The 144,179-nt window shown below is 39.7% G+C and overlaps 2 protein-coding genes and 2 long non-coding RNA genes across 7 annotated transcripts; 1 reads left to right on the top strand and 3 right to left on the bottom strand.

The window, feature by feature from the left end:
- Positions 1-8,132: 8,132 nt before the first annotated feature.
- kcnk10a (potassium channel, subfamily K, member 10a) lies at positions 8,133-105,256 on the bottom strand. The gene is made up of 7 exons (XM_056765225.1): positions 104,698-105,256; positions 103,067-103,449; positions 88,311-88,428; positions 34,838-34,998; positions 27,729-27,921; positions 12,012-12,154; positions 8,133-11,887 (listed from the first exon to the last, which is right to left on the bottom strand). Exons 1-7 carry the CDS (start codon positions 104,750-104,752, stop codon positions 11,243-11,245), a joined length of 1,698 nt encoding a protein of 565 aa, XP_056621203.1. The 5' UTR covers positions 104,753-105,256; the 3' UTR covers positions 8,133-11,242.
- LOC130434856 (uncharacterized) lies at positions 60,555-63,841 on the bottom strand. Its single transcript, XR_008908727.1, has 2 exons — positions 61,886-63,841; positions 60,555-61,774 (listed from the first exon to the last, which is right to left on the bottom strand). It is a non-coding gene; the product is annotated as an uncharacterized LOC130434856 (long non-coding RNA).
- Positions 105,257-117,210: 11,954 nt separating the features above from the next.
- LOC130434483 (uncharacterized) lies at positions 117,211-118,350 on the bottom strand. Of its 3 annotated transcripts, none has more exons than XR_008908681.1 (3): positions 118,259-118,350; positions 117,962-118,061; positions 117,211-117,723 (listed from the first exon to the last, which is right to left on the bottom strand). It is a non-coding gene; the product is annotated as an uncharacterized LOC130434483 (long non-coding RNA). The 3 variants fall into 3 exon arrangements; XR_008908682.1 differs by having other exon boundaries at positions 117,962-118,174; XR_008908680.1 differs by lacking the exon at positions 118,259-118,350 and having other exon boundaries at positions 117,962-118,252.
- A 2,813-nt stretch (positions 118,351-121,163) lies between these two features.
- Positions 121,164-139,559, top strand: meis2b (Meis homeobox 2b). Of its 2 annotated transcripts, none has more exons than XM_056764489.1 (15): positions 121,164-121,272; positions 122,742-122,953; positions 123,099-123,251; positions 123,407-123,639; positions 124,245-124,386; positions 124,576-124,626; positions 125,021-125,071; positions 125,180-125,326; positions 126,607-126,721; positions 130,850-130,989; positions 133,086-133,162; positions 137,412-137,470; positions 137,574-137,663; positions 137,797-137,887; positions 138,045-139,559. In XM_056764489.1, exons 3-14 carry the CDS (start codon positions 123,234-123,236, stop codon positions 137,853-137,855), a joined length of 1,182 nt encoding a protein of 393 aa, XP_056620467.1. In that variant the 5' UTR covers positions 121,164-121,272; positions 122,742-122,953; positions 123,099-123,233; the 3' UTR covers positions 137,856-137,887; positions 138,045-139,559. The 2 variants fall into 2 exon arrangements, with proteins under 2 accessions (XP_056620467.1, XP_056620469.1); XM_056764491.1 differs by having other exon boundaries at positions 138,647-139,559.
- Positions 139,560-144,179: the final 4,620 nt, after the last annotated feature.

Consider the following 144,179-nt stretch of genomic DNA (forward strand, 5'->3'; position numbering starts at 1 on the left):
ACAAAGGAAGTACAATAATCAGATAAGACGTGAGGAAATATTCGAAGAGGGAGATCTGGGCCGGTATTTATCAAGCTTCTCAAAGTGCCATTTTAGTCTTAAGTGCTGAGAATTCATGAAATATTGTCATGATTTGCGTGGCAAGACATGGCGTGGGAACCCAATTGCAGGCAGACACAGACGGTAGATGTAACAAAGACTTTTATTTAAACAATAACAAGACTAAACAAACAAGCAAAACAAAAACCCACGAGGGGGAAAACAGGACAGGATAAAAATATAAACTTTAACAAGGACAAGAACACTGACTAACTAAGACTACAAAACAAACACTTGAAATAAACACTAAACTAGACTTACTAACATAAACAGGATAACAGGAACTCTGGAGGACAGGTAAGAGACACCAGCATACACAGACCGAACAGTTACACAGGTAAGAAACAATGCACGAGCACAGGACAATGAACATGAGGACTCTTTATAGGGGAAATAGAAAAAGGATCGTTGACAAAGGATCGGCTTACTTCCACTCTCTCCTGCACTCCTACACCCTATCAAGATCCCTGCGTTCAGCAAACCAGTGGCGGCTTGTATTGCCTTCCCATAAGGGCAGTAAATCGCTCTCCCGCTCTTTCTCATTCACAACTCCTTCCTGGTGGAACATTCTTCCTATCTCTGTCCGTTCAACCACATCTCTCACAACATTTAAAAAACTACAAATGAGGAGGAAAGAAAAAAATAATACACTAACCCTTTCTCTCAACAGGTAGTGGTCTAGCTTTTGTTGAAACCAGTAACTTTGTATTGGCACCTAATGTATTATGGCTCCTGTATGAACTTTCGCTTATTGCTCCTAAACTCTTTGTAAGTCGCTTTGGATAAAAGCGTCTGCTAAATGTCTAAATGTAAATGTAAATGTAACAAGAAACAGGTGCTGGGGATTAGCACTAAGGAGAGGCTGACGAGGAACGGGATGTAGGGAACAATGACGAGACACGAGAAAGAATCATTCAATCTCACATAAAACCATAGGTTATGCCATGACATGATAGTGGAATCATGACAAAATGTACTCTTATTTCCAAACTTAAATATAAATTAAACAAGTTATCAAATTTCTTAAAGCTAAAAATCATTCTTACTCTCCCAATTATTCAAGACAGCTGGAGAGGTCTCTCAAGTGCTTAGGAGTTGCCACTGGGACCTGTGATGGCGCTGAGGAGACAGAGACGTGGTGGACAGAGGGGTTTCCCAATGGAACCGTATCGTTACACATTTAACACGCATAAATTCGGTACTCTCCTGCATAGGCCTAATTGCGAGGGGCACTTTTTTAAAGTATGAATTTGCAAAAGGCATTTATAAATGATACAACATCGATAATCATTTTTCATAATCAAAATTAAATTTAACAAACATCTTTGTTTGCAAGATAAAAGACGCTGTAAATGTCATTAATGCAGCGTGCATTCAAATTATGCTCTATGCGTCACCAGTACTGTTGGGCGTTCTCGTTATGGTGTATTGCTATGGATCATCTTGTTATGCTCTATTGCAATGAATTTACATTATTTTTGCGTGTTCTTGTTAGGCTGTATATTCAATGGTATGTGTGATTTCACACGCAAGAAAATCATTTATATGAAAATAACATTGTATATAAAGCGAATCTACTCGACTAAAGCAATTAAAACTGATTTCAGGAAAGGTTTAAAATGGGTAATTAAGTTATGGTGGAAACGTGTTTGTCTTTCATTTCACATGTCTATATTATAATGTATTCTCTTGAAAAGTCTTTATTGTCATATGTGTGTTGAATCAACCTGGTTGCACCAATTGCGTATAAATAACACGCTGTTGCAATATCGTCTAAGACCTACGCCAAATTGCGATTTTGCGTGCATATGATACGCCAATGTTTGCTTGTACCTGGATGGAGAGCAGCCATTTTAAAACGTACATGAAGAGGAAACACTGAAATAATTCAAATAATACTGTTAGGTTTAGGGTTTGGGTTGGGGTAGGGGTTATAATATGCACGGAGGCTAACATTAAGTTAGCTAGGGGACAGGGTAATGAGACAAATTGCTGTTTAATATGCAAACACGCTAATTGGCGTATCATATGCATGCAAAAATAGCCGTATTTTTTTGCGCGCAACACCGTAATTTGGCGTCCGTATTATACGATATTGCACAGCGCGTCTTATTTATGCGCAATTGGGGCGAATGGTCTGGTTGACTATAAACTCATTTTAGGAATTTCAACGTGAATGTATCCGAGAATATTCTTAAATAAGGAAATCGATTCAGAGTTTGGTTCATGCCAATGTCGTCATCCAAAATCTCGTTTGCGGCACAGCAAAGTGTCGTAAATCATCTCTAAGCCTGACTCTTAAGATTTAGTCCTACACTTCACTTAAATTACGACGGAGCTGCTTTATAACCAACTTTTAAGCGCAGCTTTCAGCCAAGAATTCTTCTTAACAGTGTTCTTGTGAGTAATTCTAAGAAGCTTGATAAATACGGGCCCTGGTGTGGGTTCGTACTCACCCTTTATCTTGTGCAGAGGATGCGTTCATGGCCAAGTTAACCCCTAAGTGGCAAGGTCCAGTAAAGGTGATCAAACAATTGAACAAGGTCAATTATAGAGTTCCGAAAACTTATCATGTGGAGAATATGAAAATATTTAACGGTCATGTGAGACTGGTTGTGGATGTGTAAGCATGGCTGTGAGTCTTTGCTCAGTTTATGCTATTATTAACCCCATTATGAGGTGCCTCTTTGGTTCTACAGCTCGTAGTAAGTTAAGTATATATTTTGTGCGGTTTGTACTTGTCAGTATTGTGAGTTGTATATTCTTATTTATGTTTTGTATATTTGTTTAGGGGGTCACTCTTAGCCTGGTGGGGTATTATCATTAGTTCTGTAGAAGGTTTTCGTATGTTGTGTCTTCAACCAATTTACCTTCTAGATGAGCGTAATCCAGCTTTTGAATCTGTCAAGGCACTTCTGTGTAGCACACCAGTAATTTTTGATGGTTTTGCGATACCGGGTGAAGATTTTTCTCTCTCTCTCGTTTACCAGACACAAGACAGGTCACACCACTATGACCGTATAATTGTTTATTGGAAGTTCAGAAGGTAACAAGTAAGTGCTCCACAGGTAAACACAACAGAAATCCAAAGATAACAGGTAAGTGCTCCACAGGTAAACACAACAGAAATCCATAGTTAACAGGTAAACAAATCCACAGGTAAACAAATCCACAGGTAAACAAATCCACAGGTAAACAATATCTACTGGGTCGGCACTAAACAAACATGAAACAACGAGTAGACCTGACAACAAAACACAAAGCATATATTGGGTCCATGAGGATGAGGTTGAGGTGGATTGTAATAATGGGTTTCAGGTGCGGGTGTAATCAAAGATGGTGTGGTGTACTGGGGATTATGGGAAGGGTAGTTCATGGTGTCAAAGTCAGGTGTTAGGGAACGGGAATGGCCGGTAGAAGGTGCTGATTTCGGGGGCGTATTTACAGTGAAGTATTTTTACTTGCATAAGAATATACATAAAAAACTTAGACTTAAAGGTGGGATGTCTGATTTCTAATAGCCCTTGTTGATGTTCAAATCACCAAAACAGACACACCCCTACACCCATCTTTCGCTTTCGTCAGTGCTCGGCTTGACTAATGTCCAAACTGTGAACTGTGCACCTTACTGGTGATTGGCTACAAGATCGTTCGGAAACCTCTTTTAACATGTGGAAAGCTAAGCTCTTTTAGCAAACAGAGTCAAAAGAAACAAACAAAAAACAAAATGTATGTGTGATTGAAAGGGAAATGACAGGCTACATAATATATTGGACATGTGACTGGGCCTAACATTTTAAACCTGTACCTCTGTCACAGCAGACCTTCATCGTCTGCTGCAAATTAATTATCATACCTAAAAAGTGTAGTGTACTGAAAAGCCTTACACAGTCTTTTTTTAAATAATGACCAATGTAGTAGTTTCTAGAATTAAAAGAGTCTCCATTAATATGACCACATCAGCAATTGTTGCAAATAAAGCTGATACAATGCAATGTCAGTTTTCAGAAAACTAAATATATATATATATTAGTGGTGGGCCGCCGTTAACGCAGCGAGACCCTTATCGCGCGATAAAAAAAATGTCGCCGTTAATCTATTCTCAAAGTTGGGTTGGGAGCTGGGTCTATACTACGCAAGCTATGATGACTTTCACCTTGATATTTTAGCGCGGATGTATACCAGCTTAACTGCACTGTACGGGGCGAGAACGAGATTTTTCAACTCGCGTGATTCGCGTCATTCGCGGAAGCAGAAGCCGCCTCATCATCTCATAACCAGGGCTTCATTCGCGCGATTCGTGCAGCAAGTAGGTCTATTGGCTCTTTGCATTAACATATAAATCACTCGCGCTTGACACGCCATTCGCGTTTGGTCTGAACACAACATAACATTACTGTGAAATTACCGCATTAAACGTGACGTGCTAACATGGATGCAGCTATGAAGCCGCCGGGTTTGCTTCAGGGAATATTAATTTTTAAGAAGCTTCCCAATGGAAACATCGACAAGACTAAGGTTGTTTTTTTCACCTTGTGCAATACGGAATTGGTTTAAAAAAAAACACTTTCTCTCAACAGGTAGTTGTCTAGCTTTAGTTGAAACCAGTAACTTTGTATTGAGATCTAATGTATTATGGCTCCTGTATGAAACATCGCTTGTTGCTCCCTAACTCTTTGTAAGTCGCTTTGGATAAAAGCGTCTGCTAAATGACTAAATGTAAATGTACTCTAGGAGCTCTTCCAGTCTCAAGTACCACCTAAACGCAAATCATCCCTTAGCTAATGCGGAAGTAAACACAAGTTCATTTTATTGAACATAATTTAATTTTCATCACCAATTATCATAGTAGAACAGCTTTCTCAAGCAGTTTGAGATGCATTTTGGAAACAGGAGATGAGCCCCTGGTCTAATGCGCCACCTGGCTTGAGAAACCCATTCTCAAAGACTTACTTTTAGTCATTATTTGGGTAGCACACATATTCTGAATGCCTTCGGCAGAATTCAAATGAGCCCTTTTAATCTAGATTAATCTTGGAATTAATCTAGATTAAAAAAAATAATCTATGCCCACCACTAATATATATATATATATATATATATAGGTCGATTTTTTTTAACGAACATACAGAGAAGGAACAAAAAAGAGTTTCTTTACTGCTTTCAAAATTAGCAATGTGAATAAAAACAAATAAACAACACAATTTTTGAAAAACTGCATGATAGACTCGTTGAAATAACAGTTACAAACATGTCAACAAATCTACACTTTATGTAACAAAGATAGCCATGATGAGTATATATTTTAAATATTATAATATAAAAATAGTGTGTATATTTAAAATATTTATATACTTAATTAAATAATTAATTTAAAGTGTTTATAGTTAAGTCTTCTGTGAAAAAAAACCTTCATCTTCATTTAACCTTCCACCTTATAACATTGTTTTACAGAAAAAAACGTTAAGATTTCCGGCCGTTTACATGTTGACTCATGAAATCTGTGATCCATTGTGAGCTTGTGTTAACTCTGGGTATCTTAAGGGAGGTTGACTTACTCTTAACTTACTCTTATCATGTGTTTTGGAACCGACATGATCAGGGTAGGCAGGTTTTGAGGTAGTCAGCCGAAAGTTCCGGGTAAGCTGGTGGTAAATTAACCCAGTTTTCTGGAAAACACCCCTGTGCTCCGGCACCCGCCAGACCTACAGTTTAATTACTTTTATTAATTTTCTTTACGTTTGTTATTTGGTTTTGCAAACATAGTCAGCCAAGAAAATTTACTGTAGGGTTACCTACCCTTTTGTTTGTTTTGGTATCTGTTTGATAGCTTTGTTTAATGTTAGAGTAGTTAGGTTAGAGGTTTTTGTATTTTCTTTTAGGTATCTCCTTAGAGGTTATTTATTCTTGTTTTTATTTATAGAATTGTTTTGCTTGTTATTTTGGTCTGGGGGTTACCCTGAAGCTCATGGTCATTTTTCCATGTATGTACCTTGTCAATGAATCCTTCCTTTTGTCAACGAACTACTAATTTCAATGCAACACATTTAAACAATAAATATCATAAAAGTTGAAGTTATTTTTTAGTTCTTTGGTTTGTAAGTTGGTCTGACAGCTGAAAGAGCCTCTTTGTGCCTCATTGACAGCTTCCCTCCTTCCAACCTTAATAAATACACTGGAAATAAAGCTAATTTTAATCAAACTAGTATAATTACAACTACAACTTGGGAAGACTGCATTGATGAGGACGAGCAATGTGCTACAGTAAGGCATAATTGCCTTTTGTCAGAGATCGATCATGCATGACTAGAGAAATGTTTTGGATTGGATGCAAATCTAAACGTAAAGAATATTGGGTATGTAATAATGATGACGAAGTAAAAAATACGCTACAAGAAAACCATTGGTTAGCCTTCCCAGTGTAGCCTGTAGAAAGAGTTTTCTGTTACTGGGTCAAAGTATTATTTAATAATATAATCTAGGACAGATTCGACTAAACTTTGTCTACCCTGGAAATGAACAAAAAATATGCAGAAGGCATTTTCTTTGCATAAAACACTGCTCATTACAAATCCAGTTGAGGGCGATGTGTTTTAGCAGGGGTGTCCAAAGTCGGTCCTGGAGGGCAGGTGTCCTGCAGAGTTTAGCTCCAACTTGGCTCAACACACCTGTTTGGAAGTTTCTACTCTGCTTTGTGAGACTTTAGGCTTGTTCGAGTTGACCCATACTAGCCTGCCATCGACTGGGGAGATCTGCCGGTTGCAGGCGGGGGTGGAGAAAAAACGGCCGTAAGGTAGGACACATTGTGCATCCCGTAGGGAGCTGAACCTACAGCAGACCACTGAATATTATTTTCTTTATCACTGATGAAGTGAATATAAAAGCAATAGCTTTGTCTTTTGTAGCAAATTTGTGTGAGTATAATGGTAACCAAGTGTGTCTGAATAAACGGAAAACTTGTCATATATACACGTGAACATTCTGGCAAATGAGAATAACATGTGTCGTCACCAAGGCTTTCGAAACTGATTTTATTCAACTGCAGTGCCTGACCTAGGTGGCTGGTCTTGTATAGATTTTGAGGTACTTTGAGGTTAACTCACATGTGATCGTAAGTCGGACAAATTTTCTAACCAGAATGCATCGCTGTTGTCAGACGGATGCAGATTCTGCGGCGCCGCATGAAGTCGAACTACTTAAGCCTCTTGATTAGCTGTTCAGGTGGGTTTGATTAGGATTGAAGCTAAAGTTTGCAGGAAACAGGACCGACTTTGCACACCGTATTGTAGCATAATTATTGTGCTCATCAATGTAACTTTTTGCTTGGCCGTCTAATCTAATGTGCCTCAATACGTTGTCAAGTAACCACAGTCGGACTTTCAGACATGTTTAAACACTTGAGTGAAAAATATCAGAGGCACAGAAGGCTCTTGGCACAGTATAAGTAACAATCGCTGTCAAATGCCCGCTTTAATGAAACCTATCCCAATGACATGGTAAATCGCAAAACCTCATTACTTAATTTAATTTTGTTTCTATTCTTTTGTAGAATATGTTGCAGTCATCTTAACCATCAGATTCCAGCAACTGTAGTTTTTTTTTTCTCTAGTGATAGAATTTGTTGGTAAATTAAAAAAATACTGTTTATTAGTAAAGGATTATATTACTGGATTACTGCAAAAACAATTAAATTACTGTAATATTGTTACTTTTGTAATGCCTTACTCCTAGCACTGATTGAAAGTCACTTTTTATAAATGTGTACGTCACGTCAGTAAATATAAATCTTTAAATTCTTACTTTTCAGGTTGACCTTTTGAGTTAGGAAATGCCAGCACTTTAAAGGTCAATACATCATGAAATGAGAAGACAATTTTTTTTAAATTTTATTTCAACTGTGTTTATTTCCAAATGGCACTCACTACCTTGAATCTAGTGGTTGCACAATATCTATATATGTACATAAATATATATATATATATATATATATATATATATATTATGTTTATATATATGTATGAACAGTTTGATTTCAAAATGAGATCTCTGTTTAAGAAAAAAATTGAAAATCATATTTTCATTGTGCCCTCCAATTAATCTCAATCAAACTGATTGATTTAAGCCATAAAAACATAAAAATACAGCTAGCTAACACAATACAACAAAAAACAGAGTTAACTCATTTTGGAATGAATCTCTCTCTATAATTTACTTACATGTGCCGCCCAATGTAGAACTCGAACTTGGACAAATAAAAATCTCAGAATGCGTGTTTGTAGTACAGTTAATACCATAGCGTGATAACATATCACAACAATAGCATGCTTCTAAGAATCTCGTTTTAATGCTTACATTTTTTAAACTTTTTTTAGCTTTTTACCTCAAATATCGAACCCATTGCTGTAGCTATAATCGTTTGTTTGTGCATTTATGGGTTTGTGGGATTGTTTTTTAATGTCATCACGACTGCAAACATCAGACAAAGAGACATTTTTTCAAAGCAAACATGTTAGATGCTCCTGGGTGAGAAGCAAAGCAATTTCATCACTTATCGGAGCATCAGTAATGCTATATGTTTCAAGGTAAAAGGAAAATAATCGTTACAGAAACAAACTTGTAAATGTCATGATATTTTTACTGCACTGGTATTTTATGTAGACAAAGGGTGTACGACTGCACATAAATAACATTCTGGTAATTCAAAATGGAACAGTATCTCAATTCTGTTGACAGCTTAGGCTCTATTAGGCTGAAACATAAGTATTTTACATGTGTCTGCTTCATATAAGTCGTAATATAAGGTTTTACCTTATCCACATAATCAGAGATTGTCTAGAAGCATTCAATTAAACCAACAAGAACTTTAAAACGAGAGGGGGAGAGGGAGCGAGTGCAGCATGTGTATGTCAGACATAACAAATAATTTAATTCCACAGTAAGACTACATGTCTTGAGATTTCATGGGATAACTTCATAAATCTATCACATTTCAATGCACTTCATGTATAGGACATTATTGCTGCATGGATATACAGTGTCCATATTTATCATCTTTAGGCTTAGTCTCCAGTAATTGTACGTTTATTCTTGAATGAGTGGGACTCAAAATATTGTTTTTTTAAAGAACTTCAGTTTTCTACCTAATGACCTAGAAGTACGGAGCTTAGCCTGATTTTACCAAACTGTAGCCTTGTCAGTCATATGCTAAAAAAATGTATGCAAAAAATATATTCAAGAGAGCGGAAGAGGTTCTCCTAACCTAGTAAAGAGTAACAAGATGGCAGTACAGAGGCAGAGACCATGGACTTTACAACATAGAAACAATGTGTTGGAATGATATGATGACAGGGAGTTATAATAAAAGGAATAATATAATAATGAAATAACCTATACTGCTTGGTGTAATAGGATGTGATTCAGCAGCTTCATTATTTAAATTAACTGTTAAAACTCAATTAAAAGTGTATGAAACCAAGTCAAAATGGACACATATTTGTAATATTTTTGCGCATAATGCAAAATATTTTTTGAAACTGCAATTTTTTACTTTTGCCACTCTGTCACCCTCTTTGAAATTAAATTGCAGGTAGCTTTATGTATTTATCTTCATATGGATTGAAGTCAACCAATGTTACATTTCCCACAAAATCTTACTATCAATATTATATGCTTACCGTTTAAATCAGGAGAAGGCAGGCAAACAGTTTCAAGACTGACTGACCATAAGAACTGACAGCACAATTTTGTGACAATATAAATGAAACTATAAAATATAAATGTAATGTCTGAGTCATGAATAAATGGTCCCATGCTACTGTGACTTCACCCTTTCAGGCTCCCTATTGGCTGCTTCAGAGATCAATGGCGTCCATTTTGTGTTTAAATCGATGTAGTTTACAACACTTAAGTCAGAACTTAAGAATCAGTCTTAAACTTTACTGAAAGTTGCTTTTATGTTCATTATAAACGTTTCCTTCTCTGAAAAAAGTCCTACTTCTTTCTAAGAATTTTTCGACACTTAAGTCAACGTTTGAGACTACTCTTAAGAGTATTTTTGAGATATTTTATAAATACGGGCACTGCTTGACAGAATTCTAAGAAAATTTGTAGATATGTATAACGGTCGCTAGGAATTTAAATCCTCATCAAGATGGCTGTGTTTAAAAGCAAACATCTGGGGAATGTCATGTACACATCTTAAAAAATAAGTTCTGATGCTGATTATATCTGGATAATCATCTGTTGTTTATAACAAGGTAACCTTGTGCTACGGAAAGCTAAAGTAACAGCCAATATCGACAGCGATTTTGAGAGTTGGCTCTGACATCTGAAAGGATTGCATGAACAGGAAAGATGTCCCTATCGTGATTTTATTTTTTAAAAGTCTTTGTTTTATGTAGTCCGAACTAAAGTGGCAGATATTGTATGTCTTCAAACGACGTGTTTCAGAAAATATACTTGATGGATGTACGGTAGGAGCTATTTGGCATGTTAGGCCATTTTAAGTTTTTGTCAACATCAGGTGGGACGTAATATTAAATGATACAATTGATTGTATATCTATAGGGAAGTTTTGCGTTGTATCTGTTATAGACATGGTTACATGTTACTGTCACGTTGATGTACAGATGTGCTCCGATGCGGTGTAAGCAGTTAGTCATTTAGCAGTCAGTCTCGGATTCATCTGCGCAGAGCAGCAATGCAAAAGCACAACGCACATAAAGAAAATAACTCTTCATATAACTGACATTTTATGTTTCAAACTGAGATGGCGACAAAGAGGTTAATGTTTGGAACGGCAGCTTAAACCATAAAGACTGCTAATATCTGCTAACTCGCATGCAGACATGGAAAATGCTTACAATAAGCTCAACATATTCTTTATATGAACATATAGTTAATTTGCAAAAACAAAAAATCATGTTCTGTATCATGTGTTTATTGTGTTTGTTAATTTGCTTTTGCGTTAATATTACGTAATTAAAATTGTTTTGTAAATAAGGGTCCTGTTTATTTCTATGTGCTACTGTTTTTAAATTACCGTTATCAAGTTTTCAATGCACAGTGAACAGTTAAATCAACAGCTGAACATGGTAAGGGTGACACAAGGCACTTTTGGTATACATTATGTTTTATGTTTACTCTAGGGCTCCATCTGCAAACTGAAATTCCTGTCTTCAATTTTGTTCTCATTTTCTTCATCTTTGGTCTTCATTGGTAGAGGAATTATTCCATTTTGTTTATTAGGGCTTTCTAAGTTGGTCAGACTGGCATTCACCTCTTTATCAAGTTCACCATCATCTACCTCTTTCTTCTCTTCATCCATTGTGGGGTTGCTACAACTGAAGGAGTCTAAAGCTTTTCGACCATCGTGTGGGATATTTTTCTTCAGATCTCGGTTCTTGTTCCTCTTGGTTAGTTTTGTGACAGAACTGAGACGGTTAAAGATGTTATCTTCTGAATGTGCCTGGCTCGGGTCGCTTTGTGGATGTTCACTCTGCTCAACTCGTAAACGTAGAATATTGAGCTTGCTCTCAATGCTCTCCTGGGATGATGTCTTAAAATTTGTGCCATCCAAGCTGTTGAAAGCAGCTCGACGTTCAGGGGACAGAATGTCAAGCGAATGGGCCCGCTGGTCAAAACCTAGCTGCCTGCGCTCCATACTGCGAATAGTAGCAGCTCTCTGCAGTTTGTCGTGAACTTCTACGCTCAGGCGACGCCTGGTTTCACGGAGCTCTGCCTGAACATTGGCTTTCCACTCAGCTGCATGAGCTTTAATTTCACCAACCTTAAGCAGAAGAAGAACATAATAAATCTGGGTGTCTTTAGCTGTCCATGCAAAAATTGTTATACCTTATACCTAATAAAACCTTTGTCCTTAATACTCAAATTACAAACAAAAATATCCTCACCTCCTCTTTTGTTTTTTTAGAAAGTACCCTCAGCCAGTCTCCTATCATGCTTAAAACTGCAGCAAAATAAGCCAATCCAACCAGGATCCAGAACCACACCAGAGGTCTGTACCATTTACTGTACTCTATTCTTCTGTTTCCTCCTGGAAGAGAGAATAACACTAATTTTAAAGTTGGGAACACGTTGGTATATATAAAAATCTCTTGTCAAATCTCTTCAAAACAGTTTTTCGTTAAACAGAAATGTGTAGAAGTTCAGATTTCCTTACAATTCCTTCCGTCTAAAATACAAAGAAAAAAAATATGAAACCATATAAAACCTTGTTTTATTCAAATATGGTGAGGAAGATGGGAGGAGAGCCGTGAAGTGTGGTTGGTGGCGTTAGTGATAGTTGGAATCATCTGTGTGCACACCAGTCCCGCATATCTCACGGAGGAATTTGGGAACATAAGAGGATGAGCGACGGGACTGCTGACGAGAGAGGACCGGTTGGCCTTTTACTTCTGTGTTATTGTTTGTTTATTTTGATTAAAGTTTGATAAATGTTCAACGGTTCCCTTCTCCTTCCTTGCCGACTTTGAACTGTATCACATTGGTGCCGAAACCCAGGAGGAAGGAGGGACATGCTGTCTTAGAGCCCTCATCGGCGAGCGGCATTGCGGTGCTGAGGAGTTCGGGCAGCGCGGACAAGGGATGTGCCAACAGCTGCCCGAGGCAGTGGTGATGGAGCAGTATGCATCGGTTGGGACTAGGGATGCACCGAATATTCGGCCACCGGAAATTTTCGGCCGAAAATGGCCCAAAAGTGCATTTTCGGTTTTCGGCCGAAAGACTTCTATCACCGAAACAATGCGGCCGAAATGTTGTGATGACAAACAGATACCGCTCCTTTGATGCATCTGTAGCGGACGTTATTCCTTTAATCGTAGCACTAAAGCGTCTCCTAAATTGCATGCACCCTCAGGGCTCTAGAGTGCGACCAATATTGGTGTGTGAACCAGAGGTCGCGAAATCCGAAAGATTCTTTGTAATTGACAGATTTTTTTTTACAAGTGACGGAAAAATCTGATGGCCGCCCCTCATTCTGGCAGATTACAATGAGGGCAATTTGTAAACACCCGTTTCCCTTCAGCGGGATATGCTCGTGAAGCTACCTACGTGTCGTTGTCATTTGTACTGACTAGACATGTGATGCGATTTGGGAAAACCCGTCGGTTGTCGCGCTGGGACGCGGGAAAGACAGTTCACCTATCAAAGTAAACCACATGACATGAAGAATGAATAAGTATTAATGATCATTTTCCGCCAGTCCTGTGCAAACTATGGCAGGCAAAGTTGTTTTATACAATGTTTTCGCGAGGTGACAGAGTCCCCCATATACAGCACCAGGAGTTATGCCAGCTCCACTGCTCACGCGAGCCGGACCGCGATCGCAAAACATACAAGAGATGATCAAAAGTCCAGACACTATGCACATGATAAACAGCGTAAAACTTGCTTCACTGCTTATTAGTTGTTGTCCGTAATGTTTGTCACTTTCCTTGTGTTGTGATAATGGCAGAGCTCTCGTTCTTTAAATGTGCGCTGCACCATTTTCCTTACTTTCGTTTTATTCCAACGGTTTTGTACAGTAATTTTATACTCTTCAACACTAATAAAAATTTAGTAAAAAAAACATTTCCTAGAGTAAGTCTCTTACCACTGTAAAGTGTTTTTTACTTGTGATACTGGACTGTTGGGATTTTATTTTCATAACTTAACTTTAAACACGTTTTTCTCCAAATTCCCTTCCTGAACATCATAGCGCTTCAGACGACAGAATAAGTTGGTTATTCTATTCTTAGGCTACTTATTATCAACTTTAGACATCTGCAATTCTTGGTGCATTTGTTGTTGTTAAAGTTCTACAGTTAACATATGGGCTATGGGAGTGTTTTTTTGATACACCATTATGTTGAAGGCCTACAGAGAAAATATTGTTGTATCTTTAAGCAGATGCACTTGTTCTGAATGCACTTTCTTGTAGTAGTCCTACAGAGAATTTTTAATTTTTATTTTATAAAAATAATTTTTTTTTTATTTTTTATTTTTTTTTATTTTATACCGTGCTAAATAAATATTTGCATAATTTGTAATTGATTTATTCTTTGAAACTTTACTATTTATGCAATTGCAATGCCTTGATTTTAGTAAAGTTAGTACACAGTCATAGCCATAAATGCAAGGGTACTAATAATTGGCCTTGGTTTCCTCTTTTTCGGTTTTCGGTTTCGGCCAAGAATTTTCCTTTCGGTGCATCCCTAGTTGGGACGGCAGCAGGCTCCGGAAGGAGCTAGGCCCTTAGATGAAGCGTTTTTGACAGATGGTGCATGGCACACCATGCAGATCCAATTCACTGCCAGATTGTTTCAGTGTTGGAGTTTCTGCAAGAGAAACTGTCCTCAGGGACAAGCCACGGTACTCTCAGGGTTTATTTTAGCCTGCCACCCTTTAGTCGCCCGTTTTATTCGTGGAGCGAGGCAGCTGAGAACTCCTACTAGACAGATAGTCCCTTCATGGGTTTCCGGTTCCTGATTGCATCGCTGCCGGCGGCTAGTTTGTATCCTCTGACACTTGCTTCACCTCACATTTGTTCTTGGTCTTATTATTAGTGTATTTTACTATCGTTACATATCACTGTCGTTGCCGAATTATTTATAACTTTATATTTTAAACCTATATTCATTGAAACGTAACGCCGCTAGCATATTAGCGTGTTAGCTTGCCTTCTGTTTACATTGTGGAATATCATCTCCCCCTATTTGTCTTGTGTGCTAACTGTTTCTCTTTTTAAGTGTATATACTAAGACTCATCAAGCAACCTTGGTAAGTTAGGATTGCACTTCATACCCGGTGAGTTATGGCTTCTATTCCTATTGTTGTTACTTGCACCTCATGTCATATGTTTAGTTTAGCCTTCTCTGTCAGCGGCGAGGGTTTTACATGTGATAAATGCAGGGAAGTAGTTAGGCTGACGGAGAAGATTTTAGAATTAGAGTCTCGCATCCAATCTTTATTTGAGGATAGTAAGAGTGTAAGAACCGTAGAAAACACTTCGGATGCGAGCAATGTTAGCGCACACAGCTCGGTTCCGGTTGAAAATCCCCTGCAGCTGGGAAACTTTGTGACGGTGAGACGGCATAGTCGCAGGACAAAACATCACTCAACCGTTCCGATTAAAGTCTCGAACAGGTTTGCCCCGCTCAGTGACGCACCGACTGAGAAACCTGCTGAAAGTGCCCTAGTGATCGGTGATTCTATTGTCCGGAACGTTAACATAGAGACACCAGCCACAATAGTCAAATGTTTACCGGGAGCCAGAGCGCCTGACATCAAGTCAAACTTAAATGTGCTGGCTAAGGCTAATCGTAAATACAGTAAGATTGTTATTCATGTCGGCACAAATGATGTTAGACTCCGTCAATCGGAGATCACTAAAGATAATATTAAAGAGGTGTGTGAGCTCGCAAAAACGATGTCAGACACTGTAATATTCTCTGGCCCCCTTACTGCTTACCGTGGTGATGAGATTTATAGCAGATTATCATCACTAAATGGCTGGTTGTCTGAGTGGTGCCTGCAGAATAATATAGATTTTATAAATAACTGGAAGAGTTTTGAGGGCAGACCTGACCTGTTGAAACGAGATGGTCTCCATCCCTCCTGGGATGGGGTTTCCCTCCTCTCTAGAAATTTGGCACACAGTCTTAATAATGCTAAAGTCTGACTACCTAGGGCCCAGGTCAGGAAGGAGACAGAATGGCTTAACCAACTGTCTGCTTGCCGTCTCGCGTTACAGAATACACAAAATATACAACATGTAATAATCCCTTTTTACAAACAACATAAAATAGAGACTGTGTCTGTCCCCCGGATTAGCAAACATAAGATATTGCGTAAACCTCTTGAAAGTAATTTAATAAACGTTAAACAAATCAAACATGAACAAAATACAGATAATCAGCTGTTACGACTCGGATTGCTTAATATTAGATCTCTCTCAAATAAAGCACTTTTTGTTAACGATTTGATAATCGATCATAAAATAGACATGCTTTGTTTGACAGAAACATGGCTAAAGCCAGATGATTTTATTACTCTAAATGAATCCGTTCCCCATGATTATTACTATAAACACGAGCCTCGTCTAAAAGGTAGAGGGGGAGGTGTCGCTGCACTTTACAAGAATTCTTTTATTACCTCTCAGAAGTCTAATTTTAAGTACAGTTCTTTCGAAGTCATGGTACTTCACGTATCGACACCTAATACTAAGGACAAAACATTTTTAAAATTTATTCTAGCTATTGTATATAGGCCTCCAGGGCACCACACAGATTTTATTAAAGATTTTGGTGGGTTCTTATCAGAACTAGTACTGGCCGCAGATAGAGTCCTTGTCGTCGGTGACTTTAATATCCATGTAGACAATGATACAGATGCCTTGGGACTGGCTTTCAAAGACACTCTTAACTCCATGGGCGTTAGTCAACATGTGTCAGGACCCACTCACCTTCGTAATCATACTTTAGATTTAATACTTTCTTATGGTATAAATGTGGACGATGTTAAAATCGTTCAGCAGAGTGAAGATATTTCGGATCATTATCTGATATTATGTTTGCTTCAATGGCCTACGGCTGCAAATCAAACTCCTTGTTACAAATATGGTAGAACGATTACTTCAACTACCAAAGATGCGTTTCTCGATAATCTGCCTGAATTGTCTAAAATATCCAGCATGAGTAATAACGTTGACGATTTTGACACTACTATTGAACATTTTAACTCTACTTTCTCGGAAATATTAGACACAGTTGCTCCTCTGCGTTTAAAGAAAATTAAAAATAGCAGCCCAACACCGTGGTATAATGAACACACTCAGACTCTAAAAAAAGCATCCCGTAAAATGGAGCGCAACTTTAAGAAAACGAATTTAGAGGTATTTCGTATAGCATGGAAGGATAGTACTCGAAATTACAGGAATGCAATAAAAACGTCTAGATCCGCCTACTTTTCAACATTAATAGAGGAAAACCATCACAACCCTAGGTTCTTATTTAACACCGTGGCTAAATTAACAAAAAATAAGTCGTCATCGACGTCAGATTCTGATTATCAGCATAACAGTGATGAATTTATGAACTACTTCACAAGTAAAATCCAAGATATAAGAGAAAAAATTATAACAATGCAACCTGTAGTGAAATCCGCTGAACAAACTAACTACAGCACCCCTAAGGAGAAATTGCAATTATTTTCTACAGTAGATCACGATGAACTGTCTAAAATCATTAAATCATCTAAATCATCAACATGCATGCTAGACCCTATACCTACAAAACTACTGAAAGAAATGCTCCCCGAAATTATAGATCCTCTTCTTAGTATTATTAACTCATCTCTGACATTAGGACATGTGCCTAAAGCATTTAAGGTGGCTGTTATAAGGCCTCTTTTAAAAAAAACCAAACTCGACCCCAAAGAACTAGGGAATTACAGGCCTATATCGAATTTACCTTTTATATCTAAAGTTCTGGAAAAAGTAGTTTCAACTCAATTATGCTCCTTCCTCCAAAGGAATGACATTAATGATGAATTCCAGTCTGGATTTCGAGCATGTCACAGTACAGAGACTGCTTTGATCAGAGTTACAAATGATCTGCTTTTAGCGTCTGACCGTGGCTGTATTTCGTTATTGGTGCTGCTAGACCTCAGTGCTGCATTTGACACCATTGACCACAGCATACTTCTACATAGACTCGAAAATTACGTCGGCATTAATGGAATAGCATTGAAATGGTTTAAGTCTTATTTATCCGACCGTTTTCAATTTGTAGCAATAAACAATGAGGTGTCCCGCAAATCACAAGTCCAGTACGGTGTACCACAGGGCTCAGTCTTGGGACCCCTGCTCTTCGCATTATACATGCTACCTCTAGGAGATATAATAAAGCGACACGGAATTAGCTTTCACTGTTATGCTGATGATACTCAACTTTATATTTCCTCGATGCCTCATGAAACCCAGCAGTTTCATCGAATAAAGGATTGCATAGTTGACTTAAAAATGTGGATGAGTAACAATTTTTTACTACTAAACTCGGACAAAACAGAAGTGTTACTTACTGGACCGAAAACTGCTATGCGTAACAACCAAGAATACTGCTTAACGATTGACGGTTGCTCCATAAAATCCTCGTCATCAGCTAAGAATCTTGGCGTTGTATTTGACAGTACTCTCTCATTTGAAAGCCATGTCGCCAACACCTGTAAAATTGCATTTTTCCATCTTAAGAATATATCTAAATTACGTCATATGCTGTCACTGTCAGATGCAGAGAAATTAATTAATGCATTCATGACATCAAGACTAGATTACTGTAATGCACTTCTAGGTGGTTGCCCTGCGGGCCTATTACAAAAACTGCAACTGGTTCAAAACGCGGCAGCTCGAGTTCTTACACGTACAAAAAAGTATGAGCATATAACCCCGGTTCTGTCAACCTTGCACTGGTTACCTATAAAGCATCGCATTAACTTTAAGATCTTGCTTATTACCTATAAAGCCCTACATGGTCTAGCGCCGCAGTATTTGAATGAACTTCTATTGTATTACAGACCACCACGTACATTACGCTCTAAGGGGTCCTGTCAGTTGGTAATACCTAGAATTTCAAAATCAAGTGCAGGTGGTAGATCCTTTTCTTATCTAGCGCCTAAACTTTGGAATATTCTTCCCTGCACGGTCCGGGAGGCAGACACACTCTGTCAGTTTAAATCTAGACTAAAGACTCATCTTTTTAATCTTGCATACACTACACCTCCATAATATTAATCCTCAGAGGATTTAGGCTGCATTATTTAGATCAACCGGAACCAGGAACACATCCAACAACAAATGATGTACTTGTTGCATCAAAGAGTGCAGAACAGTACTCTACTCTCAGCCAGTCTTGTCTCTTTGTTCCAAGGTTACCGCAGGATGCAGTTCATGCCCAGACCTGATGGCAGAGCTGAGAATGGGAAGCGGTGACCTGACAAGTGCTAAGAGGATAGAGCTGGATAAAGGACGCGACAACTTTGTTTTTTTTCTACAACATTTCAAATGCTATTAGATTGTTAATGATAATCTTTAATTTTTATATTTTTATTAAGCCTTGTTGTGCAAGCACTGTTGAGCTTGTGCAGAGGCAGCAGCTTTTGCCAGAGGGGAACTGGAATCCCCTGGTTGGGCCTGGGTTCCCCTGAGGTTTTTTTTCTCGATGGGAGTTTTGGGTTCCTCACCACCGTTTGCATATTGTTTTGCACTATCTGCCTGGCCGGGGGGGCTGTTTTAGAATTCATACTTGTATTAAATGTGTCTCATGTACAGCTGCTTTGTAACAATGAAAATTGTAAAAAGCGCTATATAAATAAAGTTGAGTTGAGTTGAGTTCATGGGACTTAGCGATAGTGCTCGAGGGTCTGGTTAGCGCCCCTTTCAAACCTATGGAGTGAGCGCCTGTCAGGCTTCTTACCCTTAAGATGATTTTTCTAATGGCAATCACCTCCCTTAGGAGAATTTGAGATTTGCAGGCGCTCTCAACCTTGCCATCCTGCTTAATTTTTGCCCCTGGGATGGTATAGTCTATTCTGCAAACTGATCCGAGTTATCTGCCTGAAGAAACATTCTCCCCCGTGCATCCGGTTGTTCTTGAGGCCTTCTGCCCTCTGCTGTTCATGACATCAGAGCAGGAACAATTACACCTACTGTGTCCAGTACGTGCTCTTCAGAATTACGTCAACCGGACTAGCTAGTACCCTAGCAGCAAGTGTGTGATGAGGCGGGCTGGTCCTCTCCGCACATATTTGTCAGATTTTATAGTCTGGATGTCCATGCTACTCCAGGCTCACACGTCCTATAGTCTACATACCAGAGTCATTTCTGAACAATGGTAACCACAAAACTAAAAAATATAACAAACTCTTTAAACCCTTAAAGATAAATGAACATCAAACACTAATGATTGTTTCTTTTTACAAAAAAATGCATAAAATAACACTCTAAATGCAGTTATACGCAAAGCATGCTGGGTAAAATAAGTTCTCTGCCCAATAAGAACTACTTTGTTAAAGTAGAGCTCAAAGTTCAGTGCCAAACGAGATATTGTCTTTAGCAGAATTCGCTTTTCAAGGACTATGGAGGATGGCACGAAATGACTACAGCCCTCTACTTCCCGGGTACATGATGTCACCCTTCCGAATGTTTTTAATAACCTCCGCCCAAAGGAATATGCCTAAAAAGGGGTGGGCGAGGATGAGCTGCTGGAGTAGAATTAGGTTATCAGAGATTGTAAACATTTGACTGAGCTATGCACTAAACCACTTTCACATTCATCACAGTCCTACAGTTGGTAATAAGAATTCCGCTACAAACATTCTAAGATAATCGACAGTCAAATAACAAATTTTATGACTTTAACATTGGCTGTGAAAGCTGTTCTATGTAATAAACTGATATTGTGTGTGTGTTTATGTGTGTGCGCATACCTCTGTCTGAAACACTTCTATGAAACGTCCTCTGAAGTCCTGTTTGCTGTCTCCTAGTAAATCTGCTTGTTTTATTATCCAACTCGGGTCCAATATTAAAAAAAGCAAAACTATCGCTTCTATTATTAGTGTTAATTAACATAAACGGTCTTACGCTATTCGGTCCGGTGTCATTTCCCTCGCCATAGTAGGAGAAAAATGTTTGATCTCTAACAAAGATTGACGTTTGCATTTGCACTAGCAGACCTACATTACACTTCGATCGATCCGCATGTTCTTAACTGATGAAGTGAAGTTGACGCCATTGTTACTGTTTATTGCTAAAAGCCAAAGCTTGTGAATTTACGTGCAATGGGAGGGGCACCGACCAATCACAACAGCCTGTAAAGCGGAAGCCAATCACGAAAGACCTGGTCAGCTTTACCAATCAGAGTGTTTCGGAAGTAGGAACTTTATATAGACCGGAAGAAATCCAGTTGTTTTGGTAGAAGTGGGACGGCGATGAACACAGATTGAAATATGCGAAATATAAAGCATCTTTTTAAATTAGAAACATGAAAATCCATTGTTTAACACCCAAAAAGACAATCAAAGCCTCTAAAACAGCCAAAGACTGGGACCTTTAAGACAACACAACTCCTTTATGTTGTCCTAACATGAATGGATTCAGTTATGTGACTGAACATAAAAAACATGTTTGTGTTTATTTAACTTAAGCAAATTAAGTAAATTGAACAAGCAGCAAAAATCTTTTTTGAGTGTACGTTTTATGCTCATCTCCCTGCCTCCAGCAGCTTGTGTTTTTCCAGAAATAACTGTGCAGCTGTGTCTCTAAATACTATGTGAAGATGTATGCAATTATACTTTATAGGCACTCAAGATTAAAATGAGATTAGCAGAAACTGAGTGTGTTACCCGATCTTTGAGAACGATATTAAAAACAAAGTCACATGCGTATTCATGAATTATGCAGAGAATTTTCATGGGACGTTCCACCTGTGCTCTTGACCCTTTTCCTACAGCGTTGGTGAAAGCAAATATTTCTGTCATCAGTCCCTTAATCACCACAACAATAAATCAGTCCCTTCAGGCTGGTTACGTGCGTCCATTTAAAAAACGGCTTTAATCAGGCCAATTCTCAAGAAACCTTCTCTGTTTCCTCAAACCCTTGCACATTATAGGCCCATATCACATCTGCCATTTCTTTCGAAAGTAATTGAAAAGTCAGTTGTCGGTTACCTTCAGGATCACCTCAAACTAAACAATAGTGAGGTTTCCGTTCCATCCACAGCACCGAAACAGATCTATTGAGAGTAACAAATGACCTGCTGATGACAGCTGATGCTGGTTCACCATCTCTACTTGTCCTCCTGGGTCTGTCCGCAGCATTTAAAACCATTGACCATGGCATTCTCCTTCATCGGCTACATCACTTTATTAGACTTGATATCATCGCGCTGCGCTGGTTTGTATCATATCTCACTGACAGACAGGAATCTGTGGCTTTGGGAAATTCAAGGTTACATCCACATTATTTTAGAATTCAAATTTTTTAGTTTAACATAATTAATATTGCATTTAGGAATGTATAGTCCGTTTAATATTTGATATTAAATATCCTCTCCTTTATATTAAATGTGTGCTTTCACTGTGAGTCTGTGCGTGTCTGTCTGACTGTCTGTCTGTGTGTCTATGTCGATGTGTGTAAGTACATGTGCATATTGTGTGTGTGGAGCGTTTGAATGTGGGTATTTCTGTCCTTTGTGTTTTCACCTTTTTCATGTTTTTACAGGTATATAACTTCAGTTGTTTTGCTTATATTCAATATATATAGTCAATAAAGCTGCATTGTAACAGTGAAAATTGTAAAAAGCGATATAAATAAAGTTAAATGACATGCTGTTGGTTGCGGTGTTCCACAGCGATCAATCCTTGGACCTATTTTATTCATCTTCTATATGCTTGGCATAGGCATCAGTCCTTTCGGAATATCTTTCCAACAACCCTACCCCTACTCACAGGCTGTCTGGAGGAGATTAGCATGTGGATGATTTATAACTTTCTCCAATTAAATAGTTCTAAAACAGAAGCAATCCTCATTGGTTCCCTTCATCAAACCAACAAATTCACTATAACATGTATCTCGCCATTAATTATTAACTCGGTTTCCTACAGATTGGTTTATTGTAATGCTCTTCTCATTAGGATCCCTGGGAAGAGAATACAGAAACTCCAGCACATACAGAACAGTGCTGCCAGGATCCTGATGAGAGTACGTAAACATGAACAAATCACGGCATTCTTAGATCCCTACACTGGCTTCCCATTTCCTCCTTTTACATCTGAAGGTCCCACAAGCCATTGATAGTTTTGAGAAGGGTCTTAAAACACACCTTTTTAAAAAGTATTTTAATGTTTAGATTACCTTGTTATGTTTTCATTTCTAATTAACTGTTGTAACCTTGTGGTTATGCATTCTAGCACTTTGAGATTTTCTTGGAAATGCAAAGTGCTTTACAAATAAAATTTATTTTATTAAATATTGTATATTATTATTATTATTATTATGATTAGCAGGATTGGGCCTTTTGGATGTTTCATTTGATCTTGGATGTAGAAAGCGACGTATGAAGAACAGACCCATGATGTATTGTGTGCTCCTTCTCCTCTGTCTTTTACTTGCAAGAACTCCTCATTCAAATTACATGAAATCATCATCACTATATTCCATGCAATCACCGCTAAAAATATTGTAGTTACTCTCCTGCATGTTTCTAACCATTTCTTTATAAAGTTCACTGTAACACTTCCTGTAATCTCACTTCCCCCCTAACCCTGTTTCTTTCCGTTGTAATCTTTGTTCCCTCTCTCCAAGCTGCTTTTCATCTTCCTCCCTACCCACCATAACCATTTACTCATCTCTCAACGTTGAGGTAGCTACTGATAGTCTCCGTACAACATTGACATCTTGTCTTTTCAGTGTCTGCGCTCTTATTCTAGGCCTTCACGTGCTACAGCCTCTTGCCCTTAGCTTTCTGAGACTCTTCATGACCATCGGACTAAGCTAAGGGCTGCAGAGAGGAAGTGGCACAAGTCTAGAGACCCCGCTGATCTCTCCAAGTATCAACATCTTCTTAACTCCTTGGCTACTGATATATCTGCAGCCAAAACCATGTACTTTGGAAACGAAATCCAAACTGCATCTAACCCGCAAAAACTTTTCTCAACCTTCTCTTCTCTTATCTGTCTCCCTCCACCTCCCACCAATACCTTGCTGACTACTGATGACTTTGGCAACTTTTTCACTGATAAAGTGGAGACCATCAGCAGGCAATTCTCTGCTCAACGCATCCCCGAATCTCTCTTACCCCTGTCTATCCTCAATTCCCTTCTCTCTCGCCCCCTTCGGAGATTGATGTCTCCTAGATTCTGCCTTCCACCTGCCCTACTACCTGTCCCCTTGACCCGATCACTTCCCATCTCCTACAGGCTTTCTCTCCGTCTCTATTGCCTCAACTCGAGCACATTATAAGCACCTCCATCCCCACTGGTACTGTCCCCACCTCATTTAACAAGCCCTGGTAACTCCTCAGTGGTCAGCAACTACAGACCATTCTCACACCTGGCTTTCCTTTCCAAGGCCCTGAAAAGGGTAGTTTTTTTGAAACTATCTTTTTTTGTTGTTGAACAGTTGTTTAAACAAAACAACAGTAAGACATAATTCAAAATAATTAAATGCATTAATCAGAAAAAGAACCAATCCCTGACAGTCTTATCTAGAAAGATATCAACATTCTGTAAGCACCTGACCAAGAAATGTTAAAAATAGCTTGATACCTTAATTCTGTATGATTCTTTCATTGACATAATTTTGACAACCATTCTTTGGAAACAAATGTATTTCAATTAGTGCCCATCTTTGTTGAAAGACGTCTGACTTATATTGCAAAACTGCTGGCACTTTTTAATATAAAAACATCTGTTTTAATCATTTTATCCATTCTGCTATAGTGAATTCATGTGTCTTCATCCAATTCACAGTGATTATGTTTCTGGCTACCATAAGCATATGTGTAGTACAAATACGTGGGATTTACAAAATTGATCCAGGGGGAAACAATCCAGCAAAATAAACATTGGTATATCTCTTCCTAACATGACTAATTTCACTTTTAATTCCCTCGCAGTATATCTGTATTTTTGAACATTCCCAGAATATGTGTCCCCCATCTTTCCACATTCCCTCCAACACTGTGATAGTGCTGATGAACTCTCAAATTTAGCAATCGCCAGAGGAACCCTGAAAAATCTCATTTTTCAATCCAATTCTTTCCACATTTGGCTTCTAGTCTCTTTATGACAGCTAGTACATACTTTAGTCCACTCTCTTCTTCTATTACTGTGTTTAACTCTAATTCCAAGGCTCTTTTAATATGAAATGTGTTATCAGACTGGTCTTGCAACAACTTTCTATAAATGTGTGCTATATGATTTTTAATTGGTAAACTATGTTCATAAAATATTTTTCAACATTTGTTGGAATTCTTATTATTATATCCCAATGTTTATGACTTTAATGTAGTGTAGCAATTGTAAGTATCTGTAGAAATCATTGGATTTCAATTAAACCTATTGCGTAGTTCAGACAAAGGATTCATGATCTCCCTTTCAAAAATCTGAATTATTATCTTTAAACCATTCTCTTCCCATCTCCCAAAGGCTTTATCCCATATAGAGGGAATCAAATCTAGGTTATTTTTAATAGGTTTAGCATGTGATAAGGTTGCTACTCCTCTAAACTTTTTGTATTGTAGACCAGATTTTAACAGTATGCTTTATCTACCTATTTTTTTTCTTTACTCCCTTCTGAGCTTGCAAATCCATGAATGGCAGGATTGTCAGGGAGACTCAGAAATTGAATTCTGTTCAATGTCAACCCATTCTGCCTCCCTGTCAGTACCAAGCCATGCAGCTATGGCACTAAGCTGAGCAGCCAAATAGTAATATTTTACATTGGATAGATTCAGACCACCCCTCTGTCTCATTTGGTCTCTTGCCAAATGAACCTTGAAAACAGTTTTTCTAGTTTGGTGAATTCTGAGATAGGAACCCAGACTGGAAGGGATTGGAACATGAAGAGGAGTCTTGGTAGTACATTCATTTTTTACCTTTTCTATCCTACCAAACATGGAGAGAGGTAATGAATCCCATCTTGCCAAATCTCTTTCTCTTTTCGTTTAAAAAAAGGTGTGATAATTAGCATAGTACAAGCATGCTATTTCAGGGGTAATGATGAAATCCCAAGTTTCTAAAGCCCTGCATGGACCATCGAAAAGAGATCACACTGTCCAGTTGGGTGGGCCAGTGTTCAGAGATCATCATTGCCTCCAATTATCTTCTATCCGCAAACTAATCCATAGTCTCTGAGGGACTCTAAAAGAGCCGCGATAGATCTAAGGGGGTTTTCAATAAAAAGAAGTACATAATCTGCGTATAATGATATTTTGTGACATTTCACTCCATCCATAATCCACTGTATTCTAGGGTTGTTCCTTACTAATTCTGCCAATGGCTCGATGCTAAGAGCAAATAAGACTGGAGAAATTGCATCGCCCTGACGAGTCCCCCTTCCTAATTAAAAAAACTCTGAGCATTGATCATTAACTCGAACTCTTGATTTTGGGTTTTTTTAACAAATCTTTACCCATTTTACAAAAGTATCAAGAAAACCAATAGAACTAAGACTCTGTTCTAAAAACACCCAATCTACCCTATCAAATGCTTTCTCAGCATCTAGGCTGAGAAGCATTGTGGCCATTTGGCTATTTTTTCCAATTCGCTGTAAGTTTAATGCTCTTCTTATATTATTCGTCCCATATCTCCCATTAATAAATCCCGTCTGATCTGGTGTAACCAAATTTTTTACAATTCTATTTGCTAATATTGTTGCACTGGGTCCGTATCTCTCACGATGGAGATAGGAAGTGGCAGAGTGTACGACGAGAGAGGACCATGCCCGGACATGTGTTTAGTTTGTATTTATGTTCTTGTGGCCAGCAGTTGACTGTGAGGTGGCTGCCGGCCTTTTACTTCCATATTTTTGTTTGTTTATTTTTTATTAAAGTTTGTCTAACTTTCGCGGAGTTCGGGAAAGTTAGGAGTTCGGGAAGCACAGACAAGGGACGTCCGCCAGCGGCTGCCCGAGGCGCTGGTGCTGGATGAATCGGCTGGGATGGAAAGCTCGCTGCCATGCTCCTGGGCCGAGGTTGGGTGGCGGCCGTCTGAGAGGGAGCAGAGGAGTCATCGCCATTGGTCGTGAGCCGGAATCCTGCTGCCAACGACCATAAAGGTGAGGAGCAGGAAATAAGGTACTCGCTACCAGCTGCCCTCAGCCGGAGGAGCCATCGCCGGCCTCCAGGGGCCGGAGGAGGATCGAGCCATCCACCGAGCGTCCAGTACCACGGCATGGCAACGTGAGGAAGAGCCTCACGGCTGGCTGAGGACCGACCAACAGTGTGTCAGGGAACCGGACCAGATATTGTTTCTTTTTCCTCTCTCCCCTCTCTCGTCGCTGTCGCTCCTTTTGCTTCCATCTACTTTTCTCTCTCCGTAAGGGAATGACGCGGGGCGATAATGAGTGTCAGCTGAATGTTGCACCGGCTCCGTATCTCTCATGATGGAGATCGGAAGCATAAAAGGACGAGCGGCAGAGTGTACGAAGAGAGGCCTGGGCCGGAACATGTGTTTAGTTTGTATTTGTGTTCTTGTGGCCAGCAGTTGACCATGAGGTGTCTAACATTCCCCGGTTTGCGCCTCCTTCCTCCCCTACTTTAAACTTTGTTTCAAGGAATTTGTTTGTTTACAAATTCCTCATAATATTACCATCAACCCCAGGTAACTTGTTATCTTTTATATTCACAATAGTTTCTCTTGTTTCTTCCTCCTGAAGGCAGCGCAGCGGGAGGCAGAGATTTTGATTGTTAACGCACATAATGTATTGACATACATACTTTAAAGGATCTGCCTGTGGGATACAAGTCAAACCAGTTGAGTGCAGTTCTAGAGATGCTCAGTTTGGAGAGAGAGTGGACAAAATTGGACATCACTACTATACATACTGTATCAAGTAATATTTGTTTTGTACGTACCTGCAACATAATCCCCAATGCCAACAGTAGTCAGGGTGATAACCACAAAATAGATGGACTCTAATCCTGTCCATCTTTCAATGTGTTTGAAGATGATAGCTGGTATTGTGACGAATAGAATGCAGCCAGCCAAGATAAACAGCAATGTAGAGGCTACTCGAATCTTTGTCTGGCTTATCTGATTGTGTTTGCGCTGCAGGGATGAAATAGAAACAAAGCAACAACAACATGATAAATGAAGAAATATAGTATAAAGGCAATTTTCAGTCACGCCCACCGGATGACCTCGCTACTAGCAGCAACCACATGTGGCATGAAAAGACACTTTGTGACTTTGTGGGGTGATTTGAGTATCTACATTTAGAAGCCAATATCACAGCATGTTGGATCCTTCTGGTTTCAGAAGTCAGAGCTTTCTATTAATTTACTAGCCAGGTAGGGTCGAAACCAACCTATCACAAGGTCCAATATAGCCTCCCAGATAAAGATGATAAAAAAAGATATCGAATACTCTTCTATGATCTTATTTGACATTCTGCTGTAACTTTAATATGCTGTTGTAACCATTTTATAACTCAAATGTTTAGCATCAGAAAGGAGCCTAAATCAGCAAAGTGATGGGGTGATGCTGTAAACTCTACAGTTCCAGCAAAGTTTGTCATATCACAGAGGTTTGATTCATCCTCTGCAACCCGTAACTCAAAATCAGCCTGCAAAATGGGAAGTGGGCTGTGCAAACGTAATTTTGTCAGGGTGTTTTTATATTTTTTGGGGGGAGCATTACGGGTGCGATGGCAAGTCCGGTCGTCTAGTTTCCCGAGCAGCTGGCGCCCTCCAGGCCTCCCGAGCATATATCCAGCCAGATATCTAGGCAGACGCCTTAGAACAATTAAAACGAAGTTTTCACGATTCTTGAATAGAATTGTCCTAAACTTATCTGGTTTTGTTGAATCTGTATCTCACCTTGTATAATTTTGTGGAAATAATTTGTGCATATATTTGTGCTACTACATGTTAAAAATATGCATTTTTTGTTTGTTTTCTCAGTAAATTAATTTTTGTTGAGCACAACAAGAAAATTCCAGATAAACTGTTATTTGGCAATAAATAAATAATTATTATCTAGCATTTGTTGTAGGGTCATAGCCAATATACTGTCATAAATAGACACCTAGTAGCGCTTTATTGTCAGTTATGTTTGGGTCTGTCATGTCTTATATTTTGAAGTTTAGATTGTCCTTGTCCATGGTCTTTGTAGTTTCTGTGTAGCCCTGCCCTAATTGTCTCATTGTTCACAAGTATGTCTTGTTTAGTCTTTAGTCCACTCTGTGTACAAGTAGCCCTTATGTTTTACGGTTCACTGATGTCTAGCTTTGTTCCTGTAACCCTGTTTGGTGAGTTTGTTTATGTTCATTTATAGTTCAAGTTATGTTATGGCAGTTGAAGTCTTGTTTTTGTTTTGTTCATGTTCCATTAAACGGCACATGGGTTCTTAAAACCTGCCTTAAGTGGATTCATTACAGAAAGCTAGACACTAAAAATCAAACCAGCAGTTTGCCTCTTGCAACTTGTCAGGGTGTACGTACCAATGAGGATTTTGTTCAGGACTTCTGTGGACTCTGATCTGGTCGACTTCAATGGGACTCATTTAAAAAACATTTGTTGTTTTGGTTTACGGTATCCAGCAGTATCTCATCATGTATCACGTTATGGATATAAATCATGCGACTTTTTGCTCGGATCCCACCAGATGTTGTGGAACATTTTCCAGTGTATGTTATACTACTACTTTTTAAGGTTAAGCTACATCTTTATTTAGTCTCAATTCAACTTTATTTATATAGCGCGTTTTACAATTTTCATTGTTACAAATCAGCTGAACATGAGACATATTGACTATAAGCAAAACAATTAAAGTTATACCTGTAAAATAAGAAAAAGGTGAAAACACAGAAGACAGACATACCCACAAACAAACACTCCACACACACAATATGCACATGAACTAACACACATACACAGAAAAGCACACAGTGGCGAGTCGCCCCTTGCTCAATCACTGCGCCAGGACAAGACACAGCTGCCGATCATCAACTGGCCAATCAACTGGGCATAAAAGCCAGCGGGACAGAAGACACAGGGAGCTACGACTCCAATGCAAACGTGAGTTAACCCATGTGTCTTATGTCCCACAGGCTCGGACGAGTGACGACCAGCAGCACACTGGGAAAGATTCACACAGGACACACACACATGGTGATGGACACGCACCTGGGCACGGAGGTCACGAAACACTGTAAAATATTTCCAGAGACACTACCACGCCAGGCATCCATCCACCCACCAGACGGCGCACCGAGCATTCTCACTATTGAACACCTCCCCTCTGGGGCTATGAAAACACCTTTTGTGTATGTGTCGACTCTCCACCTGCTACATTTGATGGAAAATGAGGGGCAATCAAGAGAGATTTGACGCATACACAAAGACTTACCAACTTTTTTTTCTGCTCTTTCAGACCCTTTCTCTCTCTGCCAGCGGCATTCCAAGATGGAGGAGATTGTTCACGTGCTCGCGGAAATTACAGTCCGCAGACATCAGCTGACTGAGCAACTGACACAGAGGCACAATCGCATAGACGTAGCCATGGAGCAGATGTGAGATTCGATTGCAGCTCTGATTCCTCTCCCGGAGGCTCGGTCGGCCTCCCACCACCTCCTTACTAAGCTAACAGAACAGGATGATGTGGAGGCATACCTCCACAGCTTTGAAGTCATTGCCGCTTGGGAGGTGTGGGATAAGTCTGAGTGGGTAAAGGTCCTTGCACCTTTTCTCACGGGAGAAGCCCAACGGGCCTATTATGCTCTCCCCGTGGCTGTAACAGTTGACTATGATGTACTAAAGACAGAGATCCTCGCCAGAATGGGGTTGTCAGCCATCAGTGCAGCGCAATTTTAATTTCAAGTGGACATATGACAAGAACGCTCAGTACAAGCCCAGGCAGCGCAACTATCACGCCTGGTACACCTATGGCTTCTTTCGGACGGACCCTCAGCCTCCCAAATGGCAGAAAGGGTGGTGGTGGACCGCCTCTTACGGGCACTACCGCGCCGGTACCGCACTGTGGTCAGCATGAGGGGTCCTACCATACTGAGAGAACTGATACAGTCAGTTGAGCTGGCAGGGGCATCTGCAGCCCGCGACACGAGAGATAGAGCGGTGCTGATGCCCCGGAGGTTGAATCCGGCCTGACGACCACGGATGGGCACCTCCCGACAAGGTTACAGAGCAGAGGCCCCCGTGGATGAACCAATGCCCACGGAACCGTGACCAGAGGCTCCCAAAGGCTGGTTGGTCGGTTGTGCGATACATAGACAAGCACCCCCCAGAGCTCCCCAACGGATGATCAAGGTAAACGGACGGTCGGTTACAGCGACTCTGGATTCCGTTAGCGCTATCTCCCTGGTCCAGCCTGGCATAGTGGCTCCTTGTGCAGTTGGGAAATTCACAATCCCGATTACCTGAGTCCATGGGGACACCCGGGAATTTCCCGCCCATCGCGTCACCGTGACCGCCACCCAGGGGTCTTGGCCTCTGGATGTAGGGATTGTGGATGATCTACCCGTAACCGTGCAGCTGGGTCTGGACTGGCCAGGGTTTGATCAACTCCTGGCAACTTTTTTACAGCAAACCGGCCGAGGGGGCCGCCCCCGGAGACACCACCCTCGGAGGACCCAGAGTCCCCGCCAGGCCTGGATGGCCACCGGAAGTGAGCCAGAGGGTGAGTAACGCAATCGTAACGTCTTCTCTGACTGTTTTCCACAGATCACCGGGGGGGGGTCTTTTGGAAAACAACAACGTGAAGATGAACGCTTGTGAAACTGCTGGGACCAGGTACGCATTGTCGAGGATGAGGTAGACTATAGTTCAGCAGACTATTTTCGCTTAATAATTGGTTACTGTCATGGTGTATTGAACAGAAGCTGCTCTTTGTAAATAATTTTGATCTGTTTTAGGAGCGACCAAGGCTTTTCCGCCCCGATGGCCTGCACCCCAGCAGCACTGGAGCAGAAATTCTGTCTGACAACATCTCAAAGTACAAATTTTAACCATAGTCTGCATTCCTCTCACTCAACTGTTACGAATGTTACTGCTTTCAAACGCATAGACTGTGTCTGTCACCCAAATAATACAACCAAATAATAATTTATGTAAAAGTCAGTTAAAAAACCTTATCGTGATTAAACCAAAAGACAATATATTTAATGAGCAAAATCAACGTCTAAAGTTTGGGCTACTTAATATTAGATCACTAATTCCAAAGGCAGTTATTGTAAATGAAATGATCACAGACAACAGTTTTGATATACTGTCATGATTCCGCTTTCATGTCATGTTTATTCTTGTTCGTGCAGCGGAGTCATGGCAAAGCCTAGGGTTTTGTGTGAGAAGGACATGGCATGGCTTAGATAATGGCTGTCATGTGCCTTCTCGTGTCTCGTCTATGGCCCCGCCCCTCTCGTCTCCTCGTTAGCTTCCCTTGAGTGTTTTATTACCCACACCTGCCTATTGTTAATTATCCTTTGTTCGTCTCCCTATTTAATGCCCTTGTATTCTCTGTCCTGTGCTCGTTTGTTCTTGTACCTGTTCTCGTACCTGTATGCTCTTTGGAACTCTATTGAGGATTTGTCCATACGCTGTGTCCCAGCGTTTCTGCTCCAGTACTCTGTTCCTGAGTTTGGATTTAAGATTTTTGTTACAGCTTGTCACTGTCCGTGAGTTTTTCGTTCCTGTTTGGCTGTCTTTGTTATTCCCTGTATTTTACCCCATTGTGGGTTTTTGTATTGTGTTTTATTAAAGTCTTTTGTTACCCCCTACCGCTGCCTGCATTTGGGTTCTTCTCTCACCATACCTTTCGTGACATATACTATGCCTTACTGAAACCTGGCTTCAACCAAATGATTATTTCGGTCTAAATGAGTCTACTCCACCAAGCTACTGTTATATGCATGAGCCACGTCCGGTCGGTCGAGATCCAAACCTCCAAGGTCGAAAACCAAACCTCCAAGTGTGTCTGAAGAATTAGTATCGACCATCACCCAAAAAAGAAGCTACAGTGTTTTTCTACTATAAATCAGGAAGAGCCCCATCTACTAGAAGGTTATACGCTTAATAATGGCGTCTCTTCTCGTCCTGGTGTCTCTCTCAGAGAGAAGACCCACGGAGGAGATGGAAACTCTTTAGGGCAGCACGACCTGGTCACCAGGTTTCCTAAGGGTTGCGAGAAGGCGGAATCTGCCTTGTCTCCGCTCCATACCCTCTTGGAACCCTAATGTGGTCCTGGCGGGCCTCTCTGGGCCCTTCGTCGAGGCCCTTGGAGGTTCCGATTTTCCTCACCTTTAGAGTTAAACAGCCCTCCTGATGGCGCTCGCTCCCTTCAAGAGGGTAGGGGACCTTCAAGCATTCTCCGTGTCCCTGGATTTACTTGAATTTGGCCCAAGCAACTCTCACATTATCCTGAGACCCAGGCCCGGATACGTGCCCGAAGTTCCAACGACTCCCTTTCGGGACCAAGTGGTGAACTTGCAGGCGCTCCCCATTGGGGAGGAAGACCCAACCCCATCCTTGTTGTGTCCAGTACACACACACACTGCGCCTCTACTTGGACCGCATGCAGAGCTTCAGCTCTGACCAGCTCTTTGTCTGTTTGGAGGAAAACAGTAGGGGAAAGCTGCCACGGCGGCATACCAATCACAAGCATACCCCTTGGCAGTGTGGGCTCACTCCACAGGGAGTATAGCCACCTCCTGGGCACTGGCCAGAGGCGCCTCTCTGCAGACATTTATATAGCTGCGGGTTGGGCTACGCCCAACACCTTTGCAAGGTTTTACGATCTCCGGCGGGGCGTATGCCTGCGAAAGCACCTCCCCACCCTCCAGCAGGTAGGGTCAGTGTGCTATCTACATGTAGGGTCAGTGTGCTATCTACCTCTCCTCCTACCCAACCACTTGGTTAAGAATAGGCATCCCATCCACCTCCCTTCTTACCCAATCATATGGCTAAGAACAGGCATTCCATTCATCACTAAGCAAGCACCCCCTTGGGGTCGGATAGGCAGAGCAGCCTTCCCCCTTAGGCCTGGAGAACTTGAGAACTACCACAGATAGCTCTAACCGGACCTAGTGCTACTGGACGTCTGTAACACCCCCTCCGTGGGCTGTTCCGTCTGATGTATCCTCATGAGATGGTTCCTACTCCTGGTAACCCATGAATTCCCCCAGGTGCACCTCCACCTTGCAGTTAACTACTCAGTCCACATGTTCAATGCGATCGCCCCCAAGGGCGAGACCATATCTATATCCACTGTATTCCTCCCCCCAGGTAGGAAGTGGCCTCTGCAGCGCATCCCTAATTAAGGAAGTGGCGCTCACCTGGTGTAAACCCGATCCGGACGGCCTCTCGCCAGTAGAGAGCTAAGGCCTCTGTCCGTGAAAGGTTACCGGTCAGGGCTGTACCCATCTTTCTCCAAGAAAGCACAGGGACCCCCCAACCATCACACTGGAAGGTTACAGTTTCGCGAAAGCCTTATTCTGACACGCCCAGGCTTGTTACCGTCGCTTCGCTAGAGATTGTGACATGATGCAACGTTGTGGCGTCTTCCATAGGAACCCCATCTGTCGGCTCGACACAACATCGAGAGTGTCCCTTATGCCACAACATGTATCGTCCTCTGCTGTAGTCGTGAGAGGCTCTCAGGCTCTTCAGAACAAAAGGTAAATGAATGATGCACGCAGACTTCCTTTTATACCGGATATCCGGGGGTGGAGACCAGCATGCAAATTTACTAGCCAAATTTCATTGAACTCTTCTATAGTAGTCAGAGTTGATAGGTTCTCAAGGGCAAACCCCATCTGTCGGCTCGGCACAACGTCTCGCTCCCTCCATCAGGGAACTGAGGTTAAAGACGTAACCGAGATGTTTTACTGTTGTATACTTCGAGCTTTCAGCCAATTCACCCAGTCTTTTGGAATACATAAAACAGGACCTTAATACAGTACACATTACTATACAGATTGTATCATAAAAAATGTTCTCCACAGTTTACTTACCCTAAACATTTTTTCCACTTTTGCAATGCTCTTCACAAAAATTGTCCCCAGTTGATCACCGACACCAGCCAGAAGAAATCCAAAGAGTGGGATGCCAAATATCGCATAGAGGATACAGAAAATCTTCCCACCCTCTGTGCTTGGAGCAATGTTGCCATACCCTTAGAAAAGACAATAGATTAATGATGTAATTTTTGCTTTTTTCTGTAGACCAAAGACTTAAATATCAAGAATGGGGAGGATAATATTAATGAATGGTTAAGTAAGATAACTCCACAAACAGAAAAGTAATGCTAACCAACTAAATGTATTGTGAAGCAAATTATTTTAGATGCTTTATTTCCTGGCACTTCAAAATAAAATGTGTGATAACACTGTACAATGGACAAAATCCCCAAAAATAAATGCACTTCAAAATTGATAACCAATTCAGTACAACTTTAACACAAAAGTCAAAATTCTGAAAAAGTTCAGAGTTCTTTGGGAACAAAATTGTTCCAATCAAAATTCTCAATAACAGACATACTTTATCAATCATATTTGTCAAGTAATTCAGATCTATTCCGACATGCTTGACATAGTCTTTCATCACATTCAATGTATGCAGTACTTCCGCCCACTCTCCGTACACAAATTTACACCTCTTAAAGAGGCAATACCAATTTATAGCATATCTCACTAAGAAAGCTTGGTAAAGCTTCACAAGTTACCGTTAGGTTTATCAGTGGGCCATAGGTATTGCTTTTTCTATTGATGATGTGTGATACAAATTAGCCACCTTGTAAAATCCTTTAGATTTTTTTGTGAGAATACGCTGTATTTTCTAGTTATGAAATAAAAAAATATATTGCAATGAAAGTCCACCACATAATTATTGACACTTTCGAATGCAAAGCACCACTTTTTTTATCTTGTGTACTTTTAATTTGTAGTGCTTGTGAAGCAAATCATCAGTATTGTTATCTTGCATACTTTGTCAAGCAAACATACTGATCTACAATTTAAACTTCTTAGTGGTGCTTGTAAATGTCTACTGAAAAATCCCATAGATTTAACATTGCAACAAACTTTGACGGATCGTAGCCTCAAGAGAGGATGTTTTAGAAATGTGTATTAACATCCTGGAAAATTACACTACTCAGGGCTTTGTTGCAAAATGTATAGAAAATAAATTATCTTCATAACTGGTTGCCATAGGATTATGGCAATATTTACTTATGGGCTGTGAATAAAGCCTAAGATACAGTAGCATCAGGATAGCTTGGTTGGAACATACTTCAAAATCGGTTGTAAATTGAACCCCTTGGGTATACGAGATGCCCATAGCTTCCCCATAGGGATAGTATGGTGAAGGATTTAGTTTTGAACATGACTACATTTACTGTAGGAATTTTACATTTTATAATATGCATGATATGTTTTTGACAATGTTTGTTGTATTTTAAATATAAATGCATGAGATTTAGAAAAACACAGCCCCTTAGAGAGCTTTCTGCTGCTTGCAAACATTAATTTTTTAATCTGGAAACATCGTATTACCATGCATTTGCTGCTCTGATCCCTCTAACAACATGCTAAACAATGCAGGCTCACTCTTGCTCAAATCCAAGGTAAATTACCAACCCTATCATCTCTTACATGTGTTTTATTGAAGTAAATACATTGTAATCAGCAAAAGCGCATGCGCAGGTTTCGGTACCCTGGTAAGAACCTGAGTTTGCTTGACAGCTTTTAAATTAGCGATTTTTCATGCAAAACCGTTCCGAACTAAACTTGAAACGTGAAATGCACCTAAAAGCCACCTAAAGGGGGGCTCACCCAAAGAGCACCTTAATCCACCCGACACCAGTGTCGGCTGCTGATCTTTTAAAGAGGGGATCTCATTTTCGGCCTAAATCACAATTTCTTTTCCATTTATTTATATGTAAATTCTGCCCTACGTTCCTTTTCAAGAAAATGCTCTGTAACCCATGTCAAGAGACATGGCCAGCAGTACATTTTCTTTTTCACAGCACTTTCAGTCAGCCAGCTAACTTTGTCATACCAGGAGAGCTGAAAAGACCTGTTACTTTTCCCTATCTTTTGCACTAAATCAATCTTAGGCGTTGATCTGCCCTGCTGTTTAATTCTAAGTTTCTCCTCGTAAGGAAGACTTTCTAATGGCTTTGCCAAAATCAGGTCAACAATATTAGCACTGTCTGGCATCGTGTGCAGTTTGCTAGCTGGCTAGTTCAGACTATATGAATTAATGAACAAACAATCTAATATATATATATATATTTAACTCAACGGGAGGAAATGTGAGAATTATGTTAAACTGAAAAAATGAATGTGGTGTGAAATTGTGTGAAATATACGATGAAGGTTGCAGCAGTTTGTCTTTCGACTACACATGCAAAATCCGCGATGGGACTGAGTTGAAAATGGAGACACAGAGTGATACGCGTCATAATCTGAAGACCACGCCCACACCAACCGTCTCTTTGCATTGCGAGAAGCTGCCGCCTCCTTGTCATTTATGATTTATAAAAACAAAAAAATGTCTAAAAGCTGATATGTGACAATGTGTATAGCAAACAAGCTAAAAAAAAACAAGAAATACGTTTTTATAAGCTGTCGACCCCAAAAAACGAGCGTTTTAGGTAGTGGTGGGCATAGATTAATTTTTTTAATCTAGATTAATCTAGATTAATTCCTAGATTAATCTAGATTAATCTAGATTAAAATGGCTCATTTGAATTCTGCCGAAGGCATTCAGAATATGTGTGCTACCCAAATAATGACTAAAAGTAAGTCTTTGAGAATGGGTTTCTCAAGCCAGGTGGCGCATTAGACCAGGGGCTCATCTCCTGTTTCCAAAATGCATCTCAAACTGCTTGAGAAAGCTGTTCTACTATGATAATTGGTGATGAAAATTAAATTATGTTCAATAAGATGAACTTGTGTTTACTTCCGCATTAGCTAAGGGATGATTTGCGTTTAGGTGGTACTTGAGACTGGAAGAGCTCCTAGAGTACATTTACATTTAGTCATTTAGCAGACGCTTTTATCCAAAGCGACTTACAAAGAGTTAGGGAGCAACAAGCGATGTTTCATACAGGAGCCATAATACATTAGATCTCAATACAAAGTTACTGGTTTCAACTAAAGCTAGACAACTACCTGTTGAGAGAAAGTGTTTTTTTTTAAACCAATTCCGTATTGCACAAGGTGAAAAAAACAACCTTAGTCTTGTCGATGTTTCCATTGGGAAGCTTCTTAAAAATGAATATTCCCTGAAGCAAACCCTCCGGCTTGATAGCATGTTAGCACGTCACGTTTGATGCGGTAATTTCACAGTAACGTTATGTTGTGTTCAGACCAAACGCGAATGGCGCCTCAAGCGCGAGTGATTTATGTGTTAATGCAAAGAGCCAATAGACCTACTTGCTGCGCGAATCGCGCAAATGAAGTCCTGGTTATGAGATGATGAGGCTGCGCTAAGGACGCGAATGAAGCCCTGGTTATGAGATGATGATGCGGCTTCTGCTTCGGCGAATGACGCGAATCACGCGAGTTGAAAAATCTCGTTCTCGCCCCGTACAGTGCAGTTAAGCTGGTATACATCCGCGCTAAAATATCAAGGTGAAAGTCATCATAGCTTGCGTAGTATAGACCCAGCTCCCAACCCAACTTTGAGAATAGATTAACGGCGACATTTTTTTTAACGCGCGATAATAGTCTCACTGCGTTAACGCCGTTAACGGCCCACCACTAGTTTTAGGACATAAAAGTGGATTAAAAAGAGATGACAGACCTTCCAATCATCACGCAGATGCTCGGAGTCCGGGCCAGCCCACTCCTACATTCATCCCAGAGACGCTGAGCGTCCGTGGGTTGAGCGTCCTGCTTTAAAACTGTTTAAAGCAGCCCCATTGAAGTCAATGGATGCTGGGCTTCAACAGAGTAATGCACTGTACGCTACGGGAATGAATGAGAAGGAAATCGAGTCAGCCGACCTAAGTAGCTGATTCTGAACGAAATTGTTTTCGTTCGAGATGAACGTGTTTAACGCATTTTTAGTCAATAAAATGTTAACATAATAGTACATATATTTGACCATTCATTTTTTGACAATTATAGGGCCCTTGCAGTCTTAAAGAAATCGCGTCTGCCTGACACTGATACCTGCCCATTGTCCATAGAGATTACAAATAAAATGCATGTGGGCCTAAGCATATTTTGGTTTTTATTTAAGAATAATAAAGAAATGGTTTTCCAAAAGTTACATCTCATGAAGCTCGGTCTAAGTGTAGTGGTTTGGAGATCACCAGGCTGCACCTCCATCACAGGTCTCCTCTCATTTTTGATGAATTATGTAGTGTAGCACATGCAACTGTAAAGGCCCTGTCAGGTTTATTCCCTTGCATACACTAAAATCCTTAATTCCTATCAAATGCCCGAAGGTCAATTGATCCTGTCCTGCCTTTAGCTGCAGATTAACAAATTTGGGTCAAGGACTGGTATCTTCAAATACAGTCCCATCATAAATCTGACTGAAGATTGTTGACTGATGCAGGATCAGGTCATTTTGCTTCAGTGCTGGTTCCGTAAGTGCACGTTAGGTCACACACCATCTCAGCTTCCTTATTTATTCAATTCCTTTTTGCTTAATACTATTACAAATATTAAAATGAATATTACCTGCAAATATAATAGTTTATTTTCAGAAAGCCTCAGAGGCATATGAGGCAGACTATGGCATTAATCAAGACACATAAAATGCTCATTGACATGATATTGGCTGCAGAATCTTTAGTTCCCTTATATAATAATTTGTATTAAGATGGGATCTTAAGAGAATGAAATACCACAAATTTGCCAATAGCAGGACAGACTACATATTTTATAAATGCCCTGCATCATACATACATATGCACCGTGCTTTTATATTATATTTAAAATGAAGGTCCAACAAAGTAATATGGCAAATATCTCATTCACAAGATAAAAGACATCCATCCTGTTCTAAAAAAGGTACAGCGTTAATTACATGTTAAAGTCGCGAAGCTCTTTCTATTAATCCTGTACCTTGCGCAACAAGTTGCTTTTGTATGAATGAAACCTGCTCCCGAGCAGGTTTAAACTAACAGACCTGTTGCGGAGACAGTAACTCCAGATTGAGCGTCAAAGAACCTAATAATCCTCATGCGAGGATCATGCGAAATCGTTATCATTCAAATCGAGTTAGCGAGGCACGGAGAACTGGCCCCAGGACAAGGCATAAGCAAACAACGATCTGACAACAACCACAGAAATCGCAAGTCTGATATAGGGATTCATGATAACTTCATGAGCAGCCACTCTAATTACCTAGTCAGCCCCGGGGTTGTGAGGCAATACTGACAAGCAATCAACGCACTCACAGAAACACACAGACACACAGAATGACACACAGACCCATGAACCATGACACTACGTATATGGCACTGTTACTTTAAGTACAATTGTGTATGCTGAAACAGCACAGTGACCAAGGCCAACTATAGATTAGAGTTAAAGCCACAGTTAAAGATGATAGAGGGGAACCGGGGTCAATTGTGGCATACCTGAGAATGACAGTGTTGCCAACTACTTTCAATGGAAAGTAATTTTCTAATTGAAAGTAGCTATTTTCAATGGAAAGTATTATCTGCTTATTTAGCAGATTTATTGACTGAACATCGGCCTCCTTGGCCCTCCGGTCGTCAAACCAAAGATTATTATGCATCCCAAAGTCAAAGCTAAAATGCAGGGGTGACTGAGGATTCTCATTTGCTGCCCCTAGATTGTGGAATGCTCTGTCCCTCTGCATCAGATCTGCATCTTTAATATCTGTTTTTAAATCAATGATGAAACATACCTTTTTGATTTGGCGTTTTGTCAATGAGAACTTTCTACTATATTGTTTCTTTTAGCACTTGCTTTGTACTTTTTTATTGATTTTTTTTATTTTGCAGCACTTTGGTGAAACCCATGGTTGTGTTAAATAGTGCTATATAAATAAAAGTGAACTTGACATTAAAGACTGCCCGAAAAGTCGCAAAATGTTGCCAGATGACATTGTTCACTAATTTGTATATCAGTGCCATCATCATGTAGTATCTCACAAGCTAAGTTCTTCAGGTCTGCTTCATGTCTCGACTCTCTAAGCTGTAGTATACAGTATTATATTAAAACAATACACCCAACTGCACAATAAATAGGTTCTCAATGACTTATTTTTCAGTTTCAGTTGGCAGATAACAAAAACGATGTAATAGTGAGTGAACTCAACCACTTAAAACTACACACCAGCAGTCACTTTCGTTGAACAGCTAGATTCCGTCTGTGTTCATATTAATGCACACATACAGTGGTCACGTAATAAATCATAAATACTCAAACAAGGTCAATAAGTGATAAGTTCTTGGAAACACTGTTTGTACATGTGTATCTCATTCACGCTTCAGTGCAGTCTGAACTGAATGTGCTGCTTCTCCCTGCTGCTCACTGAACAAGTGTAGACATAGAGAGGTCGGTAGAAGTGAAGCAGAATGTTTCCCTACGTCGCCAATGCATATTCAGCAAGTAGTTGTCACTTGTTGCTTTTTGAAAAATAAATCGCTAAAGGGGTCTTAAAAGTCGGCAAGTTAGCAACACTGCAGAAGGATTGGCTAATAAAATAATGCTATAACATAATTGGTGGAACATGAGGTATACCTCTTGCGAGTTTTGATTAAACGTTGGAGTCAGATCAGCAAAAACATATCGGAGATGTCTGCTGTCAGACGTCATATATATCTGTAAGTTGTTTATGATTTAGAATTGATGTAAAGCTGCTCTTTCTAAGAAGTTTGGCAGATGTTTTTAAGGAGCAGATATCCAGATCTTTAGCAAACGTATTACAGACGTTCAGATGTTGCCGAGACGTATTGCAGATGAGCAAACTATGTATTGCAGATGTCTTGCAGATGTAAATGCAGACATCAAATAGACATAAGCCAGATGGATTGTGCTATCTGGGACAAGGGGGAGACTCATTTTACTAAGGAAACTAATCAGTATTTCAGGATCATTATAAAACTATCAGGCCACACCATAGCCACGATTTAGCACATCCTAGCAACCGATGCAATACAGTGCCATAATAAAAGGCCCAAATTTATTTCTTTGCAGCACCATGTCATAGAGACAAGGGTGTGGGATTAATTCACTCAGGGAACCAAACAGTCTCCCAGGATCTACATGTGTCACGGTTCATGGATCCGTGTGTTCATTCCTGCTTGTTTGCCTTATGTTCTGTGTACTGATTAGTGTTCCCTTGGCAGCCTGGGTGCTAATTAGCAATCAGCTTGGCGGCACCTGTAGTGCATTGCCGGCTGCCTATATCTGCCCTGCTATCCCTAAACTCCTTGTCAGATCGTTGTGACTCTTGCTCTGTGTTCACCCTTAGTCTCTTGTCGGATCTGTCCAGGAGTAGTGGATATTATCTTTCTTGCTGAGGACTACCAGTGGAGATTATCATTCTTGCTGAGGACTACCAGTAGCCGTTGGGTTCTTCGGGACGGTTGGACTAGATCTGTATATGATCGGAGATCAGCATCTAGACACTACTCACTTTGGTTTCCTCCTATTATTGTCCTGTCTTTGCTCTCATTATAGCATTAAATCTGTTTACACTTGCGATTGGATCTTGTGTTCTCTCGGCCGTGACAGAACGATCTGACCTGCATGGATCCAGCAATCTCTATGACAGAGATCAGAGACTTTTTTACCAACAGTAACGCTCGCATGACACAGCAGGATGAACAAATCTTGGCCACAGGACATGCTGTTCAGGCCTTAGCATCACAGGTTTCAGAGTTGACCGCTCAGCTTCAACAGGTTAGGACGGAGTCTGCTCAACAGCCTGCGGCGCACCACCCTCTTGCGGCTTCATACCCTCAAATCTCCAGCCGGAATGTCGAGCCCCGTCTACCGTCTCCTACCTGTTACTCTGGTGAGCCCCGATTATGTCGCTCATTTCTGACTACCTGTTCTCTTCACATTACTCTACAGCCATCATCGTTTCCTACTGAAGCAGCCAAGGTGGCTTTCGTGATTTCACTGCTATCGGGACGAGCAGCTCTGTGGGGAACTACTGTTTGGGAACAGCAACACCAATGCTGTTCCTCATTTCAGTCTTTTTCGGACGAGATCAAGAAGGTGTTTGACCGGGCTGCATCTGGTAGGGAGGCGGCACGGGAATTGGCTGAGCTCCGCCAGGGCAAGAGATCTGTGACTGATTACTCCATCGAATTCCGAACGCTGGCGGCCGAGTGTAAGTGGAATGTGGAGGCTCAATGGGATATGTTTAGACATGGACTGGCAGATCGCATTCTCGATGAGATCTACACTCTCGAGCTGCCCACCTCCCTCGATGGATTGATTGACCTGGCTATCAAGGTGGACACTAGGCTACGACGTCGCGATCAACAACCTTTTCTGAGGACTGGGGTCGATGCTGAGAATCTACCGTTCATTGGAGCGTATAATACCACCGAACAGGGTTTTGATCCGGAGCCTATGCAGGTGGGCAGAGCTCGTCTCACAAGGGAGGAGAAGGAGAGGCGCAGAGCTCGTGGACTTTGCCTGTATTGTGGTACTGCGGGTCACATCGCGGCAGGGTGTCCAGTAAAATCCGAAGCCCGTCGGTAGGAAGGAGGTTACTGACGGGCGGAGTCGCTTTTGAAAAGTCCTCCTCTACAACTACTCATCTCCCGGTGCAGTTACAGGCCGGCGGCACCACTTTTTCATGCAAGGCTTTGATCGACTCAGGAGCAGAGAGTAACTTTTTGGACCGCAAGATTGCGTTGAGGCTAGGGGTTCCGTTGGTTCCTCTCAAGCCTTCCATTGCAGTCAGTGCCCTCTGCGGTCAACCCCTCCCACCCGTCACCCATGCCACGGAACCGGTGAGTCTCATTACATCGGGGAACCACTCTGAGAACATCTCTTTTTTTTTGACTGACTCTCCTTTGTCCCCGGTGGTTTTGGGTCACCCCTGGCTTTCATGCCACAACCCTAGCATTAACTGGTGCCAGAACACGGTCTCCTCCTGGAGCGATTATTGTCATGTTTCTTGTTTATTGTCTGCCCGTTATCCTGTTTCTCGTTCTATGTTGCAGGATGAGCATGCGGATCTATTAAACGTGCCCGTTATGTATCTTGACCTGAAGGGAGTGTTCAGTAAGTCCCGGGCAGCTTCTCTTCCTCCTCATCGTCCCTATGACTGTGCAATAGATTTAGTGTCAGGTACATCTCCGCCTAAGGGCAGGTTATACTCGCTTTCTACTTCAGAAAGGGAGGCCATGGAGAAATACATTTCTGATTCTCTGGCAGCCAAGATCATTCGCCCTTCCTCGTCTCCGGCAGGTGCAGGGTTTTTCTTTGTGGAAAAGAAGGATGGTTCCTTGCGTCCCTGTATCGATTATCGAGGGTTGAACAGCATAACGATAAAGAATTCATATCCTTTGCCGTTGATGTCGTCGGCCTTCGAGAATCTGCAGGGTTCTTCTATTTTTGCAAAGTTGGACCTTCGCAATGCCTATCATTTGGTCCGCATGAGGGAGGGGGATGAATGGAAAACTGCATTTAATACCCCCAGGGGGCATTTTGAATATTTGGTCATGCCGTTTGGGTTGTCCAATGCCCCCGCGAGTTTCCAGGCGATGGTTAATGATGTGCTGAGGGACATGGTGGATCGTTTCATTTATGTCTACCTCGACGACATTTTGATTTTTTCTCAGTCGTTACAGGAACACACTCAGCACGTCAGACTAGTGCTTCAGAGGCTGTTAGAGAATGGGCTTTTTGTCAAGGCGGAGAAATGCGTTTTTCATGCACAGTCTGTTCCTTTCTTAGGGTACATTGTGTCGTCCGAGGGAGTACGCATGGATCCCGACAAGGTTAAGGCTGTGGTTAATTGGCAAACTCCTGATTCCCGCAAGGCCCTGCAGAGGTTTCTTGGGTTTGCCAATTTCTACCGGCGTTTTATTCGCAATTACAGCCAGCTAGCCGCCCCTCTGACTGCTTTAACCTCAACCAAAACGACGTTCAGGTGGTGTAGCGCGGCTGAGACTGAGTTTTCCAAACTCAAGAGTTGCTTCGTTTCAGCTCCTATTCTCATTGCCCCTGATTCCTCTCGTCAGTTTGTGGTTGAGGTCGACGCGTCAGAGGTGGGGGTTGGTGCGGTTCTGTCACAGCGTTCTTCCGCGGACGGCAAGGTTCACCCTTGCGAGTATTTTTCTCATCGTTTATCCCCTGCCGAGAGTAATTACGACATTGGTAATAGAGAGTTGCTGGCAGTCAAGCTTGCCTTGGAAGAATGCCGTCATTGGTTGGAGGGTGCGGGGAAACCTTTTATCGTCTGGACCGACCATAAGAATCTTGAATACATCAGTTCTGCCAAAAGGTTAAACTCTAGGCAGGCTCGGTGGGCATTATTTTTCGGTCGTTTCCGTTTTTCTATTTCCTACCGTCCAGGTTCCAAGAACGTTAAACCTGACTCTTTGTCCCGTATTTTTGACCAATCTGAACGCCCGCTGTCTCCCGAACCTATCGTGCCTCAGAAGATCGTGCTCTCTACGATGATTTGGGAGATCGAATCGAAGGTTCTAGCCGCCTTAAAAGGGGTAATGCCTCCGCCTGGTTGCCCACCGGGTCGTTTGTTTGTGCCAGAGGATTTAAGGTCCGATGTCATTCGTTGGGGTCATTCTTCCAAGATAGCTTGTCATCCAGGGATTAGTCGATCCATTTTTCTTATTAAACAACGGTTCTGGTGGCACTCTATGGCCCGTGACATACGAAGTTTTGTTTTGGCCTGCTCGGTTTGTGCCGTTTCTAAGACTTCCAATAGACCTCCTGCTGGACTCCTTCAACCGCTGTCAGTTCCATCGAGACCCTGGTCCCATATATCGCTAGATTTCGTTTCGGGACTCCCACTCTCCAAGGGCAACACGGTGGTTTTGACCGTGGTGGACCGGTTCTCGAAGGCAACTCATTTTGTTCCTCTGCCCAAATTGCCTTCTGCCAGAGAGACAGCGGTTGCTGTCATCGACCACGTTTTCCGCATTCATGGCCTCCCGGTGGACGTGGTCTCTGACAGGGGGCCTCAGTTTATCTCCAAATTTTGGAAAGAATTTTGTCATTTGTTGGGGGATACGGTTAGTCTTTCTTCCGGGTACCACCCCCAGAGTAACGGTCAGACGGAGAGGGCTAACCAAGATCTTGAGCGCATGTTGCGGTGTTTGGTATCCCAGAACCCATCCTCATTGAGTCAGCAACTGTCGGTTGTGGAGTACGCGCACAATTCGTTACCAGTGTCGTCTACGGGCCTATCTCCATTTAAGGCTAGTTTAGGTTACCAGCCACCTGTTTTTCAGAGTTTGGAATCCGAAGTCGCGGTCCCTTCTGCCCACGCCTTTGTCCAGAGGTGCGTCCGCACCTTGAGCAAGGCTAGAAGGGCTATCCTCCAGGTGAGGTCACGCACCAAGGCCCAAGCCGATCGCCACCGGTCTAAGCCTCCCATCTACGTCGTTGGTCAAAGAGTGTGGCTTTCATCCAAGAATATTCCTCTCCGTACCGTTTCTAATAAGCTTGCTCCCAAATTCATTGGCCCATTTACTGTCACCAAAAAGATTAGTCCGGTGGCAGTCCGCCTCAAACTTCCTCCTGCGTACATGAGAATTCATCCCGTATTTCATGTTTCCAAATTAAAACCTGTTTTTTTTGCTACCATTAATCCGCCTACCCCAGTTCCCCCACCGCCGCGACTCGTAGATGGGGAACCGGTTTATTCGGTAAAACGTATTCTGGACTCTAGGCGGAGGGGACGCGGATTTCAATACTTGGTGGACTGGGAGGGTTACGGTCCTGAGGAGAGGAGTTGGGTTCCTGCCAGGGACATATTGGATCATTCACTTATTGATGATGACAATCAACAGGTAAGTTCCCCGGGAAGCGCCAAGCGGCGTTCCTAGGGGAAGGGGTACTGTCACGGTTCATGGATCCGTGTGTTCATTCCTGCTTGTTTGCCTTATGTTCTGTGTACTGATTAGTGTTCCCTTGGCAGCCTGGGTGCTAATTAGCAATCAGCTTGGCGGCACCTGTAGTGCATTGCCGGCTGCCTATATCTGCCCTGCTATCCCTAAACTCCTTGTCAGATCGTTGTGACTCTTGCTCTGTGTTCACCCTTAGTCTCTTGTCGGATCTGTCCAGGAGTAGTGGATATTATCTTTCTTGCTGAGGACTACCAGTGGAGATTATCATTCTTGCTGAGGACTACCAGTAGCCGTTGGGTTCTTCGGGACGGTTGGACTAGATCTGTATATGATCGGAGATCAGCATCTAGACACTACTCACTTTGGTTTCCTCCTATTATTGTCCTGTCTTTGCTCTCATTATAGCATTAAATCTGTTTACACTTGCGATTGGATCTTGTGTTCTCTCGGCCGTGACAACATGAAGCTATCAAGCCACGCCCTCGCAACCATTTAGAGCACTGTAGCAGCCTAAAACCTTAAGGATATCTTAATGAATGTCACATGGGCATTGGGGTTGCCTTATATCAGTCGTCACCAATTCTGCTCCTTGAGATCTACCATCCTGAAGATTTCAGCTCCAACCTCAATCCAACACACCTGGCTCATCTAACCAAGGTGTTCAGGGTTGCTTGATCATTACAGACAGGTGTGCTGAAGGAGGGTGGGAGCTGCATATCCAGGAGCAGGGTTGTGCCAAGCAGCCTTTGGAGGGTCATCTTTAGCAGCTGCCAAGCCACACACCATCAACGATAAACAGAACCCTAGCAACCGTTTAACAAGACTCAAAAAAATATTTTGTAACATCTTCCAGAAGCTACAAAAATAATAAAAATTGACATCTGTTGTGTGAAACAACTTGTTCAGGGCAGTATCTAATTAAAATCAAACCTTACATTTGCAATTTCCAGATTGTGCTGTGGGTATGTAAACTTTTAACAGCAACTGTATATCTCTGCATCAGAACAATTTAGGGATATGGAGGTGGGCAATCTTGAGCACTTTAGCAACTGCCCATTGCAAACTTTCATTGAAAAACTATGAGGGGAATATCACTGGATCCGCATTGTAGAGACAAGAACTACTTAATCAGACTGACAAGAAGTCTCTAGATATTACAACTATTGGCAACTGTCTATCCACTCCGTAGCAACCATTTAAAGAATCGGAGCAACAAATTCCATAGACTCTTTCAAAAGGGATATCTTCGGATACATGTGTCGTAGAAACATATGGGTGTGCTCATTTTACTCATGGCTTGGAGTATCATCACTGTCAGCTGCCAAGCCACACCCTAGCAACCAAACAGAATACCTTTATGTGCTCATGTGCTTTAAATCACGTTTTTAGATCTGCTTTTCAAAAACTCATTATCAGAATTGTCCACAAAAAATAACGTTCCACGAGAGGATTTCACCGCTTTCATGGAGTGGGTCCTTGTGAACTATGATTCTTCGCTTACCCCAGAGGACAGCCCCACACCCGACTCAGAGACCAGCCAGCCATAACCCTGCTATATGAGTCCCTGCCTCTCTCTTGTTCCTCGCCCTCCTCCAGGGTCCCGTTCTTCCTCCTCGGTGTAAAATCCAACTGAGAAGACGGATAATGTTTGTTGCATCAAAAATGAATAACTAGTGGTGTGAACTTAGCTCTGATAAACATCAACATAGTGCAGGTATTATACATTTTTACACTAAAACTTATGGGTGTAACGGCTTATCATGACATATTACATTGTGGTTAAAAATTTAACAACAACTACAATACTATAGGTAACACTTTAGATTAAGACCCGCAAAGAACTGCGTAAGAAAACTGAATTTACAGTGTCAATTTTGGAAATACATTTTTGGAAAGTATAGGGGATTAATATGTTATGTTATGTAATAAAGGGGTATCAACCAGATATATAGCCTGAAAAGAAATTACAGTGTTCCTACATGTAGGTATAAGGAAACAATATTTTAAGTAAGGGTAATAAAGGGTAAGCAACCAGATATAAGTGGGGACTGTTTTTGATCCACGAAGTTACAGGTTAAGAACAATAAATATACACACAATATGATATCCTTGACTTTTAAACCTTTATTTAAAAACAACCCGCAATGTACAGCATAATTAACTTATTGTAACAATAATGTACGTCTACAGTAGCCTACATATCAGTAGGTAAAGACGAACAATATGCAAAGTTTGGGGAATAAAGGGGTAAGGGTCAGGAAATAAAAAAATACATATTTATTCTGTAAGCACTTAAAAACTAAGGGGTAACTTTAGTGGAGTAGGCAGGGCGAGACCGTGGTTCGAGACCGGTGAGTAATTGTTAACGAGCGCCAGCTGTGCGCGCACCGGCCTCTAATCGAATTCACCGGCCTCATTTGAAAAGCTTGCGTTGAACATAACAGTTCCAAACAAAAGTAAAAATTCATTGCTCTCTCTTACACATCGGTTACTGTGTATAGACCCCCTGGGCCTTACACTAATTTTCTGATAGAGTTTGCAGACTTCTTATCGGATCTATTGGTTAACGTTGATAAAGTACTGATTGTTGGAGATTTTAATATCCACGTAGATATTGCTAACGATCCATTAGCTGTGGAGTTGAAAGAACTACTTGACTCTTGTGGTGTAACACAATACATCAATAGACCTACTCATCGCCTTAATCATACCCTAGACTTGATTACATCTCACGGAGCCTATCTAACCAATATCGATGTTATACCTCAAAGCGACGATGTTTCCGATCACCATCTTATAACATGTACACTGCGCACTGCAGAAATCTGTTGTATATCTCGTTATCGACAGGGTAGAACAATCACCTCAACTACTAAAGATAGTTTCGTAAAGAACTTGCCAGAACTGACTCCTCTAATAACCTTTCCAACTAATATGGAATCGCTCGATGACATGACCAGCAACATGGGCACCATTTTCTCTAATACATTAGAAGCGGTCGCACCTATGAAGTCAAAAAGTATTAATGGAAAGATCATAGCACCATGGTATAATAACACCACTCACGCCATAAGAAGAGAAACACGTAAACTGGAGCGAAAATGGAAACAAACCCAATTAGAGGTCTTTAAAATTGCATGGAAAGAGAGTGCAAGCTGTTACAAAAAGGCACTAAAAGCAGCAAAAGCCGAGCACTTCCGTAACCTCATAGAAAATAACAAAATTAATCCAAGGTTTTTATTTAGTACAATTGCTAAACTAACAAACAAACAGACTCCACCTGACCTGGGTATTCCGCCGCACCTTGGTAGCAATGAATTCATGAAGTTTTTTACTGAGAAAATCGAAATAATACGAGACAACATAGCTAAAACCAAACCTCCAAGTGTGTCGGAAGAATTAGTTTCAACCGTCACCCAAAAAGAAAAGCTAGAGTGTTTTTCTCCTATAAATCAGGAAGATTTAATCAAAATTATTGCAACATCCAAACCGACGACATGCTTATTAGACCCCATTCCGACTACTTTATTAAAAGAGTTACTACCTGCTGTAATTGAGCCCATTTGTAACATAATCAACTCGTCAATTAATCTAGGACATGTCCCAGGACCCTTTAAACTGGCTGTAATTAAGCCTCTTATCAAAAAAACTAACTTAGACCCCAATGAACTTGGAAGCTATAGAGCACCCCGGGTTGTCACTTTTGGACTTATTCACTATTTGTCACAATAAATTCCCTTCCGGGGTTGTTTAGACCTGCTGTCTTGTGTCCGTTGTATCTCTTACCCTGCCACACCAAGTATAAGCACACCTCGCTTTTCAGAGCGACAAGCTTTTTTGAAAAATCTGTGCGTTTCAGAGAGGCGGAGCAAAGAAGAGATAAAAACATGCAAAGTATGTGGAAAATACAGCGTTTTTGAATGTTTTTCAGTATATCAAAACTTGTACATCTATCAGTTACAGACTATTTAAAATGCACAACACAATCTAGACATTTAGATACATTGATAGAAAAGGATAGTTTAAATCACATACGTTCCTAATTGTCAGAGAAGTTTCTCTGGTTAGCATCAGATGTTAAGTTAGAGATGAGACGGAGACTTTTCACCAATGCTTTGAAGCTTAGGAGTCATAAATATCCTCCAGAGAAACCAAAGGGTTATCACACTCTCGGTCAGAGTTCAAAGCCTAAAACCCAGACCCCTGGAGCCAGGTTTGCCATGGTCTTTTGATGATGGTATCTAAAAACCAGGACAAAAGGGAGTGAGGGGGTTTATGGCTTCCCTCTCAATGATCCAATCACTACAACGCTGTTTTTGGGAGAGGATCAACTTTGTAGGATTTCTGTAGAATAAAATGCACAATCCTTAAGTAATAATACCCAATGAATGGAGTAGGGACGCCTTTTTATAGAACATAAAATAGTCACTTTATATTTATTTTCATGTGTCCATTTATGAGGAATATGTGGCGTTATGGATGTGACAATCCTGAAAATGGCACTTAACAAAAAGTAAAACAAATGCTTTACATGTTTGAAGAGAGGTCTCATGTGGATATTTGAACCACCATACGTTAAAATCTGTGCTGTTACCATAGTAAAAAAAATACAATCTTTGTATTGTTGACATTTTCACGGAATTGCCCATTCACTAAATTGCTTTCATTTTTAAATGGGTTAGAAGTTTACCTCAGTTGGTCTGTTAAGTCGCAGCTCCATGCTTTACTAGTAAATTCCGGGAACTATAGAAATGGTGAAAACATTGAAATGAGCGTAATTTATGCAATATGCTAAACCTGCAAAAAAACAACCCAATGTGAAACAGCGGAACTGGCAGTTGAGAGGATGCAACGAACTACGGAGAAGTATTTCTGGCGGACCGATGACAACAGGACGTTGTGTAACTATTGACATGAGGTGAAATCGCTTCGTTTAAGGGCCGCAATCCCTGAAAATGCACTTTTAAATGTTTATCTACCAGAAATTGAGTCGCCAGGGTGTGTGCAGAAAGACCTTGTAATTATACAAATCTACTCTTCTTTTTGCAATCTCCTTTAAACCACAACAGTGACACAAAACAGGCTGTTGAAGAATCCCTTATTAATCTGATGTCACATTGTTTACGCCTGCCCATGACCGATCACAGACGTTTAGGTCCACCTTCAGCCAGAGACATGCTGTCAGCCATTTTCAGGCAAGAGCAGATGTAGCCACTAGCCAGCGACAAAATGTCTAAGAAGCAACAAATGTGTGCTGCTGTCGTAATGTTAGTGGTAAAACTCAATGGCGCATATAGGGTCAGAAGACTTGTGACCGACATCATTTCTGTAAAGCTTATTCATTACAACGAAAGAAAGGTAAAGTAGTGTCTTTCTCGGTGAGTTCAGTTTTTTCTCGTTAAGTATATCTCGTAAGTGCGACAATACTTAGAGAGGATAAAAGCAGAGTGCGCATTTGTAAGACAACCTGGTTTCTGATCTTTACATGCATGTCTAAAATTTACAAGTACTCTGAATCCATGATTTTGCCTATTTCCTTGTTTATGTCTGTTTGTAATATTAATATGTTTTGGTCTTCTCCATTTAATTCGCATTAATGAACAAGGCATTAAGTTGATTTTAATTGCAGTTAGTGTATGGTTTTGGTTGGATAGGGCAATACAGATGTAATTGCGTTTTCCGCCATATTGCTTGTCTTGATGTCATCCAAAGCACATGTGTAAGCGCTCCAGGTCATATTTTCCACACTGGGAGGTAAGTAGAAGCTCATTTCCATTTAAAGAGAAAACCCATTAGCCAGCCAAGGATCTTCTCTCAGCACTGCAGGATTTAGTTCCAAGCCCAGATTATCCTCAGTCCCTGCCACATGCTTTGGGAGTCATTTATTTGAAAATGAGACTCCACTTCTTCCTTGTAGTGGAGTTTGGTATCTTTTATTATGCGACGGAGAGCATAGCACGGTGCTTTGTACTCGCTCCTGTTCCCCAACAGGAGACCGCCGTTGAATGCTGCTGACATGTTGATAAAATTTTGGCATTACCTGCTTGAGACTGGCTTTGTAAAAGTCCCCCGCTATGATAAAAGCATCTTCAGAATATTTGTTTATGTAGCCACTGAGCACAATCCTTAAGCTTATACAAAGCCAAACAGATGTCTGCCTCTGTTGAACTATAACTGCAAGAACGATTATCAATGAGAACTCCTGGGGCAGATAGAATGGGCTGGAAGTAATGTGTAAATATTCCAGATGAAGCTAGAAGGAATGCGACATAGTGGAGATATTCTTGGGGTCACACCATTTCTTGTTGATAATGGAATACACTACACCAAATCTGGATTTACCAGCCTCAGCTGATCCATCCATTCATTCGTAAAACAAAGAAGTTATTAGACGGTGTCACAGCAGTATCCGTGACTAAGGTCGTGAGCCATGTTTCAGAAAATCAAAGGATCTTACAGTCCCTAATGTCCCGTTGGAAATGTATACTTGCTCTAAGACCGTCAATCATATTCTCCAAGAATAAGACATTGCCAAGTAGAACGCTACTTCTTTTTCCATCACTTCTACGTGGTCAAGGAGATCCTAGATTCCCGCCGTCGTGGTGGCACTCTGGAATATTTGGTGGACTGGGAGGGCTATAGTCCTGAAGAGGGTTCATGGGTACCAAGAGATGATATCCTTGATCCGGCCTTAGTCATCACCTTCCACGAATCACATTCAAACAGCAGGTTACTTATCCTTCAGCTGTCACAGATCTGTAAGGCTCTCTCACCTTCCTCATCCAACGAGCAACTTCCCCAAAGCATCAATGACTCACACCTGTCGCTCATCCCCACCACTACTACTTAATCGCGCACATCACCTTCACTTATTGTCTGGTCTGTGTTACTGAGAGTAAGGACCCATCACTATGCCTCCTACCACAAGACTGTGATTTGGATTTTCATTTGTTACCCACCTGGATAACTTACCTGCTACCTCCATATCTTTCTCTCCATATCATCTTCACTCCTGCCCTTCAGTGTATGTGTCTCTCCCTCCGTCATCTTCATGAACGTCCACAATCTCCTGCATCAAAGACAGTATTGTTATCTTTGTTTGCTATTGCTATCATCCATTCTGCTTCATATATTGTTGACTGCATCAATAAACATTATCAAGAATCCTACTCAACTGCTTTCTGAGTCATTCCATTACATTTGATTGGTTGTGCCATGTTCTAGGCCAGTGTAATACTTGTAAAAACATAAAGTTTAAAAACAACCGCGTTACATTAGTATTACTGCACTATTGTATTAAATTGGTTGGCATTTCTAGGAACACTAGAACGCCATATCCAATTATTCCGTGTGGGAAAACAAACCCAAATTAACTTGGGTAAACCTTGTAAGGTTCTTGATCTTAGTTCTATGAAATGATTACAGTTTTATTTTTATTAGTGGTGGGCATAGATAATTTTTTTTAATCTAGATTAATCTAGATTAAAATGGCTCATTTGAATTCTGCCGAAGGCATTCAGAATATGTGTGCTACCCAAATAATGACTAAAAGTAAGTCTTTGAGAACGGGTTTCTCAAGCCAGGTGGCGCATTAGACCAGGGGCTCATCTCCTGTTTCCAAAATGCATCACAAACTGCTTGAGAAAGCTGTTCTACTATGATAATTGGTGATGAAAATTAAATTATGTTCAATAAGATGAACTTGTGTTTACTTCCGCATTAGCTAAGGGATGATTTGCGTTTAGGTGGTACTTGAGACTGGAAGAGCTCCTACAGTACATTTACATTTAGTCATTTAGCAGACGCTTTTATCCAAAGCGACTTACAAAGAGTTAGGGAGCAACAAGCGATGTGTCATACAGGAGCCATAATACATTAGATCTCAATACAAAGTTACTGGTTTCCACTAAAGCTAGACAACTATCTGTTGAGAGAAAGTGTTTTTTTTAAAACCAATTCCGCATTGCACAAGGTGCAAACAACCTTAGTCTTGTCGATGTTTCCATTGGGAAGCTTCTTAAAAATTAATATTCCCTGAAGCAAACCCGGCGGCTTCATAGCTGCATCCATGTTAGCACGTCACGTTTGATGCGGTAATTTCACAGTAACGTTATGTTGTGTTCAGACCAAACGCGAATGGCGTGTCAAGCGCGAGTGATTTATATGTTAATGCAAAGAGCCAATAGACCTACTTGCTGCGCGAATCGCGCGAATGAAGCCCTGGTTATGAGATGATAAGGCGGCTTCTGCTTCCGCGAATGACGCGAATCACGCGAGTTGAAAAATCTCGTTCTCGCCCCGTACAGTGCAGTTAAGCTGGTATACATCCGCGCTAAAATATCAAGGTGAAAGTCATCATAGCTTGCGTAGTATAGACCCAGCTCCCAACCCAACTTTGAGAATAGATTAACGGCGACATTTTTTTTATCGCGCGATAAGAGTCTCCCATTAACGGCCCACCACTAAATTTTATTATGTCGAAAAGTTGTTGTATGGTATTCTGGATCTAATAAATAAAAAAACGATCTGAAGCTTTATATACTTCCCGATAAACAGACCGGTGTAGTTCTGTGCACTGCAACCCAGGGGAATTTCTTATATGTTTAACATGAAAAACGCTTAAATCAGTAATTTGGTCTCAAAGTGTACCGCTAGTTTGGGTGGAATGTGTCAGAGAGACTGATCTTAAACTCTTTTTCACATTCCAGTTCTCTTACAGGATTTTTAGGCTACACTAGTTACATCAACCGGAATCAGGAACGCTTCCTATTAAAATTGATTTAGTTACATCAAATTAGGGTGTCCTCGACGAAGGATTTAGATAGTCAGAACTCTCAGGTCTTGCTTAGTCAACTGATATTCGAATTGCACGTGTGTGCATGCTTACATGTGAGTAGACACCAGATGGTTATAACAATGGTATTCTACAGTGTAAAGTGCAGCACAAAAGTAGTGGAGCAAAAAACAATCAAACATTAATTTACAGAATATGTTTAAGACAGAACATACCTTTATAATTTAAAAACTTAAAAACAAAATAAGCCAGATTCAAGTCACAATAATGTGCAAAATAAACTTGTTCAGCCAAAATTCCTAAAAACCAGGAGAACATATCACAAGCACAAGCCACAAATTTTATAATTAATTGACATTTTCCTTAAACATCATGTTACAATGCTGTGCCACTTACTAGACCAGATATACCTCAAAACTATTCTCAAAACTTGATTATAATAAATCATTTTTAATTAACCCAATGAACTAACAATAAAGTTACTATATTAACCGCATGAAAAGGAGGAATGCAATAGTGCTTGTTCATTGTATGTGTTTCCTGTGTGCCACTATTATGCTACCCTTGCTATACTACCGTGATCCTGTTTCCTCATGCTCGTGTTCCTGTTACCGTTCCCGTTTGTTACAAATTAAGTCAAGTCTTAGCGTTAGTTTCATTTTTGTCTAGTGTTGTTTAGTGCAGTGATAGTGAGTCTACGTCCTGTCTTCATTTCGTGTCATCCTGTGTTCTTGCCTCTTTACCCCATCGAGGGTGTTTTGTTTTGTTATGTTATTTTGTATAGTAAATCCTTCCTTTTCCATTGTGTTCCTGTGTTGCTACCTGCATTTGGGTTCTCCTTGAGCGTTCATGACAGAACGAACGAGCCAGAACGGAACCCAGCGGCAGCCATGAACACTGGACGGTCTAGCCTCCCCCGTCACCTCTGCAGTCATCGCCAGGGCAGTGAGACTGTGGATGAGTATGTGGAAAGATTCCTCGACATTGCCGAACAAGGCTTCTTCGGGGAGAAGGAGCTGGCGGTGCTGTTCAACACTGGTCTCAGAGACCCACTCTCCCGATCGGAAATGAGAGTGATGAGGCCGTGACCTGGAGGTGTTCATTTAAGATCGGGCTTATGTAATGATTCCGTTACCATGTCATGTATATTCTTGGTCATGGGATAGCCTTAGGTTGTGTGTGGAGGGAGAGATAGTGATCCTATCAGCTTGCTATACTGTCTCTCCGGTCTACTTCTTTGTTCCCGCCATCTTGATTCCTTGTTACCATCCCATTAGTGTTTTATATCTGTCAACTGGTCCATGTTAATTATCCTTTGTCTGTCTCCCCCATAAAACATCCTTGTGTCTATTGTCCTGTGCTTGTTCGTTGTATGTGTTTCCTGTGTGCCACTATTGTGCTGCCCTTGCTATATTACCGTGTTCCTGTTACCGTTCCCGTTTGTTACAAGTTAAGTCAAGTCTTACTAAGTGTTAGTTTTTGTCTAGTATTGTTCAGTCCAGTGTTAGTGAGTCTACGTCATGTCTTCTTTTCGTGTCATCCTGTGTTCTTGTCTCTTTACCCCATCAAGGGTGTTTTGTTTTGGTTCTGTTATTTTGTATAAAAAATCCTTTTGTTTACCCCTGCGTTCCCGTGTCACTGCCTGCATTTGGGTTCTCCTCGAACGTTCATGACATGTGCTATCCTGTTTTGAGTCTTAGCCGCACCCCCTTGTTTCCTTTCATTCATTATCCTGTTATCAGTTCACACCCTTCACCTGTTGCCCTCGATATGCCTGTTTTGTTCCTCTCTAATTAAAGCCCTTGTGTTTGATATCCTTTGCTGGATTGTTTGTCTTCATCATGTCTTGTCCTGTTACCCCTGATCTGTCTTTAAGTTAAGTTTTAATCAAGTTTTAATTTGTTAAAGTATATTGTTGTTGTTTCCCCCCTCGAGGGATTTTGAGTTTTGTTGAGAGCTGGTTTTTACATTATCTGAAAGCTGAAGAAAGAAGCTTTCTATTGATTTGATATTGATGTCATTATACATGTAACAAGTACAGTGTAACGAAATGGATTTAAGAAGAAAAATACAGAATAACACGAGGGAAGTGGAGAGAAAAATAGATACACACAATACACCATAGACAAGACTTGCAACAGGGTAAAATAATCCAGCTCCGGCAAGCAGCCATCTGGTCCAGTGCCATTACGGCGCCGCTCACAGACCCGCTTGTCAGGCGGGCGGTTCAAAGCTACGGAGGATATATGGTTTGTAAGGATATGACACTATCTGCTGGAACAACAACTGTTTACAAAGCTGGAATCTGAATTTCTATGCTACTTAAGACTTTTATTTTTTTTCATGGTCACATATGCACCGGGGGTTTCGGTACCAACCCTTAAAATGTTCTTTACATCATAAATCATATTTTTGGCGGCGCAGTGCGTGCGAAGCACATAAATACTGACATTAATTCTAGATTGCAGATTTAATCAGAATCAGAAAGAGCTTTATTGCCAAATTGTCATGAACCAGGTTCCTGCAGACTCTTCCGTTGGCCACCAGAGGGCTCCCTCCCCAGAATATTGAACCTATTTGGACTCCCTTCCCCACATTCCTGTTGCTGATTACTCGCACACCTGAACTTCATTTTGGGAGCTATTTTAGTCATATGCCTTCCTTGGATCTTTGTGAAGTCTTTCTGAGCGGTATTTCCTATTACCTGCCTTTCTGTGTGTTTCCTTTGGACTGTCTATACCGTTCGTGAGTGTTTGCTGCTTGTCCCTGGACTCTTTTCTCTGGGTTCTGGAATTCAAGATTGTTTGCCGCCTGCCTCGACTTACGCCTGCTCCTGGATATTAAGATTGTCTGCTGCCTGCCCCGACCCATACCTGCTATTGGATTACGAACTGTCTTGCCTTTGATATTGTGTTTGCTGGTGATTGACTCTGCTTTTACAACTTTGGTTTCAAGAAAATGTAGAAGAAAGAGGTGATCCTGGAAGCATGGCCTTATGGCCTGAACCCAGAGCTTAGGATAAGAAGCAGAGCATGAAGTACAGGCAGAATCCAAGAGGAGAACTCAAGAGAGCCAAAGCATGTCTTACGTGTCCTTTTCATCTCTTGTCAGGGATCCTGTCTAGCCTGTCTATGTTTATTCTCTGTAACACATGTGTTGATGTTTTCTTTAGTTGTGAGCACATGGCCTGTTTGACAGTCTGGCATGTGCTGTCATGCCATAGTGTTGGGACCCCGCCCCCTCGTTACCTGTTAATTACTGGATTTTATTATTGTTTCACTCTCCTTATCTGTTCCTTATCATTGTTTTCTCTCTCTCCCCTCCGGTTTTGTGTCCTGCTTTTATCCCTTTCTATTCCCTGTTTTTTCTTGTCCTGTCTACTAGTGATGGCAAAGTGAAGCTTCCTGAACCACTGAAGCTTTTGGAATCAGAGATTGACTATGACCTTTGCTGGTGAAAGTGTGGGAAAGCGCTGTGTCTCAAAATGTTTCACAATGGACCAATGCATTATTTTATAATCAATAATGATTTAATTCATTCATTCATTTTGGGTAGATTAGAAAATTAATAAATCAGCATATTAAGTACATGACAACAAAAATCTGTTTTGCAAAGGCCCTACCCCTAATCACTCAAAACAATCATAGGTGGATGAAGTTCACAACTTTCTTACTTGAGTTAAAGTACAGATACTACTGGTCTAATATTAGTCCACTACAAGTAAAAGTTGTAAAGACAGATTCTTACTTGAGTAAAAGAACAGAAGTACGTGCTTTTAAAGTACTCAAGTATTTAAAGTAAATTTCCTTTATATCAGTAGTACATTGTTTTATTGTTGTATACTGTACCTTATGCATCTGAAGCAACCTACTGTATACACTGCGTAACTCACAGTATTAGTTGTATTAGAGGTGTAGTTCACTTCAAAATGCGTCCCCATTTTTAAGTAAACTACACCTTTAATACAACTAATACAATGACCAACTCCTTTAAGAGATATATATATGTTAAGCAAATATATTTTTAGTTTAGATATAATCCTATAGGATAATTTAGCCTTGTTATCCTCATTAGCCCCCTAGGCATATATGTATTTGTTTTTTTATTTTGTATATTCCCTTTACCAGTAAGTGTTAAAGTTCTTGTAAAACATCATTCATTTTCCAAATTGCTTTAAATGATATAACAACAGATCAGAAGTTAACACGCATGTGTAGCTCTAGGTGTATGTGATGCCTATTTACCGTTTAGTCGTTGTGCCGATCATGTTTCTACGATCTTTGACTGATCGTAAACCACAGATGATTACACCACACTCTAACATGTGCCTTTTTCGTCTTTTATTGTTCCATTTGCCTTTTTAGAGTGCCATCAACGGTTTAGCAGCACAGATGTTTACATTGTATATGTATCTTGCTCTGTTGAAGGGCATCCACCAGTGTGCGGCTCTTCTGGCGTTATGGAGCGGCACTCCATCATAGACAGTATAAATATGCTGTGTCCCAGTATAAATTTCAAGGTTATATGACAATTTACCTTTTTGTCAGTGTCTATATTGCAACGTAACCCAATTTGCAGACGCACATTAACCATGTGCATGCATAATGTACCTGAAAGTTGTAGACACAACCCTGTGCTTCTAGTCCGGCGCGCACTGTCTTTACGAAGTTTCAAGACATAATTAATTGTTTGTAAAGAAATTAAATTCAAGCATTTTATTCATAGTGTATGCTGCAGCAAAGATGCACAATTTAATCTCGATCACAGTAAATGTTGTAAGAAGTTTTGACAGAAAAGTACTGGAAATACACAGGTCATACATAAACTTGTGTGGACAAAAATAAATAAAGATATTTGATATTGACACAAGGAAAGGGCACAGGGCTAGACAGAAAGATTTTATTCTCATCACATAAAGCTTTGTACAGTGCTGGCATCTAGTATGATTTTGATCACTCAATTTACATCCTACATTTCACAGCCTGTCAATTAATAAGATTTGTATACACACCCCTGAAAATCCCTGTAGTAGAGTAGGCGGGGCGAGACTGTGGTTTGAATAGGTGAGTAATTGTGAATGAGCGCCAGCTGTGCGCACACCGGGCTAGAATCACGTCCATTCCTTTAATATGCTCCCAATCTCCTACGTTACATAAAATTGGTCAGAGAATGAATTTGTTACGATTATATTGAACCATCTGTTTATATTTTACTGAACCCTTGTTGAAAGAGTCTAAACACAAAAATAGTCAGTCTATGAAAATATATATATTTTAAAAAAGGGAAATAAACAAATAATATCGATGTGACAAAAAAGGACGTGTTTTAAGGGAGACGTTAAACTTTGTAGGATTTCTGTAAAATAAAATGCACAATCCTGAAGCAATTATATCCAATGAATGGAGAAGGGATGCCTCTTTATAGAACATCAAATAGTTACTTTATATACGTTTCCATTTAGGAGGAATATGTAGCGTTGCGGATGTGACAATCCTGAAAATGGCACTAATTGCTTGCACAAAAATTAAAGCAAATGCTTTACAAATTTGAAGAGAGATCTCACATGGGTATTTGAGACACCAAATTTTAAAATCTGTGCTGTAAGCAAAGTAAAAACCGCTTGTGAAAACAGTTTTTTCGTGGTAAGGTTGACATTTTCATGGAATTGCCCACATCTCTTTTAAAGCTCTATACAATCTTGCCGTACATCTCTCTTATTTGCTTCATGTTTACAAACCAAAGCATACTCTAAGATCATACTTATCTGTTTCCCGTGCTATGTTGAACCTTCTGTTTGTAAAGTACCAATGGGGTCTAAAACATAGCTGGGTTGCTCCTGTTCTTTGGAACTCTATTTCTCAATCTACACGAGAAAGTGACTGTCTGACTACTTTCAGATCATGTCTAAAAACTAATTTTAACAGTTAAATAGTTGTTGTTTGTTGACTTGATGTTAATGATTATCACTGAAAAGTACAGTATCTTTTAATGTTTTGAAAGGCGCCTTTAAATAAAAGGTATTATTACTATTTGAATCCTTGTTCTTCTCAAGAAAGGGTCCTGAAGTGCCATAAAGAATTATTGTTGCTGTGAGCTTTTCGAATCCTGCAAGTTAGAAAAACATCTGCTGAAAAAAAGAGAATACAAATAAAACCCATTTATATTATCTGTTTCTCATAATTTGAAAACACAGAAAGTAGTCAACATTATACTTACATTACCACACTGAAGAGAATAATGCTATGTTCTCGAGGATGGTAAAATGAGGAGTGGAGCATTTCTCTCCAGATCCGCAATACAACTGTAGACATTAAACAAAACATAAGTTATTGGCACACAGTTTGAGATAAACTAAAAGGTGGGGGGTCTGTAAGGAACAATAAATAGTCAACAAGTTCACTCAACAAGCAGTTACAGGTGCATCTATTTTTTTAAATTTATTAAAAAAATCTAACTTTCTTTTATTCCAAATTCATTGCAGTTTTTATTTCCTGTAGCTCAGTGGTTAGAGCATGGCACTAGAAATGCCAAGGTTATGGGTTCGATCCCAGGGCATTGCTAATAGTCAGAAACAAATATACAATGCAATGTAAGTCACTTTGGATAATAGCTTCCGCCAAATTTATACAGTGGGTATGGAAAGTATTCAGACCCTTTGCTCAGTATTTAGTAGAAGCACCCTTTTGATTTAATACAGCCATGAGTCTTTTTGGGAAAGATGCAACAAGTTTTTCACACTGGGATTTGGGGATCCTCTGCCATTCCTTCTTGCTGATCCTTTCCAGTTCTGTCAGGTTGGATGGTAAACGTTGGTGGACAGCCATTTTTAGGTCTCTCCGGAGATGCTCAATTAGGTTTAAGTCTGGGCTCTAGCTCGGCCATTCAAGAACAGTCACAGAGTTGTTGTGAAGCCACGAATTTGTTTTTTAAGCTGTGTGCTTAGGGTCATTGTCTTGTTGGAAGGTAAACCTTCGGCCCAGTCTGAGGTCCTGAGCACTCTGGAGAAGGTTTTCGTCCAGGATAGCCCCATACTTAGCCGCATTCATCTTTCTCTCGATTGCAACCAGTCGTCCTGTCCCTGCAGCTGAAAAACACCCCCACAGCATGATGCTGCCACCACCATGCTTCGCTGTTTGGACTGTATTGGACAGATGATGAGCAGTGCCTGGTTTTTCTCCACACATACCGCTTAGAATTAAGGCCAAAAAGTTCTATCTTGGTCTCATCAGACCAGAGAATCTTATTTTTCACCATCTTGGAGTCCTTCAGGTGTTTTTAGCAAACTCCATGCAGGATTTTTATGTGTCTTGCACTGAGGAGAGGCTTCTGTTGGCCCACTCTGCCATAAAGCCCCGACTGGTGGAGGGCTGCAGTGATGGTTGACTTTCTATTTTGGTTCTTCTTTAACTCTCTCACCAAGGCTCTTCTCCCCCGATAGCTCAGTTTGGCCGGACGGCCAGCTTTAGGAAGGGTTCAGGTCGTCCCAAACGTCTTCCATTTAAGGATTATGGAGGCCACTGTGCTCTTATGAACCTTAAGTGCAGTAGAATCTTTTTTGTAACCTTGGTCAGATCTGTGCCTTGCCAAATTCTGTCTCTGAGCTCTTCTTTTGACCTCATGATTCTCATTTGCTATGACATGCACTGTGAGCTGTAAGGTATTATATAGACAGGTGTGTGGCTTTCCCAATCAAATCCAATCAGTATAATCAAACACAGCTGGACTCAAATGAAGGTGTAGAATCATCTCAAGGATGATCAGAAGAAATGGACAGCACCTGAGTTAAATATGTGAGTGTCAAATTAAAGGGTCTGAATACTTAGGACCATGTGATATTTCAGTTTTAATTTTTAATAAATCTGTAAAAATGTCGACAATTCTGTGTTTTTCTGTCAATATGGGGTGCTGTGTGTACATTAATGAGGAAAAAAATTAACTTAAATGATTTTAGCAAATGTCTGCAATATAACAAAGAATGAAAAATGTAAGGGGGTCTGAATACTTTCCGTACCCACTGTATATATATATTTATCTATATATATATATATATACATACATTTTGATGGTTACAATTTGCAGCTTAGTGAAATAATAAAATTCGGTATTTCGAAATATCAAAATATTTTCTCAAAGATCAATCAAAAATATATCTACAAAACAGAAACGTTCAAGATCTTCAAAGTACAGTTGAAAGAAAAAGTATGTGAACCCTTTGGGCTTACTTGGATTTCTTCATAAATTGGTCATAAAATGTGTTCTGATCTTCATCTAAGTCACAACAATAGAGAAACACAGTCTGCTTAAACTAATACCGCACAAACATTATAGGTTTTCATGTTTTTATTGAACACAACATGTAAACATTCATAGTGCAGGGTGGAAAAAGTATGTGAACCTTTGAGTTTAATAACTGGTTGACCCTCCTTTGGCAGCAATAACCTCAACCAAACGTTTCCTATAGTTGCAGATCAGACCTGCACAACGGTCAGGAGAAATTTTGGACCATTCCTCTTTACAAAAGTGTTTCAGTTCAGCACTATTCTTGGGATGTCTGGTGTGAATCGATCTCTTGAGGTCATGCCACAGCATCTCAATCGGGTTGAGGTCAGGCGTATTTTCTTCTGTTGAAGCCATTCTGTTGTTGATTTGCTTCTATGCTTTGGGTCGTTGTCCTGTTGCATCGTCCATCCTCTGTTAAGCTTCAGTTGGCGGACAGATGGTCTTAAGTTTTCCTGCAAAATGTCTTGATAAACTTTGGAATTAATTTTTCCATCGATGACAGTAATCCGTTCAGGGCCTGAGGCAGCAAAGCAGCCCCAAACCATGATGCCCCCTCCACCATAATTCACAGTTGGGATGAGGTTTTGATGTTGGTGTGCTGTGCCTTTTGTTCTCCACACATAGCGTTGTGTGTTCTTTCCAAACAACTCAATGTTGGTTTCATCTGTCCACAGAATGTTTTGCCAGTAGTGCTGTGGAACATCCAGGAGCTCTATTGCAAACTTCAGACGTGCTGCAATGTTTTTTTTGGACAGCAGTGGCTTCTTCCGTGGTGTCCTCCCATGAAGTCCATTCTTGTTTAATGTTTTCCTTATTGTAGATTTGTCAACAAAAATGTTAGCATGTGCCAGAGATTTCTGTAAGTGTTTAGCTGACACTCTAGGATTCTTCTTCACCTCATTGAGCATTCTGCGCTGTGCTCTTGCAGTCATCTTTACAGGACGACCACGCCTAGGGAGTGTAGCAACAGTGCTGAACTTTCTCCATTTGTAGACAATCTGTCTTACCGTGGACACATGGACATCAAGGCTTTTAGATATACTTTTGTAGCCCTTTCCAGCTTTATGTAAGTCAACAATTCTTTATCGTAGGTCTTCTGAGAGCTCTTTTGTGCGAGGCATGGTTCACATCACACAACGCTTCTTCAGAACAGCAAACTCAAAACTGTTGTGTGTTTTTTATTGGACAGGCCAGCTTTAATCAACACATCCAATCTCATCACATTGATTGGACCCCAGGTTGGCTGACTCCTGGCTTCAATTAGCTCTTGGAGAAGTCATTAGCCTAGGGTTTCACATACTTTTTCCACCCTGCACTATGAATGTTTACATGTTGTGTTCAATAAAAACATGAAAACCTATAATGTTTGTGCGGTATTAGTTTAAGCAGACTGTGTTTCTCTATTGTTGTGACTTAGATGAAGATCAGAACACATTTTATGACCAATTTATGAAGAAATCCAAGTAAGCCCAAAGGGTTCACATACTTTTTCTTTCAACTGTATGTTAAATAATCCATTCAATACTTGGTTGCACTAGTTACTGCTTCAATGCGGTATGGCATTGAGACGATCACCCTGTGGCACTGATGAGGCATTACAGAAGCCCATATGGCTTTGAAAGCTTCAGCTTTTTTGTATTGTTTGGTCACATTATTATTGTCAGAATACCAACATTTTGACACCGATACGATACCTAAATTAAATATTACGATACCAATACCAAAACTAGACTATGGGAAGAAAAATAACAAAATTAACTGAATAACATAAGTTTGTTTTATTTATTGATAAACACCCAGTATTTGCTCTCTACTGAAACAGAGTAGAACTGTTTAAACAAAAAATATATACAGCATGTATATATATATATATATATATATATATATATATATATATAAATAAATAAATTATATTTTGTCAGCTGTTTGTTAAGCTATTTTTGTTTGAACAAAAATAAGATTGTTGTTGCTGCTGATATTTAAAGCTTTGTTTAAATCAACATTGGTTCACAATTAAACGTTTCTTTGTTAATAGAACATTAACATGCAGATCTAGAACATGTTACTTTATTTTTACTTATTTTCTATAAATTTATTTTGCCATTTTCGTAGTTTCTGTGTCCTGTGTAGGTAAATATGAGCAAAGAAGGCTGTAAAAGTAGGGGGAATGTAGGGGGAATATCACATTGTGAAAAATACTTTACTTCCAAAAATGTTGGCCGAAATTATTGGCACTCTTTAATTTAATACGCGCAACCTAAATTTATAAGAAAAACAGCTCTGCTTTTTTTCAGTCTGATGATGTTTGAGAATACATTGAGAGTCATCCGAGTCGATTCCTCCATAAAGAATTTCTCCAGATCTTTCAAATGTTGGAGCTCCCTCATCTTCAGTTCATTTCACTTATTTTGTATAAGGTTCAGGTCAGGGAACTGGGATGACTATGGCTGGATCTTGATTTTGCGTTCAGTGACCCATTTTTTATTTAATTTAATTTTCCTATAAGAACAAGTCAGGGTTTTTTTTAAACTGTTAGCATTTGATATAATACATGATGGCATGTTTCTGATCAAGATGTCCAGAACCTCTGGTATAAAAGTAGGATCACAACAATGAAGATCTAGTTATTTAATTGTTGACATGAGGTGTTTTTTCTCCATGTGTGCACCAAACCTATCTTGTGTTATTGCTGCCAAAAAGGGTTAGGGTTAGACCCCATTCCTGGTTGAAGTTCTAGAATGGCAGATTAATATGGTGGAGTTTATTTTTGCGTAAGTGCAGAATATTTGTTTCTTGAACAGTGTTCCAAAAAACATGTGGGGATGGAGGTGCAGTTTGCCTTCATTTTCATATTATTTTTCTTACACTTAAATTCAACTAATTACTGTTATTCTCCATCTGTGATCTTTGAAAAGTCTTTGGCCACTCAAAACATTCTCTTCGCTGTGCATGAAGACAATATAGAAATATATAATCTTTCAGGCAGATTTGCAACATCTCCAGTCCATTAAAACTTCTTAATAATTGACCCGATGTTTTGAAATGTTTTATTGTTTCAACCACTTCATTTTAAATCCACTTTCGATTTTGTCTCGCTCAACAATCTTATGCTGCACATCAGAACTATTTTATTTGGCTTTAACCATTGTGATGAATGATTAAGGGGGTTTGTGCTTTGTGTTACTTAATATTATTCTCATGTGAAACAAGAAGTCATGACTTGACAACATAATTTCTAGTCACCTTGGTGTATATTGTACCTTGGGAATATTCTTGGGAGACATTTTAAGAATGTCTAGGGGTGCCTATAATTGTGGCCAGAGTGTGTTAAATAATTTTTTTTCACATTGTGATATTCCCCCCACTTCAAATTGTTTTTGAAATGTTGAAATTTTGTAGATTTTTTAAAATAAAAGATAAAAACTTTTTTTTGGTAAATATTTTTACAACCTTCTTTGCTAATTTTTACCAAGGGTGCCAATGATAGTGGAGGGCACTGTATTTCTGTCATTTGTTTGTACAATAGGAATTCACTTGCAAGCTTGTCAGCAGGGGATGCAGAATGACCTCCCTCAACCCCTTTTGCTTCCACTGACTTTTCAAACTTGATGGTGGACAACAGGCTTTTCAAATCCTCTTTTCTTTCTCTCTTTTGGCCCCTCCTTGATCTCTCTACATTGTTCTTTAGACCAGGCATGTTTGCTGCTGTAAACCTTTACCAGAAATTTGTGCATTTCTCCAACAAAATGTCCGTAAACGTTGATCGAGGAATGTTGCAGTGTAAAGGACAGTGTCGAGAGGTCTGCTTTCATATCTTGCTGTGAAGTCAGTTTTTATTTTATTTCACATGAAAGTGGGCTTTTCCATCCTTCACTGTCAGAGAGAAAAGTAGTTTCTATTTGAGGGGAGACACAGAAGACAATGTGGGGTCCTTCTCTCCAATTAATGCACCTGTTAAGCTGCTTAGTGGGCCTAAAACATCTCTGATGATGTCTAAAGTTGCCACATCAGAGTCTCTAGCATCAGATGCCACTTCTTCTTGTTGCTGAATACAAAATCTGACCACCATCTAAAAAGTGGAGTTCCACCACGTAGGCTCATCATGAGCAAGCTTTGCACAGGTTTCTGAATCCACTTTTCTCAACTGTATATATTGGCACCTGATTAGATAACTGATCAAATATTCTTAAATGAACACTTTGTGGCGAACCACAATATTATGTTTATTAAGAGACATTCACCAGGGTACTGTACCTTTAAGGGAGGGAGGAGTTAGTTTAGTGATGTTCCGGTTTTATACACGTGTGGTTGATTTTGATCTCACTCGCTGTTCGGAGTGAGGAATATTAAAGTGGATACTAAGCTGACTCGACGCATCTTCGTCTCTTGTCTCCTCATTTCTTGTACTCCACAATTTATTTAAATTTGACTTCTTTAGTTAAGCAGCCAATTTTATTTCATACAATTATATAGTTAGTATGGTGGTTTTTCTATTATAGTATTGAGTTTTCTTGAGTTGTCTGCATTTACTTGTCGTGTTTTTTTATTACAAATAGAAACGGTTCTTTGTTGCAGTAAGAAGCAAAATTTGCGATAATGGCGGACCACACATACTCTGCACAAGAGCCGATAGAGCGTCAATATGTTCGTTCAAAAAAGAGAAATTACGATGCAGCAAGGCGAAGTCGAGACAAAGCACGGCAGAAAACCTGAATAAACATCGACGTGGCTTTTCCTAAATGGAGGGCACTGAAGCAGGACAAGGGTTTGCTACACAACGCCGAAGCTGCCAGCTTTCTGCTGGACCGGTAAGTTTGTCTAATTGCCGCAATATAAGTGAACTGTTTGTTTGATAGCTTTAGCTAATAGATGAGCATGAGCATCACGTGAGTTTTTCCTTGTTTTTAGCACTTCGTAATTGTACTATAATTCCTTTTCGCATGGCCGTGTGCAAATCAAGTTAGTAATCATTTTTACAATGATAATTTGCATAAATCGGGTGTAAATTATATTATAATACTGCGTAGCTGCTGTGCATACAAAGGTGTGATTTAATAATTGATAGGATAAAATCCAAACTTCCAAGTTGCATAGTTTATCAGCAATACAGTGTCAACGAAGATTTGAGAAGATACAATTTATCAATTGGGGTGATGCCAAACGTCTGTTAAGACATTCGCGGTTAGATTACACGCCTTTAGCATTAGCAAGCGGTTTCAATAGGCAGTAAGTTACGAACCAAGTTACCGTACCAAAAAATGCTGTGCAAAATAAGCGAATACATCACTGACACAATGCTAAACAAGTTACAATAATATTCACTATAACGATTAGAGTATAATTAATAAAGTCAATTTAATTTATTAATTTTTCTTTGTAAATAAACCTCGTCACTTGACTTGCAAAGGTCACGCTCTGCTTTCTCAGACGACGACATCTCTGTATCTCCGGAAACATGATTAATTTAAACTGTGATAACAACTTGGAAACAATGTATAAAAAATGGAGTCAAATGTGTATTCGTTGGGCATCTTCAGATGAATCATATGTCCCTCTTTGACTTGTTCAAACAAATTAAAGATTGAAACTCTTGAAACTTGGCTTCTTGGTCTTCGTGATTTCTCTCAACATTTGATGATCGAATTTGCCACAACATTGGCACACATTAAGATATAATAGAATTGTAAATAATTAGATCAACATCTAATATTAAAGTCTTTTTAATTATTGTAACTCAATATTTAAAACCACACATCAAGTATGAAGCAGTCTTAGAATCAACACACATCTTTGTGGTAATTCACAAAATAAATCACATTCATTTATATAATATATGGGAACAAAAGCAGAATACTGGTGTCATATGTCCTAGCCTGTTGCTCTGTAAATTCTTTGAACAAGTTGGTATGCCTGTCAGCAAGATGGTTTGCCAAGTTGGACGCTTTGCCTCCCTTCGCTTGCATTGTTTTGTAGTATTGCTTACAGTCGGTTTTGTGATGTCTGTTGGATTGCCCTTACTGTCAACGACGTAAGCGAAATAATCCCATATTTAATATTGTGTGTCTACTTTGGCAACAAACTGTGGGTGGTCGCGAAGAGCACCTGTAATTGCAGCCACGGTAGTTTCATCACAATGATAGCCAGAGAGCTTCTGAGAGGAAAAAACAATTCGGCACGCACTCAATGTGATGTAGAAGCAGAGCGCTGCCCACACTTGCCCTACTGTTGAACACTCAAAACTACAGCTATCATTCTTCAAGTACCGGTACTACTAAAATGAGGAATCATATCGTTCCCTTTCTGTGAATCACTTTGACGTTGTGTCATCGAGTGTTGGGTAAGTTACTCTAGAAAACTAATTAATTGCTAGTTACGTATTCAATAGTGTAATTAGATTACTGTACAAATTAACACCCAAAAAGTATTTAATTGCTTATTACTAATTACCTTCTAAATCCTACATCAACCTTAATTAGAATTGATTCAAGGATGCAGATGCTTTTATCCAGAGCCACTTACAGAGTGTTCAGGGAGCACTAAACGATATGTCATAGAGGAGCAATAATACAAAAGGTGCTAATACAAAGTTACTAGTTTCAACAAAAGCTAGACCACTACTTGTTGAGAGAAAGAGAGAGGAGTGTTTTTTTTCTTCATTTTGCTGTCAAGTATTCACAGGAGAGATAGGTTTTAAGTAGTTTTTTAAGTTAGGAAGAATGTTACAGCAGGAAGGAGTTGTGACGCAAAATGAGCGGAAAAGTGATTTACTGGCATTACGAGAAGGCAATACAAGACGCCATTGGTTTGCTGAGCGCAGGGTTCTTGATGGGATGTAGGAGTGTAGGAGGGTGTAAAAGTATGCCGGTGCAGATCCAGTGATAGTCCTGTAGGCAAGCATTAGTGACTTGAATCTGATACAGGCTTCAACTGGGCTGTCACATGAGCCCTTTTGGGCTGCTGGAAGACGAGGGGTGCTGCTGCATTTTGAACCAGCTAGAGTGTTTTTATAGCCTTTATAGCCATTAGTCCAACCTTGAGATTAACAGGGCCTGGACAAGGAGTTGTGCTGGACCCTCAGTGAGAAAGGGTCTAACCTCTCTAATGTTGAAAAAGCATATCGGCATGACTGCATTGTCTTTGCAATGTGATCATTGAAGGACAGCTGTTCATCAAATAACACTCTGAGGTTCCTGCCTGTTTTGAAATGAGTGATTGTGGTAGGGCCAAGTTGGATGGTGAGATCATGTTTTTCTTTGTGGGGTGTGCCGGAAACACGAGTAGTTCCGTCTTTGAGGGGTTCAGCTGGAAGTGATGCTCTTTCATCCAAGCTGAGATGTCTTCTAGACAGGCTGTTATGTGAGCTGCTACAGTGGTATTGTCTGGGTGAAAGAGATGTAGATCTGGGTGTCATCAGCATAACGGTGATATGGGAAGCCGTGTGCCCGTATGATGGGTCCCAAGGATGTCATGTCGATGGAAAAAAGCAGCTGTCCAAGCACCAATCCCTGAGGGACCCTAGTGATCATGTGATGAGCAGTGGACTGCGAGCCCCTCCATGACACCCAGAAGGATCTGCCGGAGAGGTAGGATTTGAACCAGTGGAGAGGAGTGCCTGAGATTCCTAGAGATGACAGGGTTGCTAGCAGTATCTGGTGACTTGACAGTGTCAAACGGGGTCTAGCAGAATCAGGACTGAGGATTTAGCTTCCGCCTTGGTTCGCCGCAGTGCTTTTGTGACCGAAAGCAGTGCAGTATCAGTGGAGTGGTTTGAAGCCAGACTGCTTGTCATCTAGTAATCTATGATGGGATAGGTAGGAAGACACCTGGTTGAAAACTGCTCTTTCAAGTGTATTTGCAATTAATGGGAGGAGAGAGACAGGTCTGTAACTGTCGGTAGTAGAGGGGTCCAATGTGGGTTTCTTTAGTAGGGGCGTGACCTAAGCCTGTTTGAATGTGGATATATTTCTCTGTATTTTGTTCTATTACATCAGAAATAAATGTAAATAAATTAAAGAAAAAAATAAGAATAATCCTTTACTTTCCGTTTTCAAGGGAAAGTAATTAAATCACAGTAACTTACAACTCAGTAAATTGTTACACCCAAAACTGGTGTCGACAGATAGGGACACAACGTCTCGTTCCCTCCATCATGGAACAGAGGTTACAGTTGTAACTGAGATGTCTTTTAAAGCAGGGTATTGCTCTACTTTTCTAGTACTGGTGTATCAGATTCATATTTTCTTGTAATTTCTTGACAATACCCCATAGATTCTCTATGTACCAATCTCATACTGGAGGCCCCCCAACGCTCCTTATTTTGCATAGCTGTGTCTCGTTTTAGAAGGCTCTGTCCTCCGGAGGACTCATTCGACGACTGCTACGTCGTCGAGGCTATCTCGTTTTATAAAAGCAGGTAGAAAACACTCCGGATGCACCCCTTCAAATGCGACCTTTCACAGGAATTCGGAGGACACATGAGGTGTATCCTTTGTTTGGTAGAGATGACCCACAATTCCTTGCGTTGCCCAACATCTTCTATTTGAATTAATGGCAGCAGCTGAACATTCAATCAAATATGTGGCGTTTAAATATAAACATTATAATTGTTAATTAAGGAAAATGTATTTAAATAGCACCTTTCACAGAAAAGGAATCACAAAGTGCTTTACAACAAGATCACAAAAACAAATCAAACATACATGTAGCAAAATATAAACTAAAAACATATATAAATAAAAAATTAGTGACCAAATGTCTTAGAAATTTGGGAAAAAAAGCTTGTCCAAAGAGGTGCGTCTTTAGGTGTTTACAGTGTTAGTGTACAGAGCCCACTGATCTCAGTAATAGAGGGAGAGCGTTACATAGCCTTGGAGCCACAGTACAGAAAGCTCATTCACCTTTAGCAAGGGTCATAGGATCAGGAGAATGTACATATAATAGATTCTGAAAATAGGAAGGTGCCTGACCATGCAAGGCTCTATAAGTAATTACTTTAATGTTTTACTGCACTCTAAAAGCAATAGGGAGCGAATGAAGGTCCTTAAGAACAGGGGTATTGTCGGACCTCTTGCTAGAACTATTCAAAAGTTCTTTAAAACTTGTAGTCGTTTCAAAGACATGTTATGTGTTATTTTACCACAGCAGGCATACGTAGTAAATAGGATTAAAAGTGTTTTGTGATTTTTAAATGTTTAATACAGTAGAGCAAGAAAAGTTCAATTTATTTAACTCTTCTAGCATTGTTTAGGGTAGAAAGAAACCAACTGTTCACCTCCTAAAATCATATTTAAATATTTTTTATTAATTTGACAGGAGTCAGAGCTCAAGGTGTTGTCATAGCAACAGGGTATTTCTTGATTCCTTTTATGCCAGTGTGTCAAACGAAGGACATCTAAAGTTGAGGATCCTCTCTATACCGCATCCTTCAGAGGACTTCTGAAGGACACCAGGACACAGCCTTCTGAAACGAGACACAGCTCATGTCTCCTCAAACAAACATACCTGATTCAGATCATCAGCTCATTAGTATAGACTCCAAGATCTGAAATGGGTGAGTCAGACAAAGGAGACACGGAAAATGTGCAGTATTGGGGGTCCTCCAGGAATGTGGTTGGGAACCACTGCCCTGTGGGGTTCAGGTCAGGCGAGTTGGCTGAAGTCAAGTAGTTTTGGCACTGTGGGCAGGAGCAAAGTCCTTTTGCTACTGCAAAATAAATTAGCATCTCCACAAAGCCTGTCAGCAGACGGAAGCATGAATTACTTGAAAATTTCCTGGTAGACGGCTTCATTGACTTTGGACTTGATAAAGTAGAGTGGACCAACACCAGCAGATGACATGGCACCCCAAATCACCACAGACTGTGGAAACTTCACTCTCGACTTCAACCAACTTGGATTCTGTGCCTCTCCACTCTTCCTCCAGACTCTGGGAGCTTGATTTCCAAATGACATGCATTATTTTCTTTCATCTGAAATGAGAACTTTGGACAACTGAGCATTAGTCTACTTTTTTCTTCTTTGGCCAGGTGAGACACTTCTTACATTGTCTCTGGATCAGGAGTGGCCTGGTTCTATGAATATGACAACTGCAGCCGATTTCCTTAGGACGTCTGTGTGTTGTGGCTCCTGATGCACTGACTCCAGATTAAGTCTACTTGTAAAGCTCTCCTAAATTCTTGGACTGTATTTTCCTGACGATCTTCTCAAGGCTGCAGTCATCCCTGTGGCTTGTGCATCTTTCTATTACAGGGCTCATTAGCCGCGAATACGTGTTTTTATGTATCTTCGGTGTGTTATAAGTTGCCCATCCATGTATTAGACATTTAAAATTGCAAAAGTTAAAGTGTTGGAACAAAATATGCATTCTATCTATAAGCAAATGCTCACCCAGACCTGCCTGAAACGCATTGTGTTACCCCACCTCCGCGAATTTTACGTCAGTCCGTGGTATGATTTGACAAAGACTGACAAAATGGATACACAAGTAAGATGGGCGTACCTGTTAGTACAATTGCTTTGGAACCTGATGTTCTGAACCAGATTGTTTTATGATGCTGGAAACACTCCCTTCTGTAAATATTTTAAAAAGTCTACTCTGAAGGAAACTGGTACTTGCTATAAGTAAATTACACATTTGTAATCATCTGGAATTTAGGGCAAATAATTTTGTTTCTTTTCTGTTTTTGAAACTGTTTTATTGTTTTATTTTGTGCTGCCATTTTGGCAGGACTCCCTGGAAAAGAGATTTTGTATCTCAATGGGACTATCCTGCTAAAATATAGGATAAATAAAAAATATAGAACCTTGTCCAGCACCCTTGCTGGTTTGTTTAATGCACGAGGATGCGCCTTTGGGAGGGGGGTCCTGTCACATCTGCCCCGTCTTCGTTGACCACGCCCCTCTCCGCTACAGTCGTTTTCAATCACCGGACTTTTAACCCCAGGACTGCATTTCCCATCATGCACCCCTCGGACCTCATTGATTACCCCGCACCTGACACTCCACCTGAACCCCATCCTATGGACTCTTTTTAAACCCATTGTTTTGTCATGTTATATGTCAAGTTGAGTTGTATTCTGACTTAGTTTATGCTCTATCTTGGAACTCTCTTTGTATTATCTTGCACCATCCTATTCCATGGATGTCATTTGTTGGATTATTACTTTGTTCCCTTGGATGTTTACTCAAAGAATACATGAACAGTACTCAGTTTGCCTGGACTCATTACTACTTCAACTCGCTTTGTGTCATCATTCCTCATCTTACGATATTGTTACCTTATTACATACATTTTCCTGAAAAAGTTTCAGTAGCCAAGTGTGAACGCTAAGGAGCCAAGTGTGACCCCTTAATGAGGGGCCCAGAAAACTGAAGGAAATAACAATTAATTGCAAAATGTTTGACTTATCATTGTCCATTCCCTAATTTGTTAGATATCATAATTGTCAAATACTAAGTAAAGGCTTTCTATGTTTTCCTTTTATAACAACATTTTAATGGTCGAATCAATATGATCATAATGTGAAACTTAGTAGTTATCTAATAAAGAAATACAAAAAGGTTGGAAAAAAACCCTTATTTGAGATTGTCTAAATGCACATTCAAATCCACAAATCCTATGTCATCTGAATAACTAGGTAATTCACAAACTACTCTATAGAGGGCTATGGAACCTAGTGAAAACTGCATTACACATGCAACTACACGTTTTTGCTTTTTTTCCCAAAAAATGATTTTAATAGCCTGTTCTCTGTTTTAACCAAAATTCTCTAAAAATGTGAAATGGAAAATATATATTTTTAAGTTTTTAACATTTTTAAGGCTTCAGTCTTTTTTGACCAAGAAGTAGCACAGTGTGACCCCTAAATGAAGAGGGTAAAGATGTTAATTTTCAGAAAGTAAAGAGCAGTCTCTAAATTAGGATTAAGGTTGTACATAATACCTTTGCCATTTTAGACGTATAGATGTAGTTCAAGATGATCTCATACTTACATGACAACATCAACACGACACATCCGTGAAACATAGCTTGATTGCAGGCTATATCTTATCTCTCTGATGCGAAACCCAGAAAACAAAGTACAAGAAAACATGTTTCAAATATATTATAAACCTATTTATTGATGCACTCTTTTACAATTGTCATATGTTTGAGTAACGTGACTTTTTTTATCGACTGTATTTTCCACCTTTAGTGGGGCAATCGCAGTGAACACAATTGTGATGCAAGACTTGAAAGCATTCATAATCCGATTTGATCTATATCATGCCATTTAAAAGGTCTCAAGTTAACACAAACCCAAGCAATATATCGGGTGAGAGTCTGATGCTCACACAGAAACTTTAAACATACATTATATAGCAGATGAGCAAAAAAGGTAAGTGACTATCATGAAGGTTGAATAGGCTTTTATGATGCTTAAAAAATGTAATTATCTACTCACCCCCAGTTTGAAAGATGACTACTGTCTGTAATGTTACTTGATGAAACTGAGCGCAGCAACAGTCTGAAACTAAAATGCAAAAAGAGCTCCTCTCAGCGTCCGGGATTTCTCCAACATGATGCTTGCTGTGGTGACGCTTTGTTGATGCAGCAATGCTCTTGAGAGCGGGCAGCCGTAAATATACAACAGTAACACTGTCAACTTTTCTGCAAAAAGGTTGCTGAAAACTGTAGCCTAGTTTAATGAATGGTAATATAGAAAATAAAATTAATTTATTTGTTCTGTTATTGTAAACATAGTCTATAGATATTTTGTACACAGACTATTCTAGAACAAATAATTAACGTTTGTAATTGTGACATGTAACTTATTTAACATTCATTTATTCAGGGCTGCCAACTTTTGATGGCAAAGAGTACTGAAAAATTGTACTTAAGTACAAGTACTGTTACATTGCTGAAATTGTACTCAATTACAAGTAAAAGTACTGGTGTTAAAAAATAAATTAGTGAAAGTAAAAATGACTCTTCTCAAAAACTACTAAGAGTACTAGTTACTCAATACTTTTTAGGCAGTGTTATTTAATGAAATAAAAATAATTATTAATAATCAAATTTGGAGATATAGATAATAGCTACTTTTAACGAAACACATATTTACCTTACTGATAAAGCATATAGGTGGATACAACTAGGGATGCACCGATCCTACTTTTTCCTTTCCGATTCCGATACCTGAATTCTGTGTATCGGCCGATACCGATTCTGATCCGATACTAGCAATGTTTTTCATGATAAAAGTAGACTTGCATATTTTAACTTTTATTGCCAGAGGTGGATAGTTAAGAATGTTTACTTTCAAGTACATTTTAAAATATATGTACTTTATCAGAGAACTTTGGACAAAAAATACTTTCCTACAGTATGAGGCACAGCATATTTACTCCACTACAGTCCATACATTTTTTTATTTTTTTTTACTTTAAATCCATGAGTACATTAAAATCTACCATTTTCCTTCACTTAAGTATTTTTACTTAAAAGTATGATTTTTTTTAAATGTTATTTGGTGCTTTATTTAACTTAAAAATACATACAAAACAAAATGTGGTCTCATTAAGCACAGATACTTACAAAATGTTTAACAAATAAATCTCTGTTTATTGCACAAAGCTATCACAATATAAAAGTCTCCAAACTCACTCATGCACATCCTGGACACAAAATGATGCGCTTAATACATTCGCTTCTACGTTATTTAAAGTCATGCGCATTGGACGCAGAATGATGCGCTTAATGCACCCGCTTCACTCACGCACATCCCGGATGGTGATGATCGTGTATTCGCGGGGATCTTTGCTTCCCAAGTTCAAAACAGTTATAACACAAAGAGAAGAGATATGTTATGTGTTTAAATCATAGTACTTTGCATCCATCCTAAAGTAAAAAAAAGAGTTAGTGTATGAATGACGCATAACATAGACCGGTTCCAGTGCTTGAATCTAATAACATTACACTCAGCGAGTACAGTCTCCGGCAGAATGCATTTTAAACAAAACCACAGTCTATTATCTAGTGATTATGAAGAATATTGAAAACTTTGGAACGAGTAACGTCCTGACTGTTCCCGGACACACGCATGCTGGATTGAGATTGACAGATGACCGCACCAGCGGAGGTCAGAGTTTTTTAATTATGCTATATTGGTTTATTCCTCGCATAAAGCTATCAAAATACATGACAACGAATACAGTGCATGACACAGTTTATGGTAATTTCCTGATAGATAGTCCCTTATGAAGCTTTAGAGTAACATCCACGGGTATCGCAATGGATCGGACTGAAGAGAACCCGTCAGTCCGATACCCGATCCAGCAAAAAACATCCGGATCGGCCCCAATTCCGATCCAGAGTATCGGATCGGTGCATCCCTAGATACAACCATTAAAATGTGTTGTTCTTTCTGTCTGTCGATCATGAGCTCAGTTTTCCAGTTAAAACCATTTATGCACTTCCAACACTGTTCAGTCATGTAAACTAGGCCCCTAAATGCAGAAATAAATAAATATGCATGCAAAAAAAGCAAAACATTTGTAACCTTAATTGCCTTGGATTAGTATTAAGAGTAATATCTGTAGAGGAGCTGGCTGATCTATTACTCAAACTATCCAAAATGTATGTGACATTATTTCTAAGATAGAACAATTATGATTTTTATCTGGAGTTGTGGTCCATTTTATTTCATAAAATGCAAGTCCACATGGTCATGTCTTTAAAAGTTAAAAATACAGATTGAGGCAACATAAAAGTAATCCCTGTTACTTTACACCACTGGTCACGGTCATGTTATGTTTTGGTTATGCTCTGCATTCATGTTTCCTGAGTTTACCTTGTTAATCGGTTCGCTTCTTGTGTTAATTGCATACGTTTCTTTTTGTGTGGAAATTCTTGTGTTTACCTCCTGGAATTATATAAAAAATAGTTTGGATTACGTTCTTGTCTAGCGATTATATTACCATACACATACCGTTACAAAACACCATACCTGACTTGCCTTACCCATTTCCTCGATGGCTCGCTCTGTGTTATTTACTTTGTCAGCCTGAGTTTACGGTGTAAGGCACGCCTGCCAGCGGATGGTCCTCAAAAGAACTTCCCTGCTTTTGTGGAGTGGGTGCTGGAGAGAAAGGGACTGTTTTTCTCTGTTTGCCTATCTAAGGACTTCTCAGGCCCCACTTTCGATCCGGAGGCCAGCCGTCATTGCGCTGCACAGAACATCTGCCAGATCCCACCACAGAGTGAGAGCATTAGCCCGCCATGACACAATTAAGATGAGTTAAGGCTGCTCCCCTCCCCACTGGTCCCTTCCAGCTATCCTTTGTCTCCCAGGTCTAGCGATTTGATTACCGTACACATACCGTTACAGAACACCCGACCTGGCGTGCCTTACCCATTTCCTCGAGGGCTCGCTCTATGTTTTTTACTTTGTCAGCCTGAGCTAACGGTGTAAGTAAACATCTGGCATTGCCCACCGCAGAGGGAGAGCATGAGCCCCCCACGACACAATGAAGAGGAATTAAGGCTGCTCCCCTCCCCGCAGGTCTCGTCCAGCTATCCTTTGTCTATCAGGTCTCTCCCACTGTCTCTGCCAGCCAGTCCATCAGCCAGATACACAAAGACAAATTTATTAATCATGTCCCCAGAACGCTATTGACAAGGCCCTGGAAAATGGTTAGGACCAAACGGTAGAATCAAATACTCGTAATGTCCCGTAGGTGTGTTAAATGCCGTAAAGGTGCCTCAAGACTTGCTGAACACTGCACAAAGATCGTGGTACTCCACTGGGAAGCCGGGCAGGTCGTCTGATTCCATCTGTGAGACACAAGACACAGAGACAGGAGAACATGCAGGACTCAAGCAAGACAAATGACAAGATGGTCTCAAAGATAACACGTGAGGCTTGTGCTGTACAAACCACGTATGCCTCAAAATGAACAGGTTCTTGGAGGAATCAAGGATGTACTGCACAATACCCTCACATAAATCTGGATTCCCAGCCCCCGAAGCCACCTCTGTTCAGCCTTCGGAGGTCGAGCTGATGCAGCTGGGTCGTCTCTGTCTGACACCTCAACAGAAGCAGCAGGGTCTGGTCCAAGGTCTCTGATTGTATTTTGATGAGGCTGGTCATTGCGGTGTCCAATGCCCTTTAAAAGCCAAAGCCTTCCCTTAATCAGCATTCATGTCTGCTGCAACATGTCCACGGCTGGTTCCTTAAGCCGGTGTTATAGTCAGCTGCAGCCCCTACTGCACCGACATCCAAGGCAATTGCAGTTTTTACAGATCCGGTGTTACAGTCATCTGCAGCCCCCACTGCACCAGCTTCCAAGACAGCCTACCCAGAGCCAGTACCCAAATCCGCTGTAGTATCCCCACGGCCAGCTGCTGCTTCTCCCCAGCTGACCTATTTGTCAGCAACAGCCTTTCAGAGTTTATGCCCCTGTTAGACGGTGTTTCCCCACAGTTTGAGTCAGCTGCAGCACCCCCAGAGTCAGAGTCCCAGTTAGTTCTTGTGTCCCCTGAGTCTCATTTAGCTACCAAACTCCCAGAGTTGGCCTCAAAGTCAGCAGCTAGCCATGATCACTCCCAGAGTCGATGACCGAAGTAATAATTATTTCCCATGAGTTACCATCTCAGTTAGCTATAGAACTCCCAGATCTGGCTCACAAGTCAGCGGCTGTATCCCCAGCGTCAGTTCCTAAGTCACCAGCCGCTTCCCTTGAGCCAGCATTTGAGCCAGCTGCAGTACACCTGGAGTCATCATCCCAGTTACAAATTGTTTTTCCAAAGGTCTACTCAGTCCCCTCAGAGCCAGCATCCCTGTAAGCAGTTGCATCCTTAAAACTGCTTCCCTTGAGCCGGCATTCCAGTCATCCATTGCTTCCCTGAGTCAAAGTCCCAGTTATCCTCCCCAGAGCCAGTGGCCCAGATACTCATTGTTGACTTCCATGTAGCTCCATTGTAATAGCATGGCGTTAGCAACGCCAAGGTAGTAACGGTACGATCCAAGGGATTGCACATACTTAGAAAGAAATGTATGGTATAATGCAAGGCTGTGCATTAATCCGCACCTGGGTATCTCTGATCACAATTCCAGGGATCTGCAGCAACTTAAAAGTAGATAAAATGTCACTGTGACACGTTTTTCCGTTCACTATTAGAATGCGATGTCTGTGGCTTGTAAACACGTGGCGGGATTGTCCATTGTAACATTAATTTGACTTGGAGAAATAGCTATAAAAAAGCATGTGCCTTGAGTATCTTCACTTCAGAAAACTGTGTGTATGGTTTGTAAACACGCAACGCGGTTCTCTCTCCCTAATGTGGTCGTGACCGGACGGCTTCGCGAATGGCCCCTGGGGAAACTGGTGTGCTTATCAGAAACAATATGTTTGGTGTTCGAAGACGAGACCTCGTTTCTCGTTCACTTTATGTGACCATACTTTAATGTTTTGTCGCTGGAAGAACAGGCTCACTGCACAGTTTCTGCTAAAAAAGGCAGCTCTCTTGCATTTAAAGAGACACACACCAAAACAGTGCGTTTCTCCTCACATGCTAAAGTGGGTATGTAGCCCATGGGATATTAAAAGATCTGTGGTGTTTTTAGCTAAAACTTCACAAACACACTCTGGGGACACCAGAGACTTATTTAACATCTAGTGAAACCATTCGAACAACCTCTCCTTTAAATAAATTATTTAATAAAGTAAACCATGACGTTTTAAGTTATAAAATGTAATTATTTTTATCAAGTCAATCAAATGGATAAAATCGTACTTCACCAACAGAAAACAGTGTGTTGGTGTGAAAAATACCTATCCAACAGTCAGTAATTCTATTGGTGTACCTCAAGGTTAAATTCTGGGTCCATTGTTATTTAGTTTATATATTAATGATTTACCTAATGTTTGTCAATCCATAGTAAATTATCGGACGTATGCTGATGTCACGTTTGTATATCGGCAGGCTTAAAGGAAATGCAAGCTGCAGAAGAATTATCAGCTGCAATGGTTAATGTTTCATGTTTAGTCCTTAAAGCAACACTAGAGAGTTTTTCAATCTTAACATAATTTCGCTTAACTTATTTTAGTGGTTGGACAACTCTTAACTGGACGAATTTTACGGCCCCTGGTACCTAAATAGCCACTCGCCTGCACCTGCCCATATCTACTGTCAGAGGAATCATTAAGAAGTTTAAAACAACTGGAACTGTGGTAAACAAGCCTGGACGAGGACGCAAGTTTATTTTGCCTCCATGCACAGTGAGGAGGATGGTAAGAGAAATAAAAAGTTCTCCAAAGCTCACTGTGAAAGAATTGCAACAAATGGTAGCATCTTGGGGTCACAATCTCCAAAACAACCATCAGGCGCTATCTACATGCCAACAAGCTATTTGGCATGCACGGAAAAAAAACTTTTCTCACTCACAATCATAAACGCAAACGTCTGGAGTTCGCTAAGCGGTACTGGGGCTTCAACTGGGACCGTGTGCTGTGGTCAGATGAGACCCAGATAGAGGTTTTTGGCAACAAACACTCTGAGTCTGGCGGAACACAAAAGATGAGTATGCAGAAAAGCACCTCATGCCCACTGTGAGGTAAGAGGGAGGATCGGTGGTGCTGTGGGCCTGTATTCTTCCAGAGACCCTTGGAACCTTGTTAGGGTGCATGGCATCATGAATGCTTTGAAATACCAGGACATTTTAAAGCAAAATCTGGTGCCCTCTGCCCGAAAGCTGAAGATGGGTCGTCACTGGGTCTTTCAGCAAGATAATGACCCTAAACATGTGGCCAAATCTAAACAGGAATGGTTCACCAGACACAGAATCAAGCTCCTCCCATGGCCATCTCAGTCCCCAGACCTCAACCCCATATATAATCTGTGTAGTGACTGAAGAGGAGAGTGCGGAGGAGAGGACCCAGGTCTGTGGATGATTTAGAGAGATTGTGAAAAGAGGAATGGTCGAGGATCCCTCTTTCTGTAGTCTCCCATCTTGTGAAGCACTATGGGAGAAGATTAGGTGCTGTTTTGTTGGCAAAAGGAGGTTGTACAAAGTATTAACATCAGGGGTGCTAATAATTGTGGCACACCTGGTTTGATGTTAAATAATTATTTTTTAATGTGGGATTTTTTTCCCCACTGAATAAATGCAATTGAATTAAAGGTTGGATTTTCATCTATTTTTCATTATGGTCCTGTATTATTTAGAATAAAACTGAATTTATTTGAAGTTAAAGAACGCATCTTAACCAGCGGTGCCAATAATTATGAAGGGCAGTGTATGTAATGCTATAAATTTAACCATGCTTATTTCTTAAGCAAGTTTTTGCATATCTTAAGATGAGAAAACACGTTTCTCGTCCATTTCCGTGCGTGGCCTTGAGCACACATGGGATCTTTTTAAAGGGACACTCCACCCAAAAAATTTAATTCTGTTATCGATTACTCAACCTGTATAAAAGTCTTTTGTAGGTTGGACACAAATATATTTGGTAGAATGTTAGCAACTGAAAATTCTCTGACATCATTGAATACCAATTGTAATGGTAGTCAAAGGTGACACAGAATTATTTGCTTTCCTAAATCTCCCCAAATCTGTTCAACAGAACAAAACAATACCTAGGAAACAGTATACAAGTAAATATAGCCATAAATATAACCCTAATCTTAGTATTTTTGTATTTTTAAACAAATACTTTTTGCCAATCAACCTCCTTATTAGACTGCATGGATGGGCAGTGTTTCAAATACATCAATTTGAAATACAAAATACTATTTTTTGGTAATAGTATTTTGAATTTAAGTGCATTTCATTTTAGTATTTTTGTGAAGCCTAGTTAATAAAAAATCAGCAGTCTAATAAAGAGGTTGATTGGCAAAAAGTATTTTGTATTTTGAAAATACATAAAATACACAGACTTTTTGTCATCTTAAAATGTTAAGTTGTACTTCTGTAGTTAATTTGGTGAAAGTAACTCAAAAGTAATACAGGAGTCATGTAGCATATTACAATTCTGAGACAGTTATATTTCAAGGTAAGGGATTACTTTTGAAACAGTAACAAGTAATCTGTTACAGTTTGGAAGTCACTTGCACAACATTGGTTCCCGTGTGTGTGCTCAAGTGTTGGGGCATGTGTATTTGTGTGTGTGTGTGCATGCCTGTGCATGCAGTTGGACAGGAACTGCTACAGATAGCACCACAATTGAGTGAATGGAGTGAAAACTGAAAAAAAATTAACTTGAGAACTGGGGTCAAAAAGATTCTTTATGCTTGAAGTGCTAGATTCTTTAGTTTTTTGAGAATGTCTGAATATAAATCTTAACAAGATTAATTCAGTTTTATTAGTTTTACATTTTGTACCAAATACATTGAAATTATAATTTACACGACCCCTTCTAAAAAAGTAGAAGCTAAACATTTTTAAGATATTCGTCCGGTGGCCTTGACATCAAAACTTGCTAAATGTATGGAGAGGTTCATTAATTATCATCTTAAATTCTATATATTAGAGAAATTAGAAAACTTGCATACAAACCTCAAAGTTGGACAGAGGATGCAAGGTGTACTATGGTTGATACAATTGCTAGCCATTTACAACAAGCAAAGGCTTATCTGCGTGTTCTTTTTTTTTACTAAACAATAAGATTTGAATACAATGCAGATAAATTCACTTTTAGAAAGGCTTTTGGATTAGTGGTAATTGGTGAAGTTGTTCATTGGATTAATTCTTTTTAACAAATAGACCACAACAAGTTTGTGCTCGAGGGGTTAAATCATTTTTTTTTTTAAATAACGGAACACCTCAAGGATGTGTCCTGTCACCACTGCTGTTTTCTGTTTAATACAATAAGAATACAAATCCAGAGTGAGACTTGTAAATAATACAAATTGCGAATGAAATGGCACTTTATGGTGTACTGAACCTCCTCAGAGTAACACCTTAACTTAAACAGGGAGATGTTACAATGGAAAGACTCGGAGTATGAAGAACAGGTTTCAAAATTGGAAAAATGGTGTTACGTGAGTTCCTTATTGATAAATGAATTGACAAAATAATTGACTTTAAATCTTCTAGGACCCATAACAGAAATATTGTTATAAGCAGGGGTTAAATTGGGTTTTAGATCAGTTTGAAAGAAATTTAGTCAAATTTAGCCCCAAATGTAAAGGTGTCGATATTTGCGCTCTTTGTCAAATGGAGTTGATATACCACGCCAGCACAACAGCAATGTTGGAGCATCTGAAACGGAGGCACCCCATTGTCACTCGTGAAGGAGACAATAACAAGTAAGCACTAATAGTGTAAATGTAACTAGTGTAGCTTGAGCTTCGATGGTGCTAGCTAACTATCTTAGTTCTCCGTGCAGTTTGTTCATGCTAGGTAGCTACTGGCGCCTAGACAGCTGTGTTTAGCTAACGTTAGTTATCATCTAATGTTGGCTTGAATGGAAGCTAGCTTATGGCTGCAGAACACTATCTATAGTAGCTGACGTTATCTAATGTGAACGTTAGCTACTAACCTAGCACGTACAAACTGCACAGAGAGCTAAGATACGTCGATTAATTGGTTAACAGCTGCTAGATAGCCACGTTAGCATTCAAATAAACTAATCATAGCATAGCACTACAATGAGGTAGATTTAAAATACCCCACTGTCAAAGCTGTTGTTCTAATATGCCTTGCTTTCGTGTTTTCTAGGACAAAGCAAAGAACGCTGGCTTTCTATTTTGGGAAAGAGATGCAATGCACACAAAATATATATGCAAAAACAGGAATTTTATATTTTGTTTAACACTCTCAGGAATGTCTATACTGTGCACTGTACAGTGCCTTTTTTTGCACTACAACTTTTGAATTTTTTGAACAAGAGACTTTTGTTGGTACTGTAAAGAGTAAACAGGCTCTTTCATTTTGTATAACAATTAACAAATTATTTAATAAATAATCGTTAACCCCCAGCCCTAACATAACCCTTAGTGATAAACGGTTGGATGAAAAGGGTTCAATTAAGGAAAGTCCACTTAAGGACCAAAAGCATAGGGAGAATCTGAACTATATAAAAACTCCAGTTGCTTCAGAATTCTGCAGCTCATGTTTTTTCTAGAATACCTTCTACTGTGCAAATTTCGCCAGCTCTCCAGCAATTGCAAAAGTTTCCAGTAAAGTATTGAGTAGATTTTAAAGGAGCCAGTCTTTGCTGTTTTTGAGATTGAGGAACTTTGGATTTGAGCAATAAACAGTAACAATGCCATCAACATCACTTTATCAGTTAAAAACATGCGGATCCATCGAAGTGTAACGGAGGTCTGATAGTGCATGTGCAAACATCAATCTTTGTTAGTGATCCCTACTATGGCGAGGGAAATGACACCGGACCGAATGGCGTCAGACCGAGTATATTAATTAACACTAAAACAGAAGCGTTAGTTTTGCCTTTATATATTGGACCCGAGTTGGATTATAAAACAAGCAGTTTGAACAGGAGACATTTGCAAGCAGGACTTCAAAGTGTTTAAGAGGTAATTGCACACTCACACAATTTTAGTGTTTTACACAGAACAGCTTACACAGTCGATGTTAAAGTCATGGAAGCTGTTATTTGACCGTTGGTTATCTTAGAATGTGTGTAGCTGAATTCTTATAACCAGCTGTAGGACTGTGATGAAAGTTAAAGTAGTTTAGGGCGTAGCTCAGTCAAATGTTTACGATCTCTGATAACCAAACACTACTACAGCGGCTCTTTCTCTTCTCTAAGGAAGGCGTATTCCTTTGGGGAGAGGTTATTAAAAGCACTAGGGAAAAGTAACATCATGTACCCGGGAAGTAGAGGGCTGTAATCCGATTCCAGCCGTTCTCTGCAGTCCTTGAAAAGCGAATTCTGTTAAAGACAATATCTCTGCACTGAACATTATTTAGGTATTATTTATCACCATTACACACATATTTGCGCCATATGACCCCTTTAAAGTTCTTTTTAAAGAACCCAATTAACATGGCTCAAGGAAGCGACGAACTGAGAACATAAAACTTTTCTGTTATCATTTTTATGTTTGATTTCAGTGATAAACTAATTTATATGTATTTATTTTGGTTTTAAGTGGGTGTTGTTTTGGTACGTTACTGTAGGGAAGAAACGCTTGACATAGGATTTTTCTATTTCTCCATTTGATAAGGGCTTTTTCTTTCAACGATGTTTAATATAGTAAGATAGTATTTATTGCAAGTAAGGTTTGACAGAAATTTAAGCATACCTGTTCGTTGTTCAGGTCGTTAAACATAGGTACTTTGAGTTTGTGATAGTGAATTCCTATGGAGGAAAATCACCCGCTGCTCTCCAGGCGCATCATAAAAGCACATCATAAAAACCATGTAAGTGGACACGACCAATTGCATCTGAATTGCTACTTTAAGTAGTAAATCATGGGCCCTGGCAGGTAACACAGCAAGGAGCTAATGGATTTAAAGGGATACTTCACCCAAAAATCTAAATTCTGTCATTACTTGCACAACTTCGAGTTGTTCGAAATCTGTTTAAATTTCTTTGTTCTGATGAATACAGATAAAAATATATGAAAAAAAATCTTAAAACCGTACATATATTGCTCCCTTTTGACTATCATAGTAGAAAAAAATTGACATTTTGAAGAATGAAGCACAAATCGTTCTGGGGCACTTTCTAATATTTTTTCCTACAATGGTAGTCAATGGGGGGCAAAATCTGTCTGGTTATAAGCATTCTTCCAAATTTCTTTCTCTGTGGTCATCAGAACAAAGACATTTCTACAGATTTGGAACAACTCGAAGGTAAGTAAATGATGGCAAAATTTTCATTTTTGGGTGAAGTATCCCTTTAAGTGACTTGCATCAGTCCTTCTAAGAAAATGCTTCGCAAAAAGGTCAAAGGGAAAACATTTTGGAATCATTGACTTTGTCTTTTTAGAGAATAGACATTCATTTGATGTGTTTTATAATATTACAGAACTTACAGAATTATTTATTTTCCAGCAATTTATTTTATCTCTTCAATCCTTTAAACTGTAGCAAGGATGTGCCGAACAAAAACAAACAATTGCATAGAAAGCATTACATGGCATTTGTTCACAGCCCAAAGCAGGACATATTTCAGACATAGCATATACATATAAAAAGGTATCCATAATTTGCTCACATTTCATTGTTGGTCATGTGGTCTGGTGAACTGACAGGAAGTGTGACCATAAGTTTATGACAAAAAGAAAATGCATTTTATTTGGCTTGAGTATAAAAATATGAATGTGGCTTCTATGAGTCATTTGTTAAATGGGATACATCCATGTGTGGTGTGTGATAAACAGGGAAATTAACATGAAATAGGTTACCTATTGTTGTGATCACAGTTCCAGCAAAAAAGAATGAACTTCCTAGATCCCAGTGACTGGAGTTGTATGATGTGTCTCCAATAGGACTGACTCCAGCATTTACCGCATCAACAGAGTGCTGAAAATGAAATATTACTAGTTAAGAATATTATATTAAATTAAAATCTATCTATACAGAGTACTTTTGCATTGTTGAAAAGCAGCTTAACATACATATAAATAGTAGTAAAAAAAAAGAAAGATGCAGTGTTGAAAGATGTACAAAACAGAATATGAAGAATTAAACAACATATTATTAATGCATTTTTCCCAATCTGATGTATATCAACTAAACTTAATTTTGTCCAAGTTTACAATCAAATTGTTCTTTATATAGAGCTGTGTGTATTCACGGAATTGTTAGACCAGGGGTATTCAATCCAAGTTCCAAGAGGTCCAGTCTTTATATTTTCTACCAAACTGAGGTATGGGTAATATGTTATTTGAAAATAAATACATATTTAATAAATTTAGCCCAGTTGGATATACTATATAATAGATATGATCTTTAATCAGGCCATTTATTTTATAATTTTGATATATGTACTGTATGTATAGGCTCTGTGCCTTAGGGGAATGCCCTCTTAATAGAAGTCTGATAATTAATACTTGAAAATAAAAAGACTACTGACAACTTTCAAATAGCAAATGTAATGTGACAATTAAAATGCTATATAACAATTAAAATCATTAACAGTAAACAAAAATACTTAATAAAATAGCATGCCATTATCACTTTCATACCAGAACTACTTCTGTCTTTAAATAATTTCCCAAATAAAACGTTTTTCATTATAAAATGTGAACCTGCTTTTGAAAAACCCAGCAAATGTCCTTCATAAAACCATCCTTCAGAATATTCTGTGAAAATATAACAATATTTCTAGTATTGACCGAATAATACCAAAATCTTAATCTCCAAATTAATGCTTGAAATTAATGTTTGATGCTTATTGTCTGCGAATCAATTTGATTGTGAGGGTTTTCACAGGGTCACAAATGTTTACATGCTGACCAATAATGCCAATGCTAAATGTAGATAAAAACGTTATGGTTAATAAAATATCACCAATCTGATTGAAAGGTTGGAGACATATAGCTAACAGTAAACAGACTGATGGATACAAATGCTTGTTGTGTGTATATTTACCTGCTCTGCTTGTCTGCACTAGTGTTGTTTAAATAAGCACGTGTTTGATGCTCTTCATGCGCTTCTTTGGTGGGAGATAAGCAGCGCGTGTGGAGCGGAAAGGGTTCAAATCAAGTGCGTTTGTCGCTTCATAAAGATATTTGAGGATAAAGCAGCAAAAAATCAATTACATAAATGTTCCTGAGAGCGCATGTGATGTGATTCTCCATTGTGAAGACGCGCGGCTCATATTAAACATCCAAAATTGTCAAAAGTTTGAAATGGTTTATTAGGCTATGTCTTGCGGTCCAGATGGAACAAAGCAAAGGTCCGGATCCGGACTGGGGTCGTCTATTGAGGATGACTGAGTAAGACTAACTTTGAAGACAACTGTTTCTAAAATTCTAATCAGTTTTCACATTTAAGTGTTTCTCTTTTGGTCAGTAAATCACACTTAAAATATGAGTGTAGGGAAGCAGAGAGACCAATTGCAACCACTGTGCCTCCTAAGACAAAATGTTTAACAGGTGCATAACCACAACCTACTGTCAATCTTGTTTATTGTCAATATCGATAAAATACATTTATTTATAATAGTATCGTAAACATTTGTAATACATTACCATGAACTGGATAGTAAACATTGTAGACAAACATCATGTTGGCTTTACAAAGGCTGGTCTGAAAAGTTTTAAAAGTTAAGGAGATTTTGTTTAAATAAAAGTTACTAAACTGCGTAGAGAGACAAGGGTGAGGATCCAAATGCAGTCATTGTTGAAAGGGGTAAACCAAAGACTAAATATACTGGCAAACCATCCAAACATGGGGACTAGGGTAAAATACAAAAACAGGATAATTCTCGATACAAGCAAATGATCAAACCAGACATAGAAGAGCACTCAGAGTTGGCGTGTTACACAGACAAGACTTTGCAAAGAGTGAACCTGGTTTAAACACAAAGAATTAACAAGTGTCATGGTGTGATGGTCCCTTAGGTTTATAGTTGCCGATCTAATTCTGACGTGCCCGTTTATTTGCCTAGAGTTGCAGCAATTGGAAAAAATTTGGGAACTACTAGGATCCAGTGTTTCCCGGGGTTTAAAACGTTAACTTCCGCTGCGGCTCTCTCTGACTGCGACCCCATCCTCAGGTTTTGGCAACGCTGCTCCTCTGCTAACCGCTTGTATTGTTTGCAGTTACTTTGGAAACAGCAATATAAATATGCATGAGTGTTTGAAAATAAAGATACCTCAGCAAGGGTATCTTTTCAAGCTTTTCTAGCTGGCCATAACAGTCTTTTCATTGTGAAAAGAATGTCAAAGACAAATGTTCCAGGTGCCAAAAGGTCAACACACTACTGCCTGGGTCAACAAAGTGTAATGCTCAGAAAACATCTGAAAAAGTTGTGCTTTACATCAACAGTTTTACCAAGAGGTGTTCCTTACTTTGTACCAATCAGGTAATTTCTTGCTATCTCTCATATTTCTTAGCCAATCTCTTTTCATCTTCTACCCTTATTTCTTAAGCGATATGATACATTTCAAATGATGATAAAACAATCTTTTTAATTTGTTGCATATCATTACACACTTATCTCCTTCACCTCCTTCTATCCTCTTTTCTTACAGACTTATGGCCTTGCTCACTTTGCTGTATCAGCATAAGATTGTATCTTAGATTGTAAATTTGAATGCAGTACGTACCAGGCACAGAAAAACATGTTTTTCTCAATATTACTAGGTCATCGAGTCCCACAAACTGAAAAAGTACCCAGGCTTCACAACAGATTTACTGGTTTACTTTAGGCCTCAAAGCCTTAAGGCCTCACAGTCCCTTAGACATCACTGGATTTTACAATGTGCTCTAAAACACTCAAACACATTACAAAGTACTTCTGTGTGAATCATCATTTAATAGATATTTATTGTAACATATTGTATCAAAACACAGTAAATTTATTTGTGTGTTGTTCATCCATGAATATGTGTGATTTCAAATCATCCCATTCTAAAAGTGTCATGATTCTGCCTCTTGTCAGATATTTCTTGGTTTCGAGGAAGAATTAGAACTGAACTCACTGTTATATTTGGAGAGAGTTGTTTTTGTCCCTTTTGACCTTCCACACTCTCGCCGGGACTCGTCTGTGTTTTCCACCCTATCGTCTCGTTATTGATTGTTAATTACTTCATGCCAAGCACCTGTGCCTGTTTAATTTCTTCCCAGTTAAATAGTCCTCATGTTTCCTTGTCCTGTGTCCTGTGCATGTTTCTCTGTGAATGATATTTCCCATGTCAAAGTAAGTCTAGTTTAGTGTTAGTTTATTGTAGTACTGTCAACTGTTGTATTTAGTCTTTGTTAGTTAAGTGTAGTCAATCTATGTTCCTCTGTTTCCCGTTTATCGTGTCTTGTTTTCCCCATCGTGGGTTTTTGTTGTCTTCCCCAATGCCTGCAATTGGGTTCTTTCTTCCCTCAAATCTGTGACAGCAAGTGTCTGTCATAATCATTAATTCCTATGGATACTTTAAATGTCTTTTTTAACATTGTCATGAATGCATTAAATAACTGTAGTGTAACAGCTAAATGAATGTGCTCTATTATCCCATTCTACTAGTGTGTCTTTGTAATCATCATAAATTCCTATGTATACTTATTTAACCATATTAACCATATTTAACCATATATTAACCATATCCCCCCACGTTTTACTATTTTGGTAGTTTAATTTGAGCCACACATCTTCACAATGGAGAATCACATCAGATGCGCTCTCAGGAACATTTATGTAATTGATATTTTGCCTCTTTATCGTCAAATTTCTTTAAGTGCCAAACGCACTTCGTTTTAACCCTTTCTGCTCCACGCGCAGCTTATCTCCCGCCAAAGTAGCGCAAGAAGAGCAGAAAACATATGCTTATTTTAACAACACTAGTGCAAACATGCTGAGCAGGTAAAGGACACACAACAGTAAACAAAATGCAGCAAATATTAAAGCATTTGCATCCGTCAGCTATATGTTTCCAACCTTTCAACCAGATTTGTGATATTTGATTAACCATAACGTTTTATCTACATTTAGCATTAGCATTATTGGTCAGAATGTAAACATTTGTGACCCTGTGAAAATCCAGGCTAAAGTCTCATAATATAATTCAGGGGTTTTCAACCGGTGGTCTGCGGTCCCCTGGTGGTCCGCGGCGGCATTGCATGTCGTCCGTGACATGCATTCCAGCCTACCTAATTTCACTATTAAAATCACTTTTTTTCCATAATTTATTTGAGTTTGAGTTGAGATTCAAACTGACACAGGATAGGCTTGTGTGCGTCCGGTGAGTCACGCTGAGTCACGTGTTAACAGTCGCGTTTAATTGGCGTGTTATTGGGAGATTTTGGAAGGCGTGTCCAACGCCAGCTAAAGTATTTAAACTGTTGTTTAAGCCCAGTTCGTGGGAGAAGCAGTTTGTTGCAGTTTGAGAATCATCTGAAAGTCTCGTAAGTTTAATTGATTATTGTGAGTGTCTTATCAAATCTAGCGCAGTTTCGTTTCCATTGTGTGCGTCCGGTGAGTCACGCTGAGTCACGTGTTAACAGTTGCGTTTATTTGGCGTGTTATTGGGAGATTTTGGAAGGCGTGTCCTGCTGAATTAAAGTGCTAGACTAAAACGGTTATATAAGTCTATCCACCGCGTGCAGCGGTCGCGTGCAGCCCTCATCGCGTGAAGACCGAAGAGAGTAAAGACCATCGACTCTACCTGTGCGACTCCACCGAGCAACGACACCAACAAGGCACTTGAGTATTACTGTTTGCACTTCGACTATTGCACTTATCTATTATCTTTATTTGTCTTGTACATTCCTTCCTTTTTTTACTATGTGTTTCCAAATCCACACTGTCATTACATCTCGTACACAAACGGTTACTCGCAGAAGGCCACGCATGGCTAATGCTAGCAACCTGCGTACTCTTTCAGCATCCAGCACTACCTCTGTTACCTTTCCTATTGGTTTATGGAACTGCCAATCCGCTGTAAACAAGGCAGATTTCATCACAGCTATTGCCAAACATTCGGGTCTTTCTCTTTTAGCACTTATTGAAACCTGGATCAAAGCCGAGGACACTGCCACACCGGCTGCACTCTCCAATAATTGCACTTTCTCCCACAGCCCACGCATATCAGGGAGGGGCGGAGGAACTGGTCTACTTATTCCTAATGACTGGAAATTCAAACAGCTTGCACCCTCATGCAACAACACCGCCTTTGAGTTTCATGCTGTCACTGTCATCTACCCTGTTAAAACGCATGTTGTAGTTATATATCGTCCCCCAGGGCACCTTGGACTCTTCTTGGAGGAATTGGACACACTTCTGTCATCATTCCCCGAGGATGGTACTCCTCTGGTGGTACTTGGTGACTTCAACATCCACCTGGAAAAAACACAGGCTGCTGACTTCAACAACCTGACTGCATCGTTTGACCTCAAGCGAGTCCCCACTTCAGCAACCCATAAATCTGGTAATCAACTTGATCTCATCTACACACGCTATTGCTTCACCCATCACTCCCAGGTAGCCCCACTGCACACGTCGGATCATTTCCTCATCACTCTTGATCTCGACTTAACTTCTCCAGACACTACTCATGCCTCCCCACTGGTCACATTCCGACGCAACCTACGATCACTCTCTCCCTCTCGCTTATCCTCTGCAGTCTCTGCTACTCTCCCACCCGCTAAACAGTTCTCTCTCCTTGATGCTAACACTGCCACCAACACCCTTTGCTCCACACTAACCTCCTGCTTAGACATCTTATGCCCTCTTAGATCTAGACCATCTCGTGCATCTCCTTCTGCCCCCTGGTTATCTGATGTTCTCCGTGAGCATCGCACATCTCTCAGGTCTGCTGAGAGAAAGTGGCGCAAATCAAAAGAACCGACTGACCTCTCTCTCTACCAGTCTTTTCTCTCTTCCTTCTCTGCGGATGTCTCCTCTGCGAAAACCCAATACTACCACACTAAAATCAACAACTCTCCTGACCCTCATACTCTCTTTAAAACCTTTTCTGCTCTCCTCTGCCCGCCTTCCCCCTCACCTCCATCAGATTTAACAGCTGACGATTTCGCATCGTTCTTTGTAAAGAAAACGAGCACCATCAGCAATCAATTCTCTGCGCCACCGCCTCTTGACCACAGTCAATCCCCTGACACATGCTTGTTCCCCTCGTTCTCTCTCCATCTGAAGAGGCAGTTTCCAAGGTAATTTCTTCCAAACACCTGACTTACCTGCCCTCTAGATCCCATCCCCACCCATCTCCTCCAGGCCATCTCTCCATCGGTTGTTCCCTCTCTGACTCACATTATCAACTCGTCTCTCACCACTGGCACATTTCCTACACTCTTCAAAGAGGCCCGTATTACCCCACTACTAAAGAAGCCTACTCTTAATCCTGCACTGTTAGAAAACTATAGACCAGTATCCCTACTCCCCTTCGCTGCTAAAACTCTGGAACGTGTTGTTTGTAACCAGCTCTCATCTTTCCTCACCCAGAACAACCTCCTGGACAGCAACCTGTCTGGGTTCAAGAGCGGTCATTCCACTGAGACTGCGCTGCTCTCTGTTATTGAAGCCCTGAGACTGGAAAGAGCCTCCTCTAACTCATCTGTTCTTATCCTACTAGATCTATCTGCCGCCTTTGACACCGTTAACCATCACATCCTCCTGTCCACTCTCAAGGCAATGGGGGTCTCTGGAATGGTGCTACAATGGTTCAGGTCTTACCTCTCGGGTAGGTCCTTTAGAGTATCTTGGAGAGGTGAGGTGTCGGAGTCCCATCATCTCGACACAGGTGTGCCTCAGGGCTCAGTGCTTGGTCCGATGCTATTCTCTGTATACATGACATCCCTTGGCTCTGTCATTAGGAAACATGGCTTTTCCTATCACTGCTATGTGGGATGATACTTAACTCTACATGTCTTTACATGACGCTTGAAAACACATCTCTTCCGCCAACATCTGACTGATCTGTTCTGACTCTTTTCTTCTCTACTCTAAAAAAAAAAAAATGTATGAATGAATGGTTCCGTATACTGTGTTAGGGTCAATGACGTGACATGTATTTTTTGTGTCCAAATTCATTATTTTCCTAAAAAGAATTTGAATAAATACATGTCATATATCAAATGGATCTACAATATGTCCTTTATAAGAAACCCTTTTCATTTTAGTGAAATTCAATAGATTTTTTGAGTTTTGGTGTTTGAAAGACCAAAAATGTCAGGTGGTGCGACCGTCCGAACATACAAACAGAGAACAAAACTGAGAAATAAATGTTAATTTTCTCAATAAAATTCTTAATAAAATATTTTGGCATGATTTTATGTTAAATTTCTTATATATGAGGGGAAAAATACTCAGTGCTAAATACATTAAATGTATATTATTTTAAATTAATATATGGTCGCACCACCTGACATTTTCTTATTTGTCATTGACCCGTTAGGCTATATGAGACTAGTCTTCTTTTTGATTGCACTTATGCTTTTGTTGTACTTATGCTGTCCTAAGTGCTTCCATTATCTACCCCACTTGTAAGTCGCTTTGGATAAAAGCGTCTGCTAAATGACTAAATGTAAATGTAGGCTAGCTTTGCACCTATCAGGCTGTGTGGAGGCCACCACGCCCAGAAATCCAACTAACAGGTAAGGAGTACCCCCCCACACACAATAGTGGGCCGCCAATTACTTGTTAGTCAGAATGGTGGTCCCTGGCACAGAACCAGTTGAAAACCCCTGATCTAATTGATCCAAGGTTCTCTCTGCTGTCTAGAGATTTCCTCATAGTGGTTGCATAGATTGCCAAAATAATATTATATCAGTGGTCGGGCCTATGTCGGTCTTACTGGCCAAAATGCAGTTGGTTCAAATAGGAAATATCTTGACTCAGGTCTAGTAGCCAATGGTATTGTAATGTTAATGGCACCACACGTTTCCAAATTGATCTCCTGAACGGTTGAGGTCCCTAAAAGAGACACTATAGGGTAACTAAAACTTTAAGCTACCTATATTTAGCCAGTGAGTGGCCTCCGCGTTCACTAAAAGAGAGTAGCTCTTCTTGCCGCCCCCGTGCTCCACTCAACTCGTTCAGTGACTGGACATTGTCCGCAATCATATCCCCACATCATAATAGGCAAAGAGTAACAAAGGGGTTGTCAGAATCCTCCTTTCCTTATAACTGGCCGTCATTACTCCATGTCATTGGGGCTCTCAGGTTCGGATGTCCTGCTTGTTTCATTAGTGTTCTCAAGGGGGGCAGTTTTGATTGCATAATCTTCTACCCAGTCTGAGCTAAACCCGGTCTGTGGCAGAGTTATCTTACTTATCCCTTCGATTTTGTACAAAATTGTTCGGCCATAGTATTCCACTTGAGGGATACAGTACTGTAATTTTGCTTTTAAACCTTATGATCTCCTTCAGCCATTTTTGTCAAGACTTAATGTTTGTGACATTGTTCAAACGTAGGTGCACAAATTAACACATCATTCCCATACTGAAGGACTGTGCTGTCCAGCATCATGTCTCACAAGTAATTTTTTATCAATTGATTGAAAATATGAAGAACGGAATCCTTCTGGACTCGAGTATAGGGTATTTGTGTTCCCTCATAAGCAAATGCAAAAAAAAAAATGGTAGGCTCTCCTCTGCCAATGGAATACTAAAAGAGGGAGAGCAAAGAAAAACTATTTCATTAACATCTCTTGGATCATGGACTAAATGTCATTTTATCTTATCTGTCTTACCAACAGTTAGAACCAGAGTGTTGCAATAACTGTTCATCTTAATGAAATCACAATGGTCAACTTGTAATGCTACTCCATATTGCCCTAAAACAATTTGTTGTGAAATTAGGGGAACTTCCTTGCCTTTCGTTTCTTGCAACCATTTTTTCTCAACGTCTTTCCTACATTGTGGGTCATATATCATAGTGCAGTGAAACTCTAATTTGGGTAACTTGGGTTCCCTCTCTGTCGGTCTCTCAACGTTGTGTCGAACCGACAGATGGGGTTCGCCCTCCCCCAACACTTGCGGCTGGATACGCGGTATGGCGGGTTTTGCGCACGGCTTCAAGCCGCCCCTACCCATCAGATATTTTACGATTCCCCTGACAAAAGACCAGCTCTCTCAGGGAAAGGGCACGTTATGGCACCCCAGGCCAGACCTCTGGAGCCCCCCTGTCTGGCCCCTGGACAGGACGAGGAGATCCTGAGTTGGCTATCCCCCCTCCCTGTGGTGGAGACCATCACTCAGGCTTGGCCCCCAGCCACCGTGCAGCTAAACGCCTATAAGTGGTGCCCCTTCTCGTCCCGGTGCTCTTCTCGGAGAGAAGACCCACGGAGGTGCTCGATCGGAACATGATGTTCCTAAGGGACTGGAGACTTACGTCTCCCCTCCACACTGAAAGTGTTTGTAGCATCTGCTCATCACTACTCAGTGGTGGAAAGTCCCTAGGGCAGCACAACCTGATCAGTAGAACCCCAAGGGGCGCGTGAAGGCGGATCCGCCTGGATCACGCTCTGTACCCACGTAGTGTGCCTCCCAGGCCCTTCGAGAACTCAGAGAGGCCGCTCTTCCTCAGCATGATGAAGACACTTCTCCTGATGGCGCTCGTCTCCAAGAGTGTAGGGGATTTACAAGCATTTTCCGTGTCCCCTGACTGTCTAGAATTAGGGTGGGGTAAGTCACATGCTAGCCTGAGACCCCGACCCGGCCACGTGCCCAAGGTTCCCCCCGCCAGGTGGCGAACTTGCAGGCGCTCCCTATCATGGAGCAAGACCGAACCCCAGTGGTGTTGTGTCCAGCACGCCAGCTGCACCTCTACCTGGACCGCACGCAGAGCTTAAGAGCTCTGATCAGCTCTTGTCTGTTTCGGAGGGCAGCAGGAAGGACTGTCTCCAAACAGAGACTGGCGCACAAGATTGTGGACTCCGTCACGACGGTTGCCCCCAGGGGCCCCGACCAGGGATGCCTCTCTGGCAGACATCTGCAGGGTTGGGCTACGCCCCAAACACCCTCGCGACTCCGCATAAACCGGTATCAGCCCGCGTCCTGCATGGCCACATCTAGGACCGGCAGCCAGCTGGGTGTACGCCTGCGAAAGCACCTTCACACCCTCCCAGTAGGTTGGATCAGTGTGCTACATAGCCTCCCTCTTTCCCACCCCACGTGGTAAAGAACAGGCATTCCATCCATCAATAAGCAAGGACCCTCTGCGGGCGGGCTGGGCAGAGCAGTTAGCGTATAACTCTAACCGGACCTAGTGCTACAGGATGATTGTAACACCCCCCTCTTGGGCAGTTCCGTCTGACGTACCCTCATGAACAGTTACCATCTCCGGTAACCCATGACCTCCCCAGGTGGACCTCCACCTCGCGGTTAACTGCATCAGTCTGCACTTATTTTATGAGATCTCCCCTAAATGGCGAGATCATGTTGGTATCCCACTAAACTCCTCCCGGCGGTAGGAAGTGGTCTCTGCGGCGCATCCCTAATTAAGGAAGCAGCGCTTACCCAGAGAACCCTGACCGGACGACCTCTCGCCGAATGGAGAAAAAAACCTCGGGAGAAACCAGGCTCAGCAGGGAGGGCCAGATCTCCTCTGACGTGTCATAGCTGCACTCAGTGACCCCGACCAAAAGCCATCGAGCAAATATCCACGAGGAAGAGGGAGAGCCCACCATCTGTCCAACTTCCTTCCTATCATGTGTAAATTCTTTCTGGGGAACAAAGTATCTGCAACTTTATTTCGCGAAGCGCATCCCTCCGATGGGCGTAAATCTCATTTAATAATAGGGGGACCATACCCCTAAAATTTCTCAAGAGCAATTTTTGGAGGGGACACAAATAATACAGTCAAAATCGAACTAACTACAACACAAGGTGACAAAATACATTAGGTTCATAGGTTAATCATGCAGACTTGCAGTCATATTATAACTAAACTGTCACATACTGTAATACAAGTGAACTAAAAATATTTTAAAATATTTATATATTTTTTGTTCTCTGTTGTGAAAAAGCACACTACTCCTGATACTACATGTTAACAATGAGTCACTTTTTAAACACTTGTTATCCTGATATATACTACAACATCGTCTGACAAAGTCACCGTACATCGTCATTAATAAGTGGTTGTTATTTTCCCCTGTAGTGCACTGCCTCCGCCAACAAACTTTGTTCATGTTCGTGTACCCGAATAAACAGTCAGCAACAGTGAAAGATGCTTAAATTCTGTGTTGTACTCGTTGATGAATCGCCCGAGTTTCAGTAAACTGAATGTTTAGCTTATCCGCCGCGCACATAATGCACAAAATAGATGCTGAGAAAACGACCTTCTCCAACTGAATGAAAGCTGTGCACCTTTTGTCGACGCTAGATTTAGTGCCAACGTCACAAAATTGTAACCGGTATTTTCGCGGCTGTGTGTGACACGGGACCTGAATAGCAGTATCGGTGGCTAATTGTGGTCGTTAATGTTCACATCATTCCAGGTCGCCAAAAAGAAAACCATGCATGGGAAACGGCTTCGGCGTGTTAGTTGCAGTGTGACGGCCTCTGTAATAAGCTAACGTTTACTAGCTAAGCAACGTTTTAATCGCTAAGCTAGCAGATTCATGTAAAAATACATCAGTAATCAGCATTTTTTGCAACAACTAATTTATTAATGAATCAGGATCAACAACATTAAAGAGAATCACTTCATTTAAAGAGAATAATATAGCCTTTTTACTGGAGTTCAACAACCACTGATGAACTGAGCCGCATACATGACTTGAATGTATTGCGCATTGCGCAGGTGAGATGAACAGGGAGAGCAGGCAGTGGGCCAAACCACTGTGAGAGGCAGGGGAGGAGGAACTCAACAGTTTCTAAACTTAAAACGCATTTTTGCGTTTGTATTTTCTTCTAATTACACAATTAGTTAAGGTATACATAAATATATTTATGACAACATAGAATGCGAGTTTAAATGATTTGGGGGGGACAACCCTCGAATGGAGGGGGACGTGTTCCCTCCGTCCCCCCGGGATTTACGCCCATGATCCCTCCCAAACAAGTTACTTCTCTGTTGGATTTTCTTTAACCATGAACCATGAGCAGTGGTCACTATTAGAGATGTCCTATTCTGTTCAGTGTATGTTGAAGTGCTGTACTGAGCTGAATGCCTCTGTGTTTTGTTACTAAGCCTACTCAGTAAAGTTACAAATTTGAACGCATCTTCATTTCCTGAGTACAAGATACAACATTTGGATATATGCCTGTTTTTGGATTTTGACTTTGGGATTAACCCTCAAATAAAGATCCATTTGGATCCTCCATCTGTGTCTTCGTGAAGCCTGTGACAATATATATGCACTGATGTCCATCTGTGTCTTGTGTTTTGTACTTATTACTTATTTTATTCAACATTTATTTATCCAGTAATTATTTAATTCAAATGAAATATATTTTTTTCTTTAAAAGTTTAGTTCTTAGCAACATAAAAAAAACTATTTTCAGATAGAAAAAGGATGTTCTTTGTGATAGCTCACGTATGCTGCTTCCCTGGTAAAAAAACATTCTTACCAAGAGTTTTGACAAAAATACGGCTAAAGTTGGGTCACATACTGATTCAGGAACCTTAGTGTGTGTTTAAAATGAGAGCTTTGAAGTATTTCGATGCCACGCACCACCAATTGTGTCATTTTGTGGCAAAAGCAGCTGTATCCTATGTGGAAAGGTAGATGCAGGCTGGGTCAGAGGTGATTAGGCTTATAAAACATTATTATGTTATGTGCGTTATATTAAGGATGCACTGTTATAGAGGTCTATTAAGCACTCAGTCATACACACAGTAGTTTTGATAATATAGGCATGAATACGTATGTAAATAAATAGCTATTTGTATATTCTGGTGTATTTCTAAGGAAACTGATACTGCGGTTGACAGCAATAGACAGTGTAACAATGAGAGTGACAACAATGAAGAACAGTGTAGAAAACTTTTTCAAATAAAACTGTTGTGAGCATTGTTAAATTAATCTATTGTTTAAATAAGTCAAGTAAACGGTGCTAAACTTTAGAGACAATGCGGTTCTGCAGACCAATTATATGTCCCCACCAATGACACAATCAAACTTTATCCCTTGCTTTATCAGTCCAGATGAGACTAGCTTACCTCACAAGAATAACATATGTCGTTATTTGTATTTAAGCCTACATGAGCAGAAGCTGAATGTAAGAGTTAAAGTGAATGATATGCTGATCCATTTAATTACGAATAACATTTTATGGTACACTACAGGGATATCTGTGATGATTTTTTTCTACTGAATAAACGCAGCTATTATCACAGTTGGGGAGTAGAACAAAACAACAGCTATTACTGTATTTGTTTGTGTTTCGAGGATTTGAACGCATTTTTGTTTGTGTTGCGAGTATTTGCAGGCCATGTGTCACCAAACTAATGAAGAGGCTTTGTGAATTTGATGGTGTTTTTCTGTTTGCATATGTTTTCTTCCGTTGTAGCGCGGTGACACCTATCGGCATCCGTAACAAATAACTCTTGTGTACAATCATTGACAGAGACTGCCTGTTTGTTCTTAGAAAAAATTAAGATGAAAATATTTGAGAATTGCACTTAAGAATATTCTTAAGAATGTTCAATTTCTGTGTTACAATTTATCTTAAAGGAGAGGTTGTTCGAATGGTTTCACTAGATGTTAAATAAGTCTCTGATGTCCCCAGAGTCTGTTTGTGAAGTTTTAGCCAAAAAAATACCACAGACCTTTTAATATACCATGCGCTACATGCCCACTTTTGCATGTGAGGAGAAATGCGCTGTTTTGGTGTGTGTGTCTCTTTAAATGCAAGAGAGCTGCAAGTCTCCGCCCCCTTTTTTATTATGTAATAATAATCATAATATAATCATAATAACAATAAAAATAAAAACAACAATAATATAAATAATACTGAAATGAAATCTAAAGGGGTTCTAAGAGGAACTCTGCTGGTTCTTTGATGCACCTTCAAGGTAAGGTTCCAAATGGACCGCAAAAGGTAACTTTTTTTAACCTTTTCTTCTTAGAGTGTACATTAAAATAATGGAAAATGTCCTTCTTTTTCCTTTCCTTCTAAAATAGCAGTTGTGTAAATACGGTAAAAAGTCTGGGTAATGGGCGTAATAATTCAATATTTTTACAGATTTTTTTTGATTTTCTTGCTGAAACCAATTCGAAAAAGGTCCTATAATGAGAATGAGAAATCTTTAAAATCTAAAATGAATCTTGCATAGTGCTACAACACTACAACACCAATAATTTTTGCCATCAAAATATTTTTTAACATATTCTTCCAACTTCAGTGGTTTGAGTGAATTTCTTTCACATTTATTTCCATCTATTGCTCTTCTTATTATTGTGCACGCAATGTACCCTCCCTTCTATTGCATGAGTGAAGCTCACATTTCAGACAGATCGATAAAGCTCTATTGTTACATTAAATCCGTGATCCGACTAGAGACACTGCTAGCTCCACCACTGACAAGCAACAGTCTTACCTTGATGAGCTCTTCCAGCTCAATGGGGGTCACGCAGGGATGTTTCTGCAGGAAGGCAGCTTTCTTAAAGGTGATGGCATCTTTTTGGTTGCTCTCGAAGGGTTGTTCCAATGCTCTGAAAACCAGACCACCGGCTACCAAATATACAACCACCACCACAAACACAGCTAGAACAGTCTTCCACTTCATGACTGTGAGCAGGGCAGAGCCATCTACAATTGCGTCCATACTGGCCACCACACTTGAGGGACGTGAGACAGAAAGGCGAGGTAAAGGGCACCCCATTGGGTTCTGCATGGTGGCCACGCTGGCCTGCACCAGGCTTGACTGCAACATCCCTGGCTGAACCTTCTTTGGTGGCACCAGGTTGGTCTGCACTGACACTGTTGGAAAAGTAAGAAAAACTGTTTTCACATACAGTATATACATAAGTTGAAAAATAGTTAACTTCACTCAAAGATGATGCAACATTTTATCCTATTTATCCTGTTTATCCAGTTGTTTCGGTTTGCACTTGATTAGTTATTTTGGTGGCCTTTTATCGCAGAAGATACAATGAACGTAACCACATTAGATGTGTAAGCATATAATCTTTCACAGTTAATGGATCCAAATGCAGTCTCCAATCTATGCTGCATACCACACACACACACACACACACAGACACACACACAGGCACACACACGCACACACTTTGGGGCTCATTACAGAAGGCAGCAGTACAGTAATAGGGTGCAATGTTAGGCTACTGCTGTAAACTATCTAGATAAATGTATATAACGCATAAAAAGGGGTGTTTACTTTATTTAAATATTTATATAAAGACAACAAGTGGAATAACATATTAAGAGTAAAGTGTACTTCTTACTTTTAATAAAAATCTTAAAAATCTATATTCTCTGAATATTGCGCAACCGTGTGGTTGCAATAGACAAATTGGCTGATGCTACTGTTCGTAAAATACGCATCAGTTAAGGCAAGCATTTGGATTATTACAAATTTTCTTGAATGGCAAATACCCGATCGAACTAGGCTATCTATCGCAACACAGCAATATTAGGTAACGTGTGAGTCTCTTTTACGTTTTATTAGGAATTTATCCTATCACTGTATTGTACTCGTAGCTAGAATTGGTTCCATTTTGTTAAAATTCGCTTGAAAAGCTCTATTTTTTAGTTTACCACATAGCGTCGCTACGACTTTATTGATACTGCACCAAACAACCAAAAGGTTAGAAAGCTCCCTATGTCGTGACTGATTCCTCTTCCGGGGAACACCTCTTTGAATGTGAAATGCGTGGATAAAAATCTTCATCGGAATGGCCACTGATCAAAGCATAGCATTACAATGTAAACATGTAGGCTACCGTTGATACTGAACCACGAGCTGATCAAATTTAACTACACCGCCTATTAGTAGGCTAGCTGATATACAATTTCGCCTTGTGATTAAATTAATTGGGTTCACTGTTTAAATTAATAGGCTATTGCAATCGCTCTTTCATAACGTTAAGCTGCCCTTTCGTGTGTATGGTTCATTATGCTTTCTATAACTTCTGTCTAAGATGCAGCATACTAGGATGTATGGCAAGGCAAATACAGAACACGCATTATAGATATGGATGTACCCACCTGGTGCGGGTTTCCAGTTCCCTAGTTTTCTTGGGTTTTCCGTTGGAAATTTCATTTTGAGCTGCAATTAAATTAATGAAATAAACATTTCCGATTCAAAATGTAAATTTGAGATTTACGAGAAGAAGAATGGAGTTGATAGAAGACTAGCATGATTCTGCCTCTTCGTGGCACTTGAGAGTCCAGATCAATCCGCCTTTTGACAATTGCACCATTTTCCACGCGTCAGACGCGCTCTGCGAGAGGTAAACAGTGAAGATCCAGCAGTGGGTCACGAACTGTTCGGGGAACCGATTTCATCTGGAAATCTCTTTATACTGCCTCATGATGGCAGACCGCAGACAGGAATCCAGCAATAGCTTTGCTCTCCTCCTGTCTTCCCCGCGTATGCCGCACTGTTGCGCCAAGATTGAATTTGTGACATGCGAAGATTAGCTTTGAGCAGCAGTCGATTTACGCAGCCTGGTATCTAACTGAGCTGTCAAGGTTTTTTGACGCAGGCACCGATAGCATGTGGACAGACACTCCGCATAATATTAGACAGTTGGCGGGTAATGCAGCAAAGCACCGATCCGTCAGCTGCATCACAGCACTGAACACAAGCATGAAGTCATCAGCTTACCTTATTTGGTCAATGTCCTTGACGAGCTGGGGACATATTTAAGAGCAAAAAAGCCAAACATCACACAACTACTATTACATTACAGTAAAATTAACCCACAAAGCCATAATGACATCTGCTTGTAGTTTTGATCAAATATGTACTTTAAATAGTGTATAGTATTGTGGCTGTATATTAATTATTCAACACGTGTACCACTCACTACAAGTCTGCCAGCATTTACCAGAGATGAACAATTGTTGTTATGGGATCTCCTTCAAACTATGGGGAAATGCATTTAAACAATTTCGTGATTTTCTTTTCAACCAACTTTAGTTGTCTTTCTAGTAACAAGTAAGGGTTTGTAAGGGTTTGGATTTTGATCTAATATACACTCTAAAAAAGGCTGGGTTAAAACAACCCAATTTGTGTTATTTTGGTAACCCAACGTTGGGTCAAATATGGACAAACTGAGCATTGGGTTATTTTAACCCAGCCATTTGGGTTAAATCTTTGACCCAACATGCTGGGTTGTTTTATTTACATCAACTATTACATTGCTGGTATAAAACAAACCCAAAATGTTTGAAAATAATAATAATAAAATCACATAATTACTTGAGGCACTAGTAAGAATCAAAAGTTGAAGTTTTATCAAGGATCGAAATGCAAGACAAAAGGAATTCATAAAAACTTGCAATATTATAATGTTCGATGAACAATAAAACGGCATATAAAACACTGTGATGCAATTTATCTTCATACATATTAAGAAAAATAAACATCAATAAATTACATAAGTTTAGATTTGAACATATACATAAAGTCGCACAAGAAAATTTAAATAGTTCGACAACTTTCCATTTCGAAACTCATAACTGTTTACAAAATACAATTAACAAAGTTGCACAAGTAAAATGCTTTAGCGCAATTCCAGCATTATGGATGTGACAAAAACACTCAGAGAATGTATTTGTTACCAATATACTGAACCATTTATTTTTATTTTACTAAACCCTTGATAGAACTGAACTAATATGATAAAATATCAGTCTATGCACAAGTTTTCTATTTTAAAGAAAGGAAATAAACAAGCGTTATGGATGTGAAAAAGGGACACCGTATTCGGGAGGCAACAAACTTTGTAGGATTTCTGTGAACTAAAATGTTCAAACCTGAAGCAATAATACCTTAACTTGAAGAGAGAGCTCACACAGGTAATTGAACCACCAAATGTTGTTAAGGTGCAGTTATTGCAGTAAAACCTTTGGTAAAAACTACTTTTATGGTATTGGTTGACATTTGCAAGGAAAGTATTAGTCTGAGAACTTTCCTCTTCATATAAACTCACAATTTTTTAGCTTTAGTTCTTTCGGTTCCAGTACTGCTTAACCTGACATATCCACGGAGCAGTCTTACTGAAGAGTATTCTTTTCCTGGGAGTTTGTAGACAACAGTGTGGTGTGGACTTTTGGAAGAGGATGTCCAGCAGGAGGGTTTCTTTATCAATTTGTTCATCTATAAAGAGACAAGAGAATAATGTAAGGAAACTGGCCTGCCCAGAGCACAATGGATTATAATAAACATACAAAGAAGTACATTAACATTTTACCTTTAAGCTTGGTATCAGGACATCCAAGTTCCAGTCTACTTTCCCCTGAATAGAATGATCCATTAATATTAGCTGTTATTCTGCAACCTGTCAGTGGGGGGAAGAAGAGTGGGATCTAGTACAGAAAGTGAAATACAGTCTTAAAAAAATAATATTATAAACGTTAACACAACTCTTAACTAATTCTACACACTCGGGTATACGAGTTGCTTTTTACACGACGCTCTCTCGTGTCGATCTTAAACTAATATCAAGATGCGCAAGTTACTGAACTAAATGACTCGCACGATTAAGAAATTTAAAAGGGAAATTTGGACCAAAGAGGATGTTTAAATGATTAAAAAGCTGTAAATTAGAACAACGTGGGCATAACGTTACAGATTAGCTAACAAGCTAGATTGTAACGTTACTTTTCAAACCTAATGCGAACAGCCGAATTTTGCATACTTTTGCATTTTTTTGATGTACAGTAATAGTTTTACACATTAAAAACTTGTGAAACATACATTTTTTTCTCCGAATAACAGCTTTCCGAGATGAGGTGGATCAAAATGCCCGCGAAGGTAAAGTTTGTGTGATGATGCGTCGAGGAGTGGGAGGGGTTTACTCTCTCAACTGTCACTCAATTGGACCCGACTGGTAACCCAGTGTCTGGGTTACTCAAAAATGACCCAACACTTAGAAAATAACCCAACAAAATGACCCAACAGGCTCAACCCAGCTGTTGGGTTAAACAAATAACCCAGCATTTTAGTGTAATAAAGGCTACGCATCACTTGAATGATATAGTAGCCTGAATGCTTTCCTCTTTATTGTGTAATGATACTTCTGGTTTACAACCTACTACAATCTTTGATTGTAGATTTCATGATTTCATCTGTCATTGCAATAAGCATCCAAATGAAAATTGATTGTTCACAATTACATTTAAACACATATTATGAACAAATCTTGACTACTAACTGATAATTACATACCACAAAATATATTGTGTTTTTTATTGTAGTTTTGTCGTTTTGGTGTTGTGATTCATTACAGGGGATCCATAAATGTGATCAACATTCCAGTCAGTGGTATCATCAGTGTGTGTTTGACTATACCTTAAAGCAGTGGTTCTCTATTCTGGCCCGCGCGAACTCTGATATAAAACACCTGCACAGGCTAATCAGCGTCTTTAGGAATAGATGCGTTCAATTTAATGCGATGCTGGGCAAATCTATCAGCGTATGAGATTTAAGTAGCGCGAGAGCGATTTAAGGGCAGATTGCTCGGTACGCATTTGAATTGCTCTCGCGGTACTTTACTGCGATATGCCAAACAATCTGCGCAGCCCAACATTAAGTTGAACGCGTCTTTCCCTGAAGTCACTGATTAGCCTCTTCAGGTGTTCTATCAGAGTTGGGGCTAAACTCTGCCAGGAAAACGGATCTCGCGGGCCAGAGTTGAGGACCCATGCCTTAAAGTAGGGGTGTACGGTACAGCAAATATCTGCATTTGTTAAACGATTCAATCTGTGTTCCCATGTCTTTTTTACTTTTAGTTTGTTTTCCTAAGTTCCTGTTTCCCCATATCATTTTGTAGTTCTTTATAGTTTCTTTGATTATTGGTTCAGTGTTAATTATTGTCAGGTGTTCCTTGTTTGCCCGCTTGTAATCACATGTGTTTATATATCCCTATGTGTTACATTTGTCATTAGTCAGTTTGTCCTTCGCAGTCCCTGATGTTTTATGTTAAGATGTATAAATATCATACTCTCATTTGTATTTGTTTTACCTGTTTTCAGTTTTGTGAAACAGAACTGCGAGTGTTGTCTGTGTACTCTGCATAACAGGTTATGGGCCCAGATAACGTATAGTTTGGGTATTAAGGCACCGGGTGAAAGTCGCAACGAGTACTGCGTGTACCCGAGTTTAAGTTTAAGAGAGAAGTGACTTACTGACATGAGTAGAAAGAGAAATGCAGCAGTAACAACGAGCCGCTGGTCAAGACTAATCTTCAACGGAGATGAGAAGAATTATGAGTTATGGGAGACTACATTTTTGGGTCACCTTTGTCTGCAGGGACTGAAAGAGACTATTTTAAATGAGCCTTCTGACGATGAGGAAGACACGGCGAAAAACGCTGAGGCCTATGCGGCGCTGATACAGTTCCTGGATGACAAGAGTCTGTCGCTGGTCATGAGAGAAGCAGCAGATGACAGACGTGCGGTGCTGGAGATTTTGCGTGGATATTATGCTGGAAAAGGGAAGCCCCGGGTAATAAACGGCCAGTGAGAGTATTACGGAATATAAGCAAGAACGCACCTTGGAACGAAATCCACTTTTGCTGACTATGCTGTAAGTGCAGACATTGTTTGTTACAGGTGTGGCATAAAAGGCCATAAAGCAAGAACACGTCAGCGTAAACAGTGGTGCAATGAATGAAAAAGTACCACTCACCGCGATGCAACTTGCAGGCGGAGAAAGCAGCGGGTTAACGCAAGGAAAGTGTCCGAGGAGACAGGTGACAAGGAGTATGTTTTTCGGGTAAGCGATGCTGAAATGTGGAGGCATGAGGATAAGAGAAGAGGCCTAACGGGGGATGCATGTGCAACTTCACACGTCATTACGGACATCGCAAAGTTCCAGATGTTTGACAGCAGTTTCCAGGCTGACACACACTGCGTGGAATTGGCTGATGGCACGAGGTGCAACGGAGTCGCAAAGAACAGATGTGACACAGTAGTATGTTTGGTGGACAGCAGAGGACGACGTTTCAAAACAACACTAAGAAACGCACTGTACATCCCGACATATCCACAGGACATCTTCTCTGTGAGGGCGGCCACCTTGAACGGAGCAACAGTGATCTTCAGAGAAGGGAAGAACGTTCTGCTACATAAAGACGGTACCAATTTCCCCATACACGGGCACACCAAACTGTACTATTTGCACACTGTAGTAGAGTAGGCGGGGCGAGACCGTGGTTCGAGTCCGGTGAGTAATTGTGAATTAGCGCCAGCTGTGCGCACACCGGCCTCGAATCACGTAGGAGATGGGAGCATATAAAAGGAACGAGCGACCGGACCGTCGAAGAGAGAAGACCGGGCCCGAACTTGTTTTACGTTTGTATTTATATTTATATTTGTTGTTTATGTTATTTCGCCGGCGGTCGTCCGTGAGGGGCCGCTGGCTGTTATTATTTATATTAAAATTTTGTGTTTAATGTCTGCCGGTTCCCGCCTCCTTCCTTCCATTTTATTGAGCTTTGTTACACACACAATAAACAATGAATGTAAAAAATGTTATGACTTGCAGACATGGCATGACATATTAGGTCATTGCAATTATGGGGATATAATTAAGCTGGAGAATGTTGTTGATGGTATGGAAATTAAGAGTAGGGGAGAGAAACCTATCCCACGTTGTGAGATTTGCACGCAGGGGAAGTTTATTGAGAGTAGAAATAGAAGACCAGATGCGAGAGCCAAAGCTGCTCTAGAAATGGTACACACAGATTTAGCGGGACCTGTAGACCCAGCGTCCAGAGACGGCCATAGATATGCATTATCTTTCACAGATGACTATTCTAGTGCAAAACAAGAGCGACACAATGACAGCCACAGAAAAAAATCATGGCAGATATGGGAACGTTAAGTGTATCAGGTCTGACAATGGGACAGAGTTCACAGGAAGTGAGTACCAAGCATTGTTGAGTAGAAGTGGTATTAGACATGAGACCTTTGCACCAAACTCTCCACACCAAAACGGCACTGCTGAACGAAACTGGAGAACCTTATTCGACATGGCTAGATGCATGTTAATAAAAATTGGGTTACCAAAAATACTGTGGACCTATGCAGTCCAGACAGCTGCTGTAGTAAGAAACAGATGTTTCAACAACAGAACTAAACAGACAGCATACTTCATGTTAACAGGCAGGCAACCGAACATTTCGAGGATGCAGAAGTTTAGATTAGCATGTTACGCTTACCAACACGACAAAGGAAAGCTGGACTCAAGGTGTGAAAAAGGCAGATTTTGGGGGATATGACAGGAATAGTCCAGCATACATGATCTACTATGCAGATAGCAAGAAAATACAGAAACGTAGACTAGTTGAGTTACAATGTGTCTCTGTGTCAGTTTATTTAAAATGATGCATTATCTGCATGTGGAAAATATTATCTGTATGTTGAAAAACGGAATTGCACTGGAGGCCATTAAATGTAAATCCTTTGGCTGGAGTTTTTATTCATTAAACAAATGGGCATTGTATAGCTCATACAACTACTCATTTTTATTATAACTTCAAAATGTCCTCATATCTTCTAAATGAAACAATTGTAGTAAAGAAAATATAAATTGGGTTCATTAATATGCTTAATTTGCCTGTAGTTTGCTCATCTATATAGTCTAACCCGCTTTATCTGTTGTGCGAAGTTCTCTTTTCTTTATGTAAGCTTGTGAGTTCTGAAGTAACCATGTATCGCTTGATATAAGCTTATTAGCATATAGTAGCCGCTATGGCTGTATGGAGCACCTGTTTATTGAGCTCGGTACTTGCTACAGTTGCTATAAGAACCCTTTAAATACTGTTGTATTCCTTTGTTTGTGTAATTTCTTCTTACTATGTTTGGTATTGAGGTTGTGCTAGATTGTAATGAGTGACTATTCTTGTATTGTTTCTATCTAGAACAACTAATTCACTCACAGACCCAGCTACTTAAACCTACCTCAATATTCAACGGTGTATTGCATTTGGATATAACCTGTATGCCATACCGTGCTGTTGTACTCATGTCTGAAATGGAGTAAACTTGTTCAACTCGATACTGTCTCCCGGAGTCTTGATCGACATCCTGCGGTGAACGCAATTTTCAACCAGATAATGTTACCAGTATTGCCTCCTCATTATTAACAGCTAGCATCCTAATTGGTTCTAAGCAGATGTTAGAACCATGAATTTCCATGTAAATGTCACTGGAATTTACAAGTGAAAAGTAAAGCCTTTTTATTGCCTGGACTCGGCTTACTCAAAAAATGTGACTTGTTTGTCACACAAAGCATAATGTGTTACAAAATGTTTATACCATTTGTAGCTTAAAGAAAAATTTGAGTTACATTTAAAATTAAGTAATCACAACATAAATGTATAGTGCAATGACCTAAAAAGTACAAAATGCTGAAAGGAATATATACATAAGCCATTGCACCTGAACATTTTCTTTATTCATGCTTTTTTTTTAGGGCATCTATATAGTTGTTAATAAGATGTACAAAGAGATTTAAGATCTATTTAGTATTTTTGGTTCCCTTTCTGAGCCTGAGAGCCTCTCTCCACTGCTGCAGCGGGCCAGACACCCAAGCACTTGAGGCAGACATTGTGTCCACCACCTTCCTCGCCGAGTGTGTTGCACCCATGACAACATTGGGACATGCCGCACTCGAGAAATTAGCTGTTTAAGAAAACCTGAACACTTCTGGAACTGGCGAGACACCCAGGGTAGGTGATGAGGAAGGGACAGTCTGCTGCACCACGTTGTTTAGAATTCAGAATATCAGTGTAGATCATAAATTGGATCATAGGATCAAAGGCTCAGAAGAACATCCATCTATTGTCACAACGTCTCGTTCCCTCCACCAAGGAACAGAGGTTACATCCTTAACCAAGAGTCTTTGTTCTGTTGTGAGTAACCGTTTTCTGTGAAGTTACCATAAAGGCTATAAGCAAGACACACGTCAACAGTTCAATTTGTTGTGTGCTTCTGTGGAGAATCAAGTTATTTCAATGACTGACATAGAACCAGTCATCAATTATTTTAAAACTCTTTGTTATAATAATATACTTTATGCTACACGAACATAAAGTTAAATGAATTTAACAATTTATGTACACCCTATATAAGCACTACAAGTTGAGGTAACTGGTGTTACATAATTTTTGAATCAAAAGAATGTCACGTGAACTCACATATTTCTTGTTATTTTAACTGAAAATCTCCTTAACTTGAATTTACTTAAAAAGGTTGATGCAAAAATGCTACACATATATTTTAAGAAAATTCAACACACCATTTGTGAGATTTGAAAAAGACGGGGTTGTCAATTTGTGAGAACTTGTCAACCTTTTATGCAACTTTCACTTGCCTATTCCTAGTCAAGCAGTTGTTGGTGAAAAAAGGATGTGGAGCAAGGATGGATTGTAACCTATATTTTTGGTCAACCTGCAAGCCTTTCTATAGCCAGCTACCCCAGAAGCAAAAGCAGATGTAATGCACCAGTTTTCTGGTTTGGTAACATGACATTTAACACAGCCTTACACTCTATTTGTAATTGGGAGTATTGATTATTTTCTGCTCCGTGGACGGCTCCACAAGAATTTCTGTACATAAATAGTGGTGAAAAGAAATGTCCAGGGGCATACTTATACAATATTTGCTTTTTAGATAATTTTCACGCTAGATTAAATCATGAAAACATGAGTTGTAGTACACCATACCAGTGAACCACTTCAGCCTGTCCCCTGCATGTGTTCCCCATGTGTTTTGCCTTGTTTATTGTTTTCACCTGTCCCTCGTCATTGTTAATTAGTCCCACACCTGATTCTGTTTTCCCTACGTATTTAAGCCCTGTGTGTTCATCAGCTCCTTGTCGGTTATTGTATTGTAAACGTGGTTGTGTCTCCCCTGTTCTCCTGCTCCTGCTCCTGCTCCTGCTCCTGCTCCTGCTCCTGCTCCTGCTCCTGCTCCTGCTCCTGCTCCTACTCCTGCTCCTGCGTTTGTTTTATTAAACCCTTGGAATATACCTTTTGCGTCTCTGTTTGTCCTCATCCGTGTAACCTTGTTACAACCAGGGAATTTATTTAAATAAAAATACAGAATCCTTAAAGGACTGACCCCAAGAATGGTTTGTTGCAATTTTTTAACTTTCATCTTAGGGGCCTCTTTGGATCTTTTTTTTATTTGAATTTAGGTATTATATTCAAACTCAAAGGAAATAAAACGTAGACTTAAATTTCAAATATTATTTAATTAATCGAATATTTTGTAGACAGAATATTTTTTAGTCTCCTGGGCTATGACTTCCAAAATATGTGTTGTGTGAACATTTTTGCCAAGCATGCCTAAATTCTTCTTAAACAATAGCTTTATTATATTTTCTAATCAAACCAATAACATGCGTAATTGTTTAATGCATCTGTAGTAGAGTAGGCGGGGCGAGACCGTGGTTCGAGTCCAGTGAGTAATTGTGAATTAGCGCCAGCTGTGCGCACACCGGCCTCGAATCACGTAGGAGATGGGAGCATATAAAAGGAACGAGCGACCGGACCGTCGAGGAGAGAGGACCGGGCCCGAACTTATGTTATGTTATGTTATGTTATGTTATGTTATGTTATGTTATGTTTGTGTTTGTGTTTGTGTTTGTGTTTGTGTTTGTATTTGTATTTATGTTCATGTTTTGTTCGCCGGCGGTCGTCCGTGAGGGGGAGGAGCAGGAGGTGGAAGTGCCGAGTGCGGCCACCGCCTGCCAGAGGCCGGAGCCTGCGTCCGTCCGCCCAAGGGGGAGGAGCAGGGGGCGGGGAACCCGCCTCGACTCCCGGAGGAGCCACCGCCGGCCGCCAGGGGTCCGGTTCCCGACTCCTTCCTTCCATTTTAATGAATTGTATTACAGCATCTTTTGAAAAATTTGAATGAAGAACAAAGATGTAAATTGTCTAAAGTGGAATGTCACTATAGGTCACTATAATTTGCTCTTCTGTACTGCATAAATATGACTTCAAATGAGGTAAAAAAAAAGAGTTGTTACACTCTAAAAAATGCTGGGTTATTTGTTTAACCCAACAGCTGGGTTGAGCCTGTTGGGTCATTTTGTTGGGTTATTTTCTCAGTGTTGGGTCATTTTTTGAGTAACCCAAACGCTGGGTTACCAGTCTGGTCCAATTGAGTGACAGTTGAGAGAGTAAACCCCTCCCACTCCTCTACGCATCAGACAAACTTTACCTTCGCGGGCATTTTGATTCACCTCATCTCGAAAAGTTGTTATTCGGAGAAGAAAAGGTATGTTTTACGAGTTTTTAATGTATAAAACTATTACTGTACAAAAAAAATGCAAAAGTATACAAAATTCGGCTGTTCGCATTAGGTTTGAAAGTAACGTTACAATCTAGCTTCGTTAGCTTTGTATAGCTAGTCTGTAACGTTATGCCCACGTTGTTCTTACAGCTTTTTAATCATTTAAACTTCATTTTTGGTGAACATTTCCCTTTGAAATTTCTGACTCGTATGAGTCATTTAGTTCAGTAACGCATCTTGATTTTAGTTTAAGGTCGACACGAGAGAGCGTCGTGTAAAAAGCAAACATCCAGCAATTTTTTTATTTTAAATACCGCTAATGTTCGGTGAGGGAACTTAGTTTAAATAGTCTTTTAGACGAGAATGTAGTTGTTAAGAACACAAATACGTGATTTATATATAAACATAACGCCTCTTTGAGATTGTGTTAAGACGCTGTCGGAGGTGTGAGCTTCAGGCTGTCAGCGGTCGTGTCTCCGTGGAGAGCAGCTCTATCTCGGCCATTGCCTCGGGAGTAGCCGCTCTTATAACGTTAGTGGTTAACAATGCGATATAATTAATTTTGGGTATATGAGACGAACAATTGTTGCTCTTTTTAGACTTATACTTATTCCCGAGTGTGTCGAATTAGTTAAGAGTTGTGTTAACGTTTATAATATTATTTTTTAAGACTGTATTTCACTTTCTGTACTAGATCCCACTCTTCTTCCCCCCCCCCACTGACAGCGTGCAGAATAACAGCTAATATTAATGGATCATTCTATTCAAGAGAAAGTCAACTGGAACGTGGATGTTTTCATAACAGGCTTAAAGGTAAACATTATTTAGGTAAAATGTTAATGTACTTCTTTATATGTTTATTATAATCCATTGTGCTCTGGGTAGGCCAGTTTCCTTACATTCTTCTCTTGTCTCTTCTCTTGTCTCTTTTCTTGTCTCTTCTGCGGGAAACTCCCCCTGGCTGATTCCCCTGATGAAGGACCTTCTTTCTTCACAGGGTGGCCACACAAGACATAGGTACGCAATACCCAGATCACCGGAGTGTAGAAGTGCTCATAGTAAGATGGTGCCAGGAAGTGTCTTTCCCAGATGAATTTAAGGCCTTGAGAACAGCAAAACATGTGCCCGCAGCTAGCCATTTGAATACACTCGCACCAGATTTTGACCAAGCACTTGGACTGATCCATGTGTGTGGCAAATTGTGAACCAAGTGGTTGTGGACCCTCGCCATAGGGTGACTTAACTTATAAGGCATTTTTATGAGCGTCTACTACATGCTGGCCCGGACAGGGTTTTCACAGAACTCCGCTGCCATTACTGGATCCTGAAAGTCAGACAAGCCATCAAACAACATCAGAGAGTATGTGTGGAGTGCTAGAAGTGGAGAGCCAAGCCGACTTTACCCATTATGGCTGACTTACCTTCTGCTCGGCTGCGACATTACCAACCGCCTGCTTTATTTGCCGGAGTCGATTGCTTTTGGTCCTTCCTCGTTAAAATTGATAGTCGTGCAGAAAAGCGATGGGGTGTCATCTTCAAGTATTTAGGACCTAATATGTTTTAAACCCATTTGCTATCCCATTTGATGTCAATATTTAAAAGGAGCGATGGCTTAATATATTAACAATGGCATTTACTTAATGAATGTAAAATAAAAAACAGTGTAACTTTCACAGTATTCATGAACTTAAAAAAATAGTTATACTCTGAGGCCGCCATTTTTCTGTGTCGTTAAATGGTAACAACCTAAATCCATTCTCTTAATGTCACAGCGAAGCAAACACGTTTTCCAAATATAAAAGTAAAATATGAGACGTCAAACGTAAGATCAGATATATAAGAAGTTCAGATCAGATATATAAGAAGTTCTTACCCAACAAACATTTAGACGTTTGATGACCGTTGAAAAGACGTCATTTCGACACGTCCCGTCACGGTTGAAAAATAGTTCCGAAATGAAAGTTGAACCGACGTCTTTGACGTCATCTGAACGTGATTTCCACGTCTTTTCTGCCCGTCCCTGGATGTCCAAATGTATCCTCTTTCGGACGTCTATTAGATGTGTAGCTGCTTAATATAAGCGTATATATAAGAATGCGTTAAATATAATCAAACTCGCGTTGTGTAACATCGTGCAAGGCAAGCAATTATGTATTAAGGTTTACGTGTCTTAAATTGACTTAAGTTCTAAAAAGGTCCAAAATCGGTCCGGTCTGACCTGAACGTCTATAAAACGTTTCAATCACGTGCACATCACAAACAATAACACTTTATTTGTGGATTTAGGCAAAATTTAGTGTTTTAATTTAGCACAGCATATTTTATAGTGAACATCACATTTTTGAATGGTCTTCCATTTGTTTGACAGCTACTATTCAAACAAGAAAATAAAAATAGTAGAATCTCGAAAGCAATGGAGTTTAACATTGATGTTTAGCAGCCATTAATCAAACATGAAAATGACAAAAGTACAGTATTACAAAAACATATGACACTACTTTAGTCCATTTTTTTCAAAATGTTTACTCATTTTCTTGGTCCCCGACCACCGGCTCTTCCGGGAGTGTGATTCATGTGTTCCACCATTAATGGTTAAAAGTCAGAGCTATGGCACTACCAAATTATTTCCTAACAGTCTTGTATTACTGTTAAAACAGCCATAAAACAAGTATCCATCAACCCCAGTGTGCTTCAGGTGATCTGCCATTGCTGCATCAAAGTCTGAATCTGTTGCATTTGGGCTACACCTGTTCACAGCATCTGAGTGAGAGAAAAGAATATGAATATTAAAAAAAGTAGAAAAAAGATCAAAGGCAAAATTTGAGGTAAATTACATTAATTTATTTAGAAAATGTCAGATTATCCCACAACTAAATTTAAATTACATACAAGATTGTAATTAACATGTGTTACACTTTATTCTTCTCTAGAATAACCGAATGTCAATAAAAGTTACTAATAACACTAGAATAAATTTATTTAAGGGTAGCAAAAGCACCTGATGAGTACTGTACTCCATGCTGTTCGTTTTGAAAGATGAACTTCAGCAAATAGCTGGTATTCTTGATCATGGCAAGTCTTCATCTTCTATGAAGAGTCTAGATTGTGACAAAGAATATATGTTAGATTAGCGGTGCCCTTGAGAAAGACCCTGTAAACTTTGTAAAAGTGGTATTTCTGGTAAAACCTGATGTTCTTACAGAGAAGTCCACTAAATAGAGAAAATAAAAATTACATAAATGAAAAAATAGACAAGGAACAAGAGATTTTTGCAATGTCATAAGGCCAAAATTACCTTGAATTACATAGTATAGCTTTGAATGGCTTCTTTTTAAGTTGACCACCACCCCTCATAATGAATTTCACCATAAATGCATTTAACGTGATTCTGTGAAATAAATGACTCCGGATTACTTCACCTCAGAAAAATTACAGTTTTGTTTTCAGATTTGTTGCTGTCACTATGGTTCTTTTGTTTACTACCCAAATATTTGTATCTACACAGAGAAAGAGATAGAGAAAAACAAACAAACACAAACTACATCCGCACAAACACACACATTCTTTGTCACAATGGAATCTCTTAATAGAAGATGTAGACTTGCCATGTTCCAGAATGCCAGATATTCACTGAAGTTCATCTTTAAAACCGAAAAGCATGGAAAATATTCCTTTGGAATCCTGAAAGAAAAATCTGTTCATTAATATGTACACACACCTGGACACATGACTACTTCTAAACTGAATGTGACACTTGCTGTCACATTTTGTGTTTAATACAAATAATTAGGGCGGATGTCCCAAAGGAAGAAGGTTTGGAACCCCTGATTTATTTACACATTGTTCCTGTAGTTGCATGAAATTACTCAACTTAATGTTAATTGTAACTGACACAAAACACAGCCAACGTTAGCTCTTTACCCACCAGCCTTTACAAAAAAAGTTCTGAGCCAGCTTCAGCGTTTTTTAACATGTTCTCTAAACTTTGATGGCTCACAATACATTTTCTGTAATGAATAATAACTTGTCTTTGGCAGTGATCGGTTGATTTTTAAATGACAAGATAACTGTGGCAGGGAACGAGTTAGCAGTTTGGGGGATTAATGATTTTGCTATCAATATCCTAGCAAGAAGCATTAACGTTACACAGCACAGTTCAAGTGTAGAAACTAGCGTAACTTTAAACTACCTTTTAGCCTGCTAGCTAATTTCTGCCAAACACAAACTACATGGCAGTTGACAATGTGCGCAACTTTTCTTTCAGTTCCTTCGTGTCCAACAAGTAAGACTCAACCACATTAATAAAACTAAACAAAATGCACTTACCCAACAGTAGTATTTGTATAACTCCGTCACTTTTCGAAATAAACCACACCGCCATTCCCGAGTCTTCTTCTTCTTTAGAGTTTTTTGCGGATGGTAAATCAACTGAAGGCGCATTACCGCCACCAACTGGAGTGGAGTATGAATCACCGATTTTGACAGCATAGTTTTGGCAATCATCCACTTTAAATTGTGAAAGCAGATATTATAACATTATATATGTAAATGTGTCATTTAACTAAGATGAATACAAATGATCGTGTATTTAAAAAAAAGATTTCCTGCTTTTTGCAATGGGTGTTGTTTGACGTGTAACGTCAACGGACGTCTATCACAACATTTTTTATAACTAATTGGGCACTCAAATGAATCATTGCAGTATTATGCAAGGTAAGCACAATTTATTTTGCTTATTTCATAAGAACTTTACAAAGGGTCACGATGGACTAAAAATGCACGTGTAGAGGACGTCACAAGAGGACGCCCTTTCAACCGCTTCAATATTTATATAATTACACGTAGCTAAAGTCAAAGTAACAATCATACATGCAACCCATAGAGATCTGTTGACATGTACAAATGTATCTCAATGCATTTTTAGGAAATGTTATATGTCACATATTTTTACCGGTTTATGCCGTCCTACCGCGACTATTTTAGGCCAGGGACACGACGTTGCCGTCGGACCAATGTTTGTTGGGTATATATCTGATCTTATGTTTGACGTCTCATATTTTACTTTTATATTTGGAAAACGTGTGTGCTTCCGTACAGTGCAGTTAAGCTGGTATACATCCGCGCTAAAATATCAAGGTGAAAGTCATCATAACTTGCGTAGTATAGACCCAGCTCCCAACCCAACTTTGAGAATAGATTAACGGCGACATTTTTTTATATCGCGCGATAAGAGTCTCACTGCGCCGTTAACGGCCCACCACTAATAAGAACACAAGGACAGTAGATGGCGGTAAGTCCTATTAACACAAGCCAGCAAGCCTGCCTGCCATAAAAAAAGAATGCGTTCAGTAAGCGTCTGTTCAAGGTAAACATGAATTAAATCATAGCTTTAAACGTCCTTCTTTAAGACAGTTCAAACTTTTTCAGACATCTTCATCCACAATTATCATATTCTTTATAAATTATGGGAACATACTGATAAACACAATAATAAGATGTTTGCGGTTTGATTTTATTCTGTATTAGAACATTGGTAAATATTAGCCTCTGTCAGCTAATGACCAAGAGAGAGAAGACAATATAACTTACATTCCAGTATATTATACAATTGTTTCTATGTATGTCCAATCCCTGGGATCGAAACCCATGACCTGAAGTCGCCCTCCGATGCTGCAAGGGACATCTCATGACATGTGTCCGTCCCCCTCCTTGCTCTTTAAAAAAAGTAGATCATAGATTGAAGGCTCCGAATCACAAAAGGTGAATGAATGCAGCACGCCGTCTCAGTTTATTCCCGGATATACGGGGCGGAGTCCCGCATGCAAATATCATTCGCCAATTTCATTGGCCTTTTCAAAACTAGTCAGAAGATGATAGGTTCTCAAGTCAAACCCCATGTGTCGGTTCGAAACAACGTCTCATCCTTTGCTTTGGAACATTAAAACTCTCATCCTTTGCTTTGGAACATTTAAATTCACTTATAACTATTTTAAGTAGGCCTACAATATTATTTGATATTTTATGTATTCGGGATTTTTTCATATAATATTGTCATGGATCGCGTATTTGAGTGTATTTATGTTTGTGATACCTAGCACTAACCTCTTTAATATAATACATAAAAAGATTGTTTTTGAAATAAAGATGCACCACTAGGTGGTGGTATAAGGTAAACTTACTTTGTTGCAGTGGAACGCACAGGAGGCGTGGTATTGAAGCCTATCTGCAGGTTTGCAGAAGACTGGTTGGATCTGAAGTACTGGAAAGAAACGCTCGGTTTAGATACACATCCTCACCCTATCAGCAAAGGTAGTTTACGAAATCCTTTATTTATTTATTATTATAATTATAATTATTATTATATAAGTATTTCGCTTTTACTCCACGTGCTATCAAATATCCTAATGCAGTTATGAACTTGCTGGTCAGTAGCGTACCCCAGTCATTGTAAACCTTATTGTAGTTTTTTAATCTTTTGGTTTGCAGGAATTCTTAGTCTAAATAAGAGTTGTTCAGATTATTGATAACACACACACAAACCCTCTTAACGTAGTTTTTTATGTAATTAAATGGGGATCTTCTCGGAAATTGAGATGTTGTTAAAAATTTTGATTTTTTAAATGAATGATGAAGCAGGAACCCAAATAAATCACTGGAAAGTTTGATTTAAACCATGATTTATTTCAATCTTTGGCGTGACATTACACAGTAAGTATAAAATATATTTTACTGACTATTATTAACATTATGTAGAAGGTTTTATTTAGAAAACCTAAAGACTAACTAGGTTTTGTAAAGACTTTTTCAGATTTTTTAATTCTCATTCTTTATACCATATTATATCAATTGTATAATCGATTATATATTTTTTTTCAAAATGAGAACTCCGTTTTGTATTACATTATCATGTTTTCATTGATTTATTGTGTTAGTTATTATGGCTTAAATCAAAATAAACCAAGTTTGATTGATTTTAATTGGAATGCACAATTAAAAACATGTTTGTGCTTGGAAATAAACTCTTAATTTTATTTCTTATTGCAAAATAAAGTCAAACACATATTTAAACTATGAAATCCATTACAACAGAGTAAATGGTTTGGCACGTAAAATTAGCTAAGGTTTTTCCTCTGTCGATTTTATTAACTCAATAAGATTAAATATAAAGCAGAGTTAGGAGAAGTCGGAGATCATTTGGTCTCAACAGTAATAATTAAACCACTACTAATAGTAATACTGTTATAGTAGTAATAATAATTATTTTATTTGGACACTTTTTTGCTCTCGACCGACAACAATTGTTCTTAATGTTCCAAAAATACAATTACTTATATTTCATACATTTATATACATATAAAGACAAGTGCAAGAGATTATTAATAAAAGCTAAATGTAGACAAATACAGACATTTGTTTGTTTGCTATTATTTAAAAAGATACTGCTGGATTTATTTGTGTCGACTGTAGGTTTGTAAGGGAAAACAATAAGATTCAATATTATTTTATATGACACTCGGACGGATAGACTACATTTTAAACGAAGTATACATTTTTTAAGGTCTATCTTTTTAGGTTCAAATGTTGTGATGCTTTGAATTCGTTAAAAAAGTCCACTTAGTGCAATGATCTGATTTTAGCACTTTCAAAAATATAGAGACTCCACCCATATTAACAAAACTGGTAAAGGATGTTACAGTGCGTCATGGAGCGCGTATCCAATGTGAACCCTCGCTGGCTGCTCGTAGTCAATGCGCTCTTCTTTCTCTTGCTTTATGTAGAGGTGTCGGGTTGGTAACACCTACCACGTTCCCCAGTTATCATCAGGGGATCAGTTGCTTTAAGTGGAACCTGCACCGACCATCAACTTAACTCCAGCGTGGGTCACGAATGAACATGAGATGCGGATAGTTTTTCTTTCTACTAACACCAAGCTGTGATGCCATGCTAAATGCGAACGTCTCAGGATATAAAAACTATTTCTGATTTAAAGGTATTTGCTAATGCTAGACTTCATCTGACAACAAGAACACAATTTTTGACATTTTAAATATAAGGAATTTGTGGTGTCCAATATTTATTTACCTCAAAGCGTAGTTGGCAATACAGTTTAAAAGTAAACCAGAAACTCTTTACAGGATATGGTTTGTCACTTCAACGGATTACCCACAGCTCATTGCTCTTAAACTGGATGCACAAAAGGAATTAATACACACTTATTGCTTCATTGCGGGATAATCGCATAGATTCGATTACATCAACAAAATCTTCATATGCTGATGGCTCAGCGGGTATGTTCACTTACAAACACTTTGTCTAACTGTACACGTGAACTAACTATGTTAAACTGTAAATTTTCCTTAATTTTTAAATATTTGCTATATATTCCTAAGTAATAGAACCGTTAAGTTATCTAACAATACAATTATGTCTCTTCTTGATATAGTACGAAGACCTTGGTCACTACGGAGGGGGAATGGAAGGAGTCGGGGTTCCGACATCGATATATGGTGATCCACACGCGCCGCGGCCACTGCCGCAAATTCACCACTTGAACCACGGCCCACCACCACATGCCAACCAGCACTACGGAGCCCATGCACCACACAGTATCATGCCCAGCAGCATGGGCTCAGCTGTCAACGATGCACTTAAACGAGACAAGGACCAAATTTATGGGTAGGCTACTTGCAATACTGTACATATGATCTAGACATTAAAACGGAAACGGTTGTTATTTGATAAACAACATTCACTAGTGGATTTTAGTTTAATTCGATCTTTAAATAGTATGCCGTATTATTAAACTTTGTTTAAAACTGAACTACAGAAGTCAGTTTAAGAGGTATATTACACAAGGGTGGTAAATCTACCAATATTGTTTGAAAAAGTGCTGCATTATTATTCTAATAAATACCTACATTCTACAAATTACTGGTTATTTTTAACCCAATTGTTTGTTTATCTTTACCCAAAATTGAGTGAAAACAACCCAGCAGTTGGGTTGAAAAGACCCAATATTGAGTAATTTTTAACGCAGTCTTCTGTCCGAAATGTACCCAGCATGGGTCAAAAACAACCCAGCACTTAATGTAATGAGTGTATATCTTTCACTCAACCCCACATGCACAGTGCAACAACAGTGTGATAATGAGAGGTGTGAAAGTAATTACTTTATAAAATATAGTGTAGTCATAAACATTAATATCCAATGTTTTTATTTGATTTTTTGGTTCGTTTGTATCATGTGCGCATTTACCAAAAACAATAGCCATTTCTTTAAGGCACCCGTTATTTCCCCTCTTGGCGCTGGTTTTTGAGAAGTGTGAGCTTGCCACATGCACACCAAGAGAGCCCGGTGTCGCTGGTGGAGATGTGTGCTCATCTGACTCTTTTAACGAAGACATCGCTGTGTTTGCCAAACAGGTAACAGACCAACAAACTATGCGAAATACCATATGAGTTTTACAGATATGGTTTTACTGAACAACACTGATTAATTTGCGGTGAAATTGGCTTTCAAAATTATGTAAATGCGTTACTGGCTATGATATATTTTTCTGAAGCTGTGATTTTTTTTTTAAATATACTTTTTGTGATTAAAATGTCTCTTAGATACGGGCAGAGAAGCCGTTATTTTCTTCTAACCCAGAGTTGGACAATTTGGTGAGTGTAAATTGTTGTTAGATAAATCTCGCGCAGTAGTTGTACGTGAATGTGCATGTTTGCTTCAAAGCTTTGTTGGCGGATTCTTTGTCGAAAATAATGGAAGCTTAGTGATTTATGAGGCCGTGTGTTATCAGGGGGCGTGGGGGTCTTTGCCTAGGGCACCCTCAAAGCATCGACTCTGGAGAAACCTATTTAGACTTCTGTTATTGTAATAACATGACAATAAAAAAACCAAAACCTTTTATTTGAACGCCATAGCTCGTAATTCTAATACTAATTACCGTTTAAACAACAGCTACAACACAAATAATAATATATCTAGCCGGTTATTATTGTTTTTTTTAGTTGTTTAATTGTTTCATGTGTTTAATTATCTAATTTATTTGTATAGATGATACAGTCAATACAAGTATTACGATTTCATCTCTTGGAACTCGAAAAGGTATGTGTTTATGTGTTTTGTACAAATGAAGACCTCAAAGTCAACTGTAGGCCAATGATTTAATGCTTTCTATCATAATTTAACTAGTTTTAATTTATTTCATATCAGGTGCACGAGCTTTGTGACAACTTTTGTCATCGATATATAAGCTGCTTAAAGGGGAAAATGCCCATAGACCTGGTAATTGATGAACGTGATGGATGCAAATCAGACTTCGATGACCTCTCAGGATCCTCGACAAATATTGCAGATCGCGTGAGTTGTAATTGCATGCCTGTATCATCATGAAATTATTCCAAGCTAGACTGACACATGAGCGAAGTTGTTTATGCTGTTTACGCAGTAAGCGCTGCTGATGTCCATGTTAAAAGCCCATATTTTGCCTCCAAAATGTATTCAACGTTTTCAACGTTATATTCAATCATTTATGTTAATATTCATTTCTTTGTTATTTTGTTATTTCATTATTGTTTGCTTCGAATAATAACTGTAACAGGTTTAAATGGCTGTATGTCACGTAAAAAAAATATATAATAATAATTAATGATGTTTCACTGATTCAAACAATTAGGTAAAATAGCATTTATGTTTTTGTTTTCAAAATTAGGAACAGACCTCCCAAAAATATGTTCTTGGTGTTTTTCACAATATTTGTCTTGTCTCAGTTGTGCATTTTCCAGGTCTGTTTTCTTGGCATTCTGCTTTATTAGTCTCCAGAATTATTCTAGTCATATACACAAAGAGTGAAAATTAGTTATTACTTAGTTACAAATGCAATTTTTTAAAACAATATTATCTAAATGCATTTTTCTTTGCCCTCATAATATCATTAAGGCATAGCCCTAGGACATGTTTATTTAAGAAGAAGTAGGCAATGAGGATGGCAATGATCTTGCACATCATGTTGGGTGCAGGTGTTGCGGAGGGTCAGAATTTACCCCCTAACTGTTCACCCCTCTGTTAGCTCTAATGATCAGCGTTACATTTGCACGTGAATGCACCATTGTCTTTGAACTGATAAGATTGTTATTGTCAAGCAGAAGGGGAGTCTTCTTTTACTCAGAGACCAACTGTGTGTTCTTTACAGATGTGCTTCCCATTATCAACACACCACCTCCTGTCACAGGAACAAATCTGAGATTTGTGGAAAATAACTTTACATTTTGCGAGTTCTGTTACAAGTCAAACTATTTTAGGGGAAGGCTTAAGATTAGAGTGAATATTTCTTTTAAATATTCTGTGGCACTAAAAACTGAGATTTTTTTGACGTCATATACAGTTCATTATACAGGCTTGCATTTTGAATCATATTCCTGAGTTGTCTTGATATTAAGGAAAGCTAATTGTTTAGTTTTTTTCTAATTTCGCAAAGGAGTCTCATGGGACAGACAGGGTGATGTAAGGTCTTTAAACAAACTTGCTGTGCTTTGTTCTATATTCACTACTAATTTAGCCTGTTTCTCTGTGGATCAATTGTGTTATGTATCTGTTCTTGATGTGCGATGGAGATAATTTGGCATTTACCTGACCCTCAGAATCCAACATCCTGGAGAGACATGGACGACACTCACTCCACTCCTTCAGTTGGCACCCCAGGACCTTCAAGCGGGGGACATGCTTCCCAGAGTGGAGATAACAGCAGTGAACTTGGTAAGAAGGTTTTACTCGATTTACTATTATACTATATCTGGTAGGAAAGGCATCAGTTAAGGGCATAATCCTTCATTTTAATTAATTCATTTTAATCAATTATTTAAAATTTGAGAACTTTGAGTTATTACAAAAAAATTCAGGAGAATGTATATTTATAAAATGTACATGGTTTAAAGGGTATGAGTGTAAACCGTAATTACTACTCAGCTACATCTTACTGCTTATGTTATAATACACTTAGTCTGAAGCAGTATGAAGTCCCATCACAAAGTGTCTCTTAAACACCCACAATAGATGTTTGACATAGCAGGAAATTATGTTTAATTAAATGCTAGTAATGTTTATGTATTGCTACTCTATCTGAATTGAAGAAAAGCATCAGTGTGGTGGCATCACCAGGCTTTTTTTTAAAGAGTGGGGGAACAGTCAAAGACCACAACCTTTTGATCCCAAAGACCTTCCATTGAGAAAGGGGAAATTAATGACCCCTGCCATCATGAAGGACAGAACAATTCAAATACTAGTCATAATGGAGAGGTAATATCTGGGGTGATCAGAGGCAGAATTTAGTTTGGGATCAGGAACGTCTACGTACGATTACTTCACATTGGTGTGCAGTGACATCTCTTCTGGGGAGGCAGGAATGCAAAATATGTGTTTGGCATTTCATGTGTGTGGCTCGTAATATCAAAATTTGTTTGGTGTGTCATGTGAACCTTTGTACATCACGCATCATGTCAAAATACATGCCTGTTGCAGACGCGTTGAAAGCGTTTATGATAAAAGAGATGCTCACGTTCACAAAATACTCACTTAATACGTCTGCAGCAGGCACGTATTTTGACATGATGCAGACTTTGCACATAGGTTCACATGACACACCGAACACATATTTTTACATTAAGGGCCACACACGACGGGTTTGACATTTGTGCCTCACCAGAAAAGAAGTTAACACATGCCACTGCTCCTCCAGGAGTGACTTTGGTTTGTTGTCCCTGCTTTCATCATTCAAGAGATGGGTTAAGCAAACATCTTTTTCAATGACAAGTTAATTGGGGTGGGATCTTACATTAGTCACTCAGCTCGAGTTCAGAAATTACTGGCCGTCTTCAAAGCACCTGTCTCCTGAAGAGGGATCCCCATGTTGTTGAGACATGTCAGGATCTTCTGTATGTCAGGTTAGGTTACTGGGTCAGAAGAAGCGAAGAGAGTGAGGCCATCAATGACCTAAGTTTGTTGGTGCGCCTCTTATTTTGAGGGGGGGGTTACACAGCTATCCTAAACGTGTATGTTGGAATGACCATCACAAAGGCCAAAAAGGGAACAAAGGGAAGCTGCAGGACATTCCAACCCAATGTTCACCTCTATGGTTACTGAAAGACACAGGCTGAGACAGGATGTTAACATCTATATTTGAACCCTCAGTAAAAGTTAAATCCCAGCATGGTTTTTGCATGAGCATGGTGGTGCAACAAGTGGCAAGAGCTTATGCCTCTGTATAACACAACATAACCAATACCATCCATGCTGCAGTGTTTTATGTGTTAACCGTGTATACCAATTCCATGGTCTATCAGATCATGATAGCATTGCCACAGGGGACAAGAGCATCTAATCAATATGCTTAGGGCAAAGTGATTAGCGAGGAAAAAAGCATCTGTATTTGTCAAGAACATTTAGTAGTTATCCAGTCTGCTGCATCCAGTAGTCGGAATTATGGCCCCCATTGGAGAAATTAGTGATGGATTGAGGTCACAGTGAGCTTATTAAGCAAGCAAACAGGATTTATTCTGATGTGTGTGGGGTGGCAGTCATCAGAGCAAGTTAGTTTGCACTTGACCTCTTTGTTTCCATGACATTCATCTATATCAAATTCAACTAATTATCAGCTTCAGTATAACAATTACCATTTGAGTTTTGGACCTTGTTTTTTCCATATGTCTGAAGATACTGGTGTGACATGGAGTTGAACTGCAGGACTATGAAAAATTGGTGAGAAATGGAAGCTATAAGTCTCTTCTCAATGTCTTAGGGTAATGTTTTTTTCCTAAACAGCCTTAGGGCCTAGAGCCTTCCTCTAGGCTGCTGTGGCCCCCCTCTGTGCTGCGTGTGCAAGCTCCCTGGCCGGGGAGTGACGTAGGGCTCTGGGAGCAGAGAACAGCAGTCTTTAAAGAGAGTGCAGTCGCTCAGGCAGCATAGGCCGAGTTGCCAGGGAACAGTCAGAAACAATTAGCGTTGAGTTGGATCAGCCCTGCGGCCTTCGTTTTCTGGAACAGGAGGAGAAAAGGCATTGGGTGGAAGTGGGCTGTTTCAGCCCATCCTTAGATATAATGATCCTGGCTTTATTTATCTCTTTATTTATCTTTTTATCTACTTATTTTTCTTTTACTTTCATTTGAATGATTGTTTTTTTTCTATGTGTCATTCTTTATTTCTTCTTAATTATTTTACAAAAGCGTTTTCACAACTTCCAAAAATTAACTTTACAACTTGTAGGTTTTTATAACCACATCATAAATCCTTCTCCTCTCTTATCTTTTTTGGCATTTGGTCACCACATAAACTCCAAAACATGTGAAGAAAAATAATTGTCTTTTGAGGACAAAAACTATGGTAGTACCCTTCTCTTGACTTTTCTTGGCATTTTGCAGCCTCAGCATGAGTCTGCCTAAATTCCACCTACCACTGCCCCTCCCTTATATTTAAATTTCATTATTCATTAACTTAAATATTAATGCGTGAATATGGTGCATACAGTCGCCTTTGATTGACGCATCCCCCAAAACAAAGAGACACAGCAGGGCCAATCTCAAGAAAAGTAGGGTTCCTGTTCCGCCTCCGAGGAGGAGTTCCTCAGATACATTATTCACACACCCTCTGGGCAGGCTTTCAAGGCATCTTTACCCTCAGGGCAAGAAAAATAAGCATGATGGTTAAAAGGAAATCATCTTGCCTTATGCACAGTTAATGGAAAAGTGAAAAAGAGATAGGAGGAAAGCATGAAAAAAGTGTAGGGAGGGAGGACAAGACGGAATCCTTAGTTTAAAATCAGCCTCCTGCCTAGTCTATGGATGTTCTTACTGTGATTTTAAGGTAAATGGAATGCACATAAACTTAATCTTATCAAAAAGATGACAGTTCAAAAGATAATGGAGATTAAGAATACATAAAGCAATTTATAATAAAGCAATATACACAATTCTAACAGGCCACAGATACACTGCAAAGTTTGAGTGAGAAACGCATGCTAATCAAGTGTGTACAGGAATCATTCCTTAAATTGTGATGGCTGCTGTAATGATAACCACAGTGTTGGATTACATTCCTGATGCTGTTGAAAAAAATATAGTACTTTAGCTATTTTAATATCTAGTTGTTACGTTTGTTAATACCTGTAAGTTATTAAGTTTAGCTAAATTTATTTAACCAATAAAAAATAAAGTTTTCTGAAGTGACTATGTGGTCATGTTTCCTTGTTAAATAGATTATTTTGCACCTTGAAAAGTTCGTGTTTTCTCAGTTGTTTTATTTAGCCAGTGACTATCTAACAGTCTCACCTTGCAACATATGTACAATACATGCACTGAAAGCAGTAAGCATTCTCTAATGGTGAATTTACCTTAGCAACACCAAGGGTATTGCAATGCGTTTGCCTTGTGTTTTAAGTATTTTCTATTGCATTATGCAAGTAAGATATTCTCTTTACAGTGCAAGTCTCCACTCCCCATTCAGGCATGGAGCCTGGACGTTCGTTAACCCATGTCAAAGACAGAACTTACATTGAATTAATAGCACCGGAGTTGGTGCAGAGCTTTCCTTAAGATCTCTCACGCTGATACAGAGCGAGAGAGAGGCATAAATGCCCCTTCATCTCACTCTGTTTAATACTGTTCCCTGTCAATGCATGGATACTCTTGCTTGCTGTGGTCCTTGTGTTACTGTTACTAATCAAATCAAGACCCCCGCATTGCTGTTTCACATTGTGTTAGTAAGTGGCAATATGATCGGTCTGAATAGACATCTGTGCTATGCTGAAGGGGATGTTTTTTCTCATTATAAACGTTCTACATATCTTCTGCTCTTCTTGCTTTCTCGCCCCATTTTCATGCTGTTGTTTATCAGGGGATGGCTTGGATAACAGTTTGGCATCTCCAGGCACAGGGGATGAGGATGACCAGGACAAGAAGCGGCAGAAAAAAAGAGGAATCTTCCCAAAAGTAGCAACCAATATCATGCGGGCGTGGCTTTTCCAACATCTCACGGTAAGACATGCTTAACTCTCCTTATCCTGGTAATATCAGGAAAAAGAAAATGTCATTGTATCTTAGCTTGGCCAGAGAATCCAAGTGTATTTTGGACCAAGGGTTGACCTGTGTTGTATGTGCCTCTTTGAGAATTAGAACTCCAATGTACGTAGCTCAGTGGCCTGAATCAAAATTGCATTAAAACTGGCAGGGTATGTTTTTATCTGTTCCTTGGACCTCCCAACCATCTTGCTTGTTAAAACTGGTTGTAGTTTGTTGGCTGTAGTCACCCTACCGCACTTTACACTTTAAGGCATGAATGTTACATCACAATTTTCAAGATTCCAATATTTGTGGCGTTTCTAGCTGTCTTAAATATCTGGACATTGTGAAAATGTCAACTCCTGCACCTTCTAAGAGCTACACAGGTATTGTACACAAATCAATCCTTTCCCTTTTACCCACCTTCAGAGTTTAGAAAAGAGGAGTGCCTGATTGAATTATCCTCCACTGTTCCCAGATCCTTTTCATACTGATTTGTGAAGCAAACGTTTTTCCCATTGCAGAATGTGTCTTCTGACAAAAACAGTGGTAAAGAGGACTTTGGCCTTTGAATGGCCCCATTGCAACACCCAGGCGATCATGCATTCATCTGGGGTTGGGGCTGAATAAAAGCTGTTGGATTACATTTTGTTGGTTTCTACTTTGAGGCAGTCTAATTTGAGACACATTTTAAATGGGTGGGGGGGGTTTGGGGATGGCGCTTTTACATATGGTCTGAGCCTCTATCTTTTGTGACCTCTTCAGAAATCTGTGATAAAGACCCCCTGTGGTGCCAGTCATAAAGTAAGGTGGAACATTAAATTCAGTATAAAATTACAGTTTATATCTTTTAGATTGGCTCGAACAAGATAGAGAGATCTCCATTGGCATGCTTATTTGGACAGGGAGTGACCTTCCTAATAGACGTATTTGTAATTAACGCAAATATGACTGTGTCTTATATAACAAGGCACTTTGAGATTTAAAGACTTTCGGAAAGGCTTATGGGCCCATGAGATTCTCAATACAGATCTCAAAACTTTATCTAAATGTCCTTAATAGCAACAATCAACGTAATCCTAGGTCCTGATAAGGGTTTAAAGCTGGATCCCAGAGCACAGCTCAGATTTACATCTATGCATTTGGCAGACACTTTTATCCAAAGCGACTACATTGCATTATCCTATACCTACATACATAGGTATGTGCAATCCCCTGATATCGAACCCACAACCTTGCGTTGTTAACAAAATGCTCTTACAACTGAGCTACAAGAAAACTTTGACTGTCATTTGGGTATTGATGTAAGAGGATGGGGCTTACAGTAATTTATAAGATGAATGACAGCTACCAATCCAGAAGGTGAGCAGGGAAAATGTCTGCAGCACCGTCATGTGTTTGTTAAACAGATAAAGAAAGCGGTAGAAGAATACATGTAACAGGACTCTTTGTTCACCATTGACCACAGGAGGTGGAGCCATGCCAGTGCCAAAATCGGTGCACATCCACGACCTTGTGCTGTCTATACATTCACCCCTGCCTGCCATCTGCTGCCCTCCCTCTGCACTCACAGTGAGAGCAAGAGGATCAGGGGCCACCATGGGGCCACTGAGGGCCAAGCCCTATTCAACCCTAAACAAAACTCTACATTGTCTCTCTTTCACACCCACTCGATCATTTGTCAAATAATGTAAAATGATGTCAATCGAAAACACAATCTCTCTGCCAACAACAGGAACTATACAACAAATATTCTCAAACTAATGATTGTAAATGGGAAGTTTATCATAGATTATGTATTTCCTGAAAGCCATGTGGATTTCAGCATTCTGCCTTTAATCCCACAAGATACAAATTGGTGATATGGGATTAGCCATTTAAACATCTTTTTTTTATAAATAAGGTTGTTTTCCTTCACTTAGTAAATGACAAAGACAGTACAGTACATGACTCCCTAAAATGAAGCTATTTATATTTGCTTCCTTGATGAATACTCACAGTAACCTCACTTCTTCTTTTCTCTGTTCCTCGGTTTCCTCACTCTATCTCTATCCTCCTTTTTTTAATTGAAGCACCCTTATCCATCTGAAGAGCAGAAGAAGCAACTAGCACAGGACACGGGACTTACAATTTTACAAGTAAATAACTGGTGAGTAACCTTTTACCTTTGACTTCCTAGTAATTTGCCCGACCACTCATCATTCAGAATGGTTCTCTGTAACATTTCCATTTTATGTCCAGTAGATTGGGTTTAAAGCCCCAATGAGGAAAACAAAATAAATTAAAAAAGAAAAGAAAAGCAACAATGATCAGGCTGCGAAATGTTATGTTGTGATTGATCATATTTTTTTCTAGTTCACGTTTAATTAGATATGAGTCATCCATGAATTTTTGGACTGCATAATTTAATACACCACTACAATCTTCAACACTGCTTTTAGAAGAACAACTCTTTGCATTTACATGCAGTAACATTATTTCATAAAGTATATCTAAGGTGTGAATCAACTAATGCTTTTTTAAACTGTTGGAATTTACATGCTATTAAATTATTTATATTGATTGTGGACTATTCTGTGCAGCTTGTCATAAATTCAGAGATTGTTTCTCTCCTTTCATAACATGGTAATTTACGTTTGTACTATTTAGACTGTCTAACATCTATTTAATTTACTATAATAGACAATATGCACACTGAGTGATGATGTACTTCCACTAAAATCTTAGCTGGCTAAGCAACTTCCAGTCTTATAGCACTGAGGTAATTTGCCCCCAAACGATAACGATATGTTTACTAAAAATGCTCACATTTCAGCCAACTGACAGCTCTACATTGGATGTTCCTGGGTGGATGTTTGTGGGGAGTGGGGAGTGGGGGGGGGGGGGGCTCGTTGGTTGTGGGGATTCATTTGCTGGGGCTGTGTGGGTCCGGTTTGGTATTGTTTTGTGGTCAATGTCGGACAACGGAGGAATATAGTTACAACATGCCATTACTTCTTTCCCTGGTTGTTCCTCTGTTTTCTGGTGTCGATCGTGGAGTGGGACCGGGTTGAACCTGCACGGTTTTCGGCGAGTGGGACTTTCTGGGTTGCGCATGGTGGGCTGTCCGTCTTCCTCGTGGATATTTGATCGGTGGCTTTTGGTCGGGGTCACTGAGTGCAGCTATGACACGTCAGAGGGGATCTGGCCATCCCGGCTGAGCCTGGTTTCTCACGATTTTCTTTCTCCATTAATCAATCATTGGAGTTTGGGTTCCTGGCCACAACAGGGCAGTGTTGGCTTGCTCGCCAGGAGACTGCATTTATTTATTTATTTATTAGATAATATTTATTAGAATGATCGTGCTCTGTTTGGTTACTAATTCTTCCAAATATGTTCCTTTGTGTTCAGCAGAACAAAGAAATGTTTACAGCTCTGGAACAATATACAGTGTTTGATGACAATATACCCAGTTTTAAAGTTTTAAAGATCATTATCCATGAAGATATTTTTTAAATTCCTATACTGTGAATATAGCAAAACTTTATTTATGTGAGTAAATGCAGCAACACCGCTAACAATAACGCTAACAGAAACAACTCAACAAACGTCACTCGCTGCTGCCCGCTATTTGGGAATTATCCACTCAAGTTTGGTATGTATATTTCTGCTTTCGGGAGCATCTACTACAGCCCCTCTGATAAACAATTTAAAAGTCGTTTTTTTCAGTTCATAATTTTTGCACTATTGGATTCCAGGGTTTTAAATAGGCTATTTGTATCTCGGCCAAATATTGTCTTATCCCAAATTAATCTTGAGTGAAAACGTCATTGATTTTGGACGCTATGTGAGCTGGATGTAACTGAGCGAGCCGAGACAAAACGCGGAAGCGATCGTGCACAGCGTCTATTTATATTGTCAAATTAATTTAGTTGTCTATTGCTGAATTAAACAAGAGCTGTCTATACTACTTTTTAAATGATTAGAAAAGCTCCACTTCTTAAATGTTCATCAGCTCATTTCATGTTACCCATATAATTATATGTCTAATTATAAAGTATTATATTCACAGTTAGTAATTATTATTAATTTAATGATATAATTATTAATTACTTGCTAGCCCTGCAGCAAAGTTCTGCATACACCCATTGTCTATGAGTAATATATTCGCTCAATTCATGCCAGTGGCAATTCCTATCTCTCTGTTCGAGCATATTAGTCAGAAAAATAGTTAAGATAATAATACCCTACGGCAACTGGCCCAATGCCAACTGAAGATTTATTGAGCAATGAACCCAGTATTTCGATGTTATATTGCAGCAAGAGCCACATCATTTGCTTTGAAGCAATTTCCATATATTTTGCCATTCACATGACGGTATGAGACGTGGAACCCAACTATCAAAATTACGTTCTGATGACGTACCTGGACCGGATGCTGCGTTTCCCGATAATGTTATCACTTAGCGTGCTACTGATCTAGGACGTTTTCAGATTGGGCCGGTTTGGTGCGATCTGAACTTGAGTGCGATTGTTCCCTGCGCCCATCGCAGCGTTAGTTTGGTTTCAGTCAACTTTATTCTATCGAATCCTGGTTCGTTCGCCTTACGTTATCAAAAATATTGCATATGCCGTGCATAACACGAATCAATTTATTGTATTATCAAACATAACACGTTTTCAGACTTATTTTCTGCGTAATAATCAAGGAAGTTTGCTGCCGTAACATGACCGCAGCATGCGCGGTGTTATCACGCAGCGACTGAAAATAGTCCCAAAATAGGTAACTTGTATGTTGACTGAAGTTAGCCTGCGCTCGGCGTGATAACACTGATGACAGCAAACTTTCTTGATTATTACGCCGGAATGGGAGTATACTTCCTAATCAAATAGGTCTGGAAAATCGGAACCTTTTTTTATTACCAGTAAAAAACAGTTTCTTTTATTTTACAGATATTTCTGTGAATGCTAAAATTTAATAGAACCCAGTGCAAAATGTACAATAAAGGTAAAACAACTGTAAACAATTAATACGGAAAATTCCTTCATATGAATACAGAAGACTGTATTGTGCCCCATTTTGATTTTTTTTGAGTTCATAATATTAAAACCGGGAAATTGACCGTTTCTATGAATTAAATACTTTTTTTAACTAAAGATTTGAATGATAATTGAAAAAATCAAGCTGTTACAGGCGCGCAATGAATCTCGGGATAGCCAAAGCTGTGAAGGATACATTCGTTACATCCTTAAAACCCGCGGAAATAAATTGGAAAAACCTGGTGTCCAGGTTAATCGGAGACAAGTACATCTCGTCGCTACAACGTTATTAATGGGATTAATTCACGACTAGGACGTTGTTGGAACGTTAACAAAAACGTATAGAAATGGAACGTTGCCAAGACGTCCTCAAAACGTGATCACAAAGTAATGTCACCGTTACCAAATGAATACGAACTGCAGACGTCGTCAAAACGTACTGTGTTTGCTGGGAATATATGAGCCAATGGACCGCTCCACCACCCGATCCATATTAATATTAGTGTGGACACTGTTGATAATTGTTCTTGCTAGAAATGTTTTTATGGTCATAATTTTTTTGTAACAATTTTAGTTCTACAAATTAGAGGAATTAAAATGCACCTCGCATTTCTCGCTACCATTAAAACAATAAAACGCAACATGTCACAAGTGTTTAAAAGCAGCGCATTCCCAATAAATGTATCTTTTTTGTTGTTGTTGTAATTTAGTGCTCAACTTCATTCATACGAGTGGAATATTTAATCAAATGTGCTATATCGAGAGTTTAAAATCTTTCTGCTTATATTACTGCTTCACCTATCACCAAAAGAGTGCGTATTTACGCCGCGTTTATTTGTTATTAATATCGATACGTGCCTCGGAAATTGAGTGCGCCCATTTATACCTCCTTTGTTTGCCTACGTCAAGTTTATAAATGAGGCCCATGGTTGTTTACATCATAAATCAGAGTATTTCCTCAGTCTAGTACTAAACGAGTCCATTGCTTTTTTCGGGATTCCTGACAGGTTAATTAACCCAAAGACCTGGAATAAATCACTATGCATTAATGAATATATCGTCATCCATCGAAGCTTATAATAGTTAAAGTGCTAAGTGTTAAATTGACAATAAGATAAACTGTGTGCTGTCAGTAATGTACATAGCTTTAGCACATGTTGAATCACATAACGTGAAGAACTGTTGTAGAAACCAGCTTCATCAGTTAAGGCCTGTATTTAACAACTGCACATACCATTTGTGCCTTGCATCATCAACGAATACCCACCATACCAGCAGTGGGCGGGATTACCAACGATACATAAGAACACAAATTTAAAGTGACATCACCTTTACTGATGTACTACAGAACATGTTGTCTGTTTATTTCTGTTTGAAAGGTTTATCAATGCTCGAAGAAGAATTGTGCAACCCATGATTGATCAGTCTAACAGAGCAGGTAAAGATCTGTTTTACCAGGTATTCTGAAATGCTTTACATTTTCTAAGTACACAATGTATGCATACAGTATATCACATATATAATCTTGTCCTCATTTTTAGTAAATCAAGGAACCGCATACAGCCCTGATGGTCAACCTATGGGTGGCTTTGTGTTAGACAGCCAACAGCACATGGGTCTTCGGCCTGGTGGTATGTGATGCCTTAGATAATACTAACAAACTAAATATCTTCATATAACTCAAAGTGTTCTGTTAGAGGGTGATGAAAGCTTCTTAATATTTGTTTCCTTTACAGTTTTTAAAAAAATGTCTCTGTCTTGCAGGTCCCATTGGAGGTATGGGTATGAACATGGGCATGGACGGACAATGGCACTACATGTAAACTCCGCCCTTATTTGGAAAACAAACATAAAAGTAAGGTTACGGGTTGTTATTTAGAATATACATCTCTCTCTCTCTCTCTCTCTCTCTCTCTCTCTCTCTCACTCTCTCTCTCTCTCTCTCTGTCTCTCTCTCTATCTGCATGTGAAATCTGATTATGATGGCAATTTTCCCTCCTACATCCCCCCAGCACATACACACCTTCAATCAGGGGCTCCATCTTCAGCGCCTGTCTCTGACAGTCCACAAATCAAGACGTATTGCTCGCCGCAGGCGGCCTGGCATGGAGAATTTTATTTAATACCCACACTATGCTGCCCAATGAGCCCCTCCTTAATGACACTTACCTTGATTAATAGAGCTCTTTATATGTAAATAGGCACCACATCCAGTTTTCCATTGCGCCAACACAGCCCTTTACCCTCAAATAACAACCTCAGCCTCTGCTGATGAAGGAAGAGCAGAGGAGAGATGAAACACCCCCCGACGAAACCACAGACACATAGACAGATCATGAGTGATACATGCAGACTAAATAATTTCCATACTATTTAACCATACCTTTTCTATTGAATGATTGTTCTTTATTGAGTCGTAACTGTAACTGCGTCATTTAGAGGATTGTTTCCCATTTTTAATTATCTCTGCTTGTACTCCATAAACTGGTGGATCATTATCCAGATCTGTTCTTCTGAAATGTGTGATGCTTTAAAGCATCTGAGCCTAATGTAATATTTATTTAAACTGAGTGTAAGGATGAATTAATTTCACACTATCCAGTTTTTTTTCCAGTGTTCTTGGTATTGATAGTGGCCTCTGCCCCAGTCTCAAACAATAGAATGAGCAGCAAATGAGTCCATTTCACATTCGTTCGGATCGGATAACGCCCTGTCACACACCAGCTACCAATTATTTCCTCTATTTATGGAACCTCTCAAACCTCATCAAAGTGGTATACCCAGCCAAAGGACTGCCCACAGGAGCACCAACATAACAACGACAAACTTGAAGCATTTTTGGAGGAGAGACTTCTTAAGACACTTGGGGATCACAATCTCTTCTTTTTTAATTATTTATTTATTTTTGTTACTGTCAAGAAGAATGGGAACCACAGTTGTGCACTTTTGCTCAACAGAGTGGCTGCCTGAGGTGAAAATATTCCATATTTGCTCATGCACAGGTGCACAAACTTGTATTAAATGTATTTTTTTCCAAACACACAAGACTCTACTAAAAAGTGCTTAAATTCATCACAAACTCTAAAATGTGATGATTTGTTTTCTTTTGGAAGATGCTCTTTCTCTACGGAAATGTTTTATGTTTGGGTTTGTGTCATTTACTAGTTTTAAGCCTCTAACATTTATAATTCTACATGAGTAAAATGAAACATTTACTCAAATGCCTGTAACAATGTGTAGTCTTCCTCAGGTAGTTGTTCTGAAAAGTATCATTAAGGAAAGTAGTTGCCAAGCTGTATTTGTTAAATTGGAGAGCAACAGTATTCTTGTAAAGTTGTCTGGAAGACTTTTTGAACCACTAGAGCTATTTAATTGTACATAATTATGTAAATGTTATTCGTAAAACCAACCAGTGATCATTTAAGAACGAAGATAGGTTATTGATGTACATTTTTGGTCTGGTTTCACTTTTGTTTTTTTCTATGAAAATGTCGACTATTTGTTTGTTGATTTTTTGCTATGTTTGATTTATCATCTTTGCGCGGTCCATTTTCCTTTTAGAAGTCTTTTAAAGTTATTCAGTATTTCTACTGAGTTCTTGAAATAAATGCTTCATTTTCAAAATCTCTGTTGATTTTATTATTGTCGTTATGCAATGCTTCTGTAATATGTATTTCGTGTGAATATTCACTTAAAAATCATAAAAAACTTAGATTTAATAACTTAGATGTAATTTCATTATTTGCATGAAACAAACACTAAGAAGCGGCTATTTAAAAACTATTCGTATATGTAAAATCATAAATATAAAATTTTAATAGTACATCATGTAGCCTATTGCTGAAAGGAGCGTCAGTGAGTAGGAAAATGATGATCGTATTTGCGCACAAAACATTAAATCGTTAAAGATTTGGTTGGAGGTATGCAAGGAAAGAAGCCACATGAATTCACGTTTTCGAAAACATTCGACGGTATCTTCCTCGCACAATATTTAAGATCATAGCTACAGCCAAACCATGCATTTAATTAATATCACAGAACTTGTAAATGCATTTTCGCGCTGACATTTAAAAATGGCTTTTCTCATGCTCTTTGATAAGTTAGGTAAGACTGCTCTTACAAACGTGTGGATGCAGTCACTGGCTAGTTTATGTAGCCTGCAGTATTGTTGAGAAGATTCTGTATGTTCGTGGTCATTTATCAGTGTCACCGTTGTAACGATCTCCACAGTAGCATTGATCAGGAGAATTACATTGGCGCTGGATGAGAACCCACAGGCACACACACAAGGGAGGGGCAGAGAGTTTGGAATAACGTAAGGGACATTGAATTTTATTTTAATAATAAATTACTAGTTGTGATGCTTTTTTCTTTCCTGTTTGAGATAAAAAAAATGCTATGATTACCAAGACATTCGTTGAAAATGGCATGATTTTTTGTAGGTATAGACAAAATCAGCTTGGAAAATTGATAAAATTAGATCGGTTATTATGTCGGTTATATAAATTAATATTCCGTTGCGTGTAAAATATCTGGTAGGATAAATACATTTTTAAGGTACATTTAAAAAGGTAATAATAAAGGTTCCTAAAAGGTTTCGTGGAATGTTTAAAAAAAAAGAACGTTTCACATACATAACCTTTCTGTTTTACAATATTTTCTATGTAGTTTACAAAAAGGTTATATAGCCTGAAATGTAAGAAAGACAAATGGTTATTTTAAAATCCTTTGTAACAAATAGTTATTTTATGGTACCTTTGTTTTAAGAAGTTAGTCCTATACACCAACGTATTCTAATTATTCTTAATTTTGCTCAATATTTTAAGCAACTTGTGTTCCTCCAACATGCAAACAATCAAATATGGAATGGAACAGTAAAAGATCCTTTTGAGCAGAGACAATGTTGACACAAATAACTCAGATGCTGAGTGGATATGTTTTAGAGCTAAATTCGTTGTGAAAGCTGTCGGCTAGAATAGTACAACCACGTGAAATATGGGTCATATTTTCCCCCAGTGCGGAACATCAAGTAAAGAAGAAACATAACAAAGAGCCTTTGCTGCATTTTCTCAACTTGCTTTGCTTGTTTTTTTGCGTTGTTTAAAAAGTCTATACTAATATCGCAAAATATGGATTTTCTAGATTGTTTAACCACGTTTAATATCAAAACAATTTGTAAATAATTTATTATTGGGGGTTACTACACTTCTTCCAAAAAAATAATTGTTAATGTTCGTAAGGGGAGCTGTGCCCTTAAACTAATTTATGGTTTCAATCCTTATTTTATTTTACTATCTTTAAATATTTCTTCTAGTTCATTTAATGATCTAATTTTTACAGCTTTTTCATTTTTGCCATCTCCAATGGTGTGTGATGGTTCCATATAACACTGATTAATGTAATAAAAACTGACTACACTGTGGTCACCACCACCAAGCCTCCAACAACTATATTAAAAATGTGTCCCTAGTAAAATCTTCATGAATGACTCCGCATCTATGTTTTTAGAGGGGTTTGCATACAAAACTACGTCATCTCTGTGGCTCCCTATTTCGCTTTATATACACCCTAGGGCCAATAGGTCAGAGGTCAAAGTTGAGAATGAGGCCAGGAGAGCTATCTTTTAATGGTGATTGTTTAACATGAAATTCTGTGCATTCTCTCTGTCAAACCTTCAACCAGATCATTACTAAACATAGTTTCACAAATAGCTTGCCAGATCGGACTCATTTAATAACCATACCAATAAATACAGAATGGCTCGATGACATGACCAGCAATTTGGCCACTCTTTTCTCTAACACATTTGAAACTAGCGCACCTATATATGAAGTCAAAAAAGATTAATGAGAAAAACATAGCACCATGGTACAATGGCACCACTCTCGCCCTTTAAAGAGAAACATGTAAACTGGAGCGCAAATGGAAACAAACCCAATTAGAGGTCTTTAAAATTGCAAACATTTTTTAATAAAAAGGCACTAAAAGCAGCAAAGGCTTAGCACCTTCGAAACCTCATAGAAATTTACAAAAATAATCCAAGGTTTTTATTTAGTACAATTGCTAAGAAATTAACAGACATCACCTGACCTGGTTATTCCGCCGCACCTTGGTAAGAATGAATTCATGATTTTTTTACAGAGAAAATCGAAAACATATGAGACAAAATGGTAAGAACTCAACCTCCAAGTCCTCCAAGACTTATGAATTAGGATCAACCTTCGCCCCAAAAGAAAAGCTACAGTGATTCTCACCTATAACACAAGAAGATTTCATTAAATTGATTGCAATACTTTGCACTACTTTAATTGCAAAACATACTCATTAGACCCCTTACCAACTTAAATATTAAAAGAGTTCCCTTTCAGTTGGTCTCTCGACATTGTGTTGAGAGACAGACTGGGGTTTGATCTTGAAAACCTATCATCGCCGAGAGGAAGTAAAAAATACCAATGACCTTGGTGAATGGAATGGACAAGCCAGTCTCCGCCCCGTGAATACGGGTATAAAAGGAGATTGCGGCGCCCATTCATTCATGTTTTTGTTCTTCGGAACCTGGGTGACTGGATGTCAGGCAACTATTCTCTTCGTGAAAACTACTTCACTGTTGGACTTTAGACGCATACAGTGGAACTCCCCCTTTGTTCGAGCGGGAAGGGAGTCTACTGGGATAGCGGAGGGGCCACCGCGAAGAGGCAGGGCTGCTGGTGGGCAGGTGGTGGTCGGGACCTTGACGAACGATACGTGGCTGGGTCGCGGCAGGCAATGACTCACCTCCGCCTGCTTTGCCTCAGAAAAGTGTTGTGACACATTCTTCACCTGTGTCACCACAAAGCCGAGCTTGCGAGATGGGCTCATCCAGAAGGCGGTCCTTTTGAGAGACACTCATCTGTGGAAGGTTGAGGCACAATGTCTTTTCCTGCACCATTGACGTGGACATTGTCCGACCCAGGGCAATCGCAGTGGCCTTCATCGCTCGGGCGCGAGGTCAGTGGTGGTGCACAGCTTAAATGTGAGCAGGGTCATCTTGCCATCATCCAAGTCTTTTAAAGCCTCGGCATGAAAAAAAACAAGGATGGCCGTAGCGGGGATGGTGGAAGCAGCTTGACCCGCAGTACTGTAAACTTTCGACACAAGTGTCGAAGGGAGCTAAAGAGCATTGGAAGGAAACATTCATCGACCTCTCCAAGTGGCAGACGGGCCCTTATCAGGCAGCGTGGCCAACTCCAGTCAATCTACTGACGCCAAATAAGATCGGGCCGCAGGACGACCCTGAAGACTTCCTCAAACTATTTTCGAGAAAACCTCCCCTTGCAGAACCTCCTGATTGGGGGCGGGGCCGATGCTGGGAACCGATCCCACCGCTTTCAAGGCTCTCTCCATGCCATACATTTGTCCCACTTTATGCCACTAGGGCATTTTATCTATTGGTGCCCCGTGATGGAGGTGGGGACAATGATCCTGGTGATCAGCGAGAAGGCTTCACTTTGCATTAGTCCTGGTGTATTATGCAACCGGATATCTCAAGGCAGTACCGCTCCATAGCATTTCTGCCAAGAGTGTTGGGTACGTGCATAATTGTTTCGCATAATCTCCCGCATGGGGATCCCCAATGAGATCCTCACGGACCGAGGCACAGCGTTCATGTCACGTACGATACGCAAACTTTATAAATTATTGGGCATTAAATCGATTCATACTTGTGTCTTTCACCCAAAAACGGACGTCTGGTAGAACGATTTAATCACACAATTAAACCTTGATTCGTAAGTTCTTCAAGAGGATGGCAATAATCAGGATGAATGTTTAGAACCCCTCTTGTTAGCTGCGGGAAGTCCCGCAAGCATCCACGTGGTTTGCCCTATTCAATCTATGGACGCCAGCCCAGAGGGGTTTTGGACGTTCTGAGAGAGACTTGGGAGGACAGACCTTCTCAAAGCAAGAGCGAAATTCAATACGTCCTGGATCTGTAAACAAAACTCCACGCACAAGTGCGACTATCCATGCAGAATTTGTTACAGGCCTAGGAAAAGCAAAGCCAGCTGTACAAGAGTGGAATTCATTTGTGAATATTTGTACCGGGGAATAAAGTCCTTTTGGGGGAAGAAGGGAGGTGAAAATAGTACAATGACTGACCATAGAGTGCG

Source organism: Triplophysa dalaica, chromosome 13, assembly GCF_015846415.1.
Source record: "Triplophysa dalaica isolate WHDGS20190420 chromosome 13, ASM1584641v1, whole genome shotgun sequence".
In the NCBI taxonomy this organism is placed as follows: Eukaryota; Metazoa; Chordata; class Actinopteri; order Cypriniformes; family Nemacheilidae; genus Triplophysa; species Triplophysa dalaica.

What these genes read in the sequence shown, in the direction of transcription:
- kcnk10a (XM_056765225.1), bottom strand. Translation starts at nt 104,752, where the DNA reads ATGAAATTTCCAACGGAAAACCCAAGAAAACTAGGGAACTGGAAACCC. An exon ending in AGCTGGAAGAGCTCATCAAG is followed by an intron (nt 88,429 to 103,066) that starts GTAAGACTGTTG and finishes TTTCATTTTCAG; the next exon opens with CACTCTGTTGATGCGGTAAA. An exon ending in CTAAAAAAACAAAAGAGGAG is followed by an intron (nt 11,888 to 12,011) that starts GTGAGGATATTT and finishes CTTCTGCTTAAG; the next exon opens with GTTGGTGAAATTAAAGCTCA.
- meis2b (XM_056764489.1), top strand. An exon ending in ATCTCTTGGAACTCGAAAAG is followed by an intron (nt 125,072 to 125,179) that starts GTATGTGTTTAT and finishes ATTTCATATCAG; the next exon opens with GTGCACGAGCTTTGTGACAA. An exon ending in ATTTTACAAGTAAATAACTG is followed by an intron (nt 133,163 to 137,411) that starts GTGAGTAACCTT and finishes TCTGTTTGAAAG; the next exon opens with GTTTATCAATGCTCGAAGAA.